General features: G+C 38.7%; 5 protein-coding genes and 2 long non-coding RNA genes across 7 annotated transcripts in view; 3 read left to right on the top strand and 4 right to left on the bottom strand.

Annotated features, from left to right (window-relative positions):
• The first annotated feature begins 2,630 nt into the window (after positions 1–2,630).
• Positions 2,631–6,729, top strand: LOC134216722 (uncharacterized). The gene is made up of 3 exons (XR_009980798.1): positions 2,631–5,465; positions 6,496–6,586; positions 6,644–6,729. It is a non-coding gene; the product is annotated as an uncharacterized LOC134216722 (long non-coding RNA).
• A 1,145-nt stretch (positions 6,730–7,874) lies between these two features.
• LOC134216721 (protein obstructor-E) lies at positions 7,875–37,522 on the top strand. The gene is made up of 4 exons (XM_062695549.1): positions 7,875–8,144; positions 36,351–36,701; positions 36,765–37,158; positions 37,218–37,522. The coding sequence occupies exons 1-4, from the start codon at positions 8,060–8,062 to the stop codon at positions 37,363–37,365; spliced, it is 978 nt and encodes a 325-aa protein (XP_062551533.1). The 5' UTR covers positions 7,875–8,059; the 3' UTR covers positions 37,366–37,522.
• A 1,521-nt stretch (positions 37,523–39,043) lies between these two features.
• Positions 39,044–39,832, bottom strand: LOC134209858 (uncharacterized). The gene has a single exon (XM_062685880.1). It carries the CDS (start codon positions 39,830–39,832, stop codon positions 39,044–39,046), a length of 789 nt encoding a protein of 262 aa, XP_062541864.1.
• A 2,201-nt stretch (positions 39,833–42,033) lies between these two features.
• LOC134209857 (uncharacterized) lies at positions 42,034–43,705 on the bottom strand. Its single transcript, XM_062685879.1, has 2 exons — positions 42,442–43,705; positions 42,034–42,362 (listed from the first exon to the last, which is right to left on the bottom strand). Exons 1-2 carry the CDS (start codon positions 43,703–43,705, stop codon positions 42,034–42,036), a joined length of 1,593 nt encoding a protein of 530 aa, XP_062541863.1.
• A 24,095-nt stretch (positions 43,706–67,800) lies between these two features.
• On the bottom strand, positions 67,801–69,501 carry LOC134216720 (uncharacterized). Its single transcript, XR_009980797.1, has 4 exons — positions 68,797–69,501; positions 68,590–68,710; positions 68,178–68,297; positions 67,801–68,116 (listed from the first exon to the last, which is right to left on the bottom strand). It is a non-coding gene; the product is annotated as an uncharacterized LOC134216720 (long non-coding RNA).
• Positions 69,502–75,666: 6,165 nt separating this feature from the next.
• Positions 75,667–96,624, top strand: LOC134212575 (importin subunit alpha). Its single transcript, XM_062690561.1, has 4 exons — positions 75,667–75,897; positions 75,985–76,059; positions 94,784–96,196; positions 96,264–96,624. Exons 2-4 carry the CDS (start codon positions 75,988–75,990, stop codon positions 96,357–96,359), a joined length of 1,581 nt encoding a protein of 526 aa, XP_062546545.1. The 5' UTR covers positions 75,667–75,897; positions 75,985–75,987; the 3' UTR covers positions 96,360–96,624.
• A 16,493-nt stretch (positions 96,625–113,117) lies between these two features.
• Positions 113,118–121,896, bottom strand: part of LOC134212578 (uncharacterized) — an 896,490-nt gene continuing 887,711 nt past the window's right edge. The window contains exons 25-26 of the mRNA XM_062690564.1: positions 118,788–119,377; positions 113,118–113,977 (exon numbers count right to left, since the gene is read on the bottom strand). Coding sequence (XP_062546548.1) covers positions 113,975–113,977; positions 118,788–119,377 — 593 coding nt within the window. The 3' untranslated portion in view covers positions 113,118–113,974. The remainder of the gene's footprint in view (positions 113,978–118,787; positions 119,378–121,896) is intronic.

Genomic DNA, 121,896 nt, shown 5'->3' with positions numbered 1-121,896 from the left:
CACTCATATGGTTTTGACAGTTGAAGTACAGTTGTATTGGTGAACCCGGTGCGCAACCGTGTAACAACACAGTGCGAACCCGCCAGCTTTGGGGTTGGAACTAGTGCGAACCTAGTTCCAACCTGAGCGAATAAAAAAAACACTTTGACAGCACTTAGGTTGGAACTTTTTAAAAACGAATTCGACATTAGACTTGATCATTTCAGAATCAGCAGAAATGTGCAAACTTTCGTTTAGTTTTTTCGAAAGTTTTATTTTGTTTGTGTGAATTAAGTTTGACCATAGGTTTAAATTCGTGATTGAGTTAATATTATAATTGTTGTTAAATGTTTCGTGCTACTCTTACTAGCTTAGTGGACTGAGAACCGGAGAATTGTTACCGATGCGATCGTAATGTTTCTGCTAGTACTCGCGACGTACTAATAGCTGTTAAATCGGAACTGCAGTGTATTTCGGTGAAACTCGTCTATTGTGATTACCTAGAACGAGCTACCGTCCGTATTATTCTGCCTCAATTCTCGCCCAGAGGCTCATGGCGGCGACGCCTCAATAAAGAAATAAAAGAAGTCAACCGAAATCTAACCTGGCACAGGTTAGAGCGATTACTGGACTCAGGTAGAGGTGTGCAGGACCCATAAGTAAGTAATTTTCGCTTTACGAAAGCTGCATCTACATTCGCCCAAACAGTTGCCCTGATATCTATACGAAACATGCGGATTCTATTAGCCAGATACTGAATCATGCCGATCCCTGTGACGCTATCGTTTGTCTCGGAGATTATAAACTACCATATCTTGTCTGGCATTTCGATGATGAAGTTAACGGAGACCTGCCTATCAACGCGTCAACTGAGCAGGAGCTTGCCTTATCTGAGTCCTGAGTCTCCATCTGCTCTTCTAAAAATTGACCCTCATCATACGCCATTAGTTTTAACCGTCGACGTTCGTTCTCGAGATGAAAGATCTGTACCTACATTTAGCGTCGAATACGACTTCAACGGATGTGATTACCAAATCGTCAATGTACGTATTACTGCCCTGGACTGGAATCAGATTATAAATCATAACTTAATCGATGATTCTGTTACTGCGTTCTATACCACCATCGAACAAATCATCTGAGAAAACGTGCTGGTCAAAATCTGCCGACCATCTAAACAGCTCAATCAACCCTGGTGGACTCCGGAATCTTCGCAACCGTTTACGGAAATGCAGGAAGAAGTTCTTCCGAAATAGGACTCAACTGAACGCGACTAATCTGCGAGTTGCTGAAGATGAGTACACCCGAATGCAGCATTGTCGATTCTTCAAGCAAATTTAAAAAATGATCCTTCATAATTTTGGGCCTACATTAAAAAAAGTAAGCGACTACTGTCGCAAAGCTACATTGAAAGTCTCCCGGCATATTCCGTCCGGCCTCCTCAAGTCACTTTCGGCAATGCGGTTATTTTTTAAGCTCTCAGCTCAGTCGACACATCAAAAGGATCGGGACCCGATTGCTTACCGCCTACCTTCATCAAACAATGTGCTTCATTACTGGCATTGCTCGTTGCTTCAATTTTTAATCGATGTATAAGCGATTGTGTTTCCCTGGATGCTTGGAAGCTTGCTTCAATCGTTCCCGTGTACAAATCCGGCAACATACAAGGTGTAGAGAACTACCGTCCGATATCCACCTTGAACTGTTTTGCTAAAGTTTTTGAAAGTCTTTTGCATGGCATGTTATACCCAGCAGTACAGTCCATCATCTCCGAACATCAACATGAGTTCATGAAATAGCGTTCGACGACATCCAACTTAATGGTGTTTACGCACACAGTTCTAGGCGAATTGGAGAACCGTAGCCAGGTCGATGCTATTTATTTCGACTTTTCAAAAGCGTTTAACAAGGTGCTTCATGCAATAGCGAATGAAAACTTGACCCACTGAGCTTACCTACCTGGATCATTCGGTGGTTAAAATCGTATCCCGACTAGAAGAGCCTAACAGAAACTGAACACAATATTAACATATTGTGATATTTATAACTTATTTTGATACAATATTGTTCTTACTAGCCATTATCTTTCAAATGTTGTAACAGGATTTTATCATAATATGATTTAAAAAATGCTTAACACCGAATTGCCCAACAGTAGGCAATTGAAATAGATGTAGCAAAGTCTTCCAGCCATATAGACATCACAACGCTGATATAATTCGCAAAGGTTGCCTTATTTGTAATGTTGTTAGTTTCATGTTCTCGAAAAATATTCTTGCTCAGGCAAAAACAAAAATTTTTGATTGTTGATCCCAATCTGAAGACCTATCACGAACTGTAAAAATTTGCAACTGCACAGAAACAATGTATTTTGTATCTGATTCTGTTATAAATTTCTAACAAAATATGTTATTTTTATGATAAAATTGTAACAAAATTTGATATTTTTTTTGTTTCCAGTAGTGTAATGTTTGATAGAAATTTAGATATTTTAACAACATACTGCACCACGTTTCTAACAAATTTTGTTATAAAAAATTAGAATAACATAATAACATACGTTGATATAATTTTGATATGACTTTCTAGTCGGACTTATCTTCTCGGAAGGCGCAAAGTGGGCTTCGTGGCCATGCGGTTAGCGACGTCAATCGTCTAGGCGCATGTGATGTGGAGTGTGGGTTCGATTCCCGCACCGGCAAGGAGAAATTTTTTCGTAAAGCGAAAAGTTCTCTACTGGTCCACTGGGTGTGTTGTGTAAATGTCCTGTCCGTTGTCTCATGCTAGATTTTGAGTGTTCAGTCTGTGCGACCTCTGGTCAAAGACGGTGGTTCTGTCTTTTTTTTAAGTCCGATGCCTATGACATTTCATCTGGAGTACCGCAGGGTAGTCATCTAGGCCCGCTCATTTTTATTTTTTTTTGTTCCGATCTTCTGTAACCTACGACTATTGTCTGAATTACACAGCGCTTCAGAGAGTTACATCGATTAAAGACCTTGGAATCGTTCTCGACAGCAAGCTTCGTTTCACTGAACATGTCTCAGTTACCATCGCTAAGGCAAACCCATGCTGCCACTGTTCGAACGAATCATGTACATTTACATCAAATATGCACATAATTGGAGCATGATAAACGATAGAAATATACATTTCATTTTATCTTTACATCACTTATCATCTGTTGTTTTAAATTTACATGTTCTATTTTATGCCATTTAAATAAAAAAATCGGTTTACATGAGAATCGAACTCAGGCCCGCAGAGTGATAGCCCGTTCTGATACCACTCTACCGTCTTCACTTCTTGAAACCGACGTTGTCTAAGGAGTAACAGGTTCTGAGTTATGGCGATTCAAACATACAGTATCGAACCCGTCGTGATCGGGTTCTGACTAGGTAATGTAAATTTACATGCTCTGAGTAGGCGCATGCGCATCGTCAAGGGGGAATATCTGACTGGATGAAGTGCAAGAATTTGAAGTTTTTCCATCGATTTAAGTAAACGCCTGATGAAGTACACCGATGAAATGCAGCATCATGGATGCTGCTTTGTAGTCGTAATGGAAAATCTTCACTCTAGTATAACGGTGGTCGAAATCGAAGGTTTCCCGCTGCATTTGCAGCTGCCTTGATGGAATTGTTTGTTTTGTTTACATTCTATCGAGATCGTCGCAAGCGTGGCCATCTATAGTTTCGGTTCACATAATATCATGTAAAATTAATTGTTTATAAATGAATTTTCAGGGTGAATAAAGTATTGTTTTCAATAAAATGTAGTAATCATTGTAAGGTGATGTATTTATACGGTTTAATTCATGCTCTGTTTATGTGCATGATTTTCAACGCATAATTACATTGAGAAAACGATTACATGATCTGCATTTACATTAGTTTTATTGATTACATTACCAGTAAAAGTCAAATTTTTTTGCTGTGCAAAACGTCCCCGAGACAAAACGCCTTTTGGATACAGGACTGGTATTCTGGTGGACTGGGAATTAATGCACAATACAGCGATTTGAAAGCATAGACATCATCGAACTGTGCTGTGTTACACCGTAAGAATCCCATGGGTCCTCTTCCCCTACCTGTGCAGAAGATGTATTTTAACTCATTTCACACAGCTGCGCGAAAAAAAACTGTACACTCTAATAACAAATGAGCAAGAACGAAGTCTTTTATCATAGCATGTGGGTGAGGTGTACTTCCCGATTCTGCATATATTACGAGAAAATATTAATTTGGATTTGTGATGTCTGGAAAAGTTATGGAATTTCATTGAGGTCTGGAAAAAAATCACAAAACCCGGAATTGAAAATTTATTGTTTTTTTGAACACTTTATTCACAGTTCTAATGTTTAAAAAAAATGGGTTTGCATATAAGTACAAATAATGCACTACTGAATTGAAGTTTATATTAGATTTTAAAGTTAATTAGAAATATCTGTCGGTTTTCAACTTGACTAGTGATACAATTTTTCACGTCAATGATTTTTACACAAACTGCACGCTGCACGCAATATTTGTGGAGTTTATTAAAAAGTTTCTTCTTCAATGTCTTCAACGATCCCATAAAACATTCTGCTGAATATAAACAATCCTTCACAAAAAAAATCACCCTAATCCACAAAAAAAATACGAGTGCTCTCCCGATTGTTTTTTTTCAGAAGTTCTCAATGAATTTGTCTAATATATTGTTTCGTTTTTTCTAATATATTGTTTCCGAAGAAAATAATTATAGAGAGTATAGTATAGGAATACAATGTATACACCCGATTCTGTTTTAAACAGATAAAACTTTTTTTACACGTATTTTCAGATTTTGAACTGAAAACTTTTTTTACACGGAACGCATCCCCCGTGTAAAAAAAGAATCGGGTGTATATAGTATAGGAAGACAATGATTAAAACATGTGATTTTTTTTTCAAACTTTATTACCATGTTTATTAATTGATGTGATTATTGTACATTAACCTTCAAGAGAAGTCAAAAATTACTACCGGCATTCTACAAATCCTTCTTGCTATGTAGCATACTTAGGATAACTTCGAGGATTCAAACATGCAAGGATCGTTATAGCAGGCTATGCAAAATCTTTATTGACTTTCAGTCTAACTTACATTGTGGACTCGGCGGTAAACAGGAGAACGGTATCTGGCGGCGTCGCATGAATCACGAATTGTACCAGGTGTATAAAGGGCTGGATATTATTAAGCTTATACAACACGGCAGACTACGGTGGGCTGGTCACGTTGTTCGTATGCCGGAAGAACGTCAAGCGAAGATAATATTTAGTAGAGAACCCGGAAGAGGCCGCAGGCTTCGTGGAAGGCCGCGTACACGCTGGCTTTTTGCAGTTGAAGAGGACCTGAGGGCGCTCAATGTTCAGGGCGACTGGAAGCGATTGGCCCAGGATCGAGTCCAGTGGAGAAGGATACTCCATTTGGCGTAGGTTCATCGAAGAGCTGTAGCCCATCAAGTATCAAGTAAGTACATTGTGGACGCTTGAGAGTTATAACACAGACAAACAGACGTAACAGCTTGATGCATTTTTCTGAAAAGTCCATCGTTCAACTCCTCTACCACCATCTTGCAAGCATGTTACACGAAACGATGTTTTGTATGACATCGGCCCCGAGAAGGCGCTGGAGTGAAATTTCAAACCCGAAGGATTACGACACTAGCGCCTCTAGTTGTGAATTGCGTAATCAATCAAATTCAAATTGATCATTGAAGTCATGGTCGATGGTATTTTCTCTAAAGTTACGTCTGTTTGTCTGTGGTTATAACGTGGATCTTGTTTACGTCTCGTTCTAGTTATTTTAACATTTAATTTTCCCTTCTGCAAAGAATTATTTTGAAAATTCAGGAATTTCATGAGTTCCAATAGTGTACTAATAGTACATGCTTGAGTTAAAAATATGTCTCGATTCTATGACCGCTTTACAAAAAGAAAATGAAAAATTGGAAATATATTTCTGTAAGCAATGATACTTTCTATAATTTGGAATCATCATATTTTCATGCATGGAATTTTTCTAAGAATTGTCTGAAAAGTCAGAAAAACTCAGGCTAGGGAAAATGACGGCTTTGGCAGGTTTTGTTCTATTATTGTCAGGGGTTTTTCTATAACTAACTGTGCTCAAATTTAGCTTAAGCATAGTTTGCATATCAAAGAATATTGTGGCCAAATTTCTTAAATTTTGGTCAACAAAAGCCCCCCTTCATTTCCCCTATTTAAATCGTCAATATTTCTTGTGCTTTTCTTTTTCTCTACTTGAGAATACATAGTCATTAATTTGGATTATAGATAAAAAATCTTCCACTTATAATATGGTATATAATGGTTTTTGTTTATCTTTGAAACGAGTGCAAAGCTCCCTATTAGCACATATGTGTATGAATACATATATCCCAGTTCGTTTGAAATATAAATAAATATATACGCGATTCTAACATTTTCAAAATAAACATTTTTAAATCCAATGAGTCAAATTTTTAACTGTAATCCAACAGTAAACCAACAGTAATCAAATGGAAAATGGAAATGTTTTCTTCTGAAAATGCGAGATTCAATCAGAACAACGCTGGTACAACGCACATCGAGGTTGGTACGGGTACAACGGTTGTAGCGCATGATTCCTATTCTATTTTATCGTTGCAGATGGCGAAAGACATACAAAGCTGTACGATGATGGTACAGAAACCACGCAGGTATCGCGTACAATTTGAGGCGTACAACGCATTTACAACGGTATGTCTGCCCACAGTATAACATATTAGATAGTACATATGCTGCATAAATGTCTGAGCGCAGTGGTTGTTGTTGCGCTTATCTTAAACGCTCAGCTCTTCTCGATGGTAAAGTGCAGGCTGAGCTTGTGAATTAATGCGCCCATAAGCTTCTGTGCAGAGTGAGAGTCTTAGCTGATGAATTACTAAGTCGACCGCCGGTCAGATTTTCAACACGCTGACACGTAAAAAAAGCTTCATTATCAGCAGAGTGGAGCTGCACGATAACTTTCATCTACTCACAGACACAGACTAAAAAATCCCAAGTGAAATCCTGCGAAAACTTAACAGATTTTTTGTCAAAAGTGGAAGAACAAAAACATTGATCTCCCGCTTTCAATAAAATGTGGGAAAATAAGAGACGGCACTACAATATGGACGAAAGGGGTTAAGGCAGGCAATTTCGTCTTTTCGTCATAGGCTCGAGAACCAATAGAACAGCTCTTTTTTGTCAAACTCATCCGTACCAAATCGTAAGCTCAGGAGAAACGTTCTGCTACAGTGGAGTTCTAGCAAATTGACGTTGCTTTCGTTGGTTTTAGCCCCTACGACGATGGACGGAAATACGTCTGCCGTGTCCCTACATGTTGAAAAGCCGTTTTGTGTAAAGGTGCGCGCTTCTGCAGCGACTGATTGAGATAATCTCAATATGTGTGTCTATCTTGGAATGCATATAATATTATAAATGAATAGGCAAGTGAATTGAGCAAGTCGCTTGATTTGAACACGATTTGAGCGAATAAGTAACCTTCATTTAATTCCGGTGAATGAGAAATAAGTTTTTAGAAAGTAGATTTAATGTAACTAAGTTGATCATCTCTTGAGTCCAGATCGTAGCATAATATGAGCAAAAAGTATTGATGGCTTCGAAGCGGCTCGCGACATATGATTTACACTTTCAGCGATCGATGAAAACGAAATTTTTGCTCGTATATCGACTGCACACTCTCAAATGAACCTTTTTATGCCACGGCGAGCTTTTTATCGGGAGCGAACAAAGCAGCGTGAAGAAATTTCCCAAACTTGTCAAACCTCACTGCAGCAGAGCAGTGTAGGAGGAATCGAACAATCGGTTTGCAGAAGTCTGCTCCATGTGCCAGCAACCGTGAACGTTGCTGCGGTTGGTGTTGGTTGGTCGATAGTGACTGGGTGAGGGATCGCGCTCGCGACTTCTTGTTCCCGAACGACACAGGCGACGAACTTCGTTGGTGGTTTTACGATCTACGATCTGCTACGGTCAACCCGATCGAGCACTTCAAGGCGTTGTTATTTTAACCAAATAATATAAATGTTCAGTCGTGAGACGGTCGCCAAGATGAAAGCAGCTGCCAAGTTCGTTGTCATTTTCGTAGTGCTCTTCAGTGTCGTGTGCGGTGAGTGTTCTATCCTAAAACCATAAGCTGTGGGCAAAGCTGGTGCGCGCTTTGACCCAATTGAGCAATTTGCAACCTTTACAAGTTGACTATAGTGTAGAGATATTTGCATTGTGTTGAAGAATAGCACATTCGCGTGTGACAAAGTAGGTCCGCGGTTGCTGTTGTGAGTACGTGTACAGGAAATCAATTTGCGCTGCACTTCATCTGGTTGAGGCGCTTTCTGCATCGTGGCTTTGGGTGCCCTGCTTACGGCGAGACATAGAGTGTATGAACTTGAAACTTTTACTACTCCAACACCAGCCCACTATATGCAGATATACGATAGGTTGAAAACAATCGAGTGCCTATCCACTCCAGGGTACATGAACGGTGCGAGGCAGATGCAGATGTTGCACATCAACCAAAGTGATTGGTTTGGGGGCTTCGAAGCACAACAAACTGCATCTATGACGCGGCGGAGAGCTGTTATGATGATGCTTTTACTGAGCGAGCTGTTAGTGTGCTTAAATAGCGATATGTAGAAAGTATTTATAATATGATGATGAAACTCATCGAGTGATTAAATCGACACATTATTGGTATGATAAACGTGTTCCACAGGCTCGTCTGCATTGAATCAGTGTTTTCGTACATCCCTGAAATATTAAGTAAACTGCCCAACATCGCCGATTGTTAATTTATCAGAAAACCCGTTCGCTTGAAAGGTAGACGCAAGTTCACCGGCGTTTAGATAATCGATTGCTACACGTTTCGCATTGACATGGTTTGGAATCGTGACGGATTGTTATTTCGGTATTTTTCTCGTTTTGCTGATAACTACACCCAACCAGTGGATGGCAGATTTTAATACAGTTCTGCATAAGAACCTAACAGAAACTGTATAATAATTTGGCATATAAAATTTTGGCAGATTTTAATATAATTGTTGTATTCATATCTTACAGAATTGTATTACTTTAATACAATATCTGTATAAGAAGCTTACAGAATTGTATATGCCAAGATTTTATAGAATAATTGTCTGATTTGTTTTTTGGGTGACTTGATGGCCAGGAGGAAATAAAAATAAAATTAGTACCAATTGTGCATCGTGATGATAAAATAAAATAATGTGAAATAATCGTTGTCAATGTCAAGTGTTCACATTCTTTTATGTAATATCAGGTAGCTGGGCTCGATTCCCGGTCCGGTCTGGGTCTCGTCTTCCCTGGGCATGAAAGTGTCATCGTGTTGGGTATATCCCGTTAGGCAAAGGAACGTTAGGTATTAGGACGACAGGCATAAAATGTCCCCAAGAAAAGCACATGACATAAAGAAGGAAGAATCATGCCTAACGTACTTCTGCCTAACGTCACGGACCCCACCGTGTTAGCCTCATATGTGCATGCAAAAATGGTAAATGGCTACGAAATCTCGCAGTAAAATAACTGTTTAAGTGCTAAAATTAATAGTTGCGAGGCAGCAATCTCCCACTGGGGGATGCGATGATGCCAATAAGAAGAAATAGTAGTTTGTGCAACTAGCTGCAAAAATATGATTTTTTCAGCATAAGTTGTACGTTTGTCCAACGAGGCTTGCCGAGTTGGATAAATACTACAAGTGCTAAAAAAAAATGAGTTTTGGAACGTGTTGCACACGCTATTTTTTGCAGTGACGAAAAAAAAAAGATTTAATATGTTGAATCTGTACCAAATTTTACAGCCCGATTTATTCCACATGATCATTCTTGCGAATAAATCACGTTGCTGCAGAGAACTATCAGATCCATGTTATCATGCCACATTGCATTGCATAATTTAGCAAAATGTTGTCATGTAACTACTGCACTGATGTTCGTTTTTAATTATAGCACCCAAATGAGTGTTATAATGTATTTTTTGGAATTCCTGATCATAATACCAGTATCGACCAACAGATAATCCAATGTGCTTAGAGTGTTTTGAAATACACCTAAAAATATAATTTATTTTCTTAATTTCCATGCCTTTTTATTGAAAATGTAAGTTCTATCCTGTAGGGGAAGGTGGGGAGACTTGATCACCCCCTGTTTTAGCGAGAACTAAAGTAGTTTTGTACTAGCGTATTTTTTAGTAAAGATCCTCTAGACAAATGACCTTTATGTGGTGAGTTATTTTTTGGATTGACAACCTTGTTTATTCTGCAGGGCGGATTGTATGTTTTGACCTTCCTTAAGATTTTTCTATTGGCCACGCAAAATTTGAACAACTTTTCATAAAAATGACCAAATGATTTCGTTTTTTCACAGTACAAAGCCATAAATATGCTTAATGATCTGTACTGATGAGAATGTCAACATTCGATCAAAGTTTTAGGATATTTGGATTTGAAGTTATTACCTCAATATGGGGACACTTGATCCCCCATTAGTCACCCATACACACATTTGGAGTTTCCTGAATGCATTTTTAAGTAATTCCTAAAGGAATTACTTATTCTAAAATTCCTCCAAAAATTCCTTTGAAGATTACTCCAGAAATTTGTTCAGTGATTTCCAGAGGGAATTCTTCAAAACATCTTCCAGAAATGAATTCCGTAATTCCTTCGAAAATTCTTCTAGGAATTCCTTCGGAATTTCCCTGAGACATTAGGTCAATACTCTAGAATAAAATTCAGGGAAACTCAGAGAGAGAATTTCTAAACGAATTTGTAAGTGTTGGTTATATTATGTGATGAGTGTTGCCTAGAACTTTATGAAAATGTAGTCTAATGCGTGAATTGTTTGCGAATGGCTGGTAAAACTCGTCTATATGTTTAGGTTTTCCCAGTACTTTAGCAACTGCAGTAGAGCAGAGCATGATTAGCCTCCACCACCCTATAAGACCGCATCCACCACTCCTTATAGTCCTCCAACCCAACACCAGAGAGCCAGATGCACCTTCGTTAAGTAGTCATTAAGCGGTGGCGTAATTGAATCGATATTATGAGACGAGGTGACTGACCTGGAAAAGGAGGTCATGACCCTGAGATGCGGTCAGTATTCCAAAGTATTTCGAAGCGATCGGATGTTACAAAGTTACCAAAGTTGGAAGTTGAAGAATAGAGAAGAAAGCGTGTGGAACAAGAGAAGGCGTTGAGGACAACCCCACTGTTTTTGGGTTGAAAACCCCAGCACGAACAGCCGTCATTCTTTGGTTCCCTAGTCGGCCTAATCCGGCATTGTTTCCGCCGATAGTCGAACGGCCTTCGTATTGGTCGAGTTGCAACGAAGCAAGGAGCAAGCCACCCGGCGATACCACCGGTCACAGCGAAAAGAGTTGCTCACTGCCGGGTCGTCGGCCACAGAAGGAAGGAAGGAAAGAACCAGATTGGTGCAGTGCTGCCAGGAGGAGCTCTAAAGACAGGTTAACTATCTTCAAGAGAGAGGGAAGACAGAAGTGAATAAAGTGTCGCAAAGTGAAGCTCTGCGGTTTCCCCTGCATTTGATTGCGTAACTTTCCTGTCCGCGAATTGCTTGAGGTGAGAGTGTCGAGGCCATTGGTTCAGGGAGTCTCGGCATAGCACTGGGCATACTTACCCGATAATTACAAATTCCTGAAGGATTTCTAAATTGAGCTCCTGGAGGAACTTCCGACATTCTTAGATTACTCCAAGAATTTCTCTAGGCATTGCTTCAAGATTTTCTTCAGAAATTCCTCCAGGGATTTCTTTGAAAAATCCTCCGGAAACAACTTCGGAAATAAATCTAAAAATCATTTTTAAATTCCTCCTCAATGTTTCTTCGAAAATTGGAAGAATCAATTTTGAGAATTACTCCAGAATCTTCCTCAATTCAAAACTTCCTCTTTGAATACTTTCGAAAATTCTTCGCATCATTAATTTTGAAATATATTCACGAATTCTTTTTAAACATTCTACGGAAATACCTTCCTAAACTCCTTTAGAAATATCTACGGGAAATATTTTGCTAATTCTTTCTGATATTTCTTCGAAAATTCCTTAGAGGATTCGTTCTGGAATTCCTTTACAAATTCCTTCGGAAAATTATTAAGGTTTTGAAAATTCCTGTAGGAATTTCTTCGAAAGTTGCCTCAGATTTTTTTTTGGAATTTATTTAAGAGTTCCTTCAGGAATTCCACCGGAAATCTCTATTGCATACAAATATCTTACGAAATCTCTTCAGAAATTCTTGTTAGCGTTGAAGTTAATTTCTAAATTGAAAAAAGGCGTTGATAGAAATTAAAAAATCAGGATTTTCTAAAAAGTACTCCAGAAATTCCTTTAGAATTTTCTCCAGCAAATCTTTCAGAACTTTTTGCAGGAATTTACTTAGGATATTCCTCAGTTTTTTCAGCAACTCTTTCAGAAATTTCTTTGGAAATTCCTCTGGAATTTTCTTCAGAATTTCCAGAAAATCTTTGAACATTTCTGAGGAAATTCCTTTAGAATGTTTTTTGGTAATACCAGCGAAAAATCCTTCAGAGAATTATTTCGTTTTTTTGGGAATTCTTTTAAGAAATAGTTTGAAAATACTATTTGGAATTTCTTGGAAAATCCCTTTAGGGAATCTTTGACTATTTCGTTGAAAATTCCTTCAAAAATTCTGTTGGAAATTATCAAAGGAATTTCCGATGAAAAAATCCTACATTTCTCTAGACTTTTATTCAGGAACTCCACTAGAAATTCCTTCGAAAATTTCAAATAAAATTGATCAAAATTGGCGTGATACCAGATTTTTTTTCAGAATAATGTTGGCGTATATAATAAATTTTCAGTGAAAATATTCAATTTGTCGAGTCACATGCCCCATCCTACCCTATTTTAAATCCACTAAAGATCGCAAATACTCAATAAATTAATATTCATGCAACTGGTGCAAGCGTGTGTTTTCTGTGCCTCTTAGACTTTTATTTCCTATAGATATAAAATTAAGAATTCAATTCTTCAGGTCATTTTTCTTAGTGACGAACAAGATTTTAGGAAAAGTTAACAAGAAAAGCTGTTTCGCACTGCTAGCTGAGCCTTATATAAAAAAATAATATTCGCCCATAAAGTACATGATAGTACAACATTTAAGTAGTGTAAAATAAGGATGATTACTCATGCTTCGATATAACGTACAATTCGATATAACGTACAACTTTGAAATCGATATGTACGTTATATCGAAGTTTACCTGTATTACTATACTTATGATACTGAATTGATTGAATACACTCCGTTAAGTATGGCTTTACATTATTTTTCATCTGCTCAGAAATACGCACTGAGTTATAATAATTGTTCGCATTAATGGGCTAGCAAACTTCAGTGTTTTCTATCAGAGATTAAAAAACAGTAAGGAAAGCACCTTTCTAGCAAATTGGGGTCGTGGGTTCGAATCCCACCGAAAAAAGTTGTTACTTCTAATACGTTTTCTAACTCATTCAAAAACATCAGGGCACCCGATTTAAGCGATTTGGAAGTGGGATCGCCAACTTCCTGTTGTTAACATTTCGTGGATAAAGATTCTCTTTTCATCCCATGGATTCGCATCAACTAAATGGTTGACAGACCGCAAATAAAACCCGAGCGAGAGCGGGCAGGTTGGCCTAGTTTCTATATATTAAATGCAAACTTCGAAGTAATATACCTCACGAACTCATGGACCGATTTGCAAGATTTTTTGCCTTTCTCGTATACAAAGTATACGTAAAGGCTATAGAATCACTCCAAAACCGAACTTTTGATAGAAGGCTCGGAGACCCATAGTGTTATATACCAATCGACTCAGTTCGACGAATTGAGGTGATGTCTGTATGTGTGTATGATCCTTTACGTATACTTTGTATACGAGAAAGGCAAAACGAAATTTTTTTTCAGGGATTGCAGCAATGCATTCAAATGACCGCAAATGCATATGAATTGATGGAAAGAGTAAAAAAATCCGTGTAAAAACAGAATTGGGTGTATTTTAATGCGCGAGAAAGGCACCACCAACGCTAGGTAGATTGATCTGGGTTTTTTACTATTCGATTCGTTTTGGGATCAGATGTGTTTATATATGACAAGAAAAACATTTTGTTCTAAAACCATCACACTGCATAGCTGAAAGATCTCAAGAAATCTATTCACCGACCTCGATCTAAAGACATCCATATTGCATGGATTCATTGTTGAGATCAAGTCGAGACAATTTCCAATCCGAAAATTGCCTAGACCGGCACCGGGAATCGAACCCAGCCACCCTCAGCATGATCTTGCTTTGTAGCCGCGCGTCTTACCGCACGGCTAAGGAGGGCCCCTTCAATTCAATTCATAGATCTCGATTGATAGTCACTTATTTTGCCTCGTGATATACAAATGATCGTTGAAACCAACAATATTTCAATAAATACTCCTTGAATTTTTTTTGAAAACCGTGCCCAATCCGAAATTTAAAAAAAAACGACCTTTCCATAAAACGATCAAACATATTTTTTGTTGTAATTTTCACGTGTTTTTCGACCTTTTTGAAAAACTGCCTAATTTTTCTAAATCCGCTTAAATCTCAAAAGCCGCGAAAAAAATTGCGCTCAAAGCGACTCCAGTGCATGACAATTTTTAAATAAAATATTGGCATATACAATTCTGCAAGGGTTTGATACAAAACTGTAAACTGCTTTTATACAAACACTGTATTAAAATAATACAAAACTGTTAGATTATAACAATTGTTACCGTTCACACAAAATGTCCCTAAGTAGACTGCCGATTAAAAAGTAACATTAACTATATTATGAAACTTAATTATTATGTATAGCAATGTTAAATATATATGTATGTAATCTAAAGCCTAAGAATTAAAATATTAGCATGCACACGAGTAAATAAAAGATAACAAAATATTCAAAAACGAAGAGCTAAAATAAAATAAAAACAAAATTTGTAAAACACTTTCGAACACACATAAAACTGCTACATGGGTATCAGCCGAATAGTTGTCGCGAGTTGAGCAATTATCGCCAAAAAGGGATGGTAAAAGCTACAGGGCAAGAATGGACAGGCTATAGGTAAACGGAGACTAGAGAGGATTTGATCTCTTTCCTACCGAGAACACCGAAGAGTACAGACGTTAAAGACGAGATTCGTATTGGAAAGTCTAATTTGACCTATTAGGTCCCTAAGAGTGCCAAAGTGATCGTTAATTCGTGGTACTTACTGTTTTTTAACGAATCAGGTATGCTATAATCAGGTTTCTCGAGTATCTGGAGACAAGCCCCAAATCCCATAGCCTGTACCTAAAACTAACCTCAATCCGATCTCCACATGTGCAATCAGGACCCAAAAGTGCTCAGTTTAAGAGCCTGGTAGTTGAACCCAACACCCCAACTGACCCAGCGATTGCTACGGAAACCGAATCGCTCAAGCTGGGTCTGGTGGATGCCTCGAAGAATCGTCCTTCACCGAATACGGAACGTTCGGACCTTATCTGGTCACCCAGAAGCCATAGGATAGGGCAGTCCGCCCTAGAGTCACCCGTTAGCTTTGATAGCTCTGGATAACCTGTCTAGCGAGAAGTTTAGCCCACCGAAAGACAGCGGCTAATGTCCCGTTCACCCGCTGTACGACGAACTATCGCTACCCCCGACATCAGCAGTTCACGCCGGCCGGCCAACGTACCGAAACCCACACACACACACATACACCCTTTGTGAGTAATATTAATAAATTCATTATTAAGCTCAATCAAAAATAGTGACTTTTGTTGTTGAACCCTTGATAAGCTGAAAGAGCCGACCCTGCGAGTAAGACCCTCAGGCTCTAGCTAGCCTAGTGGAAGAGAGGAAGTTAACACAATGTATTATAATTTTCCGAATTTAAATTTCTTCATAACTGTATTACAATCTGCCATCCACAGTAAAGAGAAGAATTTAAAAGAACCCATGAATTGTAGGGGAGGAGGTTCGGTTATGGGCAACCCTACGTATCTTTTGACAGATAACAGATGCTGTTCTTCTGACTGTAATTAGTTTGCTATTGTAACATGATGTTTTGTGCTCAATATCAAACCGGATGGAGATCTCTACTTTGAACTAGGAACAATTTTTTTTTACAAAAAAAAAAAAAAACAACGCGAAAGTTTTTTTTCCTTTTCAAATTGTTATAAATTGAAGTGATTTTATTCAAAAAGTGAGTTCCAATGCATATTTATACAGTAAATTCAATCTATTTTGAGACTTAATTACGGTTGCCATCAAAATTTTAGCGCGAAATTTGTTTTCTTCATTTTCCAAAAAGGCTACGAAATTCGGTTGTGGGCACCTTCATTGGTTCGGTTATGGGCACCCTTATTTTGTTGACAAATCATTCAATATCGTTTTAGTTGTCCCTTAACTTGTTTCAAATGACGTTTTATGCAGTTTTTATAGTTATTTAGACGTAATTAATAGAAATAATGAGTTAAATTCATATTTTTGTTCTTTGGGTATGTTCAGTTATTATATCCACACTTTTTGGAACAAATCGTTGTTGCATTTGACGGGGAATCCTGTCCCATTGTTTCCTATTGAAAATTGGTCAGATTGGACTATGGCATCAAAATTTATGGCCAAAATATTATTTTTTGTAATGAACGAGAAAGGCACTATTTGCGCTAGGGTGATAAATCAGGATTTTATTGACTGTGAGATATATCAATAAAACGCAAATCAATGAAAAGTTGAAACCCATTTTTCTAAAGTGCTATTTTAGACCTTTCTAAATGTGATTTTTTTTTTCAATATCCTCCCTAATGCAACGATGGAGGCATCATCACTGCTAGATGGATTGATATATTTTTTTAGTGCCTCCTGGCTATTAGAATGAATGAATTATCACTTTTCTTTAAATTTGGGTGGCTTCTATTCATTCTTCTTTATTGTTACAAATACAAATGTTGGCATAAGATCAACTAGGGCCAAAGTTATGGATCAAAGACAAAACCCACAACCGAACCTCTCCCCCTACTTAATTCGCATGGTCTCTTCAAGAACTGGGCAATATTTACGAAAAAGTATCTTTTCATTATGCATTTTATTTTCTGTGTTACCATTTCGATTTTGTCTGAAGCAGAGCGTTAATGAATAAAGCTTCCAATGAATGATTAAATTTGTTATGATTAAATCATTCAACTCTATGATTAAAGATTATGATTAATGATTTAATCATTTTTCACAATGATTAATGATTATGATTAACGATTATGGTTAATGAATAAAACGTTTGGAGTATGATTAACTATTACCGATCGTGATTAAATGCTGACACAATATGTGTATGATTAATGATTAAAGATCGGTATGATTAATGATTAATGATTATGAATAATCAAATTGAATGGTTTGCATATTGATCAATTATCAAGTAACATTTTTACCAAATTGGGTTATTGAAAGGTATGAAAATTAAATGATTATGATTAAAGATTAATGAATAAAAGCGATGTATGCAATGATTAAAATTGATGATTAATGATTAAACTCAAAACAATTATGAATATGATTAGTGATTAATGATTAAATGTAAAATTCTATGATTAACGATTAGTGATTAATGATTGAATCATATTTTTTGTATGATTATGATTAATGAATAATGATTAAATAGCCCATTATTCATTAATCATGATTAAATCTATGATTAATCACTAATGCTCTGGTCTGAAGCCCTGTGATATGTTCATTTTGAAACTTGCTGAACGGACCCTGCTTTACTCGAGTTTGGCCGTAAGTTTTTTTCGGTTGAAATATCATTTACCTACAAGGCTGTGTTTGCAGCAATGAACTGTATAGATCGATTATCTTGAAGTCCTCCTCTTCCATATCCTATTTAAAATATTATAACTAAGCTTGTGGAAGTGTCCTAGTTTGGAATTTAATGTCAAGAAAGAACTCACAGCTCAGTAGCTCAACTAAGCATTAGGATTGTAAATATCGCTTTCTACTGCTATGACGATCAACTCAAATCTATAAAATGGGATCAAGTAAACTATAGTTTCTCATACTCGTTATCATAATATAATATCTGAAATATTTTCAATAAAAGTAGCTTATTGTTCTTATTACTGAGCTACTTTTGAAACCTATTTCTTGGCATCGCAACAGAGTTGCACCGTTCACGATTCAATTGGCGATCTAATGATTACTCTGCGATAAAAATAATATGAACGATCGATTTTGATGTGTGGCAAATAAAGAATCTAATTTGTTGAAGCGATGGGAATACAGTTCTCAAGTTGTTCTTAGTTGTCATATGGGTTAAACTGAATAAAGAGCAAATATAGACGTGAGAAAATTTCCGTTGGTTCCGGATAAAAAGATCAACGATGAATAAATATTCTATGTACATCCTACAAGGGCTTCCAGTATTGAAGCTACCGTTGAAGTAATGCGGCACCTTTTAGTTGTTACTTTACCTATATCGTTACCGTCTTCGTCATACCCAGGTGGTGCCGGAATCGTTCCAAAGAGCTAGGCACCATCATTAACGTATGTGTAACGAGCTTTCCGCTGAGTGAATGGAGCTATTTAGCTATTTGGCGCGTCGTTGTCGTCGTGGCGAAAATGTGTCACGAACTGCGCTCTTGGTGTGAAAGGATTTACCGACGCTTTCTGCCAGTATAGCGTGCACCCATCCAACAGCGATCCCGATGCCGGAAATGTGTCATAAACTATGCATAGAGCAAACTGCGCGGAAGTTAATATTTGGGTAACAAGTTGCATCTACATTAGACTGGCCCAGATTACTATGGGGAGAAAAAAATGTTGTCGAATTCCACGGGGCACCCCCCAGAATTGTGTCTTTGGGTGAGAAAATCAATCTCTGAAAATTTCAGCTCAATCGCTTGTTGCATAAGCTGGCGCATTTGATTTGAAGTTTGTATGGGGATTTCAGCCAAAATGTATAGGAAAATACACCTCCGTCACTCATTCGATCTGGAAATTGGTTCTGATTGCTCGATTGACCTCAGAATTACAAAAACGGCAGTTGGTATGCTACAGAACAATTTCACAGAACATTGCATGATGATTAAATGAACTTTTATATAATTTTCGGCTGAATTATTAGGAGCTGATTTGTGTATTTTTGGGTTTTTTGATCGAATCGCATCAGCCGAAACCCTTATAAAAGTTCATTTAATCATCATACAATGTTCTGTGAAATTGTTCTGTAGCATACCAACTGCCGTTTTTGTAATTCTGAGGTCAATCGAGCAATCAGAACCAATTTCCAGATCGAATGAGTGACGGAGGTGTATTTTCCTATACATTTTGGCTGAAATCCCCATATAAACTTCAAATCAAATGCGCCAGCTTACGCAACAAGCAATTGAGCTGAAATTTTCAGAGATTGATTTTCTCACCCAAAGACACAATCCTGGGGGGTGCCCCGTGGAATTAGACAACTTTTTGTTTCCTGGGCCAGTCTAATCTACATCTTCCGTTCTTGTAGGTCGGTCGGTGCTGTGTGCATGTCTGCCGGTTCTCGAGCAGCTACGCACTTTGGAAGATGTTCTTGCAGGATGGATATGTTTCAGCGAATGTGCGGTTTGGGCGAGTGGTTTCTGTACTCGGAAGTGCTAATGAGATTGTTGCCCGACGGCAACCCTGCATATTTGTGGTTCAACTGGAACTCTCGTGGAGTATAATCCGAACTTGCCAGACATCCTTCGTGTTAAATGCGCCGTATGATTATCAATCAACTGGTGCTACGCAGTAGATGGAAACTGGTCAATGAAGTTTATTGTACATATAAGCCTCTTGATCAGTGGTTTATATTCCACTGACTACCTATGGAACATGCTTGATGGGAAATCGAAGTATGCAGTAGATACTCCTTCCATAGATTTAAATAGATTTCAAAATAAACTATGTATCCAGTACTATTGTTCGTGCGACTATTCCACGAACAATTCTAATATGATGAACAATATTAATAATATAAGTCGAAATCAATAGCTAAATTGAAATATTCCAAACAAAAATTAAAGAGCTCCATAAAAGTAATCCAAAATCCATTAGTCACATAACATAGTTAAAATTGTATAAGCTCTGTTACCGATGGGCATTTTTTAATATTTAAAGAAAAAATAGCCAAATTTTCGTACAAAAATCCATGACCAAATACGGACCATATTTATTTTGAAGGCAAATTGGGAACCTCAAAAATCGAACCTTAAATATTTCAAAATATTGATATGTTGATATGCCTTTCAACGCAAAACTCGGTTAGCATATCAAATCTATAATATGTTATACATAAGGTCGAAAAAATGATATTTGAAAATAGAAAACCTCATCCTGTTAGCTAACCATAATTAGCATAATTTTACACAAAAGAAATGAGCAGAGCACGATCCTGGTCATCCTCATATGATAAATATGTAAGGAGCTGAACATTCTAAATGACTTATAAACCTACATGAAGTTGTTTAAAATCATTGCTATATGATCCTTTGAGCATGTTCTTTTTTAATGTGTTTACTGCTCTGTCACTATGCACCGCATTCATTTCAATATGAAAATCTGTCAATATGTTCCGCTCCATAACTGTCTGTAGAACTCTCAATTATTTCCGGCACGCGAATACAATGCACGAAAATGGTGCCTTACAATGGACGCATTTTTTCAAAGCGCATTCCGCCGGGCATGAGCACCGCGATCGGATTATTGTGCTCCAAAGAGCCAGATAAGATCAGTATCGTAAAGCGCAACGACTCGACATTATCGTGCTTGTGTGGTGCTATAGTGGGTATTACTTGAGTTTACTATTCACTTTCGCTTTTATTAGCCACGCGCCGCACCGCTACGCCGCGCCAGTAATAAGCCGAAACCGACTGAGCCAGTTTGCCCGGTTTCGCTTCCTTGCCAGTGACTTAGGGCTGCTGAGTGGAGTTCATGGACGAAATCGAAGAGACTATCATCAGTAGAAGAAAAAAAAATGATAATAATGCGAACGAGTAGAACCTCCGCATTGCCGCTGGTGATAGTCTGTAACATGGTATAAATAGGTCTACAGAGCCGCAGAGAGAAACGTAAGCAACTAAAGTTCTCTATGCGGAACCAGTTCATCAACCAATAGTATGACAAACTATAGACTATCCATAGCGATCGTGTCGATAGCATCTGGAGATACGTTTTAACCCTGATTCTATATCAGTACGAAGACATAATGCTAAGCGATATAAATTATCTTGTGAAAGGTTAACCAGTTTTTCCTGTGGGCACTGTTCTGAGTGAAGAACTGACCTTTAAAGATGACGATGAATGAAAGATTGTGCGCCTGACGCGTAACATTATATTGATATACCTAAAATATCGATTAATCGTTTGTTTCTGAAGCAATATTTTGTTTTATTTGGGCTTACTATGATGTGGAGGAGTGTGAGTAGGCAGTGTGCAAGATGGCAGCAATTCAAATTACCGGTCAAGAGTTTTTCGGTGAATGCGAATAAAAATACTTTGTGTAGGTAGTTACCATCGGAAAAATAGCACCATGTGCCTCAATTCAAGCGGATTATGATGCAGGGATTCCCCATAAAAGCGACAGATGAATTTCCCATTAAATTAGCTCAGCAACTGTAATTATAACGGAAGTACGATGAGTCCTTTCAAATTACTTTTTTGTGATGTTGAATTATGCGCCTTTTTTATTTGACTTAATCAGTTTTACTGATATGCTCTTTAACTCGAATGCACATATCTTCAAGCTAAATATATAACTTGAGAAACATTGAATTCGACTTTATTCGCCCGAGACGACCACGATTCACTTTAGACGAGAAGTATAAATAGTATAATTAGCTTTTCGGCGCTAAGATTCAGATGACACCCAATGAGAAAATCTTATTACCGTAAATTAGGGAATTAATTAGGCATGTACCAAACAATCTTCTCAGAAAAGCAAAAACGTGAAAAATTTAAAGGGATTTCAAATTTTTTGCAGTGGAAGTTAGATAGCAAATGTGAGCATGTTTTGAGACACTTATAGACCGCTTATATGCATGTATGTGTGCGTATGTGTGCAAATTATGAAATTTACTAACATATAAATCTCACTCATTTTTAAGGTATTAAACAAGATTAGTAATTACATAATTAGGCATCCATAAGGCGAAATATATGTTACTAGTTTATTTGTGGACGCAGCAGCGCCCGTGGCAAGTGTATGACGAACAGACGAAAATACCTGCCCTGTCCCTACATTCAATGTACGTCAGAATGCAAGTCAATGTAATGAGGAAATGATGATGCAATCACTCGCCCACTGCATGCCGAATATACCTCTGCACTTGCCACGAGTTCATGCGGAATTTGTTGGAATTTCTGGGTTAGGTTCGAGAGGCAGAGGTCCGTCTTGGTTAACGAGCTGCCAATGTGATAGATAGGAGAAGGCAACTGATGAAATTTCTAATGGGATGTAGGAAACGAGCTCTATAGTTCATTTCCAATTCTAGCAGATAGATTACTGTTAGAATACTGAAGTTGAAGGTATAGGAATAGTAATGGAAACGGTATGGAAGTCCATTTCCAGTTCTAGCGATTGCTAGAACATGAGAAATAAATAGAAAGATACAAAGTAGGAGAATGGAACGGACCTGGGATTGAACCCACGACCTCCTGCGTATGAAGCAGAAGCAGTAGTCATATGCCTACCAAGCCCGCTTCGAAACAAGAGAGATCACGCACTGAGCTGATTAATTTTATTGCCGGCCGCGCAATGCAGATCACAATAATTCGGCCGACCGCGCGATCATTCTGCTGTCTGAAACAAGAGAGATCATGCACTCAGAAATGCGTAGTGAATATGTAGTGCATAAAAAGTGATATACATACACGACCATGTTTGTGCAAGCATAAGATGATCGATTGTAAGCAAGGGCAATGCAATGTGATTATGCGATAATCGCAATGTAAATGAACAAACAAGTTCGGTTCAAAATAACTTATGAAAATGATAACCCATTTTATGATAAACTGCAAATTATTAATTATATTTTTATTATAAAATTCGCACCAGAATCAAAAGGATTCAATCTTGATTCAGGAAGTCTGAATGCACTTCAAATATTTTTATGATATGTATCAATCACGCGGGGCTAATTTTATACGACTATACTACCGTTATACGCATAACTGTCCCAGGGAATCCCAGCAAACATGGGACAGCTTTAGAACGCATACGTTCTTGAAACGGGCTATATGAGTTACATTAGATCTATCACCTTCTAGCTTCCGGGTCTAAGATTCTTGCAATAATAGGGGAGGAGGTTCGGTTGTGGGCACCCTTTTGTGTTTGTTCCATAACTTTGGCCCTGGTTAATCTTATGCCGACAATTGTATAGCAATGGAAAGCTAGACGTATAACCTGACAACTAGCAAAGAAATTAGTATGATTTAATCGATTTGAAAAAAATATGGGCAGTTTAGAAAATTTGACATTTTTGGACATTTCCATTTTGTGGTTGGGTTGTGGGCAAACTTAGCTCAAAATAAAGAAGCATGAATGAAAACCACCCAGATTTAACGACAAGGAATAGTTTATTCATTCTAATAGTCAGGAGACACTAAAAAATTCAAATCAATCCACCTAGCAGTGATGATGGCTCTCTCGGTGCATTAAGGAGGATGTTGAAAAAAGTCACATAAGAAAGGTCTAAAATAGCACTTTAGGTAAATGAGTTTCAATTTTTCATTGATTTACGTTTTATTGGTATGCATTACAGTCAAAAAAGCTCGATTAATCACCCTAGCGGTAATAGTGCTTTTCAATAGGAAACAATGGAACATGATTCCCCGTCGAATACAACTTTGTTCCAAAGAGTGTGTGTATAAAAACTAGACATGCCCATAGAACAAAAATATGGAATAAACTCATTATTTCAATCAATTATGTCTAATAATTATGAAAACTGCAAAAAATGTTATTAAAAATAAGTTAAGGAACAACTAAAACGATATTGAATGATTTATCAATAAAATGAGGGTGTCCATAACCGAACCAATAAGGGTGCCCAGCCTTTTTGGAATGTGAAGAAAAAAATTTCACGCTAAAATTTTGATGGCAATTATCATTGAGCCTCAAAATAGATTAAATTTACTGTACAAATACGCATTAGAACTAATTTTTTGAATTCAATCACTTCAATTTATGACACTTTGAAAAAAGCCACACAAAAAACTTTCGTGTTGTTTTTCTTGCACAAAAAGTTGATTTGTTTCTAGTTCAAAGTAGAGATGTCCATCCAGTTTGATATTGAGCACAAAACATCATGCTACTTTAGCAAACAAATGACGTTTTTCAGAATGACAGCATCTCTTATCTGTCAAAAGATACATAGAGGTGCCCACAACCGAACCTCCTCCCCTATTAATAAACTGGTTGCACGAATATTGTATCCGTAATGCCACTTTCGGACAGTGGGAGTTATATTGTAATAGTTATATCACAGAGAACAGACGTTCATCTTCATTCGCATGCTTGTGTAAAAGTTTTACTGGTCATTTTAAAGTATGTCGTTATGCCCCCGTTGCGCGGTGCTAGTGTGCTGATGAATATGGGTAAAATTTGCCGTGTTTTACTTTTTAGCGCTAGTGTTCATTCCGAATTGCTCCTAGGCTCGCTCCTAGGTGGCAGCACTACATTGTTTATGTAGTGTATGCCAACGCCATCACTTAGTGAGATTGAGTTTTTATGTCGGGCAGCCTGCGTTGGCGGCGCTGAGGTGCGATTTAAATCTTTACACACGTTTTTACCGAAATTTTGTTCGAGCATCCATGTCTGTTCTCTGTGGTTATATTGTAGTGTCGGTAAGGGCGCTAACGCATTGTCACCCGACGATGATATACAACAATTTTCACATTTCAAGCTACGTAAATTTTGTTATAAACCAGTGACATAAGTAATCGAATTAATTATCTTTAAATATTCATGCATGGTGATGACTACATTCCTAACGTACCCAAACTGTTTTACGTAGTTTACGTTGGACGGTCGTGTCTTGTACATAGATCAGATTTTTCAATAAAAATTTTCAATGTCTGTTGTCTGTGTTTTTTTTTCATCACATGAAGTATCTGGTTGTCTAAGGTTGTCACTGGTTTTGTTTTCTACATCTGATAGTAAAAAAAGAATTGAAGTATCAAATAGGTATTTGATTTTTTTGTGAGAATTTCCCCCGCGTGGCTAGTCACCGGACAGACAAACAGGGCTATTATATTTATGATTATTGAACGCTATTGAGTTCCTTCACACTTAATTTTTTTCGCCGAGGCCGGCAAAATAAATTGCCGAGAATCCAACAGCTGATATCTCGGTAAAAATCTCGGTGAAAGTTCGAATTACCGATTGGTCGTAAAATGTTCGACACCACCCAGCTGTCAAAATTTACCGTGCTGTTCGGTAGTGCGTTGCCGATCAATTCGGTAAATGAATTTGCCGAAATTCAGTGAATAATTATTTTTATTTATTTTCAGATGAATCAAAACAGAAATAAAAAGCCTTAATCAATACGAAAGTAGATTTTATTTTTGGTAATACCAAAGTGAACAGAATTTCTTTTCTCTCTGGCAGCCATTTAATGTTATTGTTCCATGATTCCATAAAGAACAGGACCCGAGACAGGACAAGTCAGTAGGGCAGTCCTGATTATTCTAACGATGTTTAACGTGTTTATTTGTTGACTCCTTCATGTGGGGTAAGCAATTTCCATCCTTGCTGTATCTCTGGTATTTTTTTTGTTTGAAATACTGCTGGAGCTGAAATTAATACGGACATGACATTGATTATTTCCAATGTTAAAATCGACGTAAAATGTGTGAATTTTAAACAGATTATAGTGTCGTACAGAAAAAATTGAAATCAAAATGAATACTTAAAAAAAAAAATAAAAGATGAAAATTCTATTTTTCCATTGCTCTTGCTTTGCTTCACGTGTTTTTTTTACAGAGCATGCCAGAGTTTCAATGTTTGACAGATGGGTTTGCCGAAACTCAGTCAAACTCCGAACTACCGATGACGATGGCAAACTTGACTACCGAGTTTCAGTAACTTATGCAAACGTCATATTTAATGACGAGATATCAGTTGAAATAAGCTTTTACGACCATGTTCGTCAATTTAATTTACCGAGATGAAAATAGTATTTTAAGTGTGTTCAGATCAATGATTGATTTAGTTAGTTTTGGATTAATTAATATCTAGGTCTTTGGATATTACGAGTACACTACGCGAAAGGTATAAGGACACGTGTCAAATGGCTAGTTATCCGTTGATCATGCCCGTAACCAGAGTCTATCATTTGGAGTGTAAAGTATACGTGAAATGCTGCTATATTGGTACGAATTTAACGAGTTTTGTATTCTAGACTAATAATTAAAAACAGACTAAATAATTATAAAAACAGAGGCAATAATTATAAGGACAAAAAACAGTTATAGACAAAATACTCAACAAAAACGATATTCATTAAATTACATTCACATTGATTAAAAGGGAGAAACGATTTTGTGTCACGCGCAGCATAACAAAAGGCATTGTCCTGTTGAAATATTATGTCGTTGTCCATAACATTTTTAGTAAATGGAATCGAAATTTCTCCTAGAAACTGTACATACTTTTCAGAATTCAGAATTTTGGTTGAAATGAATGACACTGGTGTTTTTCTAACTAGACTTAAAGCTACCAAGATCATCAGAGTGCCCTATCCGAAATTCCATGAATCGTAGCGGTTTTTAACATCGTGTATCTTGCCAACAGCCTTATGGTCCATCTATTTTTTTCATCGCTGCGCGCCCCGTTACGTCATACTTTTTCCCAGAACTGATGTTTCTTAGCGATTATAGTCATGCCGAGGAAACAAGCGAACAATATAGACACTTTAACCAGATGTTGTGTGCTTATCACTGCGCAATATTTGCCGAACTACTTAATGTTAAAACCCGTAATAGATTTTAAGGAATTTCGAAGGGGACAGCTTTCAGTCTAGTTGCAAAAACCTCTTGTTATGCTGCAGGCAACACAAAATCGCGTAACACAAAATCTTTTCTGGTGAACAGTTCTGTAACAGAATGGCCGGCATGTAGCCCACACCTGAATCCAACTGAGAATGTTTGGGACCAATTTTCTAAAAAAGATTTACAAAATGAGGGTATGTTTGACACCGTTCTTCAATTTCGAAGTGCTGTCGTCGAAGAATGGATCAATGCAACAATATTGAACTGAAATCTATATAAATTTTATGCCGAGACGACTTATGGTCGTCATTAAAACAGCGTAGGAGTGACTCCCTATTAATCAATGTGAATGTCATTTAATGAATATCGTTTTTGTTGAGTATTTTGTCTGTTTACTGTCCTTATCAGTGGTGCGAATTCTCAATCTCAGTGACTAAAATTTGTTGGATATTGATACCATTCCCTCTTCACACTCACTTCCTAGCAGTGATAACTGAAAATGGTTAGCAGCAACAATCAAAGATAAAGTAAACAAAAGACCTCTCTTCTCATTGCACACGCAGCCCGCAATGACAGTCTATTCAGTTCACTTGCTGCTGTGTGAATGCGACGGCCCTATATAAATGCATGGGTGAATACTATCACTTGAAAGACAATGACAGGAAATTTGTGCCGAATGATCATCAGATTCAGCCCGCTGTTGATAAACCGAGTTTGCTAAGCTACTCCTGCTTTGTCGTTCTGACTGAAAGGCACCGTCATAGGCAAAGAGGAGCAGATAAAAATACAAAATAAAAGAATCACTCTCAGCAGGCATTGTTGACAAATTGCACCACTGGTCCTTATAATTATTTCCTGTGAAAAAAAGTCTATTTTTTATTAATAGTCTAGAATACAAAACTATAACAACACACTGAAGAAGTCCACAAGTTGAGGACGAAATGCGTATCTGTGTTGATACCAAAAAACTAATTAGTGGAAGTAAAAGAAAGACAACAACGTTTAAACCGTGATACAAAACTCATCGTTAAATTCCTACCAATTTAGCAGCATTTCACGTATACTTTACACTCCAAATGATAGACTCTGGGTACGGGTATGATCAGCGGATAACTAGCCATTTGACTCTTGTCCTTATGCTTTTTTCGCGCAGTGTATATGTATATATGTATATTGGGACCCTCCTTAGCCGTGCGGTAAGACGCGCGGCTACGAAGCAAGACCATGCTGAGGGTGGCTGGGTTCGATTCTCGGTGCCGGTCAAGGCGGATTGGAAATTGTCTCGACTTCCCTGGGCATAAAAGTATCATCGTGTTAGCCTCATGATATACGAATGCAAAAATGGTAACCTGGCTTAGAAACCTCGCAGTTAATAACTATGGAAGTGCTTAATGAACACTAAACTGCGAGGCGGCTCTGTCCCAGTCTGGGGATGTAATGCCAATTAGAAGAAGATATGTATATGCTACCAGCGTTACGATAGTTACTAAACTAATCATGTTACAATAGCTATTTAATCCGGCAAGTTCCTGAAAGATAGTCAGCATGACGTACAGTGCGTATTCGTTCATTCTGTTATCACTAAGCTCATGAAATCTGCCTTTCGGAAGGCAATTATTTTGTCACTTTATACTTTCTATCACCACGGAAAGTTGAGTACTTTTATCTCGTTTTGAATACTGGGGTCTGACAATATTTCCTTACGATTAAGGAAGGGTCAAAATCTCACTGTAGGTGGATTAATCTGGGGTTTTAAGCTGCTTTGCTATCGGTTGGGACAATAGAGGTAATAAGGTTCCCCCAAACACACGCGATGCGACCGTCGCGACGCGATTATATCGCTTGGCGACAGCTGTTCTGTCGCCGTTGGTATGGAAGCGTAAATAGAACATCGCCTGCAGCGACCCAACGATAGAATCGCGGCGACTAGTTGTCGCCGTCGCGGCGATGAAATCGCTTCGGTCTGGGGGAGCCTATAAACTATAGAGGACGATTGTCGCTGTCGTTCCCTTTGCTCTCGTTCCCAAACATGTTGGGTACACAACTGTCAAAACGAACTGATTTTCGACGATAGCGACAATCATCCTCTACAGTTTATTGCCTCTATTGCTGGGACTGGAGCGATCGCAAAATATCAGTGCTAGCTATTTATTCTTCCGGCTGGAATTGCTTTACTGCAGAAGAAAGGATTACCCTGTTTTAGCAGCAAACCCCATTTGTTATGCCGTCCTTCAACATGATTGGAAGTCTGTGGAATGTTTTGCGTCAAACTTCCATGAATTGACCATAATGAAGGCAGAAATAGAGGACCGTGGCGACTGTTTTTTTTTTGCTTATCGTTGGCGACCATTAATGTAAATACCCGTAATGCTGGGTAGACACCTTTACGTGGTGTGTTACGGGGTAAGATCAACCATGGTCACATTGCCAGCTACAGACAAATCCTGACCCAACGAATACCTTCCTCACTATTCAACTCCGTGGTACTTATGAGGGTGTCGCTAAGTCGGTGGCCTCTCGTTAAGTAAGTACTACATAAACATCTCCTTCCTCTTCCTAGTTACGGTGAAGATGGGCGTGGCCAGGAGTAGTAATCCTCATGCTTTTGATATTTTTGTTTAAGACTGAAATCAAGGACCACTCCCTTTCTTGATTTCTGATAACATTCTAGATAAGGATCTCAAAAGTAAAACATGAGTATCACTAGTGTCCAATCTACGAATTACACCGTAACAATGCTAATGCTAATGCTATGCTATCGTTGGCGACCATTAATGTAAAATTCACTCACATAGTTCAAAGACCACAGAGAGGCTCTGGGATCGTTTTCTGCAATTCTTGAAACGCATTTGGAATGTCTTGACTCGGCAAGAATGCCAAAGCAGCAACTTTCTTATACGCAAGTTGGATAGTGTAATCTTCGGAATAAATCAACTTCAGCTGAAGGTGCGTTAGTTTTCTGAAGAAACTTTGGTTTAGGTGAAAAAAGCAACCGTGGAGATTGGTTCCCTCATTTTTCCTCGGTAGCATCATATAAACTAAAGAAACAAAACGTCTATGTTTTTCTTCATCTACACTTCCTTGTATCGTGAATATTTGAGAAAAATATGTGTTAAAAGTTCCGTCCATAATCCAAATTGCCGATTTCGATAGCTCTTTGATGTGTTGCGCCGAAACAATCAAGAAGATCTTACCATCATCGCAATAATGACAACTACAGACTGCAAAAAGAGTGTCTCTGGTGGCATATCACGACGACGCCGACGATGTTTTATGTGGCGTTGGGCAGATATACTGATCAACGATTGGATCTTCAAAAAGAATAATCAATTTACATAAGCTACTATCTTTCAATCAATATTTTCCTTCTCAATTTCACATGCTGCTCTTTCTGATTCAAAACTAAGAGTTAAATCTAGAAAAACCTGAATCAGCATTAGAATTTAAGAATTAAAAGTTATCAATAATCGAAAATTTTGATAGTCGCCTCGGGTTGTGTTGATTTCGATACAGTTCTGATAACTTTATCAGGTTTGTCTCTGCACTTCGCCGCTCGTTGGGAGAGTTTGGTTCGGTATCGAACAAAATGGATTTCCCACGCATTTGAGAGCATGTTGAGACTTGGGCATTTGTGGTAATGTTTTTTTCGGTAGTGGCGTCTGAAGTTATGAACTGAACATAACCACTAATAGATTCGAGATATTAGGCGAAAGAGAGCGACAGGAATATGTATTTTATGTAAAATTGTTGATTCGGGCGAATGGCAAGTATGTGTGAACCTTGAGTGTTTTATGTATATATCGTGAAGAGGAGATGCAGATATTGTTATTAGATATAAAGCAGAATTAATATGTTGAAAAGTTAAAGAATTAATATGTTGTAATTCTGCAAATCGTTCACTAAAACGATCCCTACAACAAACTGCACCAATTTCAATCTACCACAAGGCGAAGTAGGCCCTCCTACGGTAAGATGCGCGGCTACAAAGGAAAACCATGCTGAGGGTAGCTGGGTTCGATTCCCGATCTGGTCTAGGCAACTTTCGGGTTGGAAATTGTCTCTTCTTCTTTGGGCATAAAAGTATCATCGTGTTAGCCTCATGATATGCGAATGCAGAAATGGTGGCTTGTCTTAGAAACCTCGCAGTTTATACATGTGCAAGCGCTTAACAGGCAATTTTGGCCTTAGTCTGAATATAGGGTGAGCAGTGTTGCTTGTCAGAGTTTCAAAACTTAAAGTTTTATATCAGAGTTTGGTCCGCGACCCCCTGGAGGCTGTGAGGCATTTGCAAATAACCCACTTTTTTATATGGTTTGACAATCATGAACACGTTTGGTATAAAGATATCAGTGATATTTATTTATTAGTTTCACTTAGAATCAGGAGATTTTTATGAAAGAAGAGTTTTTTTTTGTGATTTGAAAACTACAAGCAAAAGTGACCATGGCTACAATTAATACCTTTTTTAAATCTGGAGGCTTGTAAAGCAATGTCCACTTAGAATCCGGAATCATTTATTGTATTGCAGCGGCACGGAAAGTGACCGCTGCAAGAATTTTTTTACAGCGGTTTGTCTACCTAGACGCCCACTTGCTGTGGTATAAATTTCACGAAGTTTCGTGCAGCGTAACAAAAATTATTCCAGATGGAAGCCGAAAGGAGAAAAAAAAGTCTGCACACCCACGTTGATAATCCTGTCATCGACGATGGAACCTACGTCAAAATGGATTTCTGACAGCTTCCTAGCCAAAAATTCGACATGGTGACGGCACGAGGAGTAGTTCCTGCGAAGTTTAAGTTTGCTTTTTGGACAAACTTGCAAAAAAAAAACGGATGTTTTTGGCAAGGGATATGCAACTGTGGGGCATAGATCTAATTGTTTGTGACGAATAAGACGATGGACTCGAAGCTGTACAAGGAGGAATGTCTCAAAAAGCCCATAAAGTTCCCGTGAAGTTTTGGCCAGATTTGGCGAGTTGCTACTACAGCCGGGAAGTCATCCAGTGGTACCGCGATAATAACGAAGATTTCATCGATAAAAACATAAATCCACGCAACTGCCCACAGCTCCGGCCCATCAAGACATTTTGGGCAGTAATGAAGCGGAAGCTTAAGAAAAGTGGAAAAAGTGGAAAAAACAGCTCGGGACGCGACTCAGATGCCAAAATGTGGAACAAATGTGCCAAGGAAGTTGACTCCGGAGGTGTGCAACTTTTGATGAGAGGAATAAAGAAGAAGGTGTGAATTTTCGCTAGAAACACGAAGAAATTATTTGCATCAATAATTTTTCCTGAATTACCCTTGTTTTGATGTATTAACCTTATTTGTACGTCAATCCGTTACCGAGATACAGATGATTTTATTATTCCGGATTCTAAATGGACATTAGACTGGCCCAGATTACTATGGGGAGAAAAAAATGTTGTCGAAAAGTTCATTTAATCATCATACAATGTTCTGTGAAATTGTTCTGTAGCATACCAACTGCCGTTTTTGCAATTCTGAGGTCAATCGAGCAATCAGAACCAATTTCCAGATCGAATGAGTGACGGAGGTGTATTTTCCTATACATTTTGGCTGAAATCCCCATACAAACTTCAAATCAAATGCGCCAGCTTATGCAACAAGCGATTGAGCTGAAATTTTCAGAGATTGATTTTCTCACCCAAAGACACAATCCTGGGGGTGCCCCGTGGAATTAGACAACTTTTTGTTTCCTGGGCCAGTCTAATGGACATAGCTTTAGTGGGGAAAGTTGAAGGTGTTTGTACTAATGTTGCACCAGGAATGCTTCGGTTAAAATCAGGTTTATAGAGTAAAATAGTTTAGCTCAACACTCCCATGATTCATCGATATCCTCAATCCATACCGCAATAATTGAAAAAAGAACTTGATACATGAAATAATTAATATTGAGCGTCTTAGGGGAAAATACATCGACTGTTATCGATAACAAAACACTGAAGAAGTTTTCAAGTAGAAAACGAAATACGTATCTTTTGATACATAAGTGAATATAGCGGAAGTAAATGGAAGTTTGAAGTATTTTAAACTTGATACACCCAATTTTTTTTTTACACGGTTGGTGTTTATTAATTTCTCGGTTAATCTGAATTTTCACAGCTTTTGAAATACCATATGAATTTTCTTAATTTTTTTGTGATTTTTTTCGTGGGGTGGTTTCATTGACGCTAAAGGTCATAATCGACTTAAACTCAATCGTGTAAAAAGAACTGGGTGTACTGTTATCAAAAACTTGAACTATATCAATATATTTTTTCAGCGATTTACTCATATGCGAAAAAGATTTACAAGAGCTGATATTTTTGTTTGATTGCCTGAGAAGTAAAGGACGCTTTTCTCGCTATCTAATAACGATCACAACCGTTTCTAGTACCACGGGAACAAGTCTACTTTATCGTACACTAGAAGATTAGGCGTTTCTTTTATGTCCTCTTATTGTCATTTGAGAACGTATTCTGTTCAAGTCTACACATTATAACCGCATTCATTAGGCGGTGCATTCATACAACATCTACTAAACACCTACAAAAGATTACCCTGATTATGCTAAGTAAAGTGGTAGCGGTTTGTGTCTTTATTTACGAAAATGTCGAAACATACGACACTGTTTCATGATGAGGCATAAAGGATGGGCATGGTGCAATAGTGGAATTGTCACCACTAGATAATCCGAATGTTAAGCAAAGTTTGCCATATGTGCTAGTCAGTTTGTGTGGCTCCTCATGTAGGGTAACGGCTGTATTTTGGACCGGGCTCATATTTTGGACCACCTAGCTGAATTTTGCATTTATATCACACAAAACTAAACAAAACATGCAACATTTAAATTTTATTGCAAAAAGAGACTATCCATAAGGTATCTCCTACATTTGTTTCTTTAAAAATTTAGCAATTTTCAAGAATATTTTCACGCATTTACCCATTTCGGCTGGATTAGACCAAAACCAAGAAGAAATTGTAAAATTAAAGTCAACTTTCTTAAGCTATAAGTTTATTTGTACATAGATTTAAAACATGTAAATGATGTTGTTGACTTATTAAAACCTAACTAAAATTGTTTCATATCTCGAGCAAAACATTGTAAGTTTAAAAACAGTATTCTGAGGCATGTCCAAAATAGGTTCATTTTTCATTGAACCGAACATATTTTCGACATATCTTCTTTTTAAGTTTTAGATCTCTTAAACTTTTGTTTTTTTTTCAACCATTTGTTTCTCTAGTATCAAACCATTAATAAATTACTGTTCATACTGCATTTATGAATTACAGTTCATTGATGTAAGCTCTAGAAAAATGTCTATTAAACCAACATGTAACTGTTTTCACTATTTCCATACGAAAATAGTTGAGAAAACTACATGACAAGAACCAATCTTTGCTAGTGCTCTCTGTCCGTGCTGCTTGCCAATGCAACAGAGTTCCGCGTTCTACGATTATGTTTCGTTTGGTAAAAGAATGTGCAAAGAGTAAGAACGTTTTTTTTAGTATCTTTGTTAAGGAGACTTTCAGCTCTAGGCTGGCTCGTCTCCGGTTAGTAACGAAGAACTGGGCAACCCACTAATATAAATGTCGCAAATGGAACAGCTCTGGCAAACTACATAAAAAATATTGCAGGGTAGGAGTGACCAGGTGCATGCATCACGGCCATGGGCCGCACGTTTGTTTTACTTTCATGATGCTGTACCGAGTGGTACTGACATTGATATTAGTTTCAAAACCCTTAGCTGGTAGATATTTTTCTAAGCTTTTGAGTGATTATAAAAATGTATTGTTTAACAAGGACTTTTAGGATGAAAACGCCGAAAATGCTGGAGATTACTCGTTCAATCTAATAGTAACATAACTTTGCAAGCAATACAAAATTATTCGAGTGGTCCAAAATATGTTCAATAGGTGGTCCAAAATAAAAACAGGTGGTCCAAAATTAAATCTAACATATCTCCAGAATTTATGATAGTTTGGCTCTTTCGGTGGGATTTACAACATTTTTACCTACAAATCCTACCTAGCATTCACCACTTTTTAGTTGCTTAAGGAATTGATCAAGCATTATTACAAAATCTAACTTTTATTCGAAAAATTATTCGGCCATCTCCTAAAGTGGTCCAAAATACCTCCCTTACCCTACGTCGCCGTAGCCGTCATTGTCTCGATCCTCATCGTTCCATAGGGAATATAAGTTCCCTCGAGACACACATAGAGCATTACAGCCGCAGGAATCCCTGCCGCAGAATAAAGCTCCAGTTTGAATGCGCCTCGTGTTAGCAGAGCAGATTTATGAGCTTGAGCATAAACCAGAGCACGATGAGTGATTTATGGGCGCGTTTTTCAGTCATAAGCTCCTCAACACTACTGTATGCATGAATGTCACATGTTCATGGAAAGTGCTGTCAAGCGAGATACTTTTTGTGCTTTGATAGTGCACGCTTCCCCATGGCTGGCGGTTGAGCCTTTTGTACATTGTGTAATTCACTGGCAAACGATGGTGCGGGAGGCACAAGCGAGGGGGCCTTTCCGCATTAGGTTAGGTCGGATTTGGGCAGGGAATCGAGCAGTTAGACACGAGTTGATGCGTGTACTTGCATGAATAGTACTTATTGGGATTTTTATACAACATTCGAGGAACTTGAACAATTGTTTGCATACGATTCATTTCGAAGAATACGTCATAGCCCATTTATGTTTTCCTGCTGCTCAACTATGTGTTTTAGCAGTTAATAAATTTAGGATGGGCTGGATAACATAATTACGGTGAATATTATTTCGCTGCTTCCTATATACTTATTTGAATATTTAATACTATTTTGACTCAAACTCAGAACATGATTCATGTTCCAAACAATTTCACTTTATTCGTGTGATTTTTTCGATGGCTCATTGAATTCGTTTGCAATCTTGATCCTCTGTACATGAAACCGATAGAACATTTAGTTTTAGTGTGCTAAAACGCCGGTGTTTCGAATATGAGCCATTTTTGGGATTTGAGTCAAAACGATATTTATCTTTGATAAACCAAAATTGCGATTGTTCCAGAGATGTGTATTAAGTGCATAGATTATGGTGATATTTCTACATTTCTACTAACGTTTTGACACATATCCCGAATATGACTCATGTTCGTCACTATTAAGTCATGTTTGGGATTTGAATCAAACCAGTACTGTTCGTGAAGTATTTCCCTCGGGAACAACTACTGTACCCGAGGTCTTTCGCTATGTTGTAGTCGCCGTACTGTAATGTAATAGCTTATCTTTTTTTTTCTCCATAGGGTTTTCTGCAGCACAAAGCCAACTCAGACGGCAGTATGAAACCAATCGTCGAACATCGGTAGGTGCCATCCGTGAGCGAGAAGGACCAACCAAGGTCCTGCCAGTACGAGAGCCAGCCAGAGTCGCCCCTGCTGCATCGGAAGAAATTGATCCGGAACTGTCAGAGAACTGTCCGGAGCCCAATGGATACTTTGCTGACGCTGAACAGTGCGACAAGTACTACGCTTGCCGTGACGGGCAGATCACCGAGAAACTATGTCCCGATGGTATGGTGTTCAACGATTACGACATTGATCAGGAGAAGTGTGATCTGCCGTTCAACATCGATTGCAGCAAACGACCAAAATTCCGTAAGTGCTCATTGTTCATTCAGTTTTTTAGAAATATATAAACTAAACTAATTACATTCCTAGAAACGCCTATTCCTTCACAACACTGTCCCCGTTTGAATGGATATTTTGCAAGCGAAACTGGTGCTTGCGACAAATTCTTCTATTGCGTGGATGGAAAGTTCAACATGATAACCTGCCCTGCTGGTCTGGTATTCAACCCTAAGACCGGAATATGCACCTGGCCCGATGAGGCAGGTAAGAGTGGATGCTCATCGGAGGACGTGTTCAAATTCACATGCCCGAAAGTGAATGAATCCATAGCAGTTACACATCCCCGATATGCTGATCCCGAGGACTGTCAGTTTTTCTACGTGTGCATCAATGGAGAAACTCCTCGTCGAAATGGCTGCAAGCTTGGACAAGCATTCGATGACGCTGCCAAACATTGCGAATGGGCCCGTAAGGTTCCGGACTGGTGAGATTCATATCCTTCTGTGTTTGTTTAAAAAAATATGTACTTTATTGACATTTTAGTGAGGATTGGTACAAAGATAGGCTCACGGATGCCCAACTGGATGAGCTAGAGAATCCTCCTACTACCAAGGCTCCTCCTTCCAAGGGACCATCAAAGGTGTCACGTCGCCGGCCTTCCAAGCGACCAAAACTAGAAGATGATGAGTAAAAAATTATGCTGCCAAATTCGAGATTCTTCTCCTTCAATACTCATAATTAAATACTATTCTCAATATCTTGAGGTTAAGACTATCAGTACTGTAATTTATTGATTTCTTTCACCTGTAGAAAATATACTCAATAAAATTATATTATATAGATGTAAACCTTCGTTGTTGTTTCATCAATATTAATATATTTTTTCAAACGAAGAACTCAAATTCAATGAGAAAACATTTACCCTCTTTTTTTTATAGCTATGAATTCGATGACTATCAAGTTTTTCGACTTCTTCCAGTTCCACACAAAAAAACTGTTCGGAAAAACTGCGGCCATAAAATTTGTTCAAAAGCACCCTTCAGCCCCATTCCCTGAGTCCCCCATAAATCTTTCTTGTCGTATCTAGATCAGTACCTCATTGCACTCTAATTCAATTTTCGGTGTTAAAAGTTAAGCTCCCCCATCGTGTCGTGTCGCTTTTCTCAGCTTCCTCTCTGTCAAAAGGATAAAGGGACTCCTGCGTTCGTCGCGTTTGCACACTGACGACAAGACATTCTGCGTTGAACCCTACAAAGACAAGGCAAGCCGGCATTAGCGAATACTTTTACGGTCTGACCCCATTGTAGATGTGACAGGCGAGATTATCCCTATTTGCTCGGATTTTATTTACCTACTGAACAAAAGCAGATAGCTAAACGTATAAAGGCCGAAGTACATTCTTCGTCCGATCATCAAATATTCTACTAGTTCGTCCAGATATCTAACAGACTGATGAGACATTAACGTGGGTATGAGTCCGACTCAGCAAATTTTAAATACAAAGGTGTACTAACAGCTTTAAAAAAAAGATAATATGAATCTTGTTTAATGCTCATCATTTATTTTAAACATCTGTACAACATACCCGATCAATAATGCATAACAAAATTATAACAAGGGGAGTTATTTATTTTAGAAAAATATTGTAACAAAATGTGTTATAAATTTGGCTGGTTAGTTGTTAAAATAACAAAAATTATATCAAAAATACCTGTTGAGGCCGTAGCCGTAATATTATCGGTATTGAAGGAGGTTTCTTGGCCACTGTGTGGTATTCAAAAGCGGATAGTGATGGCACATTTGGTCACAAAGTGTAGTTAGAGATAACACGGAGTTTATACGGAAGATTGCTTCAACAACGCGCTCGAGTTGTTGTCTTTATTGCCTTTCGATTGTTCTATCGTACCATACTAAATTCGACTTGTACAGCAACACGATAGATGACTCTTCTGAACAGTCACAACCCACACATATTGATCTCTAGAATAGATAATACAACTCTCTCCCGTTAACCCGTTATCAACTACAGTAATAATGATGTTTACCGTGAGCGTAGGCAAATTTACATACTAATGAAGAGCTATCAATGTATACTACTCCTACATACCGGCCACCTTTGAAATAGTAGGATTTCAACGTATAGCTATTATATACAATTTATAGATTCTCAAATTTACTAGGTACTTTGTATTCGATTTGTTTTGAACTGTTCTTCACTTCCCTCGTTCGATGAGTCGGTGTATTGTGTACTCGTTAGTTGGTTGCGGGATTCTGGATAGCATCTCGTTGTTTCGATTGATTGTTGCATTTGGTAAACATCGATCAGCTTTTCAAAGACGAAATACGCCTCGAGCAAGTATTGCACTGCTCTAATGATTGTGGGGTGCTGCAACAGGTTGTTCTGGGTCATCATCGGGTATCGGCAACAAGGCTATTCTTGCTACAGGTCTGACGACGTTTTCGGCAAAAGCAGTCTTCAGCGTCACGACTCGAACGATGCCGTCTTTTCCTGGATGCGTATTTGTGATTCTGGCTAGAGGCCATTTCGCTGGCGGAAGGGCATCATCTTTAACGACTACAAGTCGTCCGGGTTTGATGTTGGTTGATAGCTTGCAGTTTTTGTTGGCACGCGCTTGTAGTTGTTGGAGGTATTCTGGATACCAACGAGCCCAGATCCGTTGAAAGTGTTTCTGGGTTTGTTCCCAGTGGTTCAGTCGATTATCTGGAACTTCATTCAACGGCAACGCAGGAACAGCTTGCATATTGGTTCCGACCAAAAAGTGGCCGGGAGTTAGCGCCTCTAGATCAGACGGGTCGGATGACATCGGTACTAGTGGACGAGAATTGAGGCACATTTCTACCTCAACTAACAAAGTGAGCATGTCCTCGTATGGTAGGTTGGTGCCACCAATTTCCTTCAGTAGGTGCAGTTTGGCAGACTTCACCGCCGCCTCCCATAGCCCGCCGAAATGCGGTGCGCGAGGTGGGATGAACTTCCAACGTATGTTGTTGTTGGCGCACCAGTTGAAGATTTTGTTACGTTCTGTTTCTTCTACCTTCAGCATCTGGAACACACGATGAAGTACATGTGATGCACCCTTGAACGCAGTTGCGTTATCTGAATGGATTTCTTGTGGCTTTCCTCGGCGAGCAACCATGCGCCGAAGGGTGGCAAGAAATGCAGCGGTCGAAAGGTCACTCACCAAATCGATGTGCACCGCACGTGTTGAAAAACACACAAAAATAGCCACGTAAACTTTTGTTGGGCCGCGACTCCGGACGGGTGATTTAGCAAAAAAAAGGTCCACAATAATCAATTCCGCATACAGAGAATGGACGCGTCGGTGTAACTCTCGATGTTGGCAAGTCGGCGGTAATTTGATGAATCAAGGATGGCTTGCTGCGGAAACATGTGATGCATTGATGGTACGTTCGCCTGAGCAAGTTTCTTCCACCAATGATCCAATATTTTTGACGGAGGGTAGCAAGCATTAATTGCGGACCAGCATGCAGCAATGTACGGTGGTAATGGTTTGCTAGCATACTAGAAAACGGATGTTTCGCACTGAGAACGATGGGGTGCTTCATTGAATCAGTGAGATCGGCGTTATTCAGACGCCCTCCGACGCGAATTAGTCCAAATTCGTCTAGGTGTGGTGTCAAATACTTCAAAGTATTTGATTTGAAAACCGGTTCACCGCATACAAGATCGTTGTATTCTTGAGGAAAACTTTCACGTTGAGCCAATCGACACAATATTTGATCGGCTGATTGAAGTTCATCGGTGCTTAGTGGAGGAACATTCTCTACGGTGGACCTTAATTCCACATGCCTTGTAGTTGACGGATTGACGCATCGATTTATTGAAAGATCTCGCAACCTTTTGAGATACCGCAACCAGAATGCGATGTAACGTCGAAATTTGGAGAATTGCGAGCAGCTCGAAAACAAATGATCGTGGAACGTAAGTTGTGTGGATGTCATGGCTACTAGAGGAAGCTTCCGAACTTCTTGTGATGCTTCTGGTGTATCTTCTTCGGGAAGTGCCCCGATAGGCCACGTTTCAGGTTCAAATTGCAGCCAAGCAGGTCCAGTCCACCATCTCTGACAGTTTAAAAGTTCTAGTGATGTTAATCCTCTTGATATATCATCCGCCGGATTGTCGATGCCAGCGATATGCTTCCAAATACCTTTGGGAGCATCTTCTTGGATTCGGGAAACACGGTTGGCGACAAAGGTCTTCCAGCGGCCGGGTTGCGATTGTAGCCATTGGAGAACTGTGGAGTCGGACCAAAAATATACCGCAGCGGATAGTTTGAGAGCAAAATTCATCTTTTTGTGCAAAACTACAGCAAGTCGTGCAGCACATAGTTCCAGCCGCGCAATGGTGTGCCTTGGGGCGAGCGGAGTCACCTTTGATTTCGATGCCAACAAATGGGTGGACACATCATTTCTGGACTGAGTACGAACGAAACAGCATACACCATACGCCCGTTCGGAGGCATCAGCGAAGTAGTGTAGCTGAATGTTGACTGGATTGGCGAGTAATTGAAAGCGTGGAATCTTGATTTGACGGAGGAGGTCAATGGTTCCGTGGAATTCCTTCTATTCGGACTGCAGTTTTGGTGGCAGAGGATCGTCCCATGCATAAGGTTTTCCAGTGATGGATTTCAACGCCCAAAGGAACTGCATGAACATTTTGGCTTTCGTAACGGTTGGGCCCACAATTCCTAGTGGATCATAGATTCGGGCAATATAGGACATTATAATCCGCTTGGTGAGATTGGCAGCAGGCAACGGTAACTGAACTTTGAATGATAGAGTGTCGGATGATGGTTCCCACATCAATCCAAGGGTGCTGACCGATTGCTTATCCTGAAGATCAAACCACGGTTGAATTGCTCGGTCTTCTACTGGAACATCAGCTATAACTTCGGATGAATTTGAGGCCCATTTTCTTAATGCAAAGCCGGCCGAATGAAGCATGGCCGAGACTTCTCTGCGGATTCGTTTGGCTATTTCGACGTCAGGGGCTCCAGACAACAAATCATCCACGTAAAAATCATTGGCCACAGGGTTTGTGGCGGCGGGATAGATATGAGCAGCATCTTTGGCCAACTGTTGTAGGGTTTTAGTGGCCAAATAGGGCGCGGATGCCGTACCGTATGTTACCGTCTGAAGCTCGTATGTTACCACGGGTTGTGATGGATGAAAACGCCATAAGATCCGCTGAAGTGGATGGAGCTCTATTTGCCTGTACATTTTCTCAATGTCAGCCACCAAGGCGATTGGGTGGCTGCGAAAACGTATGACAAGCGACAACAAATCTGATTGGACGACCGGACCCACCAAAAGGGCGTCATTTAAGGAGTAGCCTGATGTCGTCTTGCAGGTGGTAGGCTGCCTTTGTCTCCGGATTCCGTTCCAGTCTGCGTTCAAGACTGAAAAATCGGCGCTCAGCTATGGATCGGGGTTCTCCGAGCACAACATCTGGATCGTTTGTTCTGGGAAGACGAACCACATAACGTCCAGTATTGTTCCGTTCAGTAGTAGTGTTGTAGACTTCTTCGCAACGCTTTTCGGTGTCAGGCATGACGATTTCGTTTGGGATAGTCTCCATTTCCCAAAACCTTTGAAGTGAAGCTTCTAAGCGGTCATCGGCGGTGGATATCAAGTTCGGATCAAGTTCTGGGAGTGGAGGCAAGATCGTGGGGTGTCGGACCGGTAACTGTCCAACCGAAACACGTTTCGACGAATTGTGGCTGACCTTCACCGAGTGACATCTTATTTCCCGTGTGGAATTCCCAATACGCTTCAGCCCCGATCACCAAATCAACTTTTCTGGGTTCTAGAAACTGCGGATCGGCCAAAGGAATGTCTGGAAGTAACGATGGGGCAAAGCTTGTCTTCGTGATAGGCAAATCGGCTGTGGGATTATCGATGACCAGGAACTGGAGCTTCGTGGAGTACGGTTGCGTTCTGGACCGGAGGGTGGCAGTGACGGTTCGCTTCAACTTCTTGAGGGACTGACCGATACCAGCAACATCAACGTTCACTTTGGCTTGAGGATTGGCGAGGAGCTTGGCAAAATTCGTGGACATAAAATTTGTCATGGACCCTGAGTCTAACAAGGCCCGAGCCTGGAAAACCTTTCCATCATCATCGACGACATTAAGAGCTACTGTCTCGAGAAGCACCGTGCTTACTTGCGATTGGGCCGACAAACTAACCCGGTGGGAAGACGTTGATGGCCCATGGGGAACTGCGGTCGTCACCGCAGGTGGTCTTGACGGCGGTTCTTCGAAATTCGATGCGATGGCTTGAGTTGACGAACTTGGCGTTGATTGGGATGGATCGTGCAACAACGTATGGTGACGGCTATGGCACGTCCGGCAGCTGAATTTAGAATTACAACGGCGAGCATTGTGACCGTTGCGAAAACAGTTCCAGCACAATCTCTTTCGAGATACCAGTTCACGGCGTTGGTTAACTGGCATATTGGAAAATGTTTCACACTGGAACAGGAAATGTTTCTCGGAGCACGCATAACAGGACGGCTTGCTGGAATTGCTTTCGGATACAGCTGCATTGACTGCTAATCTCAGTGGAAACTGCTTCTTTGAGCTTATGCTGGTCACCTTTGATAGGGTCGATTGGGGTTGATGGACATCGGACGCCACTGACTTCAGTATACGCACACGTTGAAACAGGAACTCAGTCAATTCTTCATATTTGACTTCCTCTTTATGGCTGACCTTTTCTTCCCAGGCACGTAGAGTCAGTGAGTCAAGCTTATAGGACAGTAAGTTGACGAGTGGGGTATCCCAGTACTCGATGGGTTCATCCAATTTACCTAATGCTCTTACATGTCGTTGGAACTCATCAACAAGCTCGTGTAGTTCTTGTGCCGACTCTTTCTTAATCCCTGGCAGGTCATAGATTGCGCGAAACAGCTGCTTCTTCAGTAATCTCCGGTTATCATAGCGCTTGAGCAGCGCATCCCAAACCGTAGCATAGTTGTCTGCCTCCATGTTCACACTCTCGAAAGGTTTTCGAGCCTAACCTTCAAGTGATTGGACGAGATACTGGAGCTTAGCTACAAATGGGATATCTCCATTCGAATGAACCATCGACTGGAATGTATCGCGAAAAGACAGCCATTTGGAAAACTCGCCATTAAACTTTGGCAGATCGATTTTGGGCAATCTTAAATGGAAATTATGGCTCGGGTGATATTGCGTGGCGTTCAGCGAAGTGTTGAGTACGTTTTGGTTTGGATCTGTTGCTCGTCGTGACAGCAAAAAGCCTTTAGTAGCACAGAATCTGGACTCGAAATCAGCTCTCACTTTCAAATGATTGTCTAAGTTTTCAGGATCATCCAGCTTCTCAATATCGCCCTGTACATCCAAAAATTCCTGGTATGTCCTATCCAACGACTCAATTCGAATGGGAATTTGGCACTGAACTCGTTCTTCATCAAATTGACCGACAAATCGCTCTGCGGAATCACGGTGCACAAACAGAGCTTTTCTTACCACCAACAGCTCCAACAGTTTCTTTTCTGCCTTTTTCTCTAGTGGCATTTTGCAACCGATTTAGTGAACGAACGCGAAAAAACGAATACGAGGTTCTCCTTCCCGTCGCGGACGCAAACGTGAAAATCCTTCCCGACGCGGACGAAATACTTCCCGGAACGCGCGAATCGGTGCGAAACTGATCGTCACTGTCCACAACCACACAAGAGCTTTCTTAGTACAAATTTCTTCAAATGTTAAGAGGTACTAGAAACTAGAACCACCAAAGCTACACAAACTCTTCTGCATCGTTTTGCGCTCAAATTTGCGAAAAATATTCACCACCAAGCCAATCTATCACACTTCTTCTTTCTTTTTCGGCGCCCAACAGAATCGGTATCACAGAGATGGCGATTATAGCACTGGCAAACAAAACGGGTAACTCTATGATGGCGAACTTATCTTTTCCCGCACAGAATGTCGATCTGGATTACCACCACACTAATTTGCTCTTGATCAGAGTGTCCTTCAATCCGGTCCGGTTCCATTAAATGTTGAGGCCGTAGCCGTAATATTATCGGTATTGAAGGAGGTTTCTTGGCCACTGTGTGGTATTCAAAAGCGGATAGTGATGGCACATTTGGTCACAAAGTGTAGTTAGAGATAACACGGAGTTTATACGGAAGATTGCTTCAACAACGCGCTCGAGTTGTTGTCTTTATTGCCTTTCGATTGTTCTATCGTACCATACTAAATTCGACTTGTACAGCAACACGATAGATGACTCTTCTGAACAGTCACAACCCACACATATTGATCTCTAGAATAGATAATACAACTCTCTCCCGTTAACCCGTTATCAACTACAGTAATAATGATGTTTACCGTGAGCGTAGGCAAATTTACATACTAATGAAGAGCTATCAATGTATACTACTCCTACAATACCTCTAGCCGTAACACAATCAAAACAGATGTTGATGCCTTCATATCAACATTATAACAAACGTTGATATAATTTTTTGTACAAAAATCTACTTTCAAGGTAATTGCCTACATCACGGATAGAAATCTTGTACGCTACCACGACGGATATCCATCCATAATGTATAGGCAATTAACTTTGTTCCAGCTTTGTATTAACATCGAGTGGGTTCAAGTTATACTGAAGGTGATTACCTCCGATTTGTTTTTTTTCCAATGTCTACAAAAAATGTAGGCAATTATTTTGTGAAAATATACATAACTAATGTTGTTTTAATTTTGAAATGAAATAAAACTGGTCGAAGACACATTTTTATCGAATTATCAATTATAACACACGTTGTTTTTAATAACAACAATTGATATCATTGAGTTATAATTTTGTTATGCATTCCTGATCGGGTATATTGGACATAGAGTCTTCAGAAATCTCGCTTAACTTTTCAAAAGGTCCTAAGTGACATTTTTTTATGAATTAATTTGAGTACTGCAATCAAAAGCTTTCATATTGGTCTGTTCATTGCGCTATTCAAATTAATTCATGAAAAAAATGTTACTTAGGACCTTTTGAAAAGTTAAGCGAGAAATCATCAGCAGCTGAAATCCCAGCCGGTAAATGTTTCAAATGAAGATACGGTTTTCAAACGATTCTTTCTCGCTGGCAAGTTTTTAATGATAATTTAAAAATTTGTGTTGATCATCCCTGTTTTGCCTTCCTCGTACTTTTTTTTTAATTTAATTATTTCCAATCACTGTCTTCTATGAGTTTTAAATTGGGCCATGAATGGGTTTCTATTGTTCTTATCCTACATATCAACGGCTTAGGGATGCATAGATAAGACAACGATTTCACGACAACAAGAAATCTGAAAATTTGAAATGTTAAATAAAGATATGTGATATTCTTATAAATTCCGTTTCAAGTGATTTAAATCTAAATTTCACGGAGTTTAACGAGGCCGAAATGTGATTTTGTTATTTTCTTTCGTAATTCTTTCATTTATATATTCACCTTTGGTTCAAAACCACACAGACTAGAGTATCTTAATCCTAGTTTTGAAGACAAGTTTACTAACGTTATAATCAAATATATCACATACATCGTTAAACGATCTACAACATCTGTCAAGTGGTTTGTTGTAACCGTAAGCAGTGCGGTGTACCGGGGTAATTGGTAAACAATTTCAAAAGGAATGTTTCAAAACAAAATCAAAGGAAATTTGATAAAATTTCAAAATAAAAATTTCCAATTTATTTTATTTGCTTTTGACCTTCTTCAAATCGTTTGTTTTTTATAGAATTGTAAAAGTCAAACCAATAATGTAGCACCACGCTTTGACCCTTGGTTGCTTAATCATTTAGCGGCACTGCTCTTTCTTTTAGATTGCAATAACAAAAAAAACCCTGATTGATCCACCTAGCGGTGTTTATGCCTTTCTCGTACATCAGATATACTAAAAAAAATTGAGTGAGAATTCCTTAGCGTGTTTTTGTATATACAAATCGTATTTTGGCCATAACTTTTGATCCCATAGTCCGATCTGGCCAATTATTAATATGAAACAATGGGACAGGAATCGAATGTCGCAAGTGCCTTAAAGATGAGTGAGTTTTATTTTGCGCACATATACATACACACACGCACACACATACACACAGACAGACACCATTTCAATTCGTCGAGCTGAGTCGATTTATATATAACACTATGGGTCTCTGGACCTTCTATCACAAAATTGTCTTGGAAGTGAATATATAGCTTTTTCGTTACACCTTGGTGTACGAGAAAGGCAAAAAATGGAGAGAAGATTGTGACATGAATTCGACGAATTCTCCACTTTTCTAAAGGTTCCAGAGATTCAGATGGATCATTTACTGACCACCCTGTAGTTTTTAAGAGAATATCCGTTTTGGTTATCTGTTACAAATTGGGCATCAGAAACCATTGCGCTCATACCAATAAAGAATTACCTTTCTTTGTGGCCTAGTATTTGTTCATTAGAGAGTGAACTTGATTAATTTATTGTACCGACGAAAGCGCCATTGTAGAGATTTGACGTTCTTCTGGAGATTATGGTGCTTCTTTGTTACTGCCCATGATAGCATATTTGTAACATTTGCATTTTGGTTGATTTTGTAAAACGTTTGTCAACAAACTCAATAATTTCTAGCTTACCACAGATAGGCAAGATAGTATGGCCTATTTTTCTGTTGTTGGATTAGATGCAGTAAATTGAGCTTTCTGAACGATTCGCAGGCTTTTTACAAAATGAACAAAAATGCGAGTATTACAAAAATGCGATCATGGGCACTGTAGGTTTGATCGAACTAAGATAAGGTCAATAACTGACTTGATTTGAGAGCTGTCTAGCGAATCTTTAAACACGCCTGCTATCTATATGTATTGAAATTTTGAATCATCATTGAAAAATATAATAAACGGATCTTCTCTTATCTATGGCACAAACAGATAGGCATTATAAAACAAACTGCAATGTATCAAGAATCAACGAATTGCACTCCCGTATATCCATAGCGCGTTGATCAGTAAAGCTTGACTTCCACCGCTAGGTTCGCTAGCGTTTCAAAATCATGGAAGGACCACATTCCACGGCAAAGATGCCTATATGTCATGTGCCCATGGTCAAACAATGGCTCTTGTGTTGATTTCACACTCACATTACCATAACGAAGAAAAAATAAACAGTAAATGATTCGGCTTCAAAATTGTTACAGTCGAATCTCCATGAGTCGATATTGAAGGGACTATCGATTTATGGAAATATCGAGATGTGCAATAGAAAATCTCTGAAAAACTCTTTGGATGGACCATCACAGTAACCCAGAAAATATTTTTAGCATGTAATAATTTGCTTCCATGAGTCGATATCGAGTTATAGAGCATCTACTGTTTGACTGTATAGTGTAAAGCAAAATCACACAGTAAAAATCATACTTCAAATTCTAGTTTTCGTGATTAAAATTTCTAAATTGTATGATATGACTTCAAACTATTTACTTATTTTGTTAACGAAAACAAACATCAAAATTATATTTTCAATTTGCTTCAATCGACAGCAGGAATAGTTTTCGATTTGATGTCACAGTTAGATTTTTTCTGCTATTTTGATTTTTTAACCGTTAAAAAGACCAACAGGATAACAACCTGAGTTATCAAAATTAGGCGAAAAGCGCCTGGCACTGGGAGGTGTCCGGTATTGTGGGACCTCCCTATGCTGAAAGCCGCGGGGATATAATAGTTTATCGGGAAAAGTTAATAGTGTTTTAGTGAAATAAACAAATCAAAATAATAGTTAGGAAGGTATGAAATACCGAAATTATTCACATTTTGATGTTGAAACTAATATTTTGACGAGACAATGCGCCCTACAGGGACCGTGCGCTGTTCCCAAAGAGCTGCCAGCTGAAGAGTTTTCGGGAAGGAAATCTCGCTTAACTTTTCAAAAGGACCTAAGTAACATTTTTTTCATGAATTAATTTGAATACTGCAATCAAAAGCTTTCATGTTGTTCTGTTGATTGCGCTATTCAAATTAATTCATGAAAAAAATGTTACTTAGGACCTTTTGAAAAGTTAAGCGAGATATATCACCTACCTACCTGTATTCATGATGATCGTACATTCCGTGTTGACCGTAGCAAAACCGAATGTAATGTCTTATCCCAGGAGGCTTGTTTTTTGGGCCGCCAGTTTCCAGTTGGCTGCACGCGCTCTCCTCGACTGCACACAGCTAGGCTAGCGTCGCACGAATCAGCATGATAAGTTTTGCCGGAAAGCCATGTACTAGCATTATATGCCACTGATAATTCCGTTTTACTGAGACAGATGATGAGTCCGCCAGTTATATTGTCGGAATTTATCACGGATATGTTGCAGAGTAAACATCTGGTCCGTCGTTGATCGTCCTTCTCGAAAAAAGACTCTATTTTGCACATACAACCTATTCTCAAAGCACTCTAGACTTGTCCCAAGTGGGCTGAAAAAAGCATCCTTCTAAAGATCTCATATTGGGAAAATTTGCCCAAATTTTCTCCCTTTCGCTGGACATCCGATCGGTGGCTTAAAAAAGCGATTGTGGATAATTATCGTTGTTTTGAACTACTTGGCGTAATAACCAAAAGTAAACAAGTCGCCTGATTGCATGTAGATGAACAACAATAAAATGATTTAATATGCTCAATCGCAGTAATAGGCTAAGGTTCGAGCCAAAACCCTGGTCCTAGTGTGTTTGTTAAGTATTCACTAGCAGGGGTGAATAAACTTTCTACATTTGCTTTGTATTACATACTTCGATGGCATTTCGGTTATCACACTACTGCCTACGAGCTCTCTGCTCCTACAGTTTCCGGGGTTTAAATCTACAAGAAACGATTTGAAAAACAAAACAAAAATAAGTCAGTTCTGCTGAATCCATATGGATCAAGTACTTAAGAATAGTATCGTTTGTCACCCAATTCCCCCCAAATTGAAGCATCATGAGCGAAAGTTGAAATAGATTACGTTAAGTACGCTTTAAATCTGGCACAAAACTTTTAATCTAATCAATTAAACATATTGTTCGACGTCGCCAGTTCTCTTAGTCACATTCACATACCCAGCCAGACGCATTCTCGGCGTACCAACTACGAAGAGCTACGAGCTGCCACTAACTGTTGCCCCGGATCCGGCAGGCGGGCTGAGTGATGCAAAATTGTTCTTTGCGTGACTTTTTGCCCTACCAGACATATTCGGAATCACTTTTTTCCCTTCCTGGGCGAAGATTTTTCCCGCTAACTGTTTTTCATGGAAAAAAGAAGACTTTCAAGACTTTAACGATCGTACACTTTTTACATCGTTTGGGATGGATGGGTGGTCGGTGCATTGTTATAAAGGAAGCGTACTGCGTAGCCTGAAGGGAATTGAACTAATTTATAAGAAAAGTTTAAAACTAGACGAGCGAGATTGGGTCAGTGTTCGCTTTTTTATTGCACTACATATACTGAGTGGCTCGCTGCCAGATGCGGTTATTGAAATTTACTCTTTGTTAGTCCATGAAGTTACCTATCTTTTATTTTTATGGAAGAGGAACTTTGTGCAAATAAAATAAGATTGTTGGATATGGTTTTGTTGGCCCAACGAATAATTGTATAGGGAACCGACAGGTACTTCCGGTAGGCTTCTACGCGATTCGCCACATCCGGATGCATCCCTCTAAGGGTGGATGCCCACGTAGCGTTTTTTAAAGTTATTTCACGTCACTTTTACGCAATGTATCCAGCATCAAGCGTAGTCGTGCACACGTATACGCGTACAAGTACCTTGCAACTTAAAAAACCGCGTCGTGGACAACGGCCCTAAAATGGCAACTTCACGTTATGTTTAGTTTTAATTGGCTTGCTCGCATTTTTTTGTGGTACAATGAAAGCATTTCTTAGATGCGTTCTTTCAATATCTTCAACACGCTATTCCAAATTGTGCTACTACATTTTACTGTCTTATCGATGCAGACGTTTATCCTCAACAACTTACCTGAAGGCGTAACGTTACGTGTAATTTTGATGCAGAGATGAAAATTTCCTGCCAAATGAATGGAAGAAAAACCGGGAAAGCAGAATATAAGCTTATGCATGGATTCAAATCACGTTGCGACAACGCAACGATGGCGTCAGTCGACAGGACCGATGATCCCAGAGTTCAAATTGACAGGGATGATGCCGAAACTCTGGTGCGCGAAATATATTTGTTAAACGAAGAGAAAATTTATTCGGCGAGGATTTGTAAACGTAAATGTTATATAATGCAAATACAATACATCCCCTATGTAAGGAAAGCGTTTTCAAACATGCCGCAAAAAATCCATTTAATGAGCTCAAAATTTGTTCGTGAAAACTAATTTGCTTTCAAATCGTCTACGTTAGATGTTCTTCTCACCTGGATTGTCATCTAGTCTCGAATATTCAATTTTCTTCAGAGATAATTATACTATTTCTATCAATAGACATCTGAAGATAACCAAGAAGTCGAAAATGTATTCTCTTTTAAATTTTACGACGTCATTTCACTTCCTGCAGTCTATTGAAAATTATCACACTCCGTATAGAAAAACTTCTCCAACAAGGACCAAGCTTTTGAGCTTTTTACGACTTTCCAGCACTCCAGTAACCAGTTTAACAAACAAGGCTATATTAGTGAGGATCGGTGAGGTACGAACGGCTATCTTAGACGGAAACCCATAAATTTCACTGCACTACACGCCATCAGCCACCAATTCGAGCTGTTGTGAGGAGGACAAGGAATACCTTCGCCCGAACCGCCGCGTGTAGACAGCTGATTTAGAATAATGAAGTGAGAAAAGCGGATGAGCTTCCATTGCTCCCTGTACCGTGTGCTGACGGTTGCCTGCTCGTTGAGGGATATTGTAGAGAAAAGAAAAATGTCTTAAATTCTGCATCATTAACTTTTCATGCTTTGTCTTGGGGTTCTCTTTCCATGGAATCTGCTGTTCACCTGGCACAGCGTTGCCATTATATCTTATAGTGAAGCATAGCAAGGCATGTTGCATACAAATAATGCAATGCTGGTTACCTTTGTGTTTCTTTCTACGAATCACTTTGAGATTCTGCCAGTCACATGTAAGTAGGAGGATGCAGTTGGCTTTACACTCTACTTGCTGTTTGGTCTTGGTTTTTCTACTATTTTGAGACTCCGCTCTGACAACGAGGAGTGTTCCGCTAAACGGTTTAAATAATGTTGCTCATTAATTTTAGTTGGAGGTGTTGAAGACTTAATTTCGAACATTTGGAAGTTATTCGTTTACGAATTTCAAAACTGTGTCCGCGTTTGCAAAACTGCAAACTGATTGTTAATCAATAGGTAATTGTTTGTTTTCAATAGTTTAGTTTCACAATTTTTACACATAATTGATTATATTAGCAGTCTGATGAAACCATAAACATGTGCCAAATATCGCATTTTAGTGTTGAAACAAAACGATGAAAGTTGAACAAGGTTTAAAATTTGATGGAGCTACCATTAGAAGGAAAGGGTTGAAGGCTTAGCCATCCCTAGAAAAAAAAATTAGCCCCCCCTAGGATTTGAAAACTTAATTAACAGTGATATCAGTTTTCAACATATAGGAATTTGAATTATTGATAAAGTATGAAGACAAACAAGCAGGCTTTGGAATTCTCACTCATATGAATAAAAACCTGCGATTAATCCATTAAGCGGAGCGTGATTTTTCATGTTGCCCTGTGAGGAAGTATTCTCACGCAACATTTTTATCCGGATAGAATGGCGGGTGATAAATTCGTACGCCGGCTCGCCGGATAATTTAATTTTAATCCACAAATTTTCCTGCTCGTTGCCTCTCCAGATAAATTTTACAAGCATATTTACAAAAATTTAGGACTGCAACGGGATTCGAACCCAAAACAATTTTTAAAATGTTTAGGCGCCCACTATAACCACGCCACCACATGAATTGATTGAAAGCGAGGAGAAAAACTGCTGTATTGAACCTTCTGCTTATCGTGGCGCATCGTCAGATTCAATCAGCTTGGGGAGGCAAAGTAAGCAGCATTTGATTTTTGCGAAACATGGGAAGAAGGATAACAATTTTTCGCACCATCGCTTGTGCCGGAGTTTATCGCACTGTAATTTATCCGGATAATACTTGTGACACATATATGTTACCAATATCACTGTATAGCATAAAATCATATGTCTGTCACCCAGAATCACGCTGGTGTCACGATAGCACGATGATTTCCGTACCCTGCCATTCGACCGTTGTATTGTACGAAACAGAACATAATTTGTTATTTGAAACGTCAAATACGCCATTTGACATATGAAATAAAAACAAACATTTGCAAGCTGATTGAGTAAAAATTGGTTTTTCTGCAATTCCGGATGATATTTTTCACAACATTCCCAAAATAATTATTCGTATTAAGCCCATTATTTACTACAATTATGCTCTGAAGATGTCTTCCTATTGATTTTGTCAGTGCTTGGGTTGTTACCGGGAAGATCTACCGTCACTTTTGCATGATATTCAATGGTTTGAGTTCTGTATCGTGTGATTTCGTACATTTTGTGCAAGGATTCCATGGGTTTTAATCAGAATGAGGTCTATGGATTGGGAAGGATGCGGGATTTTTGATTTGCCATTAGTCAGCGTCTACTTTTTTAGATGGGAAGAATGTTTTGTACCGTTGTTTTGGACAAATTCAAAATTGTATCTATGACCAAATTGGACGGTGCTGGCTTTATCCTTCAAAATGTCCAAATGAATTAAACGATCAGTGCCGTTTGCACTAAAATCACCCCAAACCATAGAATAGAGTGATCAACGTCCGCAGAAATAATCGTCCTGCGGAATATTTGCAAGAACTCGCATATTTCTGCTAAAATACCTATACGAAGAATTGGAAAACTATGACGTTTTCATATCGATGAATGAACTGCTGACGCAAATTCACAATTTATTAAAAAAAATTGGGGTAAATATTGTGTAACACTCATAAAAAATATAGTAACAGTTTATGATTTCTATACATTTTGATGAAAAATATAGTTTTGGAAAGCGGTAAAATCAGTTTCAAAGCAAGCTGTCAAATAGATACAACGGTGGAAAGAAAAGATGTATGTCATCTTGTATCTGTACGCGTATAGCGTGATACGAAAATCATTGTGCGGAAATCATATGTCTGTCGATAGTATAAAATGCATGGTGGAGTGATCAGTTGTCGCGTGAGTGAGTGAGAAATCCGAACCCTGCAAACAAGTTATCTCCCATATTTTGATTAACTGTACACTTCGTAGTTGCTAGTCGTGATTGGCCGAGAAACAACAAATATGCACATCTCACCAATTCTTCACTTCTTGGGATCAGAGATCTATTCTCAATGTACATGCTATGAAGTTTCATTAATTCAATACCAATAAGGATGCCGGCGAGGACGTAACCAATCAATCTAGGATAAGGGGAAACAATCAATTTAGGATAAGGGGAAGAAAATTATTTCGACACTCATTGTTTCAAGAGCTTGAAAAATCCTCTGCATCTTCGTGTGCGTCACAGAAAAGGGATAGTTGGATACATGAGAAGGTAATCCAAGTTGCCTTGGTAAGTGACTTAATTATTTTACATTAACTTAATTATTTTACACAAAGTATTGCGATATTTACTCCTATTTATACACTTCTTCTTCTTCTTTTTGGCATTACATCCCCCACTGGGACATTGCCGCCTCCACAGTTATTAACCACGAGGTTTCTAATCCAAGTTACCATTTTTGCATTCGTGTATCATGAGGCTAACACGAAGATACTTTTATGCCCAGGAAAGTTGAGACAATTTCCAAAAAAATCATAAGGGTTATGTACGCCCGACCGCCCGACGTCAACTACGTAAAACAGTTTGATGAAATGAAGAATCTAGTGCCAGTGCAAGAATACATATTTGCAGCAGCTCTCGACAATATGCGCTCGTTATTCTGCTACGAACGGTAACGTAATTCTGCTACGACGTCGTACTTTGAACAAATTCGTCTCGCCTCAATCTTCCTCTGTTTAAAATGGTGCACCATGGCCATGGCGCTGAGAAGAATCGATTAATTCCCAATAATGCATATTTCGAATCACTAACGACCACACGACCCACGCCATTGGCTGGAATAACAAAACCAAATAAGAATCTTGAAAGAATTAAACTTGACTGCCACTAAAGCCATCCATGCGAATACATATTTGTAGCATCTCCCTCCGACGCGCGCTCGTGATTCTGCTACGGACGCCAGCCAACTTTATGGCGTCTCCAAGCGGTTAAAAACGCTTTGCCTCAATCTTCCTTTGTATAGAATGGAGGCCCTGAGAAGAACCGATTTTTCCAACATCCCATATGTATTTGGAATAAAATTTGCTCAGCAATTTCGCCGATGCTTAGAGATGTCATAAAATCTCGATTAATCGATTAGTAACTAATCGATTACTCTCGATTCTTGACGATTATTGAATCGATTCATCGTTGGCAAGTAATCGATTCAAAATTAATCGATTATCACAACAAATAATCAATTAATCGAAGTAATCGATTAATTTGCGATATCTCAATCGATGCTGGGACCGCTCTCCGCGATATTTCAAATGAAATGCCACGCGCGCGGGGGAAAGCAGTTTTCTTATAATCAATAAAGATGGTCCATTAGTCCCGCCTCTTTGTTGTCCGGTATGACTGCAAATATTGTGTACCCGTCACACACTCACTAAAGGGGCGTGGCTACAGGTTCAACTTTATTGATTACAAGAAAGCAGCTCTTCCGCACGCGCGAGCCATTTCGTAGAAATATGTGTAAGAAACTCCTACCGGAAATCTTATTCTCACTGATGGTGTGGGTCGTGCGGTCGTCATCATCAACATCAACAGCGCTCAGATAAAAATTTTCTTGTCTGATGTACTAACGACCAAAGTAAAACTTTATTGCTTGGTGATGGCAGATTGTTTTCCATCGGTAGCAGAATCACCAGCTCGCGTCAGAGAAAGACGCTACCGAAAATTATTCACGTGGATAGCAGTAGCAGTCAAGTGAAATTTCCCCTCAAGATTATAATTTTAGGGTCTGTCCCAATTGGATAATTAAACTGAAATTAAACTTAAAAGTGACATTTCAATAATTATCAAATAACCCTGCTCGCAGAGCAAGATTACTTTTGACAGATATCGAATCATTTTCCATCGATGTCCTATTGGAATTGCTGGGTAGCACCAGCCATTCTTATAACGGGGTGATTTTTTAATTTTCGAACTGTCACTTTTAAGTTTAATTCTCCAAATGAGACAGACCCTTAGTAGATAGTCTGCTACTTGCTTCAGGTTTTATTTTCATCCATGCAAATACATATTTGCAGCTTCTTCTTCTGACACGCGCTCGTGATTCTACTACCGACGGCAACATTCTGCTGTCGCCAAGCGATTATGATTTGCACTTTAGAAAAAATTCGTCTAGGTTTAACCTTAGCTTCCACAAAATTGTGATCTATCGATCGATTGTTTATAATCTGCCTTCCCAATCACAAACTGCAACAAAACCAATTAAGAATCTTGATAAAATTTCACTTGGCTGCCACTGCACAATGGAACAACTCTGAAAAAAGACGGTCAAAATCACTTTGAGATGTTTAATACAGATTTAGATCCATGGTTTGTTCATAAAGTTGCCCGACAACATTAAGAGCGTAAAATTCACTTTTAGGTTTTATTGCGATACCCGAGCAAATTTTTTTTTCTCCATTCTTTTTTTGTTTGATTTTTTGACAGTGTTCTAGAATATTGTGTTTTCGAGAAACTTTGCTGAAGATACTATATGTTTCCTCCTATTTTGAAGGGTTAAATCTTTGTTTTTCGGTATTGCAATCCAGAACTAATGTAAAAATCGATTTTCAATATTTGTAAACTAAATATACAACATATTGACCCATTTTGTATCACAAAACATTGAATGGCACTAATATACGATAATCTGCAGATAGTGTGGTGTTTTTGATTTAAATTTCTATCAAATGGAACAGTTTTATCGAAAAAATAGGCCATTTCAATGATTTCTTATAGGCACATTTTGGCAGCTAGATTTGCGTTATTCTGAAAGCTTATTTTATATAAATGAAGCCAGTGGCTAAAGCTCAGTTGGGTCTGATGAGGCTCATTGATTTTTGTTCCAATTTTTAAAGTGTGCTTCTAAAAAATTTATTGTATTTCAATATTAGACCCAGTTTATACTAAGACTTAACAAAAAAGGTAAAATTTCAAGAGCTCCCACTCACAAATAACATTATTTTTCCCTGAATATATGGAAGAGAGAAATATGTGCTTAAACATGATAAGAATATAATATTTAATTTTATTTATAATAATTGTGTCAATTTAATTTGCTTTAATTGTTTATCAAGCATTTATTTCCACATTAAACAATATTTTTCAAAAAACAAACATAAGAAATTCAACAATTTAAATTCATAGTTACAACCAACTTTAGCAAAAAAATATTTCTGAATGTTTTTCAATGTATTTTATAATCTACTATAGCATAACGAAAGAAAAAAAACCCAGATCAATCCACCTAGCGTTGGTGGTGCCTTTCTCGCGCATTAAAATAATAAGAAAAACACATAAGAGAGTTCGAAATAGCACTTTAGGGGGATAGATTTTACTTTTTCCATCAATTCATATGTATTTGCGGTCATTTGAATGCATTGCTGCGAACTTTGAAAAAAAAAAAATTTTTTTTCGTTTTTGAATTTTTTTTTCCCAAGGGGGGACCCTTGGCAGAAAAACAATGTATTTCCAATTACTTTGGAACGCAATGACCGATCGGCCAATTTTCAATAGGAAACAACTAGACCGCAATCCGCGCCGACTGCAACTTGTTGCGAGCAACTCGGATAATGCTAAGTACCAAAAAGTGTGTCTCACATTTTTGTACACACACACACACACACATACAGACATCACCTCAATTCGTTGAACTGAGTCGATTGGTATATAACACTATGGGTCTCCGAGTCTTCTATCAAAAGTTCGGTTTTGGAGTGATCCTATAGCCTTTACGTATACTTTGTAAAGGCATGTATGTGTATTTGTACTAGTCTACGTCGGTTGACGAAATAAATAAATAAATTTAAACATTATCGATTAACGTTAAGATGCAAGTAGTTTAATCAATCATTATACGGATACTGTACCGTTTTTCGGCTATATCGCCATTTATTAGACAATTTTTAGAAATATTGGGGACCTTTTAGCTCTCATAAAGATATACTGATTATTTCGCCAAATTCACTTCTGAAACTCATCGATTTTGTTTGAAAACAATGTTTTTAAAAAGTTGGCCAAATTGGGCACTGGATTATCCGCAACCGGTACGCTCACCCTACTAATAGAAATAATAAATAGATCCACAATAAGGTCGATGGAATGGATATATGTTGAGAAAGAGAAATATTCATCGAAAACTAATATAAAAATTGGAACAGAAATCAGTGAGCCTCATCAGACCCAACTGAGCTTTAGCCACTGGCTTCATCTATATAAAATAAGCTTTCAGGATAACGCAAATCTAGCTGCCAAAATGTGCCTATAAGGTAGATATTTAATCATGAAACTGGCCTATTTTTTCGATAAAACAGTTACATTAGATGAAATTTAAATCAAAAACACCATACTATCCGCAGATTATCGTATATTAGTGCCATTCAGTGGTTTGCCACGGAGGTGGTTTTGGACATAACCCCCCCCCCCCCCAGAGACTAAATTTTAAGAAGGAATTTAGTAGTAGTAGTAGTAGTAGTAGTAGTAGTAGTAGTAGTAGTAGTAGTAGTAGTAGTAGTAGTAGTAGTAGTAGTAGTAGTAGTAGTAGTAGTAGTAGTAGTAGTAGTAGTAGTAGTAGTAGTAGTAGTAGTAGTAGTAGTAGTAGTAGTAGTAGTAGTAGTAGTAGTAGTAGTAGTAGTAGTAGTAGTAGTAGTAGTAGTAGTAGTAGTAGTAGTAGTAGTAGTAGTAGTAGTAGTAGTAGTAGTAGTAGTAGTAGTAGTAGTAGTAGTAGTAGTAGTAGTAGTAGTAGTAGTAGTAGTAGTAGTAGTAGTAGTAGTAGTAGTAGTAGTAGTAGTAGTAGTAGTAGTAGTAGTAGTAGTAGTAGTAGTAGTAGTAGTAGTAGTAGTAGTAGTAGTAGTAGTAGTAGTAGTACCTCGCCTTCTTATGCCCGTTGGATCGTTGTTGAGAACCATTTTCACCGGTTTACTGTCCGACATTCTGGCTACGTGCCCAGCCCACCGCAGTCGTCCGATTTTCGCGGTGTGAACGATGAATGGTTTTCCCAGCAGCTCATGCAACTCGTGGTTCATTCGCCTCCTCCACGTACCGGCCGCCATCTGCACCCCCAACGGATGGTACGCAGCACTTTCCTTTCGAAAACTCCAAGTGCGCGTTGGTCCTCCACGAGCATTGTCTCGTGTCCGTAGAGGACTACCGGTCTAATGAGCGTTTTGTAGATAGTCAGTTTGGTACGGCGGCGAAATCTATTCGATCGAAGCGTTTTGCGGAGTCCAAAGTCGTACGATTTCCAGCCTCTATGCGTCTCCGAATTTCTCTGCTGGTATCATTTTCGGCAGTCACCAGTGAGCCCAAGTACACAAATTCTTCTACCACCTCGATTTCGTAACCACCGATGCAAACTCGAGGTGGTTGGCTTACATTGACCTCTCTTGAACCTCTTCCTATCATGTACTTCGTCTTCGACGTGTTGATGACTAGTCCGATCTGCTTAGCTTCCCTCTTCAGTCTGATGTTGGCTTCCTCCATCTTCAAAAAGCCAAAAAGCTGGACGGACTTATTGAAAATTGTACCACTCGTGTTAATCCCTGCTCTTCGTATTACCGCTTCCAAAGCGATGTTGAATAGCAGACACGAAAGACCATCACCTTGCCGTAACCCTCTGTGCGTTTCGAAGGGACTTGAGAATGCCCCAGAAACTTGAACTGCGCACGTCACCAGATCCATCGTCGCTTTGACCAGCCGTGTCATTTTGTTAAGAAAATTATTTTGAGCTTTTTAGTGGAATGTCTTCACTTGTCGTAAGACGAGTTTGTACAATCCCATTTAATTCCATCGTATGTCTGCTCCAGCTGTGCATAGAACGCGTCTTTCTCGTCGTCGGGTCTCCCTTCGTGTGGGCAGTGCACGTTGATGATGCTATAGTTGAAGAAACGGCCTTTTATCCTCAGCTTGCACATCCTTGCGTTGATTGGCTGCCACCCAATCACGCGTTGGCGCATCTTTTTTTCTTTTCAGCACTATGAAGCCGGTTCCCAGCTCGTTGGTGGTGCCACAGCTTTGGTAGAAGGTAACCGCTCGATGCCCGCTTTTCCACACTTTCTGTCCTGTCCAGCAAATTTCCTGCATGTATGTATGTATTTCATCGTAGATAATCCTGTCGCAACCTGCGAACCCTAGCGACTTGCAGTTCCATGTTCCAAGCTTCCAATTCGTCGCCTAGGTCGTTCTCGTTGCCGATTGTATCTAGGCGTATTATCTTCTATGTCGTTCGAAATGGTTGTTTTTAAAGGAGGCTTATTGGTCCTGCGCAAACCTCCTGTCTCGTCGGAGGGCCGTCGTGCCAGGGCTGTTTAGCGTCCCACCTAACACCAGGACTTGGTCTTGTGCGCTTTGAGCGGCACACGGATGCTTTGACGGAGCCTACTTGCAAATACATGCAGCTTTTTATAGAGGTTTAACAGGGCCCACTAGGCAGGCACGACAACTCGCAGATGACCTGGGGAGGGGTCGTCAAGCCCTTGGACATAGTCCCTGCTGCCCCCGAAGTAAAGTAATAGTTAGTAATAGCTGAGGTAATAATAATAGTAATAGTTTGTTATTGTAATAGTTATTTGAAAGATGAAGAGGTTTTGTGACTCTTTGAGAAGTAATTCATTAAGAATTCACTCAAAGGGGTTTTTCCCTCTTCCATTTGTTAGGTTAAAAATAAATAAATAAATACACTCATTTCATAGAGAACGCCTAAACTTGCGAAAACCCTGGAAGTTATTCCGTTGCAATTTCCATGTATTGTTTTATTTATATCATGTGTGCGTTTCTTCTATACCACCATGGGCTCTGTGCCTACTTCGAAGTCCTTTTTCAATCCAGCGCTGTTTGCGTTTCTGCCCCAGTTCTACTTTCCTTCCTGAATTTCAGTTACTATGCCTATGCTGACACTGTCGCGACCGTCGCGACGGTTTAATTCAATCCACCAACCAGTCCAAAAGTTTAAAATTGTAGGGGAACGGCTCGACACGTCATCCCATAGCTCCTATTTCCATCTCATCAAAAACAAAGCAATGAAAAGAAATTTTGTTTGCTCATATTTTTGTGATTTTTTCATCAGTGAGCACGCTTGTTAGCACAAAGAAGCGACGAGATTGGTGCTGTATTTCTTTGTTTTGCGATGAGATGAATATATGTTTAGTGAGATGGAAAATGGAATAGTTCCCCTACACGCAACCGATTATGCACGTACATTCCACCTGAAAGTTCAGGTAGACTTTCGGAAACTACGATACGAATTACGTGATAAACGTAAACTCCAAATAATCTAAACGTTGTTTCCACCTGAATTTTCAGGTACATTTTACATGCACACATAGCAGCAAATGCTTCAGAAAATTCAGGTGAAGCTTACGTGTCCGGTGAATTCTATCCAAAACTCAGGTAGAACTTACCTGATTTTCACGTAGAATGATAATTCTATCAAAAAATCAGGTAAAAGTTACGTGAATTTCAGGTGGAAAAAATCTACGTACTTTTTCAGGTGGAAACAACGTGCAGATTTTTTTGGGATACAATTCACCGATAGGAAGTTAAATTACACCGGAACGTCAAGTGAAAGTTACGTGAATTTTTAGTAAATTTTACTGGCGATTGGTAAGAAAATTTCAATGTTTTCTAATATTCGTGATGGCGGAATCAGGAATATTAGTTGTTGAACAAAGTTGAAGTTTAAAATAGCGCATCTTCTTTAGCGTTTTTAATAATTATAAAATTGAAATATTCTAAATTGTTATAATTAATTACAGCCAAAATAAGAAAACTAGATGTAAACTTCGAGTTTAACCATCAAATGATTTTTTTCCCCAAAACCGCTGCTGGTCGATCGCAAAATTAGAAGAATATTTTATACTTGGCACATTCTGATGGAGGTTTAACGTAAGTATGCCGCATTCAAAATCACACATTGGTATATCATCTATTTTGTTCCTGCTTTTTAAGGTATCGGATAAGTATGACAACAACATTTGAGTGGACATTGCTGATTATATATATAGAGATTGGAACTTATACAGTGAAACGATATGCGCAAAGAAATATACCCATTTTATATTATTAATTGGCGTTTCAATACAGAACTATGTAATCTGGATAAAATAGCTAGAAATTAATTAAATGAATTTCAATTGATTTCTTTAGATTCTCGAAAAAAATCCAGTGAAGTTTAAATGCAGATCAGGTAAATGTTACGTGAAGTTAATTTTGCTGTCACGGAAATATTGGTAAAAGCTACGTAAAATTCAGGTACATTCCACCTGCGTCCAATAAACTGATGTTTTGCTTTGGATTCACGTAGAATTCACCTGAAAAATAAGGTGGAAAAAATCTACGTGTCTTTTCAGGTAAATGCTACGTGAAAATTATTTGCAGTGATATATATTACATAAATTAAATTTAAGCATTCGTTCTAAATAGACACAATATTAAATAGGATCCAGTTCTGATGAGTAATTTCGTTAAGTGCTTTCCATGTGACGCTGATTCCGGTTCATTTAAAAATTCCAGCATATGGAACGGTACCAGCAGAGCGCACTTTGTAGCTATGGGAAGAAAGAAATCTGACTATCAAAGTGCATTTTTGGACGCATTTCACAGTCGATGCCATCATAACACTGCAGCAGTAACATCCTTGGTACGAGACGATAGTAGAGTTCAGTGCAGTGGCACTTTATCTTAGAAGTCCGAAGCGTACTAGTGCCAGGACTAGCCACAAAGGCTAGATGCTGATGTTGCCCTTCCGTTGCTGTACATCATATCCGCTCATACTTACATATCGAGATGAAATTATTCAAATTTATCTGGGATATAAATTTTGATTCTCTCGGCACAGACTCTCATTGATATACCCAAGTGTAGCTGCTCAAGAACTGGAGTTTGTCTCCAGAGGCCCTTTGCTTGTCTGCAAAAGGAAGAGATTGGGCCACGTAATATCACGAAGCAAGGCATACCTTTGTATTATAATATGTATAATGCCTGTGAGCAGTTTCAAGTCTTCTAAAGGATGATATAATGCGATTATTTATCCTTGGCTTTTCGTCGCATTATGTAGAATGAGTAGAAACTGGAAACTATTTGTTGCACACGATGTTTTTGGAACTTTAAACTAAATCACTGTGGTTTTCATACCTAGTGATTTCGATCAGATAATTCGCGATCTATACGATAGGCAAATGTTTCTTCAACTTTGATGATATGATGCATTCATGTACTATTGCATCTCGATATCAATGTTTAATAAGGATTTATCTTGCTAATTAATTTAATTTTGAAAGCCCTGAATAATCCAAGTAGCGATAATGGTGAAACTTTTTTTGGATTGAAGGTAAGTGCCAAAAAAGAGTGAGCTTTTTTTCAAGCATACATAGGTATATACACCCATAGATATCATTTCAGCTTATCGAACTGAGCTGCAGCTGCATCACGACGCTTAAGCGGGGCGAAGATTAATGCCACGATGCTTGTGGAAGACGTGACTGGTCAGCTACTGATCGACCCAACTGATTAGCTGAAAAGCTGGTTCGAGCACTTCGAACAACTTTTCCAAGTTCCAGTCAGGCCACCACCACCTCAGCATGATCTGCCTAGGATCCGACGTATAACACGCGTCAATATCGAAGCTCCGGCACTGCTAGAGATTCAAACGGCCATCCAAAACATGAAATCGAACAAAGCCCCAGGGATCAAACGCAGATCAGCCGAGATGCTCAAATCTGACCCCGTGACACTCGGCTATTGGATAGTTTATTTCGTTATATCTGGGACACCGCAACTTTTCCGGGCTGAAAGCAGAGTCTCTTAATTCTCGTGTATACTTACATGGATGAGACAGTGTGCCATGAGCTACAGAAGCTCACGTAGCACCGATTCAGTGCGACGAGAGAAGGAAGTGCGCGCATTGAACAACTGAGTGAGCGTGTCTCAATGTACGTCTCATGAGACTCATCTCATGCGCTAGGAATGCATAGCTGGCGTTACTTAGGCGACGATATTACTGAATGAAATTTTCCCGCCCAAGCTGTTTTACGCACCTGCGCTGTTGTTTGCAAAGGTTTGCCATGGCAAACAGCGCATGAGCTGATTGCATTGAGATGTCTCAATGCAACTCACCAATGTTAATATGAGTTACACACTTAAAAATTTTCGCCGAGATCTCAGCATTTTTTGTTAATTTTCCCGAGGTGGGCACCGCCGAGTTTCAGCAAACACGATTTTTGCCGAAATCTCAGAAAAAGTGACGTTTCATTTGCCGAGATACAGTAAATATTTTGCCGAAAATCAGTTATCAGTAAAATTTTCTTCCGAAGTTCAGTTCTGAAATTTACTGAGCTACAGCGGTGCCCGATTTTGCCGAGCTCGAGAAACAAAAATTTAGTGTGTACACTAGCTGACACATTCCACGCACTTCTACGCCAAAGGACCAACATTTCAAACTGAAAATTAAGGTCCAGTATCAATAGGACACGAAAACATATATATCTAATTATAAGAAAAAACATTTTTCCAGTGAAAATTGGTTTGGGAACATAGTTTAACAGCCAATCAAAGTAGTAGACTTTTAGCATGAGAAAAAGACTTCGTTATCATTTTTTTTACAAATGTGCTCCATCGCACCTATTTGGCTTCAAATGTATCAATGAATACATGATAAAGTAGAGTTGATAATGACATTTTTTTGTACCAATTGTATTGTTTCGAACATTTTTGTTTTTATGAAATATTTATACTTTTAAAACAGTGACATTGAAATGGTGTCGCGTTACGAAAATAGTCTTATTATTGATACTTTACAAAAAGTACACACATTGGAAAAGTAATATTTTGTTTTCTCTTAGTACTCGTCAAAAGCTTTCTTTTCATATATTAAGATCAAAAATCGGATCATTATTTATGTAGTTACACTAGGTACAAAAATATGGTGTCGCGTTACGCGAATTCAGTGTGTTTCTGGAATGAGGGATATACGGCTTTCGGTTTACAGTATCACAATGGATCATAAAATGGAACAAAAAATTTCTATTTTGTAGGTTAGGGTTTTTACATGAATAGCGTAACAAAATAGGGGGTGTAACGGGGTGTGTCATTTGGTAACTGTTCATACTAAAAAATGAGCTCGTATATAAGAAATGTTACGAAAAATTGAAATTGCAAATTTGGTTGTTTCATAGAACTCATAGGGGTCGTCCATAAATAACCCCCGTGAAACTAGGGCTCAATTATTTTTTGTTTGAATAAATTGGGAGGCTTTTTTACACATATCTCGCACAACTTCGCACTCAACATCATCAGGTACTCATAAGAGTATACGTAACGAAAAATTTGCTCCTGAACCAGGGTGGCCAGACCTACCGATTTCTCGGTAGTCCTACCGATTTTTGACTCACCTACCGATTCACAGACGAAAGATCGAAAACTACAGATTTTTCAAAATTCCTACCGAGAACTACCGATTTTCAATCCGCCAAACAAAAGCACGGTCAACATAGTAATCTTTCTCATAAACGATTTAAATGATTTTAGCTAATTCCCAGGTAATTTAATATCAGAACAGTTGAATCTGCAGTATGTCGCATATACCTTAATTTTGTCTTATCTGTTAAGATAACATTTTGCATTAAATCCATATCCACATAAGTAAGGTCTGGACCAGATAGGACCAAAGTGTTCAATAATCTTGTCACTTGCGAATTACATTACTGCACTTTGATAAAGAAGACTTGAGGATCATCCGCATCTATTACTTTGAAATATCTTTAGCAGGTTTGCTCAGTAACTAATATAGATAGTGGAATATATAGATGAGCGAAGATAAATCCTCTGTCTCCAAACGAACTGTCAAACGTGTCTCCAAACGAGCATGACGTCACGATTTCAATGGAAACGTTAAGAGCTGTGACGTCATATGCGCGCGTGCAAGGTCAAAAAATCGACTCAGCCATGCTTTCGCTCATCTATAAATTCTACTATCTATACTAACCAACATTGATGTCACGAGCATTTTTCTACGAAACTTTCCACTAACTTAAAGAATTGGAATTTTTTGGAGCTAAGGAAGTTGCAATTTAGGCTCTCTCCAAATCTTAATCTACTTGCTTTCCGAGTTTTTTTTTTAGAAATATTGGGTTTTCTGTTAGAAGATTTTTCTTTGCAGCGTACAAACGAGTGTGGTATTTCTCAACCAAATCCAAATGTGATGATACAACTATTCTTGAATTAAGGAGAAGAGATTTCACTGTTTATTCTACAGTATAGATAGTAGAATCTATAGATGAGCGAAAGCATGGCTGAGTCGATTTTTTTGCCCGTGCACACGCGCATATGACGTCATGGCCCTTAACGTTTCCATTGAAATCGTGACGTCATGCTCGTTTGGAGACACGTTTGACAGTTCGTTTGGAGACAGAGGATTTATCTTCGCTCATCTATATATTCCACTATCTATATTCTACAGTGGTTCCAATTGCATCCTTTCGTGAGCAACGAATTTCATAAAATAACATAACATAAAATAAAATAAGCTAACAATGTTATGCGGCTAGATTTGAATAACGGTCTGAAGTTCGCCAATATTTTTTTAATTCTATCATGAACATGTACGTCCAAGTTTGGGAGATGATAATAGCATTTCCATATCATCATAAACTTTTTAAAAGCTTCGAGTAAATCAGCAGTCATCTAGGCTGTTTTGTGATACATATTGATTTTGAATCTGAGAAATATGCATTTCAACCATTTTAAATTCATTTTATATCAATTGAGATACTTGAAGTACTTGAAGTTGTCATACCGCTTAGTTCTATCTTCTGCGGATTTGAACTTCAAATGAATCGGAAGATTTATTTGATTGCAAATGCTGGTGTTCAAAAAAGTTCCTCATATGTAAAGGGGATTGGTCTGATTGTCAACCAATCCACTTTACAAATGTGGAATTTTTCTGAACAGCAACATAGGTAATAATTATATTGAAATAGATCTTATACATAAAAAGAACACTGCTGGGTAAACCACGAACTTTGTAATTTAATTTAGGTTCAGATTCAAACTAGAAGAGTTTTAGGAAATTTTATATTTATCTAAACTTAATCGACACTGATTTTATTTCTGATAAGGAAAGTGCATATAAACAATAAACTATGGCTCTCAAGGATGAACTTATCATTCGTGAGGTTTACATATTTTGAAAAAGGTTATATGCAATTTTTCAACATGAGGCTAAATGCCCTTTTAAATATGTATACATTTTCATATGATTTAGTACTTTTTCCGGCCTACCGATAACTACCGATTTTTCTACAGTCAAGCTACCGATTTATCAAAATATAATCTGGCCACTCTGTCCTGAACACGCCCGCTCGGAAAGGTCTTCTAGAAATCTCCCGTGATATCTCTGAGACAAAAAAATTAGTCTCCTAGATATTTATGGTAGATTTCTAGAACCTGTCAGACCTCAAATCCGCCTCAAATGCAACAACCGTTTAAACCGGTGTCTACCTCAAATTTTAGACGAGTAGATCGTTTGAACCGATAGGGATATGACAGGTGTGGTCTCTTAGATATTACCTCGATATCTTCTAGACTCGAATACCACGGGTCTTCTAGACTCGCTTCTAGACTTCTTCTAGATGTGGGTACCATATTGCTTCTTCTTTTTCTTTTCTCTGTTCTTATTCTTTTTTTTTTTTGTTATTTTCGGTTTGTTTACATTGTAATCTAAAAAAGAACTTTCTGAAATTTAAATACACATATTTTTATGGTTTATATTCGTAATTTATAATACATAAATATTTTATGAATTGTCCGCTTTAAGGACAAGGCTATTCCGAGAAATATACGTGGATCTGCTGGGATCGAGTGGCCGCAGATCCGACTGCTTTGTGAGCATGGTGATCGATCGTTATCCCCGAAGAAATCAGGCCAACCAAACGAATTGCGATTCCTAGTGGGCACGGTTGGTGCACGGAAAAGGAGGGTTTGTGATTGCTCTGTTTACTCGTTTCCGAAAGAGACATTCTGTCAAAACGAAGTGTCCGTCTATCATGGCTCGGCAGAGCTTTGTCGTCGAAAAGTACCTAATACAAACGAAGCAAAAGATTAATTACAACACCTACGCAACGAAAGCACAAGAAATACCGTCGAACCGGTTCTTCTGCCATAGATTTGCACGGGCACGCAATGGTCGGTTCTTTTCGGTTTCTCGGCTCAGCAGCTTTACCACCGTTTTGGGTTTATCCACTTCCGGGTTTTCTGGAACTACAAATAAATACGAAAAGTTAAATCTACGAATCCCCATAATTTGTTTTGCTTTTTGAAAAGAAATTTTCTGTTACGCGTACATGCAATGTCTTACGTAGCCCTACATTGACTAACAAAATATACTAGCCCGAGGTCTTCCTAAACCGGAACTCCAGTTACACCAACAGTTTCAACTGGATTCCAGCAGGAATCACTACTGGATTCCGGGAGAAACCCCTTCTGAATTTTAAAAGGAACTTCGTAATTGGCGTAAAAAAATCTTTTAAGAACACTATGTTTTGACACTTACACTTATGGTACACCCCACAGTACAATGAAGACTGTTTCCCGTTGGTGGATGACGAACTGGAGCTGGTCCATTGATGTTCCTGCTATAGTTCGAAGAACTGATCCTGTTGCTTTTGCAGCTTCTGGAGTGAAAAATGATTATAATTAGCTGATTCCTGTTGAACACTAATGATAAACAAAAAAGAAAACAAGTAAGAATTGTTCATACCTGGCATCCGAGCTGAAACATTATTCTTGCTTTGGCAGAACTCATCCCATCGCAACTCAGTAATGCACTTCCATGGACTTCCTCTTCGAGGGGAATCGCACCTTCCTCGCTGATGCCCAGACATCCGACGATCGTCACAAATCGAACTGGCAGAAAACTGGACCTGATCATTGGGATTCATGGTAGTGTATGGTTTTATTTTAAACTTGGATTAGCACGAAAGGTCGGAAGATAACGTTTTTCGTCGGTAGGAGATGAATTGGCTGCTTCATGTTTTGTTGGCATGTCTGACGTTCAGCACTTCGGATGGATTCCCGCCGAAATCACTCCCACTACTACCGCCGCCTCACCGAAACAATCCAGCAGAATCCACTGGTCAAATTTCCGCAATTTTCTTTTTCATTCCGGGAGTTTCAAAAATATTAGAAACCTCTTCCGATTCAAAATGGTAAATATGTATAACAGTAAAAAAAGATGGCGACAATAAAAAGCGCGAGGAAAATTAACTTGACAGCTGCACCGGTTCAACGGTTCAACTGGTTCATAGTGCGAATGTATAGAGGTAAACAAACAAACACACTCGCAAAAATCGAAATGCCATATACATTTGGTTTGTGTCCAAACTTACTTTGAAACTTGACTAGGGTGGTTTGTGTCTCAATGAGGTAGATTCCTGTTCGCTTTTAGACATTTTTCAATGCGGGTACCATTTCACTGACATGGCAGTTGTGCGTTGCTTACAATATTGTTGAGTGGGGTGCCCTTGTAAACGCGAGTGCATTTAATTTTGGATTCCTTCACGAAAAAAAATCTTCATAACGAATGTATTCGGCAAAACACATACATTTTTGCCATTGCGATTTCGTAATGAAACATATATTGCTGTTTGCATTAAAACTTTTCGTTTCGTCGATGAAGACAATGACATTTGTCTCCAGCGACTGCTTCCCCGATAGACCTTTTATACATGTTTTTCACTTATACATGAATAATACTGTCAAAACTTGCATTTGACAATGAAACATTCAACTAAAAGCTCTATTTTTTGACATCGGTGCACTCACACAAACAATCGACATTAATTGTCAAAAATCAGGGTTACCAACTTTATAACTTTCCCCTTGTCGCCGAGTCTTGCGCTGAGTGCTCGGTGCGGAAACCCAAAGGTGGGAATAAAATTTTGGGATTTATGCGCAATACCCAATTGGAATAGATACTATACGACACTGCATAAGATAATCATAACATGAAACTTATACATTTAATTTCAAATGTGCATATGCATGATTAGCGTCGATAAATAACCTGTATGAGTTAAATTTATGATCGTCATTTGGAAAACAAAAACAACATTATTTGGTTCTCAAATTAATTTTATGACAGATAATTATCCCGTTTTCTTTCATTTTCAGGTCACTCTAATTTTTAGGCTTTCTATTTGTATAATAAACATATTTCCTTTATTTAAATTTCACTACACACTTCATCCTAAATCATTCATAAAAACAAGATGCAGGCTTTAATGCAGGTAGACGCATATCATTATGCTAGCGGGTTTTTGTTGGGGCATTACATCTTTTTTTCGCGGGTGCTAACTATGACCGGATCATGATCTGCAGCTGCAGCTCGGGATCTTTAAATCACTGGAGCATGAAAATATCCCAGGTAACCATTAGCACTTTATTTCGCCTTTTTGGCTATATAGGGCTATTATAGAGCCAGTAGAAAGTTTGTTAGCCCTGTCATAGCGTTATAGTTGCACGTACTGCTTATTTTAATGCTTACGGTTACTTGGGATTGTTTTCATAGAAATAAATTCATTCATTATGTTACGTACCTGTTTTTCTCTCGAGCAGTTTATGCTGTGCATCGCCATTTTTCGCTATAAGGTATCAAAATATTCATATATAATTGAAAAACGAATATAAATTTTTATGTTACCTTAACTGTAGGCGGGCCGATCGATCCAAGATTTTCGACCCGTTCCGTGGTGAGTAACCATTCACTGCAGACCGATATAAAAAACGTTGACTTCGTTGAATCACTGCAATCTATTGAAAAAAATACCGGATCTCCGAGCTGCTCCAGCGCCATGCTGCTTTTTTTCTCAATCCCGATCCTAATCGAAAGTATAAGTTTAGCCTTATACATTTTTACCATTAGGCAAAACTTATACTTTCCATAGCAAAGCGAAATATAATACATGGACACGCTAAATACATTGAACGCAAATAAGTTATGAAGATTATATGCAGTGGAATGAAATGTATGTTGGTATACATAATGAAGGCCATAAATACAATAAAATGAATAAAATAATTACTTTTTTTTACGTGTTGAGGAATGCCCTTAATAAAAACATATTATATTAGACAGTCGAATGAATTTCACTTTGAACTTGAATATACAACAATTGTGCCAATTATGCGTTTTGAATGACTCGATAATTGTCGAACCCGACACGTCTCACGAGATATACCGTGTAATTTAAATGGGAGGTATCGGCAATTCTCATTTTACTTAAAGTATTGACTCTAGAGCGTAAAGATTTAAAATGCACGCAAGTAGTGCACTCTCTTGTAATGAATATTTGTTGAGGCATTAAACATACACCAATGTCTTTGAAAGGGTATAAATAAAAAGTTGAAAGCAGACCAGTGGTTCCAGTAGAAACGTTGAGTAAAAAACGACAGAAAGGTGCATCTTCATCATTTCTGATTTGCTTGGGTCATCATCACCTTTCAAAATGGTGAACGAAGAAAAAAAGCAACATAGAACTTTTCAATGTAAAAATACAACTCACTTCTAGGGGGATCGATCATCTGACCGCGTATTGAAAAGCCGATCCTGATTATACCTGGGTGTGACTTATATAAAAATCAGTGAACCCATTAGCATTGATTTTGTTTTGAAGACTGGCTATGTGACGTGAATGGTTTTGGTTCAGTACCGAATTCGGGCCGGATAGTCCCAAAAACCTTAATAGCCGAAACTCAAGATCCAGACTACTAACTCGAACTAAATTCAACGATAGATAATGTGATAATATTCCACGTTAAATGCAACATGCCGCATCGAGATCGACTGAAATTATGTACTTCATCAACGATAAACACGTTCGCGTAACGCGACACCATTTGCAGAACACTGTTTGTTGATCAGCGTAACGCGGCGGGTTTTAAATCAATCCAGCAATTTTTCATATAATATCCGTTTTTATCCGTAATTTGAATTCACAGCCTCATTTCTATTAATGTATACGAGAAATGCTTGAGCTTGAGCTTGAGCTTGATTGACTGCTCGTAGTTGCTACTCCATTATGACCAGATCAGCTGTTCTTGCACAGGGAACCAACAGATGTTTGCTTGGGACTAGCACACATCTTCAATGTACAAGTACTGGTGATCTCATTTGTTAGGTCATACTGGCGCCTGCCACGTCAGAATGCAAGTCAATGTAGGGAAGGGGGAGGAAATGATGATGCAATCACTCGCCCACTGCAAGCCGAATATACCTCTGCACTTGCCACGAGTTCATGCGGAATTTGTTGGAATTTATGGGTTAGGTTGGCGAGGCAGGGGTCCGTCTTGGTTAACGAGCTGCCAATGATAGATAGGAGAAGGTAACTGATGGAATTTCTAATTGGATGTAGGAAACGAGCTCTATAGTTCATTTCCAATTCTAGCAGATTACTGATAGAATACTCAAGTTGGAGGTATAGGAATAGTAATGGAAACGGTATGGAAGTCCATTTCCAGTTCTAGCGATTGCTAGAACATGAGGAATAAAGAGAAAGATACAAAGTAGGAGAATGGAACGGACCTGGGATTTAACCCACGACCTCCTGCGTATGAGGCAGAAGCAGTAGCCATATGACTACCAAGCCCGCTACTATTAATCTGGGTGGTGCGGATAGAATCGATTTGGTTGTCAAACTGAAGCCAAAAATTTCTATTGTGCCGGAGCCAAACATTGAAGATTGTGGTTATGTTCGTTTCTGATCTGATATTGAGAAGTATTGTTATTATTTGGGGAAAAAATAAAAATAAACTTTTGACTAAACTGTTTGAGTTTTGTCATCTTTGAAACAAATATTCTCACATTATATTTCGAGTGGAAAATTAGTAGGAATGCAACTAAAAAGCACTCGTTACGAAATTTCACGAGATTCAGCAGCTGATTGGAGCATGAAAGTACGTAAACAATCGTAAAGTCATGTAGAGTCTAGCGCATTTGTGCGCCCTCATGCAGCCGGGTGGCATCCCTATCTCACACAATAGGTTTGTTTTGCAGCCAACATTACGCGACTGTATCCCACTGACGGTTCTGTATCCTAATGAGAATCAAATGTGATGTTTGTAAACAAAACAAATACTATCATGAATTTTACATTGAGATGTTGGCTACAAAAACATGGCGTCGTGCCACCGACCTGCCCTCATGCAGCGTGGAAAGAGAAATTCGAAGAGCGGGAAATGTTTGACAGCCAAGTAACTGCAAAATAATTTTGTTTATGGAAGTTATTTCAAAATATCCCTCTACTCGCTTGAGCGCGGAAAAGTGACTCTATCCGCAGCACCCAGCTATTAATAGTGCTGTCCAATGAGCAGCTCGAAGTAGCTCGAAGTTGTTCCCGTCCTGCTCGTTCTTTTTTGTCAACAAACGGGCATGAGCGTGACAGGAACAACTTCGAGCTACTTCGAGCTGCTCATTGGACAGCATTAATGTATACGAGAAATGCTTGGAATAAACCGAGATTCCAAACCTTATTCCAGAGCTAAAAAACGCACTTGCATTGCCAATTGCAAAAAAGTGCATTTCAGCGATGGTGTCGCGTTACGAAATGCAGCGCGTTATATTAATCATATTCAAAGCGAAAGTTCTTAAAATTAATATTCCATCAGAAAGGAAATTTAGTGAGGATAATTTTAAACCTGTTTAATCATATGTCCCCGAAGTTAATTTTTGAATGCGGACCTAATTTCTCACTGAAAGTCGACTCCTCATGGTGTCGCGTTACGCTGGAATGTGTCTTATGGGTGAATAGCATTGCGGTGTATCGTTTGCCGCGGCCGTACCTTTCGACAGTCATTCGCCGCGTGAAGTTTTGTGCAAGTACCCATTAGGCTTTCAGCGATCGTGTACGTACACGCACGTTTCACTCACACTTTTACTCGGTTTGTTTGCAACCACCAGGTCGGTGGCACGACGCCATGTTTTTGTAGCCAACATCTCAATGTAAAATTCATGATAGTATTTGTTTTGTTTACAAACATCACATTTGATTCTCATTAGGATACAGAACCGTCAGTGGGATACAGTCGCGTAATGTTGGCTGCAAAACAAACCTATTGTGTGAGATAGGGATGCCACCCGGCTGGCAACCACGAGCAGCTGTCACGGCTAAATCAAATGGCATTGTTTGCAACCACGAACCTGCGTTCGTGTTGGTGAGAAATGTCGGCGAGACCCTAATTTGGGAACATTACAAACGCCGCGCAGTGTATCATATCCAGAAAATCTGACAATAATGATTTGCGTTGTGGGGCTGGTTCAAAATAAGAATCATCCGGTTTAGAGATGATGCCAAGGATGATGCTCACTTACTGTCACCATATGACAAAAGAAAATGACAATTGTTTTAAATCATTCATTGCTAAACCGAACATAAATCGATCAGCAAATGATTTTCTTTTCAATCGAGATGGATTCTGCATATGCTGCGTTCCATCATTCGTAAATAGACAGATATAAATGAAGAGATAAGGTTCCCCCAAACAGTCGCGACGCGATTCGGAAGCGTAGATAGAAAATTGCCTGCAGCGACCCGACGATAGAATCGCGGCGACTATAGTTGTCGCCGTCGCGGCGATGAAATCGCTTAGGTCTGGGGGATCCTATAAGCGGATTACATTTTTCATTCAATGTGAGGATGATATTTTGGTTCAGTGTAGAATTACCGTGCATCTGTTTTGTCGGACTCCGACACGAGGGTCTACAGTTGACAGCCAAAGATAGATACTAAGGTGAGGCAGAAGACCAAATGCAAGCGTATTAGTGGATGGTGCAAAATGTAAACAAAAAATGGTGACGTAAATTTTACGACTTCTTATGGGAGCCCGTTCGTAAGTAGTAGTGAAAGCTTTTCCTAAAAGATATTTTAGTTACTAGATAAAAATTGTCGCTACTGTTCCCTTTGTTCTGCTGTCCGAAACATGTGTGGTACATACCTGTCAAATCGTATGGATTTTCCTTCTTTGACATTTAGCTCCCCTATCCTCGCCAGCAAAAGATGTTCCGGACAGCGACGACAGCGACAATCTTTATCTAGTAACTAAAATATCTTTTCTTTTCCTACATACAAGTTCAATTCACTTGCCTTTTGCGAGTTGAAAAATTCGGTTTTGAGCTGCACATATGGTCCCCAACACTGACAAAAATCCAATCATATTCATTATATGTGACACACTTGGTGGCACACATAAATTTTGACTACTGCATCTCCCACATAACGGCTATGTGAATTCGCATAGAATATATGTGGAAACACACATAAAACTCTTATTTACTAAAATGACCTTCATGTGGATCTTCCTTTAGCGGGTGGTTATTAACGCACACATAATGTTTATTTGTAAATTATTCTTTAGATTTTTGCCATTAAAAATGTGTGAATTTTTATTAGTGGCCAAGATGCATTTGTTATAGGAATTTTCTTTATTTTCATTCACATTCGATCGTCTACTAACACATTCGCTATAAAAGTTCTTCCTCACCTATGCAATAGGAAACATTGGACAGCCGCACATTTCGCGCTAGTCCGACAATGTGTCGCGAAACCACGAATACAACCACAAAAATCGCGATCTCAATTTTTGAATAACGATCATTTCCACCGTTTGTCCTGACGATTTCTTTTATTCAAACTGTTTCTGAATTCCTACAGAGAAGGAGGATCGATCCGTGTTGTGTGTTCGTGTTTTTGCAGTTTTTTTTTAATTGGTTACATTTGTTTAGTTCATTTTTATTTTTTAAATAACGGACTTTGAAGATATTTCTTGTTTGTTTTTAATAATCTGTTATTTCGAAACTACTTGTAAGGTAAGTAAAAATGGCAGTTGAGGTTATTTAACTCGGATGGAAGGACAATGAACCACAAGTTAATATTGACCTTTTATACGTTTACAGATAATGGATACAGAAAATGCTGGAGCTCCAAACAGCCGAATGGCATCCTACAAACATGGAGTCAAAAGTAATGCGGTAAGTAGATATTATTCTGTGCAATCAATGTAGAGTAGTTAAAAAAATTATAGAAAACGTGATTGTGGGTTCTCCTTTATTGCCATCACAACTCACTATAGCATTGCCAGCCTTACAACTTTGTAATCATTAAGAACTCTCACAATTATTAACTTCCAGGTTTTTAGTCCAGTTATGTTTTTGCATTCGCTACCTGCGATGATACCATATCTCTATGGCCAAACCAAAATATTCCTAAAACCTCTGATAGGAAATTGAACCCAGCCACCGTCAGCATTATCTTGTATTGAACCCGGGCATCTTACCGCGAGATACGGAAGACCCAAAAAATGTTTTAATTTCATTTTTTTAATTTTTATTGGGAACGATTACAGGTTACTTCAGGTCAAGGAAGCAAATTATTAAAATTTGAGGGGAAATTTATTGATAGTCAAAGTTATTAGATTGGTTTATGAACTGGACTGTATCGAAAATAATCCACATTATTTTATTTCAAGAGGTGAATCAGCCAAGGGCTGAAAGCCTCTTTAATAAAGAAAAAAAAAAAACAAATTTTATTCGAATAAAATTAGATGGATTTTTTAAAAAATATTAGAAATTGCCTAGCAATATATGTTAATTCTGTTTGTTTACTTTTATGAAAAAATATACTGAATAAATATTGCACTATTCCAAAATTTATCCTTTTTCTTTTTCTCCTAGTCATAAATCGGCATAAAATTACTTCGTTTTATAAAATTTCATTTCGGGTTCAAATTCCGGTCACTTGATTTTGATTTTCTTCCTTTTCAAACAGGTTAGCGAACGTGTAGTATTCCCCAAGCTTGCCTATGATTTTTTTCCTTTGCGAGGTGGATAGCAAAATACTTGGTCAAATCATTCATCTCGATGACCTTACGGAGCCATGTGTCCAAAACTAGAATTTCAATATCACTTTCAATTTGCGATACATCAGAAACAGCAAAGTTCCAACAAACAAAACAATTCTGATTTGAAACTTAGCATGTGAATACATCTAATGCAGGATAAAGGTTCCACCCAACCAAACGCGACACGACAGTCGCGATGCGATTCTTTCCCTAGGCGACAGCGATTCTGTCGCCGTTGGTATGGAAACGTAAATAGAGCATTGCCTGCAGCGACCCAACGATAGAATCGCGGCGACTAGTTGTCGCCGTCGATGCGATGAAATCGCTTGGGTCTGGGGGAGCCTTAAAACAAACAATACCTTCATGCGCTTTTGATTAGTAACACTCAGAAAGGGGATAGGGGAAAGTGGGGTAAGATCGCCATATGGGGCAAGACAGCCAACGTTAAGTATGACTTAAGTGAGCATTATATTCACATTATTATTACGAGGGATGATTAACAATAATGTAAAAGGGCTATACAACTGAAAAACGCGCTTTGACAACCTCACTTGTTCTTGTAATATTGATTTGAAGATGGTTTAGTTGAAATTCGATTTTTCTTATAATTTTGTGATTACATTATTTAGGGATTGAAGCCTAAATTACTGATTTTTTAGCACAAATTGATACTTACCAAGGCATTTATATAACTATAGCCTATCTACAATAATAATTTGAGGAGATTCACAGTCATAATGATCGATAGGATATAAATCTTTGTATATATGTCGGCTTGGGGCGGTATTGCCAACTGTATTAGAAACAAGGTCATCTTCAGGATTAAGAGTCGTCTAACCCTTAAATGCATTTTAAAAATGATCAAAAGAGTTTCTGCCTGAATCAGAGATGATTTATAATAACGAATATAGTTTTAATCGTAAAAATCAGCTTTTGGCAAATTTTGATATTGTCATAGAGCCAGTGGTCAACAAATCAACATGGAATTCGGCATTTTCAAGCGATACATCGTTTGTACATAATCCATAGAAGTGCAGGAAAAGAGTCCCCTGTTCTAAATAAATTTAGCAATTTTTTTATATAATTTTGAGGCCTTGCTCGTCTTGCCCCGAGGGGGTAAATATATGCATCATAAAAACACCTTTTTTTAAACCAATTTTTAAGATACTGAAACGTTATTAATCAGTGTATATTGATACTTATGTCAAAGAAGGGTCATCATGAAGGTGTTTCATGGACAAATCAGCAGATTTTGGAATAGTGTCACTATTTTACAAGGGTTACCGCTTAGGGTGGCCATCTTGCCCCACTTTCCCCTAACTTATTTTCGATACAGTCTTTAATTAATTTCAGAACACTAAGTATACCATCGTAAAAAAAAGCTTTGTTGTTACTTTTAATGCGGTTTTATTCAGCACAATAATCTGTTGGTGCAAAATTTGTATCTGAACTAGGAAAAGTATTTGAATGTTTACATTGTTTATGTTTTAAGGTTCAAATGTCATACATCAAATCGACTTCTTTTTCTTGCTGTTCGCTTCTTTTTTTTTGCGGAGAGCCTACTCATTCGCTCAGATCTGATTTTGTACAAAGTACACAAACATTTCAAAAGGTATCAAACTCTATATATTTCCACAAGATATTAACGTCCTTTTCAATACCTGTACAGCGCACAGATTATAGTGATACGCATAAACAACCTCAAACATGCATCTGAGATTGATTTGTTGTGCATCCTTCTCCTAATTACACAATTTCCTACATGCATTTTACATGAATGTAAAATTATGATGCAGTTGACTACCTTCTCACATGTTCGTCCAGATTCAATGGATTGTTTACATGACCATATGATTGGTCTTCTCTCTGTGTACATGAAAAGTGATGCCGTTTTAGCATTATATCATTATTTTAGCATTTCATTACATTATCAACACTTGAATTATGAAAAAAATAAATAACCTGCGTTGTTATGAATGCTTGTGTTTTTACAGTTCTAGCTCATATCTAATATTTAGTGTCAATATATAGCATGAAAAGCATCATTTTCATAGATTATTGCTTGATGTTTACGTACATATTCGAGAAATCAAGCAAAACATATAGAACAAATCAACACGCAACACTGAACGATGATTTTCGAGTATCTGCAAAGTATAAGAGAGCGTGAGAGTAAATCGACGGTTTCCCCTCCTGGAAACATATTTTTTCAACTTTGCAATATTTTCTGCAAAAGGCAGTTTTTTCAAATAATATTACGAAATTCATCCAATTGAAGCATCCCACGGATGTATTGAAGTCACCACTATATGTTGATGTAGTTTTAAAACAAGAGTGCTTCCCCGATTCAGCTGGGGAATGCATTTTCTCCTCAGTGGGCGGATTTATTCCTGGGGGTGGTACAAGCACGTGGCTGTTTTCTTGTCAATGACTGGATTACGGTAATTTGGGCCTTAAACAGCCTATTTTAGGGCCAACTTCTTTTCTGTTACATATTCATTCGTTTACACTTAGTGGAAAACGATCCTTTTTTGCCTTTCTCGTATACTAAGTATACGTAAAGGCTATTTATAGCTTTGCTTCAAAAACAGAACTTTTGATAGAAGGCTCGGAGATCCATACTGCCGTGAATCGCATATTTGTCCCATATAAATAGGAAATCCAGCAGAGATGGGACAGATATGCGATTCACGGCAGCACAGTGTTATATACCAATCGATTCAGCTCGACGAATTGAGGTGATGTATGTGAGACACACTTTTTGGCACTTTGCGACGCGGAATCCTTCCTTATTTTTTACTATTAAAAATTGGCCCAATCGGCTATTTCGTTCCGAAGTTATTATAAAAATATTGATTTTTTCCACATTTTTCCCAAGGTTGTCCCCCCTTGGAAAAAAAATTTCAAATTAGAATTTTTTTTTTTTGCTTTTCTTGTATACCGTGAAGTACCCTAATTTTACGCAGGGGCCCTCCTTAGCCGTGCGGTAAGATGCGCGGCTACAAAGCAAGACCATGCTGAGGGTGGCTGGGTTCGATTCCCGGTGCCGGTCTAGATAATTTTCGGATTGGAAATTGTCTCGACTTCCCTGGGCATAAAAGTATGATCGTGCTAGCCTCATGATATACGAATGCAGAAATGGTAACTTGGCTTAGAAACCTCGCGGTTAATAACTGTGGAAGTGCTTAATGAACACTAAGCTGCGAGGCGGCAATGTCCCAGTTGGGGATGTAATGCTAACGAAAATGAAGAAGAAGAAGACCCTAATTTTACGCACTTAAGAACTGACAAAGTTAAAACATTGATTGAAAAACATGTAGTGGCCATTTGGGAACATTTGCTACTGCATCACGAAGTAGAAAGATTTTAGGTCCTCAAAAAAATGTTACTTGCAAACTTTGCTGCTTATTTAAAAAAAATACTGTTCAAATCTGAGACCGTTGTATGGTCTTTATTTCGCGCATGAAAATAGGATAGTTCCTAATTTCGCTCATGTTTATATTTATTGGTTTGATGAAATATAATCAGTTGACCAATAGAAGCATGCATCCATTGTTCAAAATATGCAGATAACGGTATCAGACAGCCGTCAGTGACCCATTCTTCAGTCGAAATGGTATGCCCCTATATTTCGACCCTCTGGAGCTTTGCTTAGATTTTACCTCTTGAATTTTAGTTGACACAAGTCATAATTCCTAATATGTCGTTTTCTTCTGAAATATAAACCGTAAGGCATTGTATGAGCAATGTTTAGCCTGTGTTTTAAAAAAAAGTTTTAATTTTAGAGACATCATGTATAAAAGTCTTAAATTCCGCTATCTCTTACATAGGACATCTTCAAATACCGTCAAACGGGGTGACTTGCAACACTTTTCAAGTTTCTCTCTCAATAATTCTGAATTAAAAGGATTTATTCATTCTACTAGTATATGATACTTTCAATGTGTCCTAATATTAGTGATTAGACATATAATCAGATATATAACAATAATAAAAATATAAAAATAATATCAAAATGATGGGTGTTGCAAGCCACCCCTACTGCGGGGTGACTTGCAACACTTCATCGAATTCAATCATAACATGTTTTAGAACAACTTAATCATAGTGATTTTTCATCCTGGGTCATTCTTCACCACTGTCAATGCAGGGGCCTTACTTGAGGGATCCCCCTGCCTTCATTTCGATTTTTTACGATTTCAACGGATCGATTGATATTTTTAAATCATCGGGTTGAAAGTGCTTTATGTCGATTTAAGAATGGTGTGCACCATCATCATTCCCTGGATAGTTGTTATTAAAACGGTTTTCCTTTCTTTCCCCGCCATCCAAATTACCACGATTATGTTAAGATCATTATTTTGAAAATGCATTTCCGCAGCAAGCAGTAAAACACACATGTGTTGGATCTTCTTGGAGGTTCAACACTGTTTGACCACAATAAGTCTTAGTTTTACTGTTTTCTGTATTAGGATAACGTAAAATTGTTGTTAGGGACAAATCGTACCGCCAAGCGGCTTCCCGTATAAACAATTTGTTTTTTTTTTAACTTCTACCGCTGCCTTCATCAAAGTTTTCTTTGAAAAATTAGAATACATGCGACTTCCTGTAGGTTTCTTGTAGTTTCGCGGCATGATAAAGGAATTCTGTAACATAAAATCAATGCTAGCTCAAAAAAACCCAGATTAATCCACCTAGCGGTGATGGTGCCTTTCTCGACCTTCGTAAAATGTGTGTGCTTGAAAAAAGATGAGCTAGTGGCTAGGAGTAAAAAAGACAAATTTCTTTGTCCGTTCTATGAAAATCAGATTATTTATGGCAAAGATATTGTAGATCCAGTTGAAAACCGAAAATCATATTTTGTCACATTTCCGGATGTCGCAACTGCATCGCGAGTGGTGCCCGACTATGGCACAGTTGCGCACTACTCGCGATGCAGTTGCAACATCCGGAAATGCGAGAAAATGCGATTTCGCGGGACCTCGGTTCGGTTTTCAGCTTGATCTACAATATGCTAATAAGAATTTCGACATTTTTGTTTCCTTTTCCAATCTTTTTGACGTACATAACCCTGTTTTATTTCACCCAGTCATATATTTTAAGGATATCACTTTTGGATGTTAGTTGAACTGAAGCTCCGACTACACAAAAAGAAAACTGTCATTCCCATCACGCGAGCGGAGGGCAATATTTGTTATGATATAAATCTCATGACCGTCTTTCTGCCAAACTCCCGTATGAAGTGGGAGAGACAGAGACATCATCTCAGTTCGTCGAGCTGAATCGATTGGTATATAACACTATGGGTCTCCAGGCCTTCTGTAAAAGTTTGGTTTTTGGAGCGAACATACAGCCTTTTCGTATAAAAAGGCTAAAATGGTGTTTCGGCCATAACTTCCGATCCCATAGTCCGATCTAGCCAATTTTCAATAGGAAACAATGGGACAGGATTCTGCGTCGAATGCAACTTGTTGCGTGTAAATCGATTAAGGTTAGGTGTCCGAAAAATAGGTGACATTTTTTGTGATTTTTATGAAAAAAGGTATTTTGGTCATAATATCCGATCCCATAGTCCGACATGTCCAATTTTCAATAGGAAATAATGGGAAAGGATTTTGCGTCGAATGCAATTTGTTGCGAGCAAATCGGTTGAGAATAAGTGCCTGAAAAATGAGTGACATTTCTTACGGAATATTTTCGTATGAATTTGTATTTTGGCCATAACTCTCGGTCCCATAATCCGATCTGGCCAATTTCAAATAGGAAATAATGGGACAGGATTCTGCGTCGAATGCAACTTGTTGCGAGCAAATCGGTTGAGGATAAGTGCCCGAAAAATGAGTGACATTTTTTACGAGATTTTAGCGTATGATTTTGTATTTTGGCCATAACTTTCGATCCCATAGTCCGATCTGGCCAATTTCAAATAGGAATCAATGGGACAGGATTCTGCGTCGAATGCAACTTGTTGCGAGCAAATCGGTTGAGGATAAGTGCCCGAAAAATGAGAGACATTTTTTACGCGATTTTTTCGTATGATTTTGTATTTTGGCCATAACTCTCGATTCCATAGTCCGATCTGGCCAATTTCAAATAGGAAACAATGGGACAGGATTCTGCGTCGAATGCAACTTGTTGCGAGCAAATCGGTTGAGGATAAGTGCCCGAAAAATGAGTGACATTTTTTACGCGATTTTTTCGTAGGGTTTTGTATTTTGGCCATAACTTTCGACCCCATAGTCCGATCTGGCCAAATTCAAATAGGAAACAATGAGACAGGATTCTGCGTCGAATGCAACTTGTTGCGAGCAAATCGGTTGAGGGTAAGTGCCCGAAAAATGAGTGACATTTTTTACGCGATTTTTTCGTATGATTTTGTATTTTGACCATAACTTTCGATCCCATAGTCCGATCTGGCCAATTTCAAATAGGAATCAATGGGACAGGATTCTGCGTCGAATGCAACTTGTTGCGAGCAAATCGGTTGAGGATAAGTGTCCGAAAAATGAGTGACATTTTTTACGCGATTTTTGCGTATGATTTTGTATTTTGGCCATACCTTTCGATCCCATAATCCGATCTGGCCAATTTCAAATAGGAATCAATGGGACAGGATTCTGCGTCGAATGCAACTTGTTGCGAGCAAATCGGTTGAGGATAAGTGCCCGAAAAATGAGAGACATTTTTTACGCGATTTTTTCGTATGATTTTGTATTTTGGCCATAACTCTCGATTCCATAGTCCGATCTGGCCAATTTCAAATAGGAAACAATGGGACAGGATTCTGCGTCGAATGCAACTTGTTGCGAGCAAATCGGTTGAGGATAAGTGCCCGAAAAATGAGTGACATTTTTTACGCGATTTTTTCGTAGGGTTTTGTATTTTGGCCATAACTTTCGACCCCATAGTCCGATCTGGCCAATTTCAAATAGGAAACAATGGGACAGGATTCTGCGTCGAATGCAACTTGTTGCGAGCAAATCGGTTGAGGATAAGTGCCCGAAAAATGAGTGACATTTTTTACGCGATTTTTTTGTAGGGTTTTGTATTTTGGCCATAACTTTCGACCCCATAGTCCGATCTGGCCAAATTCAAATAGGAAACAATGAGACAGGATTCTGCGTCGAATGCAACTTGTTGCGAGCAAATCGGTTGAGGGTAAGTGCCCGAAAAATGAGTGACATTTTTTACGCGATTTTTTCGTATGATTTTGTATTTTGACCATAACTTTCGATCCCATAGTCCGATCTGGCCAATTTCAAATAGGAATCAATGGGACAGGATTCTGCGTCGAATGCAACTTGTTGCGAGCAAATCGGTTGAGGATAAGTGTCCGAAAAATGAGTGACATTTTTTACGCGATTTTTGCGTATGATTTTGTATTTTGGCCATAACTTTCGATCCCATAATCCGATCTGGCCAATTTCAAATAGGAATCAATGGGACAGGATTCTGCGTCGAATGCAACTTGTTGCGAGCAAATCGGTTGAGGATAAGTGCCCGAAAAATGAGAGACATTTTTTACGCGATTTTTTCGTATGATTTTGTATTTTGGCCATAACTCTCGATTCCATAGTCCGATCTGGCCAATTTCAAATAGGAAACAATGGGACAGGATTCTGCGTCGAATGCAACTTGTTGCGAGCAAATCGGTTGAGGATAAGTGCCCGAAAAATGAGTGACATTTTTTACGCGATTTTTTCGTAGGGTTTTGTATTTTGGCCATAACTTTCGACCCCATAGTCCGATCTGGCCAATTTCAAATAGGAAACAATGGGACAGGATTCTGCGTCGAATGCAACTTGTTGCAAGCAAATCGGTTGAGGGTAAGTGCCCGAAAAATGAGTGACATTTTTTACGCGATTTTTTCGTATGATTTTGTATTTTGACCATAACTTTCGATCCCATAGTCCGATCTGGCCAATTTCAAATAGGAATCAATGGGACAGGATTCTGCGTCGAATGCAACTTGTTGCGAGCAAATCGGTTGAGGATAAGTGCCCGAAAAATGAGTGACATTTTGTTGAGTAGTTTTGCGCACACACACACACACACACACACACACACACACACACACACACACACATACACACACACACACACACACACACACACACACAGACATCACCTCGATTCGTCGAACTGAGTCGATTGGTATATAACACTATGGGTCTCCGGGCCTTCTATAAAAAGTTCGTTTTTGGAGCGATCATATAGCCTTTACCGTATACTTAGTATACGAGAAAGGCAAAAAAATGTTTAAAAACTGAATCAGCAGTTTTTGAAAAATAAACTATTGTGTATCAGCTGTTGCAAGTCACACCGCAGGGGGACAAATTTAAAAATACGTTCGACTTGCAATTAACGAAACAGTTTCACAAAATAATACAAAAAAAACAACAGTGAATTATATTTTCACCTAAGTACCAACTAGGCACAACAAATACAATGTAAACTAGGGATGCGTGATGACATAGATCGATGTTTGGGTATATTTTTATTGTAAAAAACCCAGATTAATCCACCTAGCGGTGATGGTGCCTTTCTCGCGCAAAAAGGTAATAAATGTAGCCTTTACGCTTACACCTAGATGATGTACAAGAAAGGCAAAACAGTTACACCGTCTAATGTTATGATAGAAAATTTACACTAGGAGACGACAGATGGCGCTGCCAAAAGTTTCTTCAATTTCCTATGTTCGAATTTTGACTTTCGGACAATTTCATAGTACTATGAAACTGAACGAAGAGCATGCTTACGCCTAAATGCGCGCAACACGAGCATCTTTATAGTATGATGAAACTCGTAATGGGAGCAAGCCACGGATAAACACGGAGCAAGGAAACGGATAAAAAATATTCATAGATGCAAGGCATTTTTCATAACACATTACCCAAGTAACAATTGAGGTTGTATCAGAGTTTTATAGCGTTCTTCAAAACCTAATCTCAAAACCTTCCATGCAGTCCTCGCAGTTTCCACAACCTCCTGTAGATTTCTATATAACCATGTTACAGCCAGTTGGCCCAGTTTTATTGCAATCATTAAAACCTGATATGCGTTCTAGTTCAGAACCAACGGTTTTATAATATACTTCAAGTCTCACGTAAAACATGCAACATAAAACCTCCTCAAGTCTTGGTGGTTTTGAGAACCACTATATAACCATGATACAACCGCTTCATGACTATGATATAACAAACAAGCCGATAATTAGACAGCTGTCAACTCTCAGGTCGATTATTTGTTTATCGTTTATACTAGAATAGGAATATGTTTTTCTTCCTGCATTATATGGATTACATGTCAGCAACAAAAATATAAGAATTATTATCAGCCATGTTCAATAAAAGTTCATATCTGGCTTTTGGTGTTCTATGCATGTTTGAAGGCGTGCCAGAGATTTTTCATGGCGAAACCATGATAAATAATCGGTATTTTAGCAATGCGCTTCGTTAATTTGTCATTATTTAGAATTTTTTAAGTTTAATTAATTGCCTTAGTTAATTACTTTCGAAATAATTTCAATGAATAGTCGCTTTGTTTGATCAAATAATCAAAGCATTATTCTTAAAACTTATTTAGATGATCAATTTTACCGTTTAAAAGGTGTAACATAAATGTGCATGATATTTCGATTATGAAATTCATTATTTTTTTTCAAATCGGCGACATTTTTTCGAATAAAACTTTGATTGCATAAAATATGCCTCTATATAACCACTACTCCTGAACTGGCCCTATCTTGGCATTTGAAACTACTAGAGGTTTTATCTTGGCCTTTATCAAGACCATGTTACGACTAGCAAGTTTTATCTTGGCCAAACTAAAAGCTTGGCAGTTTTATATATAATGACAACATGACAACGTAGACAGATACAAAAAAAATCATAAACAAACATTTTTTGCCCTCGACATCGCATGCAGGTAATTCTTAAAAAAAGTATTACAATTGAACAGCATATAGTGACAATTGTTAAATGGAACATTTTGAGCCATAAAAGTGTTTTACTGTGTTAAAGTGGTAAACCATGTATGGATGAAATGCATATTTTCATTCCCCTCATCGGCAAATGCTGTTTAAACAGTTTTTTCGACGACCTAAATATATAAGGGAACTGCTCCTGGATTTCATCTCATGGCTCCGATGTTCATCCCATCAAAAGCAGAGCAATGGAAAGGTATTTGATTTGTATTTTTTTTCAGCAGGTGCACTTATGTTGACAAAAAGAAGCGACGAAATTGGTACCGTGTTTCTTTGCTTTCCAATGAGATGAATATTCAGTGAGATGGAGATCAAATCAGTTCCCCTACATAATTCACGACGTAGAAAAAACTGCTTGAAAATTGTTTTTTTTTTAATTTTCGACTGAAATCGAAATGAAAAGACTTCCGTGGGTCAAACAATTTGTTCTGAAATTGAAATTTGTTTTCTATCCATTGTAGTAGTTTAAAGCTTCGTATTCCTATGCAGGTCTTTTTCGAGATTAAAGGTTATATGTGGGTTTTATACAGGACTTTACGAAGCTTGGTAGCTTTTATAAGTCTTGATCAAAACCAACATATAACTAAACTATTGGTTTTATGTTAGTTCCATTTCTTAGCTCTGAGGAGGAACACAGGAGCGTTATAAAACCTAAAGAGCTGTGGTTTTATATTGGAATTCAAAACGTAGTTCTCAAGTACTCTTGAGGATCTGATTAAATGACAACTGTATAAAACCAAAATAAAACTTTAAGCATTTCTACATGCCGTAATAAAACCTCTATAAAACTAGCATAAATCTTCGAAGCATTGCGATTGTTACTTGGGTATTGTTCTATGTGATTATGTCTCATCACTATTTTAATATTATATATTTTTTACAATTCGCAATTATTATGAAATTCAATAGTGATCAACAGCGTTTTAGTCTCTGCCGGATGCAACTTGTTGCAAGAAAATCGGTTAAGAGCTTCTATGTGAAAATTTGGCTAATGTTTTTTATGGCATTTTGTGCACACACACACACACACACATACACACACACACGCACACACGGACAGACAGACATTTGTTCAGCTCATCGAGCTGAGTCGAATGGTATATAACACTATGGGTCTCCGGGACTTCTATCAAAAGTACGAATTTAGAGTGAAATGATAGCCTTTCGGTACAACTTAGTTGTACGAGAAAGGCAAAAAACAAAAACTTGTGGAAAACCCAAGTGTTGCAAGTCACCCCGTTTGACGGTATGTGTTTCATATTTATAAGACATCTTCAATATTATATAGGTACATTATCGAAAAAGCTGCTGTAGTTTTATCCTCGACTTAAGTTTAGCATCATTTTACACGTCGAATTTGATAGCTATTGCAGGCACTAATCTATAAGATTTTTCAAGTCAACATTAGTCGATGTTATCCGGTGGTTATCCGCCTGAAAATTAAATAAAAAGTGTCCGGGAATGAACTCTTCGGGTTCTATTCAGTGTAAAACTGTCCTGTGCATTATATTGCTTTTGTTTCATTAGAATGTTGCAAATGAAACTACGCAACAACAATAAACGAAATTAGGCACCCTAATTACTCTCATATACCTAATTTCGCGCACAAAGCGAAAGTCTAAATAAGCCAGGCATTGCAAGTTATCCCATCATTCGATCTTCTGAGCAAAGATACTGATGATAATGTTATAAACCGAAAGGCTATCATTTCACTCCGCATACGTACTTTTTATATAAGTCTCGGAGACCCATAGTATTATATACCAATCGACTCAGCTCGACGAGCTGAGCACATGTCTGTCTGTCCGTGTGTATGTGTGTGAACAAAAGCTAAGAAAAACATTAGACAACTTTGCTTACAGTAATCATTAACCGATTTTCTCGCAACAAGTTGCATTCGACAGAGATCAAATTCTAGTTGATCACTATTGAATTTGATAACGATCGATCGTTGCGTTTTAGAGTTATTAAGAAAATGATACATCGCACTATATTAGTTCCATATAAGGTTGGTGTCTTGGCTAAATACGAGAAAGGCAGTATCACTACTCGGTGAATTGAATTTATTTTTTTTTTGCTACATTCACTAATTTTTTAGTCGTTTAAAACTCCAGTTCCACATTTTCAAGGCCTTGGAAAAATAATCTAAAATGGTCTTGAATGACATTATATAACAGAACTTTTTCGATGTTTGCATATTTAATAAACATTCAATCTATTTCAAATGAAAAAAAAAATGCAACATTCCTCCAGGCATTCCGACGGGTATGTACAGGAGTTCCAACGGGAATGATTCAGAGATTTCGTAGGCAATGTTCCAGTGATGTAGAAGCAAATCGTCGAAGTGTTCTGAAACAAATTATCAAGGAATTCCAGAACAAATCTTCGAACTAGTAGGCAGGCATTCCGAAGCATATGAAGGGTATCCCCCACAGATTCCCAAGGGTATCCCTCAACGATACCGAAAGGAATTCAGTGTGAATTCTACTGGATTTCGGTTAAAATTCTTCGATGATTCTGAAAGGAATTCTTTAGAAATTCCAATGAGAATTTTTCTTGGATGCTGATGAGAAACCTTCTCGGATGCTGATTGGATTTGTGTAGATTCTCATGCTGTTAGGCAAGCGGAAGTATGCTGGAAAACTGTCACTCCAGTCCGTGATGGTTGACCACATGTCTTTGACTGCTGGTGAAGTACCACGATTGCTTTGTTTGCTATTTTGGTGGCTCTTCGCTATTGTTCATATCAAGCTTACTTTGATGCTTTCAAATGAATTAGATATCGATTTTTCATATTTAACACAAAGTGCAATTTCACTGCCACACAGGAATCATTCTCAAAAATGAGAAACAAGCCCATTGGTTTTCCACTCATTTCATTATGATAGGATGAATATGGGAGATAATTATTTTGTGTTCAATCTTTTTCTATAACCCATTATGCTATATGTTGAAAATTTATATCACTGCTAACTAACTTTTCAAATCCTAGGAGGGCTAATTTTTTTCTAGGGGGGGGGGGCTAAGCCCCCTCTAGCCATCCCCCCCACTTATTTACGCCAATGAATATATATTTGACGTGTTCCTATGATAAATTAGATAAATCAACTTTAGAAATTGAGAAAAGATTTGTGGAAATTGAAATTTAGAAGAATTGGAAAACATGGAAATTTACTACAAAATAATGCCCCGTAGGAATTAAAGAGGATTTACTTACAATATTTTTGTGGGTTTTTTGATGAAAATATTGATTTTTTTCTGGTGGATTTTTTTTGAATAAATTTTGAAGAATGCCCGTGAAAGTGGAAGAAAATTTCCTGCCGCTAATTTCTCGTGAAAGTTTAATAGAATTACCTTTTCTGTTGAGAATATGTCAATGAATTTTCTCGTGAAAATTCTGTATTTTCTAAACAAATAAATTTAAACTTTAAAATGCTTCTGAAGATAGAATTTTCTGTTGTCAAGCATCAGAATAACCCGAGGAGAAATGCAGATAAATTGTCAGTGGAATTTCAGCTACTTTATCCTACGAGACGAGATAGCCTAGGGCTGAAAGTCTCGCTAATAAAGACAATAAAAAGCGATATTCTCGAAACTTCAGTTGATTTTATCAGCCGAACGAAAAATAGCGAGGTCAGTGCCATGCCGAAAATGCCGATGATTTTTCGACTGGCACACTCTAGAAGCAGACTCTAGAAAAAAGTAATTTCTAATGATTATTGTAAAATGGTATTTGAATAACTACAACACATGTATTCTAAATATTTTCATTTTTGAAATATCATATGATTTTGCGATATATCGATATTTTCATTACAATATATCGGTGATATCGATACTTTGATGCGAGTATCGTATCAAATCAAATATCAATATTTTGAAGTATCGGAACGTCCCTGGCACCAAACCGTGCACTACCAACAAAGAACGCTTTGACCAGAGTCTATATATAGAGTTTCACAAAGAGGATCTGCTTACACTGATGCTCAATGATGCTCATGTTATTATGTTGGCAACTTGCTTTTTAGTTCAATCCTCCAAGGGAAGATCCATAAAGTACGTCACGCAAAAATCGGCGATTTTCAACCCCCCCTCCCCCCTTCGTCACACTTTTTGTATTAAACCTCTAAAATGTTTGTATGAGTAGTCACGCTGCTCGAAACCCCCCCCTCCCCCCTATGAGCGTGACGTACTTTGTGGATGCTTCCCAAGTGACTTCACGGGAGTGTTCACTTATAAAGCTTTCAAATTCGATAATCGGGCTTCCTACAGAGTGTAAAGAAGTCAGTTTCTTGTTGCTTCTTTATTAGGGGATGAATTGAAGTGTTTTTGCGCTGCTTCTAAAACGAATCTAATACATTTTAGTTCTTGTGTTTTAATTTGCCTTAATAATCAATGGCGATAACAATACTTCCGCTTTACCAACAAGCATTTGTTTACTTTGCTCGATAGGTAGACGGTTTGACAGTTCAATAGGAAGATTTGGCTCAGGGTGGCCAGACCTACCGATTTCTCGGTAGTCCTACCGATTTCTCGGTAGTCCTACCGATTTCTCGGTAGTCCTACCGATTTTTGACTTTCCTACCGATTCACAGGCGACAGATCGAAAACTACAGATTTTTCAAAATTCCTACCGAGAACTACCGATTTCCAACCCGCCAAATAAAACCAAAGTCAACATAGTAATCTTTCTTATAAACGATGATTCTAGTTGATTCCCAGACATTTGATTATCAGAATAGCTGAATCTCTAGTGCGTCGCATACCTTAGTTTTGTTTTATCTGTCTTGATGACATTTTGCATAAAATCCATATTTTTAGCCACAGGGAAATAACCATCGGACTGTCAAATTTTAACTATAAGTTAAACGAATCGGTGGAATGGTTCACAGTCCAAGGAAGTTTTGCCTTGAGTTTGCATTTCCTTTGAGGCAATATAACTCACGAACGGGTGAACCTATTTGCAAGATTTCCTCACTAACAGATTCGTCTTGGGCTCAGCTCAGCATATACAAAAAGGTTTGCAAATTTGACGGGGAAAGTTAGAAAATTGTCAAAATACATTATTAGGGCGAGTTGGGAGAAACCCGATGCTATCGCATAAAAATGATCTAGAGTGCGGCGCTGCAATATACTCAACAATTGACAGTTCTTAAGAGGTGAGCTAGTCTAGGGCTGAAAACCTCTCAAATTAGCATTAGCATTAGCATTTAGCAGTTCGCACAAATTCGTAGGTGGTACAAGCCAAGCCTATTGTATGAGAGTAGTAGCACTTTCATCCGTTACCACAGATATTGATTTGGGACTAATCACTAACTCTTAGATGGAAGCAATGCACTCTCCAATAGTCGAGATCTGTCCTGGCCACGTCCTTGCGAATGCTGAGGAAGGGGAAGGATGGTTTGTTGGACACCTACTTAAGAAAGATGCAGAGAACTCTACGACCTCTCATAGCTGCCACGGGAGGTTTTGGGATTGTGTGGAAGGTTATAACAGTAGGAATCGTTTTGGTATAACGTGAAACACAGAAAGAACTAAGAAAGAAATACAAAGTAGGAAAGGGACGAGCCTGGAATTGAACCCACGACCTCCTGCTTATAAGGCAGAAGCGATAGCCACTAGACCACCGAGCTCGTCTTAGGGCTGAAAACCTCTCAAATAAAGACAAAAAAACATTACAGTTACAATGCAAAATAATACAACTCGGGGTTGTCGGGTACGCTCAACTAGTAGCTAATAATTAAAAAAAATAAAATAGATTTTAAATATGAAAAGAACACTGCTGGACAAATCACGACCATTGTTCTTTTATTTAGTTTCAGATTTTAACCAGAAAAGTGATAGTGAAAGTACATGAATACTAAACCATGGCTCTCAAGAATAAACTTCTCAATTGTGAGATTTACATATTTTGAAAGAGGAGTGTGTTTTAAATATATAACAGGGTGTCTACTACCTGGAAAAACCTGGAATTATCAGGGAATCTCTCCCCACTTGGAAAAAACCTGGAATTGTCAGGGAATTCCTGACATAATCAGGGAAATTTCAATACCCTGTGATCATGAGTGAAATTCTCTCAGAAGATGAAAAAAATCCTTATAAATATTTGAATAATTATTTGAGAATTTCCAAAGCTATTCTTGGTGAAATCTAGGAATTTATTCGGGAAATCAATTAAAGATTGCTTAGTAAATTCTTTTGAGTATTCCCTCGGAAATTCTTTAGGAATATATTATAAAATAATAAATTAGTTAGGATTTTTCAAAGCAATTTCTGGAGGAACTTTCAAAGAAATTTCGAGATCAGTTTTCCAAGGAATATCGGTAGGATTTTTCAAAGAAATCACCTGAAGGGATTTAAAAAAAATAAAAGTGTAAGTGATTTATGAAGAATTGTTGCTAAAGGAATTCTTGAAAGAATAGCCGAAGGATTTTTCAAAGGAGTTTCTAAAGGTATTTTCGACGAATTTTAAAAGAATTCTTAAAAGCAAAATATCCGGAAAAAGTCCTCCAGGTGTTTTCTAAAGTTTTCCTCAAGATACTTCTGCATGAGTTCCTAAAAAATTCTTTCAAAAGAATACCCGAAGCATTTTCCGAAGACTTTCGTTTGGTAGATTTAATTGATCGCAAATCGTATCGGATAACCCTCAACCTCATAGCTGAGGATATCCTACAGCAAATGCATGCATAAATTGATATGAAACTATTTCCGTTGTCGTTGTACGAACAAAATATCACAAGTAAGATAACAAGCCGCTTGGTGCGGTTTGCCTGAACCCCGACCATATAATTGGCGAACAAACGTTGCATGAAGAAGAAGAAGCATAAAGATGATATTCGAAATATGGCACGGGGAAGCATACGAAGAAAATTTTGAAACTCTTTTTAAAAATTCTAGAAGCAATTTAAAAACGGTTAGCAGTGCGGGGTCGGAAATTTCTTATATTGTGAAAGAAGTGCAATATCACTAAATAAAATTTTTAATCGAAATGATGTTGTTATTATACAACATAAGAAATTTCCGACCCGTACTGCTAACCGTTTTTAATTAAATTGATTCTAGAATTTTTAAAAAGCGTTTCAAAATTTTCTACGTATGCTTCCCCGTGCATTTTTTTTCGCATATCATCTTTTCTGCTTCTTCTTCTTCATGCAACATTAGACTGCCAAGTGCCAATAGACTCTGGCTTTGACTACCTATACATCGTCGATGGAGGTTAGAGCGGATGACCTACACATATTGTCGGGCCGGCACCAAACCGGACCGCGCGATTGAGCACTCGCGCTGCGACGCGAGTCGCGACAATTTGAAATATTTCATTAGTAGTGCGCATCATGCACGCATGGATGTACTATCATGCGCACTAATCAGAAATGAGTTGCGACGTCTGATAACTGCAGATATTTCATTTTATTGAAAACAAATTTTCGATTTTCTACTATACACGGAATACAAAATAATGTGTGTATGATGATGATGCATGGGAAACCGTTCTCGTCTGAAAGTGCACGTGCTGGACAGCAAGTGGCGGTGCGTCGTTTCGGTATCGTAGAGTAAAATATAACGCGCCCCCATCGCAGCATTTCAGTTGCCTGTCTCATATCACATACCGCCTGTAAAAGAAATCTGTGCATATTTTACGATTTATGTATTTATTATTCGTCAAATTTATACAAAACTTATGATGTATGTAAATAAAATAAATATATATATTTGGGTAAGAATGACAAGAAATCTATCGAGAGTTCAAATGTTAGGGACAAAATTGCTACCTCAAAATATTGGCTCTTCCTTTGTTGCCCTTCAATCCATTAACTGATCTATTGAAAATGTGTCTTTAAATGGTTTCTATTTGCAATGCTATTCACAGGAACTCCGCCAACGCCGACACGAAGTCACCGTCGAATTGCGGAAAAACAAGAAGGAAGATCAACTTTTCAAGCGTCGTAACATCACCAGTGAAGAACCGACGGTAACTTCTCCGCTGCAGGAAAACAATGCACAAAGTCCGATTGCACTCAAGTTTGAGGAGATTCTCACCTACGTCAACACTGGCAATCCCCATAAAGAGTTCGTCGCTATCCAAACGGCAAGAAAAATGTTGAGCCGGGAGAAGAACCCTCCCATCGACAAGATGATCGGACTTGGTTTGGTACCAATTTGTGTTAAGTTTCTGGAATGCTCCGATCGGGTTGATCTCCAGTTCGAAGCAGCTTGGGCACTAACAAACATTGCATCCGGAACAACGGAACAAACCAAGGCTGTGATAGATGCAGGTGCTGTCCCGAAATTCATTACTCTGCTCAGTTCTCCTTCGAACAATGTTGCCGAGCAAGCCGTCTGGGCCCTGGGCAACATTGCTGGTGATGGCTCAAAGGCACGTGACATCGTTCTTAACTTCAACAGTGTAGAATCGATAATCTATCTGGTTCAAAACAGCAACACGCAGCTCTCTTTTTTGCGCAACATCGTTTGGTTGATGTCCAACTTATGTCGTAACAAGAATCCTCCTCCACCGTTCAATCGAGTCGAACCAATGATCCCAATTCTGTCCAAACTGTTAGATCATGAAGATTCTCAAGTTCTAGCTGACGCCTGCTGGGCGTTGTCATATGTGACGGACGATGATGCGATCAAAATAGAGTCAGTAGTCGCATCCGGCGCTGTCCCACGGTTAGTACGGTTGTTGGGATGCGAGAATCCTGCCATTATTACCCCAGCATTGCGTAGCGTTGGAAATATTGTCACTGGAAGTGACACCCAAACGGATGCGGTGCTCGCGGCTGGTTCATTACCCTACCTGGGAAAGCTACTCCGCAACAGCAAAAACAGTATCGTCAAAGAGGCGGCATGGACAATTTCAAACATTACCGCTGGAAATCAACAGCAGATTGCGCAAGTCTTCGATTCGGGAATCTTCCATCTGTTGATTGAAGTTCTTATCAAGGGAGATTTCAAATCGCAGAAAGAAGCGGCGTGGGCGATTACGAACACCACCACCGGAGGTTCAACCGAACAAATCATCCACTTGGTTGAGAAGTATCCCGTTATGAAACCCTACTGTGATCTACTGGAGGCTAAAGACAGTCGAACAGTGCGAGTCGTTCTCAGCGGAATTGCTAACATTTTCCAGTTTGCTGAGAAAATTGGAGGAACAGAAAACTTGTGCACATTATTCGAAGAAATCGGCGCGCTCGATAAACTTGAAGCCTTGCAGAACCATGAAAACGAAGATGTGTACAAGAAGGCATTCCAGCTCATTGAGTCGTACTTCACTGATGCGGTATGTAAAAATAAAAATAGAAAATATCCATTTTTCCCTAAAAACAATAATTTTATTCTACCCTCAGGACGACGTCAACCCGGAATGTGCACCGAAGGAAAAGGACGGAGCCCTCGAGTTCAATCCCGCAGAGCAACAGAATGGCGAAAAGTTTTCCTTCTAGACCACCACATTTTGCTCTCAGTACCCATATCCCCCACCTTATTTACTAAGGAATAGTGAGATCAAGACTGGAACTTCAGTGTGCTGCCTTATTTCTACGTACTGTGTTCTTCGTCCATTTGGTCATTCCCTACTAATCGGTTGTAAGTAGCGCTCGTTGTACGTTCGCAAGTCTCACATAATCATCCATGCTTTCCGAAACGTAGCACCTGTTGTGTACGTGTTTTTATATGTTAATTAAATAGATAGTTCTGTATAAAAAATCACTCAACAGTGTACTTTTTGTTTGATGACAATTTGCCAAATCTGCCACGGATGAAATGCTTTAACATCGGTTCGGATCAGGGCATCCAGAATTAACCCTTAACTAATTACGGACTTCGTAACCAGCTTAAGTCCCGTAGTCTGCAAACGAAAACAAAACTCGCGCTGTATACTACTCTGATTCTTCCGGTGGCTTTATACGGCCATGAAACATAGACGTTAAAGGAGGCTGATCGGAGAGCTTTCGGAATGTTTGAGCGTAAGGTGCTGCGGATAATACTCGGCGGTAAACAAGAGAACGGTATCTGGCGGCGTCGCATGAATCACGAATTGTACCAGGTATATAAAGGGCTGGATATTATTAAGCTTATACAACACGGCAGACTACGGTGGGCTGGTCACGTTGTTCGTATGCCGGAAGAACGTCAAGCGAAGATAATATTTAGTAGAAAACCAGGGAGAGGCCGCAGGCTTCGTAGAGAGCCGCGTACACGATGGCTTTTTGCAGTTGAGGAGGACCTGAGGGCGCTCAATGTTCAGGGCGACTGGAAGCGATTGGCCCAGAATCGAGTCCCGTGGAGAAGGATACTTCATTCGGCGTAGATTCATCGAAGCGCTGTAGCCCATCAAGTAAGTAAGATTGCGTTTCAATAATTAAGTTAAAAATAGAAACTAAACAGTCAAAAATAACATATTAAAAAAAAAAGTATGAGTCATTTACTCACCCGTTTAATTCCGGGCTACCGCGTTGTTTAAAAGAAGGAAACATTTACTTTTTGGCCTCATCCCGGCCAAATGCGTGCTTTAAAAGAAGTTATTTACTCTTCCACCTTACTGCTCCCACTCGCATACCAGTCCCATACCGTTTTTTCACATATTGAGATAATAGCCATTGAACTTCCAAATCGCATCTTCCATATAAAACTTCAAAAAAATCTAATAAATTGAAACTTCATCGTATCTTGTTAAAATTTTGCTGAGTTGCTCATCATCCAATAGATTACCTTCATGGCGATTTAGTTTGATCGAAACATTGTTTAGTTTTGTGCCATCGAGGCATGTAAAGATTACAAACGAATTCGAGTTCATGTGGAGAAAATTAAACGGCCATTTAAAAGCGAGTGTTCGGAATATGAGTCATGTTCGGAATTTGAGCCCGAACGGTAGGGGAGACTGGGTAGACTTGATCCCCTTTTCTGATTTCCGATGTACCACAGCCAAAAGTAAATAAACATACACGATTTCCAGACCGCATCGTGCTTTCGTGCTGTGCGGTTCTTTCTCTCTTTGCGGAAGGAAGTTTTTTATACTACCCGAAGCTATTTTATTTTCAACGGTGCTTCTTAGCGCTATTTGTACCCACTGATCCCGTTACGATCTTTGCAAGGACCCGTGCCTTCGTTTTACGTTGGACCCGTTTGCGGAAGTAAAATTCCGACAAGCGGTGGTAATCCTGCAGGGACACCGTTCTGGGAAAAAACCTCTTAGAAGGTCACGTCTCCACGCTCAGCAATGAGTATTAACAAAAACAAGAGGAAGGAGTCTCTGAAGTCTCCACTTCCTTCAAAGAAACAAGGTTTCAAGACCGTCCTGCCCAAGCGCGGAAAAAATAGAAGGAAGCTGGAGAATTCAGATATTCCTTCTAACTCTAATATCGGAAATAATTCTTCTCCAATCGAACTGAGCAATCAGTTCGATTTGATTAATGATGAAATTGAGCAAATCGAATATACCTCTAGCCCAGGTGATTCGATTCATGCGAAAAAGCAAAGGATTCCGCCAATAAGGCAAAGACAAAGGTACTGTTTGAACGAGATGGCGCCACAACATTTAAAGTAAAATTAATTTCCTTGTATGGACAAATCATCCGTTCTCATCAACTACGCATCGCATCAATACGAAAGCTAGGTCAAAAAGCAACAAATAATTTTTAGATTTTTTGTACCCACGACTTGTTTTACAGTTCTAAACAATAAAAGAGATTTCATTGTACCTCCATACTAAATTCTGGCTGTTTACTTTCAATTTCTTCAAGACTGTTCTCCACCTCGTGTGTGTGGAAGGAACATTAAAAACTTACGATATCGATCAGCAGATGTCACTAGTTTATATGCAATATTACATTGATACAAACACGCAGCAACACCACCTGTCGCCTGATAATGGAAATATTGCAATTATACCATCAGGTGTAGTGGCTGTTGTTAAAATATTTTGAAAGGGCCTCAAGCGGATTTTTTGCTAGAATGCAACTGACGATCTCCTATTGTGGTATCTGTTGCCGAGTTTTCTGGCTTCCGGAATGAGATTTTGAGTAACCTTCAGGGGATCAAGGTTTCATTTCAGATTGCTAGGAAGGGTGACTGCCGCGTTTTGCCGGGATCCTTTGACGATCGCAAACGTCTTCTTCACTATTTAACTGAGAAGCGCCATAAATTCTTCACATACGACGACAAAACTGAGCGATTGTTCAAAGTCGTCTTGAAAGGTCTCCCCAGTGATGACAAATCACTGGATGAGATTAAAATTGAAATTTCTCAATTACTTGGATTTTCACCAGTCCAAGTAATTAAGATGAAAAAGAAATCCCATTCTGGAACTTCCCAGAGGGGCATTTCTCAAGAATTTTATTTGGTTCATTTTAACAAAAGCGAACTAAATAATATGAAAAGTTTGGAAAAGGCCTGTATTATGTCTCATGTCCGTGTTACATGGGAACATTTCCGCAGGCCTGGGGGAAACTTCCAAAACCTTACCCAGTGCCGTAAGTGCCAAAAGTGGGGTCATGGAACCAAACATTGTCACATGGATGCTAAATGCATGATTTGTGGTGGAACCTCTCACGCCAAGGACGCATGTCCTGTGAGAGAAGATTCCAATAAATTTAAGTGCGCAAACTGTGGGGGCAATCATAAATCCAATTTCTGGGAATGCCCTTCACGCAAAAGTTTTGAATTCCCGTGCAAAATTGATGACGGAAATTCCAATCGGATCCCAGATTCGACGGGTAGAAATTTTTCAAACGCTCAAATTTCGAAACCGGTTACCGGTCGAGCAATTCATACCCACCACAATTCACAAACAAATTTTGCCGCTCGTCAACGGGTAGCAAGCACTTCAGTAAATTCCAATTTTTCCAATGTACCTACGTATGCAAACATCGCTGCTGGTAGACAAAATTTCTCTTCTCAAAATGAGGTTTATACCCATGTCCCAACGGAAAATAATGGTCATGTTGCCGATTCAGGTAGCATGACTGCTTCCGATTTTGATTTTTTAAATGAACAATTGCATCACATGATTGATGCAATGTTCAAAACAAATACCATTCCTGAAGCTGTTCAGGTTGGTATAAAGTACACACAAAAAATGGTTATCGGACTCCGTTTCAATGGATCCAAATAATTGTGTGAAAGTTCTAAATTGGAATGCCCGCTCTCTAAAGGGTAAGGAAGATGAATTATTCAACTTCCTAACAGTTCATAATGTGCATATTGCCATTATAACAGAAACTTATTTAAAACCAGGACTCTCCATTAAAAGAGATCTAAATTATTTTATCTACAGAAATGATCGTCTTGACAGCGCCTGTGGTGGGGTCGCCATTGTCATTAATAGACGTATCAAACATAAATTATTTTCTTCGTTTGAAACCAAAGTTTTTGAAACCTTGGGAGTTTCTGTTGAAACAAATTTTGGACAATTTTCCTTCATTGCAGCCTACTTGCCTTTTCAATGCAATGGGCAGCAAAAGAATTTGTTGAAAGCTGATCTTCAAATTCTGACTCGCAACAAATCAAAATTCTTCGTAATTGGTGACTTCAATGCCAAACACCGTTCATGGAATAATGCTCAAAGCAATTCCAATGGTAAAATTTTATTTGAAGATTGTTCTGCGGGATATTATACTATTCAATACCCCAATGGACCAACTTGTTTTTCTTCCAGTCGAAATCCTTCTACAATTGATTTAGTTTTAACGGATTCAAGTCAGCTGTGTGGCCAATTGGTAACTCATGCTGACTTTGACTCTGATCACCTTCCTGTGACATTTGAAATCTCACAAGAAGCCATCTTTTTATTTTTTTAATTATCATACAGCTGATTGGGATTTATATAAAACGTATATCGATAGGAATTTTGATGTTGATATTCCTCTCGATACCAAAAGTGATATTGATAATGCTCTCGTATCTTTGACAAATTTAATTGTCGAAGCCAGAGGCATTGCAATTCCGAAATGTGAAGTTAAATTCAACTCCATTATTATTGACGACGATCTTCAGCTACTGATCCGTCTTAAAAATGTGAGAAGAAGGCAATACCAAAGAACTCGCGATCCCGCGTTGAAAGTTATTTGGCGAGATTTGCAAAATGAAATTAAAAAACGTTTCGCTATTCTTAGAAATACCAACTTTCAGAATAATGCCTCGAAGTTGGATCCCAGTTCGAAACCCTTTTGGAAATTATCAAAAATTCTGAAAAAACCTCAAAAGCCAATTCCAGCGCTTAAAGAGGGAAATAAAATTTTATTAACAAATGGCGAAAAGGCTCAAAAACTTGCTCAGCAGTTCGAGAGTGCCCATAATTTTAGTCTAGGTCTCACTAGTCCAATTGAGGATCAGGTTACACGAAGCTTCGAAGACATTCTCAACCAAGATAATGTTTTTGACCCTTCGTTGGGAACTAATTTGGATGAAGTGAGATCTATTACTAGAAAATTTAAAAATATGAAAGCCCCGGGTGATGATGGTATTTTCTACATACTTATCAAAAAACTTCCTGAGAGCTCTTTATCCTTTTTGGTTAATTTATTTAACAAATGTTTTCAATTGGCATACTTTCCAGATAAATGGAAAAACGCCAAAGTTGTTCCAATTTTGAAGCCGGACAAAAATCCAGCTGAGGCTTCTAGTTATCTCCCAATCAGTTTGCTTTCTTCAATAAGCAAACTGTTTGAAAATATTATTTTAAATAGAATGATTCTTCATATTAATGACAATTCTATTTTTGCTGATGAGCAATTTGGTTTTCGCCATGGGCATTCAACCACTCATCAGTTATTAAGAGTTACGAACTTAATTCGGCTCAACAAATCTGAAGGATATTCGACTGGAGTTGCTCTTCTTGATATAGAGAAAGCATTTGACAGTGTTTGGCATGAAGGTTTGATTGTAAAATTGATGAATTTTAATTTTCCTCTGTACATCATTAAACTGATCCAAAATTATTTATCAGATCGCTCACTGCAGGTAAACTATCAGAATTCTAAATCTGATAGATTACCTGTAAGAGCTAGTGTCCCCAAGGCAGCATACTGGGGCCCATTTTGTATAACATTTTTACTTCTGACTTACCTGATTTACCACCAGGGTGTCAAAAATCTTTGTTTGCAGATGACACGGGCCTTTCAGCCAAAGGGCGAAGCCTTCGTGTCATTTGTAGTAGATTGCAAAAAAGTTTGGATATTTTCTCCACTTACTTGCAAAAATGGAAAATTTCCCCGAATGCTTCCAAAACTCAGCTTATAATTTTCCTACATAAGCCGAGAGCTTCTTATTTGAAACCTTCTAGCAGACATATTGTCACTATGAATGGGGTTCCAATTAATTGGTCTAGCGAAGCTAAATATTTAGGACTTCTGCTAGATCAAAAATTAACTTTTAAAAATCACATTGAAGGCCTTCAAGCCAAATGTAACAAATATATTAAGTGCCTATATCCACTTATAAACAGAAAATCAAAACTTTGTCTTAAGAACAAACTTTTGATTTACAAACAAATTTTTAGACCTGCCATGTTGTATGCTGTGCCAATATGGGCTAGTTGCTGCAATACCAGAAAGAAGGCACTCCAGAGGATTCAAAATAAAATTTTGAAAATGATTCTGAAGTTGCCTCCGTGGTATAGTACCAATGAACTTCATAGAATTTCTAATATTGAGACATTGCAAACAAATGTCCAACAAAATAATTTCCAATTTTAGACAAAAATCGTTGCAATCTTCTATTGCAACGATTAACTCCTTGTACCCTTAGTATAAAATAGGTTAAGTTTAGTTTAAGTTGAAAACATTGTAATTCCTACATGGTTCAATTCAACCAGAGGAAAAAATTCTAACTGCCAGAGGCAATTGAAATGTATTAATAATAACTAATAAGTAACATAGCAAATAAGGATGATAGTGTTAAGAAAACACGGAACACCTAGTCTAAGAGATGAATGCATGTATTAGATAATTAGCAAATAAAACTAGCTAAAAAAAAAAAAAAAAAAAAAATACACGATTTCCACACAGACTCTCTAAGAAATGTAGTATTTAACTTTACTGATGTATGGCACGACAGTCCTACAGATCAAGTCTACCCACCTTCCCCTATAGCCGTTTTACATTATTGTTAACCAACCCTCGTAATTATAATGTGAATCTCGATGTGAATATATTATGCATCTCGAGATAAAATAGAATACTGCGGCTTCCTCACCCACCGTATGCACTTGCCATGATAAACACTCTCCATGTACTCAGTGACTCCGGTTGCCTCTCACTAATACAATCGAACATTGCTGTCATTTCGCGAAAAGCACGTGGTTTTGTTTTGAGCGGGAAAATTCTGCCTATCTTTTAACACGGCGGCTATCTTGACGTTTACCTTTGCAGTCGAGCCTGCGAGTGTAAGACCGCCGCAGCATTCTAGAAAAAGATAATCGCGACAATAATGCTCACTTAAGTCATAATCAACGTTGGCTGTCTTGCCCCATATGGCGATCTTGCCACACTTTCCCCTATGTTACATTCTGGGATTTTGTTTTCGGCGTTTGGTTTTAAGAGGAATGGTTTTCTGACCTTTATCATTCTAGTACTTATGATTCTACCATAGATTCTACTGTTTCTATGGAGTTACTGGAAATGCAATCATTCAAGAGTCGTATGGTTTGTTAGATTTTTGCATCAAAACAAACAGACTATCTCTCTAAACATGACAGTTCGGTTTGTTACATTAAATCACCGTAAAATTGAGCCAAACAATTGTGTGTTATGTAAAACAAAATCACAAAAATTATAAACACCAAATTTGATTATGACGAAGCTGTTTTTTTCAAATATCTGACGACCATTTATCGATCCCCATAAATATTTACTCCTTGAGAAATATCACATCAACATTCTCAACTCGTCGATCGTAAGAAAGGCTCAAGAAAGACGCCGTCAACTCTCATCAGTGTGCCACACACGTTCTTCTCACATGATTGACGTCTGAACTAATTTCGCAATCCAGTAATGTTCGTTCGTTGCCCGTGAACTTGAGGTTTTGGCTGGGTGAAATTCTTTCATAATGATGTGGGCGGTAACAATCAGTCTCCAATGCTGCAGAGCGCACCCAGTCAGTGGTGAGTGGGAATTTTTCGGATTAAGCGTCGTCATCGTTGTCCTCTTTCTTGGGGACGTCACAGCGCTGTGTGATGAGAATAAGCATAAGGCAAAATAAAGCGGTTACAAATTGACTTTTCATCGATTTTTATTCCATCAGCTTTTTTTCTAGTGGCGTTTTAAGGATTCGCCTGACTTATCCAAACGTGTACAAAATTGGAATTTAATTGAATTCGCTCGTAAGACAGATTTTTGCTCAATAGAGTTTTAAAAAATGTTTCGTTTTTCTTGGCTTACTTACGATTTGTTCTTTCTTGTGTTTTTGTTCTTACTTCCTGTTCGGTCTTCAATAGAAAAGGGCTTCTAAAGGGTTCCGTTCGCCTACCGGGAAATGATGGCGTAGAAAAAGTTCCGTTCATTCATACCTTTCTGTTATGCTGTTCTTTTTTTTCGCTATAATAATCTCGATGTTTTAGTCATATATATTTTTTACAGTAATTGTGATGTTGTTTCCCGTCTTTTCATTGTTTCAAAATATTTACAAAATTTACTACTTATTTTAGGGGATTTGTTGATGACACTAGTTTACAAAATAACGCCTTTAGTTAGCTATGCAGCTAATGATAAAAATAGTACGAAAAAGTTTAAATAAAAAGTGTAAATTTGTTGAAATTCTGAAAGTTTTTTTTACTTCAATTCTGGAGTATTTATTACGCCTTCCATATTTAATATACCGAAATATTAGTTTCCTTTGGAAACATAAGTTGCACAACAAAGTTTACAAAGTTTTTACTTTGCAAACTAGTATTATAAACAATATTTACAAAATCGGCTAATATTTACAAATGGGTTTCTATTAAAATAATTTCCTGTGTTTTTTAGATGCTGCCTCGTATTCGTTTCATTTCATGAGTCTCGGTTCTCCAGTGATTGTATCTATTAAAACAGTTAACCCTCTCACATGAGTATCATTCTTTGTATCACATTGAACTTAATTGAATTGATATCGAAATTAGTGTGGCAAACAAATGCTTAAAGTATCACAATATAGACAGTAATAACAGCAATATTACCGTGGTTATTATCGCTGTGGTGCGGATAAATTTTCCATCCGATACAATGTTCCAAAACAACACTGTTCCACCTCGCTGTAATTACCGTTATATCGAACGACTAATGAGAATCATGCATTACAAGCTCAATATCCAATATCGCGATCCACATGGTATCTTCGTCAGGGTGTGCTTGTTGAAGGCGTGCTCGCCTATCAGATGGGTGGATGTTGGCACATGAAACTTCATCCAAAATGCTATCCAATCAGAGTATATTTCCATTTTTAGTCACATATTAATGAACCGTACATATGTAGGAACCTATAGGAACAAGCCGCCAAGTGTTGACTGCCACAACCCCAAAATTGGTGAATTGCTGGAGAGGAATGGTATGAATTCCATAAGGGAAGGGTTAGGTAATTTGGAGTCTGAAGTATAATAAACATTTGTTTCTTATCGTCCATACTAGGCGTTGCATAGCACCGACCAATTTTACGATGAAAATTGATTTAAAAAACTCTTGGGAAAAACAAACAATTGGATGGAGATTTAGAGTGTGTAGAATACTCCGGAAGTATGAACAAAATGTTACATGAATTGAAACTATTACATATAGTAAAAAGTTGTAAACGAAAGGCCATAGGATCATTCTGAACATCAACTTTCGAAAAAAGGATCGTTGAGTGAGAACAAAATTGTATACAGTTTGACGAACTGATGTGGTTTCTGTACAGTGATCGGTCACTAATTGTATCACGACCTCGCCCCAACTATCGAATGCCGTTCGTTAAGGCTGGTTTGCAGTTTGGGAAACGTGTCACGGGATTTGATCCTCCATGCATTTTCCAAGGGGCGGGATTTGAGGGACTTTGGCACGGAAAACGAAATTCCCGCCCTTTTGAAAATACATGGGGGACCAAATCTCGTGACACGTTTCCCGAACTGCAAAGCAATTGGGGCATTGAACAAAGGGAAATTTTACGCGCCAATAAATATCTATCCTGCCAAATACGAAAACAAAATGTCAGCTTGGTTTTGACATCGCATTTTAACGTTTACTTGCTTTTTAATTGTGTTTCGCCCCAATTAGCTAGCCCCCAACTAAAGAAAACCTAATTACGAACGTTCAAAGTATGTGTGTGAAGCTTAGCATTGACTAATTTGCTTTTTGACTAACATAAAGGCTGGTTTACAGTTCGAAACAGTGACGGGAAATGTCATATCGATGTTATGGGACTAATTTGTTAATATTTTTTTCACAACTTATTCACAACTGTATGTTTTATATAAATATGTACTTCTTGAAGGATCCTAAAACTTTTTCTAATAGGTCATTGCTCTAAATCTGAAATTGACGACGTGAGAGCCCAATTAGTGTCAAATGACATTAATGTCATGACATTTTGTGACATTCTTTAAATTTCGTTATCATGCCTCACACTTTGTATTTAGAACAATGGTCTGTTCGGCAAAGGTGTAGGATCCTTTAAGCCAGCGGTTCTCAACCTGGGGTACATGTATCCCTGGGGGTACCTTCGCTGGTCCTAGGGGGTACCTCGGACAAAAATGCGTACGTATTACAAATACAATCAAAACTTATTGATAAAGTTTTGGCAATTGTGTATTTTTCATTTCAAAACTTTGTCTTCTACAAAACATGCATTATTTTTTTCTCAGACTAAGGCTGGGGTGGTCTGTGCAGTGCATAAATGTGTTCTCCATTCAGATCGGTCCATGGCTACATGTCGCCAACCACGCAGTCTGCGGAAGTTCCGCAAATCGTCTTTCACCTGATCACCTTGCTCGCTGCGCACCTTGGCTTCTTGTTCCCGTAGGATCGTTGTCAAGAACCAATTTCACCAGATTGTTACTCGTCATTCTGGCTACGTGCTCGGTCTATCGCAGTCTTCCGATATTCACGGAGTTAACGATGGATGGTTCTCCCAACAGCTGATGCAACTCGTGGTTCAATCGCCTCCTCCACCATGTGCACCCCACCATAGATAGTTCACAGCACTTTTCTTTCGAAAACTCCAAGTGCGCGTTGGTCCTTGGTCTCGTGTCCGTTTGCTTCTCGGAAGCAGCTCGAAGGCCTCCTTCCAAGATGTGCAGAAGCCGCCTTCCGGCTTGGAAGCATCTTTCGAGATGCATGGAAACCTCCTTTCAAGATGCTTGGAAATCTCCTTTCAAGAGGATTGGAAGCCACCTTTCAAGAGGCCTCTAAGCCTTCTTTCAAGAGGCCCGGAAGCCTCGCTTTGAGATACCCGGAATGCTCTTTCAATAGACTCTGAAGCCTCCTTTCAAGAAGGTCGGAGGCCTCCTTTAAAAAAGCTCGGAAGCTTTTCAAAAGGCTCGGAAAACTACTTTCAAGAGGCTCGAAAGCCTCCTTTCAAGAGGCTCAGAAGCCTCCTTCCAATAGGCTCAGAAGCCTCTATCCAATAGGTTCGGAAGCCTCCTTGTAAGAGACTTGAAGCCTGCTTTCAAGAGGAAGCTCGGAAGCCTGCTTTCAAGAGGCTAGAAAACTCTTTTCAAGAAGATGAAAGCCTTGTTTTAAGACGCCCGAAAGTCTACTTCCAAGAAGCTTGGAAGCCGCCTTTTTAAAGGGTCGGAAGCCTTCTTTCAAAAAGCTTGGATGGCTCGGGAAGCTCCTTTCAAGAGGCTTGGAAGCATCCTTTCGAGAGGCCTGGAAGCCTCGCTTTGAGAGACCCGGAATCCTCTTTTCAGGAGGCACGGAAGCCTCCTTTCAAGAAGGTCGGAAGCCTTCTTTCAAAAAGCTCAGAAGCTCCTTTCAAGAGGCTCGAAAGGTTCTTTTCAAAAGGCTCGGAAAACTCCTTTCAAGAGGCTCGGAAGCCTCCTTTGAAGAGGACTGAAAGCCGTCTTCCAAGAAGCCCGGAATCCTGCTTTCAAGAGGCTGGGAACCTTCTTTTCAATAAACCGGTGTTGAACTTAATCTAGAAATAAAAAAAAACCTTAATAAAGAATAAAATAAAAAAAAAATTCAATGACCTGGGAACCCTCCTTTCAACAGGCCGAAGCCTATTTTCAAGAGACCGGGAGCCTGGTTTTAAGACGCCTGGAAGTCTACTTTCAAGAACCTCGGAAGCCGCCTTTTAAAAGGGTCGGAAGCCTTCTTTCAAAACGCTTGGATGGCTCCTTTCAAGAGGCTCGGAAGCCTTTTTTCAAAATGCTCAGAGGACTCCTTTCAATAGGCTCGAAAGGTTCTTTTCAAAAGGCTCGGAAAACTCCTGTCAAGAAGCTTGGAAGCCTACTTTCAAGAGGATCAGAAGTCTACTTTCAAGAGGATCAGAAGCTTGCTTTCAAGAGGATCAGAAGCCTCTTTACGATTGGCTCAGAAGCCTCTATCCAGTAGACTCGGAAGCCTCCTTTCAAGAGGCTGGGAAGCTTCTTTTCAACAGACTGGGAAGCCTCTTTTCACGAGGCCAGAAGCCTTGTTTTAAGACGCCCGGAAGTCTAATTTCAAGAGGCTGGGAAAGCTTCTTTTAAGAGGCTCGGAAGCCTCCTTTCAAAAACCTCGGAAGCTTTTCAAAAGGCTCGGAAAACTACTTTCAACAGGCTCGAAAGCCTCCTTTCAAGTGGCTCAGAAGCCCCTTTCCAATAGTCTCAGAAGCCTCTATCCAATAAGCTCGGAAGCCTCCTTGCAAGAGGCCTGAAAGCCGTCTTCCAAGAAGCCTGGAAGCCTGCTTTCAAGAGGTTGGCAAACCTCTTTTCAAGAAGATGGAAGCCTTGTTTTAGGACGCCCGGAAGTCTACTTCCAAGAAGCTTGGAAGCCGCCTTTTTAAAGGGTCGGAAGCTTGTAAGCCTCCTTTTAACAGGCTCGGAAGCCTATTTTTAAGAGGTACGGAAACTTACTTTTAAGAATTCAAGGGCTTGGAATTGTTCTTTCAAGAGACCTGGAAGCCTGCTTTCAGGAAGGGGTACCTCAATTAATGCAATAGTTACAAGGGGTACCTCTTAAGAAAAAGGTTGAGAACCGCTGCTTTAAGCAATACATGTTAATCAAAAAATCTGATTTGTAATTTTTTAAGAAATTTTTTTAACCTTTATTTAAGTGTTAATAATAACAACCCCATGACATTTTTTTGACGTTTCCCATCGCTGATTCGGGAAACGTGTTACGGGCTTGGTTTCTGATGTATTTTCAAAGAAGCAGAGTAGTAGTTTGTGTAACAAGTTGCAAAAAAATCGAGTTTTGCAACGAGTTGCACACGCTATTTTTTGCAATGACAAAAAATGGGCTTCAATGTGGTAAATTTGTAGCAAAACGGTACAAACTGATTTACTCCATATGATCATTTTTACCAAATAAATCATGTTGCTGCAGAGAACAATCATATTCCATGTTATCGTGCCACATTGCATAGGTTGACAAGCCTGGAAGCGATAGAAGAACTTGCCTTTGAACATTTTGATGTCACAGCCATCGAACTATTTCATTTATTAAGCGACGTAGAGAATACAGTATTTGATCAGTTACCCAAGTTTGGTCAGCAAAATGTAGTCATGTAACTACTGTTCTGATGTTGGTTTTCCATTATAGCACAAAAATGAGTATTATAATGAATATTATGCAACCCATTTGAATTGCATAATGGTCATTAAAGCACCCATTTGGTTGGTATGGAAAAGTAGGCCTTTTTACCACTCAATGACGCACTGTAAACCAGGTATTATGATCAGGAATAGCAAAAAAAAAATAATTTCGTGCCCAAATCCCGTAAATCTCGCCCCTTTAACCCTTTCAGGTCCAAATTTTTCTAAGCGGTATTACCCAGTAAGTTTGATATGTTACATTTATTTTAGTGGTTATTAATGGGGAGCTGACAAATCAATTTGAAAAATATTTTTTCATAATGTACTAGATCATCCAAACTGTCCATTTCCTGTCCTTGAGTTTAGAACTTGTGATCTACAGCCACCACTCTACCTTTTTTCATCGCTTCAAACTTGGATATGTTTCCAGCTAGATCCTTACAGTTTGGGTTGCCCAGAATATCTTTAAACAATCTTACGATATCTTACGATAATTGAATTAATATTGAAGCTTTGAGTACCGAAAAGATCTTCTAAGCAGCTGTAGATCGCAAGTCCTGAACTCAAGGACAGTTTGGATTGCCCAGAATATCTTATTAGTAGCATACCATATCCGTTGACCTTCCGGGAGGTGTAATGGGTATAATTGAACAGATAATGAAGCTTTGAGTACTGAAAAAGAGCTTCTAAGCAGCTGTAGATAGCAAGTTCCGAACTCAAGGACAGTTTGGATGACGCAGAATATCGCAACATGATCTTACGATGTCTGTTGATCTCTCAGAGATGTAATGGATATGATTGGATGCATATCAAAGGTTTGAGTAGCGAAAAGAGCTTCCAAGCAGCTGTAGATTTCAAGTCCCGAACTCAAGGAAAATTTGGATTGCTCAGAATATTTAAAAGATATCTTACGATATCCGTTGACTTCCCGAGAGGTGTAATATTCAATTAATATTGAAGCTTTGAGTACCCAAAAGAGCTTCTAAGCAGCTGTAGATCTCAAGTCTCGAACTCAAGGATAGTTTGGGTTGCCCAGCATATCTCAAAACTATCCTACGATATTGTTTGTCCTCCCGGAAGGTGTTATGTATATAATTGAATGCATATTGAAGCTTTGAGTACTGAAAAACGATTTTCTTGCAGCTGTAGATCGCAAGTTCTGAACTCAAGGACAGTTTGGAAGACGTAGAATATCTCAAAACGATTTTACGATATCTGTTGATCTCTCAGGAGATGTAATGGATATAATTGAATGCATATCAAAGCTTTGAGTACCGAAAAAAGCTTCTAAGCAGCTGTACATCGCAAGCCCCGAACTCAAGAATAGTTTGGATAACCCAGAATATCCCAGAACTACCTTGTGGTGCTTTTATTACTTTCTATAAGATGTCATGAACACGGTTGAATACTCAAATAAACTTTGGGTAACGAAAATAAGCTGTAGCTGTAGCTGGACCTGCCAAGACCTGAACTCAAGGATAGTTTGGATGACTTAGGACATCCAAGGAGTATAAAAAATAGTTTATCGTACATCACAGTAGATCTGCGGATACGTTTAAATAAAAATCTTATTTTGAAAGAATACAATTCGCTGCCAATACACCTAATATTCAACGGTTTCATGACATTCTAGGTTGTCGTAGGGCCTTGATCGTCTATGTCTAATATTTTTCCCTGATAGGGGAGTTAATTTCAAGCAATTTTGCTGGAGATAAGGTGCACTTTTATCCATCGTGCGATTTTATACATCCATTTTTCTGTTGGTGTCATATATGACCCCGTGGGCCTGAAAGGTTTAAAATGCATGGGGGACCAAATCCCGTGACACGTTTTCCAAACTGTAAACCAACCTTTAAAGGCTCCAAAAATGTAAAAGATTGTCGTATCCTCTGAAGTGCTATTTGGAATTTCTGATGTAGTTTTTTACGGCTTTCATAATGCCTGAAGGATGACCGCAGCTTCCGCTAAGAATACCGAGCAGTGTTTTAGTAAGTAGTCAGTATGAATCTTCTTCGACGGCATCAGAAGCAACGCAAACACTACTCAACTTTTGACCTGTCTGTAAAAAATATTTCGTAGTCTGGCTATGGGATCAGCCTGGGCCCGGATAGGATTATTCTTGCGTCGACGTTTTAGGAAAAAAATCCGTTTTAGGGTCGCTCCTCCACCAGCTCCTTGGTCCCAGAGCATAAATTCACCTTCATGAAGCACATTCGGCCCGTTTTTTTTGTCAATTGTGTTTTATTTATTTAAAACAGTTTTCTTCTTTATAAGATCATTCATACACTGTTCGTCCGTCAAGATGCATAGTTTTTTTTACGCTGAATTCAGATACATATTCAGATTTTCTGTAACACTTCCAGTTTTTAAGATAAACGGATTTTTATTCACAAAAGTACGTATTTTCATAGAAATTTGGTTTCTGTCCTCTGTAAAGCTGAATTTTTGCTTCTCACTTTGAGAATAAAGTTTGAATTTTGTAGAATGGGCCTTGTAGAATGCATGTGGGTTATTGGGTTTCATTTGGCACGTACATTTACTGTGAAAAAATTCGGAAATTCAGCTTTACAGAAGAGAGAAACCAAATTTCTATGAAAATACTTACTTTTGTGAAATAAATTCCATTTTTCACAACAAATGAACGTGAAAAATAACATCCAACAGCCCACATGCATTCTACAAGGCCAATTCTACAAAATTCAAACTTTATTCTCAAAGTTAGGAGCCAAAATTTAGCTTTACAGAGGAGAGGAACCAAATTTCCATGAAAATATGCACTTTTGTGAATTAAATTCCATTTTTAACAACAAATTAACGTGTCAAATAAAATTCAACAACTCACATGCCTTCTGCAAGGCCCATTCTACAAAATTCAAACTTTATTCTTAAAGTGAGGAGCCGAAATTCAGCTTTGCAAAGGAAGGAAACCAAATTTTCACAAAAATACGTACTTTTGTGAAATAAATTCCGTTTTTCACAACAAATGAACGTGCCAAATGAAACCCAACAACTCACATGCATTCTACAAAGCCCATTCTACAAAATTCAAACTTTATTCTATAAGTGAGGAGCCAAAATTCAGCTTCGCAGAGCATAGAATCCAAATTTCTATGAAAATCCGTACTTTTGTGAAATAAATTCCGTTTTTCATAACAAACGAACGTGCCGAAAAAAAAACCAACAACCCACATGCATTCTACAAGGCCCATTATACAAAATTCTTGTTTTACTCTCAAAGTGATGAGCTGAAGTTTAGCTTTGCAGAGGAGATAAACCAAATTTCTATGAAAAGAAGTACTTTTGTGAATTAAATTTCATTTTTCACAATAAATTAACGTGTCAAATAAAATTCAACAATTCATATGCCTTCTGCAAGCCCCATACTACAAAATTTAAACTTTATTTTAAAGTGAGGAGCCAAAATTCAGCTTTGCAAAGGAAGGAAACCAAATTCCTACAAAAATACGTACTTTTATGAAATAAATTCCGTTTTTCACAATAAATGAACGTGCCGAAAAAAAACCAACAACCCACATGCATTCTACAAGGCCCATTCTACAAAATTCTTGTTCTATTCTCAAAGTGATGAGCCGAAATTTAGCTTTGCAGAGGAGAGAAACCAAATTTCTATGAAAAAACGTACTTTCGTGAATTAAATTTCATTTTTCACAACAAATTAAGGTGCCAAATGAAACCCAACAACCCACATGCATTTAAAAATGCCTATTCTACACCATTCAAACTTTATTTTATAAGTGAGGAGTCAAAATTCAGCTTCACAGAACAGAGAAACCAAATTTTCATGAGAATACGTAGTTTTGTGAATTAAAACCCGTTTTTCTCAAAAACTGGACGTGTTACAAAAAATCCGAAAACATGACTGAATTCAGCGAAAAAAATCTTTTAAGTACACTGAAAATGGTTGAACGGAGTGAAACACTGTTGACTAGTGTTATTGTTGGGCGCAGTTTAGCCATCACCAGATAGTGGTCAGAGTCGCCACGATATGCCCTGACGTCGATAATGTTGGAGAAGTGCCGTTCATCAATCAGAACGTGGTCGATTTGTGATTCCGTCTGTAGTGGTGATCTCCAGGTGTATCGATACGGAAGGCTGTGTTGGAAGTTGGTGCTGTGAATAGCCATAATCTTGGAGGCGGCGAAATCAATCAGTCAGCCGGTGGGCACTGAGCTTTCTAATAGTCGGTATAAACTCTTCCTCTTGGCTAACCTGAGCGTTCAAATTTCCTATGATGATTATGACGTCGTGGCTAGGACAGCTGTTGTTGTCACGTTCCAGCTGCGCGTAGAATGCGTCCTTATCACCATACTTCCAGTACTTCCGGAGTGTGGGCCATGGACGTTGATTATGCTGAAATCACTAAAAGTGCCTCTCAATTGAACGTTGATCCATGTGTACATTCATTTAAATCATTGAATATGTATCGAGTTCTACGGTAATTTATTAATTTGGTGAATTTAAATAACTGACCGATATTCATTGAGTTTAGAAGTGAGGTGACAAAAAAGGCCGATGGGCTTCATAAAAAAATTACCGCGATAACGGAACCTCGGGGGATCCCGGTTTGTTCTTTCACCGTTTGGGATTTTTAGCTTCTGGGCAAGACTCGCAAGAGGAGTAGTGGCGTAGCAGAAAATTGATCTAGGGGGGAGGGGTTGTGTTTCCTGAACATTTTTTTAATTCAAGAACGTTCGAAAAAAAATTTCTTCTGAAAATTTTGTCTAGGGGGGGGGGGTCATGTCCAAAACCACCCTCGTGGCTACGCCACTGAAGAGGAGCCATAGTTTTTTTTTGCAATGGGAACAGCCGGTCTGGCCTTCCATTGTTCCAGTAGGATGCCGGCCATCCATTCGTTATTAATCCCCTGAGGTGGGACCAACTCCCCACTTACCGGAAGACGCTTTACCCAACTAACAATTTTGGTGCTAAAAGCTTCAACTTCTAGCCTTTGGCTGTATAATATTTGAATAAAAGCAGCCAATGCTGAATAAAAGAAAAGCCTCCGCAAATAATCCCTTGAACTTCAACTCGACTATTACCCAAATATCTATCAGCTAGTCAGTTTGTGTCGAATATTTTAAATCTTTTATCGTTTATGCAGCTTTCATATAGTCATAAAACAGCTCTGTCTGAATAAGCAACAAAGCTTACCGGTTAAGAGCTCATGTAGGTATGTAACTGAGTTGCTTGTTAGCAACTTCCCATAATACGGTGAGTAGCATTCACAATGAAAACGTTTTCGCTGTTGTTATTGCACTAACAATATAGCGTAATGGCACTATAAATGAACTAACGAAACTTTTAGGCAACTTCTGTATCTTTGAAGATTACACAACGTTTAAGTAAACCTTATACTGCTTCTTTTACTAGCTTATCAGTATGGAACGTCAAAACCGCAATGTTTACATTTGATTTTTGTTGCCGGAGCTGTGTATGAGCTATTGATTTCTGTAATGCAGCTACAAAGGTATTTACCTGCTCTTATAGCAACTGACAAAGCGCTGTCATTAATGCTAGCAGATAGTGTAAGAAAACAAGCCATTTAGAAGCGATATTTCTGTTGAAGGCTACTGTTAAACGATTAGCAGCAGAGTATCATCTAAACAGATCGAGAAAATGTTACCTAAAAACAATTTCAGCGATTGATGATGCATAAAAGTTAGCCAACAGAACATGCTGATAGATGTTTGAATAATGGTTGAAATAATGCTGAAAGCATAATTTCTAAGCTTATGTGCTAAAAGCAGCATGTAGGCCTCTTTCTAACGTTTATACAGCATGAATCCGAAAATAGCGTTAGCAAAATAATCTATAGGGTATGCGAAGAAGCACATTCATAATTTTCTTTGTTATTTACATATGTCAAAGTGACGGTGATGATAGAGCAGCGGCCATTGAATCAGGAGATCAGGAATTCGAATCTAGGTAGCAACAAAATTGATATTTGAGTTTTCACAAAAAAAATGAAAAGATCTCCGAAATTTACTCTCCTCTATATTTAATCAAATTGAAATCAGTGGCTGTATAAAACTTATTTAACAGATTCAAACAATCTGAATAAGCGCCAATGAAGCGAATTATATTACTAAATGGTTTAGTAAAGATTGAGAAAAAAATGTGTAACATGCTGTAAAGTAGTGTGCAGGCACGTCAAAAACAGCTGAATAGATTCACCAGATTTGCTGGTAAAAGCATTGAATAGAAGTTTTTGATCATATGTATAGCACACATATTCAGCTTACAGCCGTATAGACGAGTTGATATAACATTTACATTGACATTAAATGTTAGTTGGGTAAATCTACTATAAACAAAGGCGCGAAATCTGCTCCCTGAATAAACTAATCAACCGACAACCCCAAATGTGTAACACTGCTGAAGCTGAATAAACTTTTCAGATTGGTATACAAGATTTGCATGATTAAAAAATATTGAATTTTTATCACGTTCACCAACCCAAATTAGGTTGTGAATTCATTATAAACAAGTAGAGTTCACTTCCAACCATTTGTTAGAGTTGATTAGCTCATAATGAACAGAAAATTATAAAATATGTGTATTTGTGAAAATTAAAATAGCCTTTACCAAACATTACGCACGATTTTTTTGGATTGAGACTTGAGAGGTCTCCTGCTCGATTGGAATGACACTGACAGTAAATTTGGAATGTTCAATCAAAGTTAATTGCCTATTTTCCGGGTATTGGACCAGCCGGCTTGACCATGAGTTTGCTATGTTCTGAGAACTCAGATGTGAATATGTACATTATGTGGAATATTTTGATTTGAAAAATGTATTGGGCGTAACCACTTTCCATCGATGGGACTCGAACCCATGACCCATGGTTAAAAGCACCAGTCTAGTGTACTGAAACTGGTGCTTTTAACCAACTAAGCTACGAAATACCTGAGACGAGACCTGCAAAGACGCTGCTTCTTTTCTCTTGTTTTGACACTTGTTCTTCTTTTCATCACAGTTGACCATCGAGTTTCAACTGTTTACTTGACTGTTTCACCTAAGCCCCAGGTGGACCCTTCTGAGCACAATAAAAGTGTATCCAATTCACGAAATATGTTAATTCATTTTCATAAGGATTTTTATACCGGGAACAAAACACAGGTTTATTACTGATTATTAACAAGCTAAACGGAAGGTTTGGAATACTCGTTAAAGTAAAAAAGTCATGGTAAAGCAAAAATGATGTGGAATATTTTATTTGGGATACCAATACTTTCACTCAAAAAGCTGCTGGTTGCACCTGACAGTTCGTGACAGCAGTTGACTGGCAGCAGCTGAAGTTACATTTTTTCCTCTTTGCAGGTCTCGTCTCAGCGAAATACCTCCGTCGGCCTTAGCAACGCTGTTACTTTTGTTAGCAAGCGCTTCCAGCACTTTACCAAAGCGCAAAACGTTGAAGCTTTGTATATGACTTTGCCATTGATAACAATTTGGGATATGTTTGTCTATCTATTACCAGTATTTAAATGAGCATAGTCACTAAAATAAAAGTTTAATAGAAATGAACGAAATGCGATGCATACTCTATATAACTTCTAGTCGCGAAAGTAAAACAAAATGTTTATTCGATGAAACTTTTCTTAAAATCTTTTTCATAACAATCGCAATATCTCTCGATTTGCAACAATAACAATGTTAATTTGGCTCACATTTTGACAGTTCTCAATGCTCGATTGGCTCAAAATGGCCGCTTTCGCATATCTCTCATTATATTTATAATGTCTGGCGGCTACACACATTCTTCATCAGCAAATGCACTGATCAAGTAGAGGTTATGTGTGCTTTGCCACTTGCCAGTCGGTCGTCAAGCTGAGATCTGACCGCATTGCGTAGGTAAGAGAACGGAATTCAGGCTCCGTTCAATCAAAGTTGATTGCCCGGATATTGGCCCACTCTTACTGGGACAATAATTTACTATGTTCTGAAAACTCAGATGTGACTATGTACATTATGTGGAAGATTTTGATTTGAAAAATGTATTGGAGGTAACCACTTTCCTTCGGGACTCGAACCTGGTGTTTTAACCAACTGAAAGGCAGTTTCCGGTGGATTCCCACACTCTGGTACACTGCCGTGTGGTAGTTTGGCAACTACTAAACACGTGCTGGGCCAGTGTATAAAGCATAACTCCTAGTAAAACAAAAAAAAATGCATCATTTGGGATTTAATTTTTTGGAGCAAATTTGGAGTATCATCCGGAATAACAAATGTTCCTCAGTTTTGACCTCACATTGCTACGACAAACGATTTAGGATAAGTCACTGTTTTCTTGAATTAATTTCTAGAATTGGCAAGTTCTCCAGACATAACAAAACTACCGGAGAAACTTTCGGTGGTTTAAGTTGTGGACCACTGCGTGTGTCAATTCGTCGAGCCGAGTCGATTGGTAGGGGAAGGAGGGGCAATATGCCCTAGATAAGTATTAAGTATAGACAGCTTTTATGCCTTAGCTATAACGATTTTCATGGGTGTTTCTACCTCATGCAACAGTTAAACAATATAGCTATCTGATGCCATATTAAGATTAGAAAAAATCTCAATCATATTGATAACATTCACATTTAAAAAAAGTGGTGATATTTCGCAGTCGGAAAACTCAAAAGGCAAAACGCCTTTTGGCAGGCAGCTCTTAGGGATCAACGCACCACGCGTCGGCGACACAGCATTCTAGTATGGACAGTGCGTGGAGACGCGTAGTACACTGTAAGTTAGTTCCACTAGGGCGTTTTGCCTCGCCGAAATATTAAATGTTTCATCAAAATGTGGAAAATCTAGGTTTTTCCTACATTCTTTTCTATTATTTTGACACTTTTTTTGTCTAACCCACAGAATTTTACATCGTTTTGTTAGGGCTATCTCAAACATGGTAAATATAAGTCGTGTGCATCGGGGGGTGTTTTGGGGTCTCTTCCCCTATATAACACGTCGGGTCTTCGGGCCTGTTTGGGGCGAATATATAATCTTATTCTTATTCGTACTTAGTGTACGAGAAAGGCAAAAAGATACGATACCCGGAAGAAAGAGTAAACCAAAAAGGCATCCATTCCCAGAGCACTTCACCGCTGTCGTTATACCAAGTGGACCCAATCGCGGTAAATCAAAATCCCCCAACCATTTAGCTATCTACTTCTTCCGATTCTTCGATTATTACTTCATGAACACTGTGGCAAGATGAAATCAGTGGCACTTTTTGCGTGCACGGGGGAGGTGGCGGCGGTGGCATCGTATGTTTCATTGTGTCACCGGATCCCTGGTTGGTTGCGTTATCGATTGAAGGACCGCCACTACTACTGCTCCCACTAGAGTTCACATTGTTGTTACAACTACTATTAATACTACTATTACTACATGCACTAGGGCTGCCACCAGTTGGCCTCAGCTGGATAGGTACTACGGTAGGCACCTCAGAGGTACGGTTCAGTAGATAGTCCAGATCGTGCGATATGCGATCCAGCATTCCGTCGATGCGATCCGGATCCTCGGCCCCGGTGACGGTTATCACCGGGGCCGTGGAGGGTGGTCCAACTGGTTGAACGGGCGCGATTACCGGCGCCGTTGTTTGCTGCTGCTGCGGCGATGGGTGATGTTGCAGAACACAATGTGATGCTGCTGGAGGTGATGCCGCTGACAGATGCGCACCGGATATTGAATCCAGCACAGGTGGTGAAACTTTTTGGCTACTATCAGTGGTGACAGGTTCGGAGATGTCCAAACCTTTGCTTCGGATTCCAATTATACTGTCTGAAATATAGAGAGAACAGATGAAACAAATTATTGCTGACGTTGTATGTGAAGCGTTTATGATTGTTAAATGGGAGAACATGCTCTGTATTTCAGTTGCTCAAAATTTGTTTGCCTAATATGAGAAATATGGCAACGTGAAGCCATTAATCGAGAATGAAATTAACTTTTCGGAATCCGTATTGCTTATGTCGCATTAAATCTGTCTGCAAACTTAGGGTGTTTTATGAAACTTTTTAATGAGCAACCTTTCCGGTTATATAATTAGTGGTAAGATTATGGACGCAAATAACAGCATAGATATGAAGCCAGGATTGTTAGTGGTAGGAGTGTTGCAGTATTCGACTTTTTTTCCGTACCTCTGTGGGACTGGCCCGTTGATGCCCGTTAGTACTGCCTTTGAAAGTCATTACTGAAGTATGCCTTAATGAGATAGCTGATACCGTCGCAAAACAGACTCATTATAGCGCACCTTCAACATGTGCTCGTGGCATAGATGCTGTAAAGGCAGAAAAAAGAGTTGTGAGGACAGTTGGGTTATCGTTGGAGGTACTTCTCTCAGTTTGAAGTTTACTACTCGCAGGATAAACGGAATCAGTGGTGATGCTTTTCTTCTGCATCAAAAGAGATGAGAAACAGGCAAAGTAAAAAAACAGCACTTTAATGAGACATGTCTCATTTAAACAGGATCCATGTGTCCGTCCTCGAATGTTAATTATTTGCACGCATTACAACCGAATGACATGGTATTTCGTAATCAAAGTTTGTCTGAAGCGTTTTGCGACCCCGATCAACTATGCAGAAGATGGGCCCGATTGGCTGCTTTCTGCATCGAGTCTAATGTTTGTATAGAAAATACTATGGGAAAATATATGTTCTTTACATTATTGTTCACGGATGCTTCAATTTATCGTATATTGTGTAACTCATGAGTTAATACGTCAATAAATAATCTTTTATATGCCGAAGAATATACAATTCTGGAACGTCTATAAAAAGGTTATTTCGGTTCAAAGATTGATGTTTCTGCCAGTATTTCCGGGTTATCTATAGTCACTTCACAGGCGGATAGAACAATAGAATATGTACACTTCTTCTTCTACTTATTGGAATTACATCCCCACACTGGGACAGAGCCGCCTCGCAACTTAGTGTTCACTAAGCACTTCCACAGTTATTAACTGCGAGGTTTCTAAGCCAGGTTACCATTTTTGCATTCGTATATCATGAGGCTAGCACGATGATACTGTTATGCCCAGGGAAGTCGAGACAATTTCCAATCCGAAAATTGCCTAGACCGGCACCGGGAATCGAACCCAGCCACCCTCAGCATGCTTTGTAGCCGCGCGTCTTACCGCACGGCTAAGGAGGGCCCCGAATATGTACACACAACAGTTCAAATGGATCCAATTGAGCCGTTGATCCAATCGAGCTAGTGTTTCCCAAGGCGCATACTGGAACCCAGATTATATGACATTTTTACTTTTCGGAAGCCTCCTTTCAAGAGGTTCGGAAGCCTCCTTTCAAGAGGTTTGGAAGCCTCCTTTCAAGAGGCTCGGAAGCCTCCTTTCAAGAGGCTCGGAAGCCTCCTTTCAAGAGGCTCGGAAGCCTCCTTTCAAGAGGCTCGGAAGCCTTCTTTCAAGAGGCTCGGAAGCCTCCTTTCAAGAGGCTCGGAAGCCTCCTTTCAAGAGGCTCAGGCCTTCTTTCAAGAGGCTCCGGAAGCCTTCTTTCAAGAGGCTCCAGGCCTCCTTTCAAGAGGCTCAGAAGCCTCCTTTCAAGAGGCCTCGGAAGCCTTCTTTCAAGAGGCTCAGCCTTCTTTCAAGAGGCTCAGGAAGCCTCCTTTCAAGAGGCCTGGAAGCCTCCTTTCAAGAGGCTCAGAAGCCTCCTTTAAAGAGGCTCAGTAGTCTCCTTTCAAGAGGCCTCAAGCCTCCTTTCAAGAGGCTCAGGAAGCCTTCTTTCAAGAGGCTCAGAGCCTCCTTTCAAGAGGCTCAGAAGCCCTTCAAGTGGCTCAGAAGCCACATTTCAAGAGGCTTGGAAACGCTCCTTTTAAGAGGCTCAGAAGCCTCCTTTCAAGAGGCCTCAGAAGCCTCCTTTCAAGAGGCTCAGAGCCTCCTTTCAAGAGGCTCAGGAAGCCTCCTTTCAAGAGGCTCAGAAGCCTCCTTTCAAGAAGGCTCAGAGCCTCCTTCAAGAGGCCTGGAAGCCCTTCAAGAGGCTCAGAAGCCTCCTTTCAAGAGGCTCAAGCCTCCTTTCAAGAGGCTCAGAAGCCTCCTTTCAAGAGGCTCAGGAAGCCTCCTTTCAAGAGGCCTGGAAGCCTCCTTTCAAGAGGCCCGGAAGCCTCCTTTCAAGAGGCTCCGGAAGCCTCCCTTCAAGAGGCTCAGCCCTCCTTTCAAGAGGCCTCAGGCTTCCTTTCAAGAGGCTCAGCCTCCTTTCAAGAGGCCTGGAAGCCTCCTTTCAAGAGGCCTCAAGCCTCCTTCAAGAGGCCCAGAAGCCTCCTTTCAAGAGGCTCAGAAGCCTCCTTT

This window comes from Armigeres subalbatus, chromosome 2 (assembly GCF_024139115.2).
Source record: "Armigeres subalbatus isolate Guangzhou_Male chromosome 2, GZ_Asu_2, whole genome shotgun sequence".
NCBI classification, from domain to species: Eukaryota; Metazoa; Arthropoda; class Insecta; order Diptera; family Culicidae; genus Armigeres; species Armigeres subalbatus.
This window is presented reverse-complemented; position numbering and strand designations above follow the sequence as displayed.

Coding starts and splice junctions, on each gene's coding strand:
- LOC134216721 (XM_062695549.1), top strand. CDS start 8,060: ATGTTCAGTCGTGAGACGGTCGCCAAGATGAAAGCAGCTGCCAAGTTC. Junction 36,702..36,764: donor CAGCAAACGACCAAAATTCC/GTAAGTGCTCAT, acceptor TTACATTCCTAG/AAACGCCTATTCCTTCACAA. Junction 37,159..37,217: donor GCCCGTAAGGTTCCGGACTG/GTGAGATTCATA, acceptor TTGACATTTTAG/TGAGGATTGGTACAAAGATA.
- LOC134209857 (XM_062685879.1), bottom strand. CDS start 43,705: ATGGAGGCAGACAACTATGCTACGGTTTGGGATGCGCTGCTCAAGCGC. Junction 42,363..42,441: donor TAAGATGTCACTCGGTGAAG/GTCAGCCACAAT, acceptor CTCCACTCCCAG/AACTTGATCCGAACTTGATA.
- LOC134212575 (XM_062690561.1), top strand. CDS start 75,988: ATGGATACAGAAAATGCTGGAGCTCCAAACAGCCGAATGGCATCCTAC. Junction 76,060..94,783: donor ATGGAGTCAAAAGTAATGCG/GTAAGTAGATAT, acceptor TGCTATTCACAG/GAACTCCGCCAACGCCGACA. Junction 96,197..96,263: donor AGTCGTACTTCACTGATGCG/GTATGTAAAAAT, acceptor TTCTACCCTCAG/GACGACGTCAACCCGGAATG.
- LOC134209858 (XM_062685880.1), bottom strand. CDS start 39,832: ATGGTTGCTCGCCGAGGAAAGCCACAAGAAATCCATTCAGATAACGCA.